We start from the raw sequence: 121,896 nt of genomic DNA on the forward strand, positions 1-121,896 counted from the left end.
TATTGTTTTTAAGCCACCATATTTGTGGTGCTTTGTCACTGGCAGCCCCGGGAAACAGAAACCATGGTATTTGCGGTGGGAGATTCTCAGGGCAGTTCTCTTTTGCTTTCTCTGTATGTCACAAGTCAATGGCAACTACTTTTTAAACATTTCTTAAGGCTTCTGATACATTTGTTTTTAAAAAGCTTTTCAATCATGCCAAAGTTTTATTTCTCTCATTAGCAAAGGAAATCATAGGAAAGACCAAAGATCTGAGTAGAAGAATGTTTCAGGGACATAGTCAAACAGGAAAGGAATACCTAAATAAGATACTAGATTATGTGTAAAAACAGGCTACATTTCTACAGAGCAAGAAATTATACCTTTAAAACCTTTAACACCTTTGATTTTCTCTATCAGTTTCCAAAATCACAACATTTTATACTATTCTGTATGTTCATCCCTAACCATAATGACTGCAAATTATTAATGTCTCTATTGTTTATTATTATTCAAAAATGCTGTGCTACAAATTTTATTTCCTAATATCTTTTGAGGATGAATTATTTATGAGTAGAAAAAGTCTCTTTCATGCAAATGAGCAAACAGAAAATGCCCTAGAATAGTATCAAAGTTTCAAACAATCAGCATTTGGTCTCAAGTTTCAATAATATAGGATAATTTTTATTCATTATAATGCAACCAAGATTTTTGCCCAGACTGTATGACACAGTAGACATTATTAACCACTTCAGACACTCTGAGAAGTATAAATTATGAAAATAAACATTTAGCCATTCATAAATTAGTTCACTTTCCCATGATAATGGACTATAAACTACCGATTTTTTTTTAAGTTGTGTTTCGATGACTAATTAGTTTCCTCTCTGTGGAAAATTATTTTTTACTTTAACAGAAGAATCTCCACATCTGAATAGGTTGGTACATTTGCTTTCACCCTGCTTACTCATTGCCATAAGTCTTGAATTCACATAAATTGCTCTTTCCCTTTCTTTTTCCCAACCAGCCTCTAATATAGAGTTAATTAGGACCATGTAGTGTCTACTTTCTAGAATAAACCAGTAGACCAGTTAATATACTGGTATACTCTACTGTCTTTTTACACTATAACATTTTAAGATAGTCTGTCTGTCTCTAGTGCTTCTAATTAATCCCTCACGTTCTTGGTGAGAATGACTTCACAACCTATTTAAATAGGCCAGTTAGTATAAGATTATTTAAGCAACATATGTTGAAATAGAGTTGATTTATTTAATACTTCAATAATTGATGATGTTTTAGCATTCATATCAATAAGTGTATTAAATCAAGAGATAGAAATGGCCATCTTTATGATCTAAATAAAGTATCCGTTGATGCTCAATCACATTTTTAACTTGGATTAGTACCAACAGCCATTCAGCTAGGAATATTTATTTTTTCTAAGTAATCTGTTGAGACATCCATTATGCTGGGTTGAGAAAAACAGTAATTTAGAAACAAGTCAGTCAATGAAATAATGTCACAGTTTTTTGCACTCTGTATTTTCTTAATATCTTGGTTTTCAACTCCAAGTGAAATCAATAAAGGGTTTTGGTAATTTCATTATTTCAAGATTACTTTTTTAAACTCAGGAAAAGTGGATTTTATTTAATGAATTTCATTGATTTTAATACCCAGAGCAAGCTTTATCTTATGTGTCTTGGCTGGCTGTCTGCTGGTTTGAGGAACGGATGGCTCAGTCTAAGTGGGACAGTTCATTTGGCAATACAGTAATATTATTGATCCTCAGGGTACCTAATGAACTTACAATGGATTATTGAACTATTTATATGCTTTACATGGACATCAACCAATCTTGTAAAACAACCCTAGAGCATCAATATGGCTCATAATTTAAGACAATGATGGGGAATAATTCATTATAACACAGTTTCAACTATAAGCTAGCGATCAAGGTCTTAATATCTCCCTTAACCTCTTATCAGTCATTACAAGGCTATTTAGTGCCATAACTTCCCAGATCGCAAAAAACATAAATATTTTTGCTAATTTTAACAGGTTTTTCATCTAAGGTTAATAAGAGTCACTAATACCTATTACAAATTGTTAAGTTGAAGCCATTTGTATTTCAATTAACATAATACATATATGGGGTGTTATACATCAATCAAATTCATTTAACAAATAAACTTATTTCTTACCATAATAAATTTTGAACATGCAATTTTTCCTAGCTTGGACAGTTGAATTCACAGGGTTCAGCTCTCAATCAGTAGCTTTATTAGAAAGACATGAAAATCTCCAAAACTAGGGCATTTTAGTTTGCATAGAGCTTTATCGCCTCCTTCAACCAAAGCCAGTCAAAATTATGACAATACTGAAGAGAAGCGAAAATTAGAAAAGGAAAAGAAGGAAAAAACGAAAGGGAGCTAATACTTACAAACCTCCTATGACATGTGAATGAAATTAAGATGTTAGATGAGGATTATTACCATGATACCATTTTTGAAAGGTTCTTGTCTAACATTAACAAATATATTTTTTCTTTCAATATACTCTCCAGTCATCTTTCACCTAACTTGGTATCAAATGCTCTCCTTTTAAAACAATTTAAAACAAAATTATTTGTCTTTCACATTAAATCATTAATCTTGCTCAAAAAATTATCATCTGTGCTTCATCATTTAATAGAGCTTAAAATAAGCAAAATAAAACTATGAAACAAAAAATGATATTTTCAAAAAAGAAGATTTTTGGAGTAGTTAAAAAAGAGTATCAAAACAAAATCACTATCTACATGATAAATAAATTAGAATTAGCAAAAACAGAAACAAAGCTAAAAAGAAAATATTGAATAATACAAATGCATTAAGTAATTATAGAGAATGTAGATAAAAAAGAAACAAAGTAATATAGAGAAGTTTATAGATGTAAAGTTCAGATAAAAATGAAAGTATAAGCCTAATTATATTTTATAGCTGTATTTTATAAAATTTGTAAGTGACCCTAAAGAGCTCCATAATGAAACAAAATGTATTCCAAAATAAAAGAAACCTTTCTCAAAATAAGAAAGCACTGGATCTGCAGATTAAAACAGGCTTCAAGTTTGAGAAGATAATGACACAGAAGGATTGCGACCCAGACATCTACTGATTGTTATTAAACTTAAAATAAAAGGAAATAATTCTGTGAGCATCTTGGAGGAAGGGGAGGAGATTTCTTACAAGGGAGAGAAAATCACAGACTTACAATTTCTTCAGAGCAGGCAGAATCAAAAGAAATCAAAACAGTATCCAGTAAGTCTCAAAATAAGGAAAATTTTACCTCAAGCCATTAGTAACTAGTCATTTAATAATATGCTAACAGACAAATATTCTCAAATATGAAAGATCTCAGGAAATACAGCAAGCATGACCCAGACCTTGATAAATCTGCAATGGAACTGAACCAACCAAAAAAATGAAGAAGAAACCATGCTACAAGGATTAATGGGAAACACTGGACTTTTATTTTTGAATGCACTATGCCTAAAGTGCCAACTATGGATATACAAGTTAACATACATCTTGAAAATATTTATTAAAAATCAAGTTTCACTATGAGGAAAGAATGAAAATGGAAATACCTAAAAGTGCCTTAATTTCTTCATCTTGGTTTATTTCCTCATGTTCGTTTTTAGGGACTCACTAAGAAGTATTAAAATAAGGTAATCAAGAGAGAGAGGGCTGCATACATTATTTAGAGCTGTAAATGGGATGACATGATAGAGTAAGTTAAAATGTGAGCCAGAAGTGGAAATGGAAACTGAGGGAGACACAGTTTAATAAGGCTCTCATTTTTTCCCAGAACGGAGGCAGTAGAGTCCATCCACAGTAGGTAAAGCAATGAAAGACGTTAGATGTATTAAATAACTGCATAAAGGCAACCACTAGGAGAACTAAAAGCAAATTACACACCTTCCAAATTACCACAGGAAAAACATTCATACAATTACAATGCCACAGATTAAGCTACAAGGTTCAGAACAGTACATAGAGTTTTGCGGAAGACATAGCAAGAAGTTATTAAGAGTGGTTTTCCTTGGAGTAGATATCATAGAGAAGAGATAGAAGGGAAAAGTAGAAAATCTTATAGCTTTTGTTTTATATTTTCTTGTACTATTCATCTTTTCTAAGTACTTTATACTTATCTACATTAACAAGTTCTATTATAGTGTATATTAATCATAAGAGAATAATTACTCTTAAGGTATATGGTGATTTGCAAATCTCACAAAACTTTTATGTATACTATATACACACATTTGTTTTTGCACAATAATTAATTATAATGTGTACAGTTTACACTAAATTTATTGTTTTGTACACGGACATGTATAATTTAGCTTATGCCCACATGGGTAATGGGAAAGAGAAAAACAGACAAAAAGAGAAATGAAACATTACAAGTATTTTACTATGTTGTTTCCAGTTTTCAATGTTTCTTACTTTTTAAACATTACTCTTTTCCCCATTAGTAATGGAAATGAATATAGTCAACAAAGACAGGAGAAACTAAGTCATTATATATAAAGTTCACTATGTATACTCGGTAGATTTCCTTTATAAAATGGGATTTAAAAGAAGGTAGATCCACAAAATAGAGTGCTGTCTGGAAGTAGAGGATGAAGGATAGTGTGGAGTTGGAAGGGTAAAATTTTATTCCAGGTTTATAGAAACAGTGAGTAACAGAAAAAGAGCTCTTCTCTACATTATGTAAGAGATACCACTGAGGGTGTTTAGAAAGGAAATTTTGTGATAAATTAGGAAGGTTCAAGATTCAATCATGGATGTGACTAGAGAATACTTCATGTATAGAGAAGATACTCAATTAAAATTTTAAAAATTGGGGGTCAATATTTTTAATTGTTAATCAAATATAGATGTATTAATTATTTATCAAAGACCTTGAACTGTGGTAGGTATTCAAGAGAGATCCAACTTCTATAGGATATGGTTCTACATTTAGCCATTTATAATTTGGGAAGAAAAATTACACTGAAGAAAGCTGCTGTGATAAAGAGTGATATATACTCAAAATTTGATGAATAAAGAAATCATTAAATTCTGAAATCAGTACACAATGGACTAGAGCTATAGTATTCACCTTAAAAACAATGAATATCTCCAAGGCCTGCAAAACTTAATTGGTACCTAACTGACTGTATTATCTAAAGTAAGATTGTTTCTCTCTGCCCAGATATGATATAAAAATGAGTATTACTGAGGCAAAAACCAACAGTATTATCCTAACTGTGCAGGAAATAGATAACTTTGACTCAAAGACAAGAATAGCCTGGCCCAGTTAGCAGCCCTTAGTTGTAGAAACGGATGCATCGGGCTTCCTTAGCCTAATCCACAAAATATTAAAAATTAAGTGGATTCACCTAGCTCATTGGGATATTGCATACACCAAGCTTCCTTCTAATTATAAGTTGGTTCCTTGCCTATCTTTTCAGGGAAAGAATTTGTAAGTAGTCAGAAAACATAATCTCACAATCCTCTTGGCTTTTATAATTCTTTGTAAAGTAGTATATAAGTATTGATTCATGCAACAGTCTTTGGAAGCTTGTATTAGTTCGTTCTCACACTGCTATAAAGAACTACCTGAGACTGTGTAATTTTTAAAGAAAGAGGTTTGACTAACAGTTCCACAGGCTGTACAGGAGGCATGGCTTGGGAGGCCTCAGGAAAGTTATTGTTGGTGATTTGCAAATCTCACAAAACTTTTATGTATACTATACACATAGAAAGGGAAGAGGAAGCAAGCACATCTTCAAATGGTGGCAGGAGGGAGAGTGAAAGAGAGAGAAGGGAGAAGTGCTACACACTTTCAAACAACCAGATTGCATGAGAATTCACCCTCTATCATGAAAATAACAAAGGAGAAATCCACCTCCATGATTTAATCACACCCCACCAGGCCTCTCCTCCAGCATATGGGGATTACAATTCGACCTGAGATTTGGGTGGGGACACAGAACCAAATCATATCAATGTTCATTTAATTTGAAATCATTCTGGAAAGATGGATTCATTCTTTGTATAATAAAAAAAAAATCAGATTTCTGATACTGTAAAATGAGAGTGGAGGATGTGTTGTGTGTGACTGTGTTTAAAAAGAGAAAGCTAAACAGTGATGAATTCATCAAAATAAGGATGTCATCCAGTGGAAAGGTCTCTGAGCTTCCAACCCACTGTCTCTATTGACAACAATTTGCCACTCTATGTTGTCCACTCACCCAGGTCCGGAGCATCTATATAATTAAACTCAAGAAACATAACACATACACACATATGTTTATTGCTGCACAATTCAATTCACAGTTGCAAAGATATGGAATCAACCTAAGTGCCCATTGACCGGTGAGTGGATCAAAAAAAAAAAAAATGTAATATATATACACTATGGAATACTACTCAACCATAAAAAGGAGTGAAATCATGACTTTTGCAGCAACTTGGATGGAACTTGAGGCCATTATTCTAAGTGAAGTAACTCAGGAATGGAAACTCAAGTACAGTATGTTCTCACTTGTAAGTGGGAGATAAGCTATGGGTCCACAAAGACATACAGAGTGATATAACAGACTTTGGAGATTCAGAAGGGGGAGGGTGGGAGAAAAGTGTAGGATAAAAGATTACATATTGGGTACGACGTACACCACTAAGGGGATGGGTGCATGAAAATCTCATAATTCACTTCTATATAATTCACCAATGTAACTGCAAATCACTTGTGCTCCAAAAACTATGAAAATTTTCAAAAATTAAAAAAACTGATAGGATTAAAAAAATAAACATAACAATGTATCATAACTCATAGTAAGGGCCAAGTTCCATAGTTCAAAGTACAAGCTTTACAGCAATTCAAAGAAAGAGAAAAACTACAAATAGAGAAATCTGAAAAAAAATAGTAAGACATATAACTGAAACCTAAACTTGAATAATGGGCAATATTTGACCGTATAGAAAAATAAACTTGAGGAAAGTTATTTAAGACAAAGAAGTAGTATAGGAACAAAAGTCTGAAGATAAAAGAAATAGTAGATGATGGAAGGTAGAGCCTGGAAGGTCATGTTCTTGTGATAAAAGTTGAAGCAAAAGATTACAGGTAATTGTAACTTTGAAAACATCTGAAACAGTAGCATTATATTCACAAGAATTGATCAATTCATGTTGACTTTTAGTAATCATCAAGGTTATTCATGCAGATCCCATAAGATTATGCTTCACTATTATTATGACTTTGTATTTACATCACATCACATTTTGTAAGAATTGTAAAGCACAGTTACAACATTAATAAGGATACCTCAGGAACTTAAAAGAGTTAGTTTAATCCTAGAAATCTTCCTAATGTGAGAACAAGGAATTCTTTAGGATTTAGCAAAATTATACTTAAGCTTAAAATTATGTTAAGATTGTGGAAATTGTCTCAAAAAGCTTAGAGCAAAACAGTGAGTATAAATTCTCCTGCATTGCAAGATGCACTGCTAGACCGCCTGTGCTAGACTTGGAATTGAGGTGGTTAAAAACAGATTATGCTACCTTCAAGCCACCTCCAGGCAATAAAAATTCCTGAGGTGAAGAAGGCAGTAGAAAACATTCTCTGGAGAAAATTCTCTGTGTGTAAGTCTTTTTTACACCATCTGAAACCTGGTAGGAGGGTTCCAAGGAGACACTCAGGGAGCCTAAGAGAAATCCTTTGAAGTTAGGGGGCATAACAGAATAGTGTGTAACTCATTCCTGAAAATGACTCCACAAAAAAGCCTTCAATAGCCTCTCACTAGGATGGGAAACTAGTAGAAATATCTCCCCTCCCCACCTAGGACTCCAATTGCATGTGTGCTGGACTAGGTGATATTGTCTTATGGGTCACTGAGGGTCTATACATTTTTTTCTATCAATTTCTTCTTTTTTCATTTTTAATAGTCCTATTGTTATGTATTCAAGTTCAATGTTCTTTTATTTTGCAGAGTAATTTATATGCTGTGAAATCTCGGTCAATTTTTAAAAATAAACTGTATTTTTCATCTCTATAAATTCTAGTTGGCAAGTTTGATCGTATCTTTTCTTTATCATCTCATATGTACAAGTTTTACTTTCAATCTGTAAATATATTTATAATAACTTTTTTAAAAGGTCTCATCTTAATGCCATTATCCTGTCATTTCTAGACCAGTGGCATTTGACTCTATTAATCACTTCCCTCTTCCAACACTTTATTTGGCCTCCAGAACACTACATTTCCTTTTGTTTCATTCTAGCTACACACTCTCCATTAGGTAGTTCACATAAGAGCATGGCTTGAAAATTAATATAAATGTCAAACACTCCAAAGTTGTATCCCTACCCTAGACATCTCTCCTTAAATCTCAATTTATATATTCACTGCTTAAGCCACATCTCCTTTTGGATGTGGATGTGGTTTGGCTCTGTGTCCCCACCGAAATCTCATCTCAGATTTTAATCCCCATGTGTCACGGGAGGGACCTAGTGGGAGGTGATTGGATCATGTAGGTGGTTTCCCTCATGCTGTTCTCATGATAGTGAGTGACTTCTCATGAGATCTGATGGTTTTATACGTGTTTGACAGTTCCCCCTTGACTTTCTCTTCTTGTTTCTGCTGCCATGTGAAGAAGGCCCTTGCTTCCCCTTCACCTTCCGCCATGATTGTAAGTTTCCTGATGCCTTCCCAGTCATGCAGAACTGTGAGTCAATTAAACCTCATTTCTTTATAAGTTACCTAGTCTTGGCAATTCTTTATAGCAGTGTGAAAATGGACTAATACAGATTTCTAACAGTCATCTCAAACTAAACTTATGCAAAACCAAATGTCTGATTTTTCCCAAAACGATTCTACCTACAGTTTTCAGCATCTCATTTTATAGCCTGGGATACTCTTTTCACAGATATCCACGTGGTTCCCTGCCTCACTTTCTTCAAGTCTTTGTTCAAATGTCACTTTCTTGCTGGATCTACACTAATCATCTAATTTAAAGTTTTGTACCTCAAACCTCCACATTCAGTATTCTAAACTCCCCTACACTGCTCTATTTTTCCTAAAGCATTTACTATGTCCTAATATTTTTTATCTAGCACTTTGCTTATTCATTATGTTCACTACTTATAGACTCACACCACAGGATAAAATATAAGCTTCATGAGGTAAGAAATTTCTATTTTGTAAGCTGATGTATCTTAAATCTGGCACATAACTGATATTTTCATGAGTGATATGCAGTAATTATTGCTAGATTAACTCAGTTACATATCTAATCATTGAGGCATCAGTTCTATAGTTAACATAAACTATTATTTCAATCTACTATTATATTATTTGAATACTTCTTATAATTAAATGTTTTGTCTCAAACTTGATCTAAGTTCTTCAAGGGTAAAATTGTGTTTTGCAGTTTCAATCCTTCCACAATTATTACTGCATTGCTTTGTACATAGTAAGAAGCAAAGTCTAAAAACAATTTTTTTGTTTTATTTTATTCTAGAGATCTGGTTTCTATCACTGGCTATTTTAATAATGCAGCTAGTGAGTTAAAAACAAAACAACAACAACAAAAAAAGAACCGACTCTTCTCAGTTCATTCCAAATTATCTTAGTTTTCTCTGCACTCAAATCTTCTTGTTTTCTTCATTTATTCCCATTTTTCTCCTATTCTCAATTCCTGTTCACCATTATAAGAAACCATTTTTAAAATGTCCATTTTTATAATTGTTTTTTGTGCTGCTTTCTAAACATGTTATGTTGTTTGGGGCATATTTTTATCTTACATAAATTGTGCTATATTCACAAGCCTCATTCTATTTTGTATTTTTTTCACTTGACTCTATTTTAAAAATCTATCTGTACTGCCGTGTACACAGCTAGTACACAAAATTGTTCACCATCTTTGCCACTTAACTTATTTATTATTTAGCTAAAATGGTAGATAATGATAACTCTTCTGCTTATTTCACCATGTGATTACAAAGTTCCAATAAGAAAATATAAATGAAAAATTTGAAAACTATTCAAAAGTTCTGTGCAGATAGAAAGCAGTAATATTCTGCAGAACCTTGTAATAGTAGAAATCACAACAGAAGTTTACTAGATGGGATGTGCATTAGTCTGTTCTCACACTGCTATAAGGAACTGCCTGAGACTGGGTAATTTATATAATTTATAAAGAAAAGAGGTTTAGTTGACTCACAGTTCTCCATGGCTGGGGAGGCCTCAGAAAACTTATAATCATGGCAGAAGGGGAAGCAGGCACACCTTACATGGTGGCAGGCACGTCTTACATGGCAGCAGACAAGAGAGAGCGAGTGTGAAGGAGGAACTGTCAAACACATAAAACCATCAGATCTCATGAGAACTCACTTACTATCACAAGAACAACATGGGAGAAACTACCCCCATAATCCAATCATCTCCCACCAGGTCCCTCCCTTGACATGTGGGAATTACAATTCAAGATGAGATTTGGGTGGAGACACAAGAGTGAAATCATATCAGGATGTAAAGTAGAATAAATGTGGGATCACCATGCTCAAGAATGGCCTTGAGCTTTGCTGGTGCAGAAAGCCATGGAAAGCTCATTTTGTCTTGGGAGATTAGCATGACTTATCTACAAACCATAATGTAAATATATTCACATAAATTGTTTTCCTGATAACCAGAATATTCCTGGTTGTCATTAATTTGCAATATAAGTTCAATTAATTATCAGAATTCAACTTTTCAATCTAACTCAGGACAAAGAGATATAGGCGATTAGCTGGGTTTGGTGGTTGCAGGGTAGGTAGCAGAAAAGACTTATTTTGCCCAAGATAAAATAATACGTGTATGATTCTTTTTGTTATCTCTTGTCCAAATGATTAGCTTCTTTCTACCTTGGACACTACCAATGTGTATTGACAATTTGTGTTTTCTTTCCTTTTTAAAACATATGTCCTGAAAAATTGCTACTTCTTAACACCAATTTTCCCACATTATTTGTTGTTAATACCTCCAAATAGTGAGATACCTTGCATATATAAAGAGTGTACTAAATATATGCTTGTGCTCAATAAAATAATAGTTAATCTTATAACTAACATGCAGAGTAAGAAACAAACATTGCGCATACCACACACAAAAGACCTATGCCTCTCTCCTTATCACATCCCTCTCCTTAACTCCTAGAAAACTACTATCCTGACATGAGACAATTATTTATTTGACTTTTTAAAATTTTTAACAAATCTGTCCTTATTGCTATACAGTATGTTTTAGTGTTTGAACTTTATTTATTTATTTATTTATTTATTTATTTATTTATTTATTTTAGATGGCGTTTTGCTCTTGTCTCCCAGGCTGGAGTGCAATGGCACAATCTGCAACCTGCACTTCCCAGGCTCAAGTGATTCTTCTCCTTCAGCCTCCCGAGTAGCTGGGATTACAGTTGCATACCACCATGCCCAGCTAATTTTTGTATTTTTAGTAGAAACAGGGTTTCATCATGTTGGCTGGACTGGTCTTGAACTCCTGACCTCAGGTGAGGTGATTCACCTGCCTTGGTCCCCCAAAGTGTTGGGATTATAGGCATGAGCCACCACACCCGGCCTGAACTTCTTATAAATAGAATCATACTGTACGTATTTTTTTGAATACTGGTTTATCTCACTTGCTGAGGTTTTTGAAAATTTCTGTGTTGATACATGTAACTGTAATTCATTTATTTTCATCTTTTTATAGTATTCACATGTATGAATGGACCATAATTTAGCATATATTCTACTGTGGAGGAAAATTTTGTTCTTCCCAATTTTTAACTATTTTGAAAAATACTGCTTTGTAAATTATTTATGAGTCTCCTGGTACCAATGTGCAAGGATTTCTAGGCTCTATTCTTAAGCCTTGAATTCTCGGTCATAGAATAAGTGCATTGTTAACTTTACTAGATACTCTCTGGCAACTTTTCAGAGTTTGTACAAATTTACATTCTCACTAGCAGTGTGGGAGAATCCTCTTTGCTACACAACCTCACTGGCTGTGCCTATTACTATCTGTGAGATTAGGCTATCACTTTCTCTCATAGAATCATGTTTTCAATTCCGACTGTCTTACACTAAAGTTTCTCTACTGATTCTCTCTTATAAATTGAAAGCTACACTCTCTCGTAAGGTAGACCTCTCAGAGAGCATTTTCCATCTACTATTTGCAGAATGGTGCTGGTGTCTCTAGTAAGGGTTACACACCCTCTTACAGCAGGGTTTGTTGATCTTAGCACTATTGACTATCCAGACAGGATAATTTGTCATTGTTCGAGTACGTACTGTGCATTTGGGGATGTTTTCAGCATCCCTGGCCTTTGCCCAGCAGATGCTAGTAGCACTCTCTGAGTTGTGAAAAACAAAAATTTCTCCAGGCATTGCTAAACGCCCCCTCAGAGGCAAAATGGGCACCAATTTACAACCGTTGTATTACAGTATGGTTATACATCCTGACTGGTTAATTTAGGCTAGAATAGTTGTAACAAAATTCATGATTTGAGAGAAGTCACAGCCTCTAGACACAAAGGCAAAATTCTTTCAGTAAACAAACTTGACATTCTGAAAAGAGATGTGCCCTTAAAAATTACATGTTCAGGGAAAATGAAGAGAGGTAATTTCAGGAAAAGAATTTGTGTTTCTTCATGCTTTCGTTGGTTTGATTGTTTTGATAAAACACAAGACATATTTCACCTCTCAGCAATTTTGCTGGGGCACAGAAGCAGTCAGGTAGAGCTATAAGACCATCAAATTCCCCTAACAAAGCAGTTACAAATGTGTGGTTGAGACAGATTTGTGCTTTGGGAAACACGGAACAAACACATTTTCTTCTACTCCTCCTGCTAAGTACAATTATATAGTACAACTACTCCTCGTGCTAAGTACAGCTAAATTCAACTGGACATTATATTTAAAGCAAACACAAGAAGACTCTCAAAGATGTAGGGAGAAAGATAGACAGCACAAAAATCTCAGGATCCAAGAGATGACAGAGCTGTGAGTGCTGCAGGTTTTCTTTCAGCTTTATACATCCCAGATGTAGAGCTGATGAAGAACGATCTGGAAACACCAACAGGTGCAAAGAAAAAAACACACTGGAAAAATCTCTGCTTTCTCTAACCACAGGACCAGAAAAAGGGCAGCCTAGCAAGACAGAAAACTTTTGGACAATAACAAAAAACTGTGCCTTCCCGCTATGCTGGCAAAGACCATGTAAAAACCTGAGATGTTTGCCCTTAAGAAGCTATGAAGAGAGGCCTCAACACCTTTGCCGGATCAGTGCCAGGGAAAGCCAAGCAGTGAACCAGGACTTTTTACGCTGCCGGCCGGGGATAAGGCCCTCTCTACGATATCACTACAGACCACGTGGGAAGCCTAAACTTCCATTCCCACTGAGGATATTGAGGCTTCTCTTTGCTAGGGTAGCATCAGAAGAGGTCTCATGGAGAGTAAGAGCTATAACCATTGTCCAGTGGTAACTAGACTACCCCTACCATGTGTCAGCAGAGACCACATGCGAAGGTGGAATACCCACTCCTATCCATTCCCCCATTTAATAGTAATGAGGAGCAGCCCCCACTGTGGGGAAAATCCAAACGAAATCAATGTGACAAAGAACTGGTTCTTTGAAAAGATCAATAAAATTGGCAACTCTCTAGCAAGTCCGGCAAAAAAAGGAAAAGAAGACACAAATGATCAATACCTGGAATGAAACAGGGTGCATCACTACAGATCATGGAGACATCAGAAGAATAGGAAGGAGATATTACAAACAAGTAGACACACATAAATTTCACATCTTAGACAAGATTCCTCAAAAATATTATTAGCACAATTCACCCAATAATTTAAAATGTTGCTATGGAAAGGCAAAGAAACTAGAATACCTAAAATGATTTTTCAAGGAATTAGGAGCTTCCCATGCTTAATAAATATGTTTTCAGTATTCACTGTGTCTCTGGCACTATTCTAGGTACTAAAGATATAACCTTTAATATATGGGAAAATGTTTGAAGTTTACACGCTACTGAAAGAGATAATCAATGAAACGTGAACATGTTAAATACAGGTGGCAACAAGTTCTATGACCTGAGGAAGGAAAGGACAAAGAAAACAAGTTCTATGAAGATGAATAAAGCAGATGAGGGGATACAGAAGGAAGCTTTCCTGTGTAAGATGATCAGGAAAGGTCTCACTGAGAAAGTCTGAGCAAAGACTCAAAGATCACAAAGTAATCAGCTGCCTGGATGTCTGGGGAAGACATGTTTTAGAAAAGGGGAGCTCCCCAGCAGCGACGTGAGGCTGGAGTGTGCCGGACATAGAAGCATGCAAGGAAACCAGTGTTGGTGTAGTGGAGAGAATGAGGAAGAAAGGAGAAGCTATTGTTAGGGCGTGCTCAGAGATCTCGCCATATCTTGTAGGTGACTGTGGGAACTTTGGATTTTATTCTGATGGAAATGAGAAGCCTTTTGAGAGTTTCCTGCTGAGGATCCGTGTGACCTGATTTTGGTGTTTAAAAAAAAAAAACAAACAAAACAGGAGCGTTATATGGTGATTAGAATATAAGACAACAAGGGCAAATGCAGGAATTTTCTCTTTTTTTTGCGACAGAGTCTCGCACTGTGGCCTGGGCTGGAGTGCAGTGGCCCAATCTCAGCTCACTGCAACCTCCGCCTCCCAGGTTCAAGCGATTCTCATGCCTTAGCCTCTGGAGTAGCTGGGATTACAGGAGTCCGCCACCATGCCCAGCTAATATATATATATATTTTTGTATTTTTAGTAGAGATGGGGTTTCACTATGTTGGCCAGGTGGTCTTCAGTGTCTGGACTTGTGATCCACACACCTTGGCCTCCCAAAGAGGAAAATTCAAAATTATTTTCTTGTGGGATAAACCCAATAATAAAGAGATTACAAATCTTAACCTTTTTAACTATATTTTTTTCTGACTTCAGATCCTAAGACTGATACTATTTTTTCTCCTTGTTAATAAGTACTCATAACTCATCATTAAATAGTATTAATTAACCAAAACCCTAAATATTAATGGTTTTAAGTGTTGTGTGCTAACCAAAAAAAAAAAAAAATACAACTGGAGAATATATTAAATTAAATGAATTTTAATTAGAATATAATATGTTAAAGTTTGCAAATTAATCAAAATTGATAAAGATTAAGTACATTTTAACATAGATGAGTAAAAGATGCAAAATATGACTTATTATCAGCATATTACTTAATTTGTGTAAATTACAAAAATCTGACTTGTATTTCTTAACTCTGGAAGCCTCCGCATACTGACGCCAACCTAAAATTTATAAAAAATGAAAATGAGGGGAAGTGGAGGATACGGACAGGAACAAAGCCTCAGTCTCCCAAATCTCCCAGCGCCAGCACACAGAAGCATCGTGATTTCGCATTTTCAACTGAGGTACTGGGTTCATCTCACTGGGGAGTGCCGACCATCTCCAAGCGTCAGCTGTGCCGCAGCCCCACCAGCTTGCAGAGCTGGAAGAGGGGCGTGCAGGGCACGCTCACCTGGAAGCAAGGGAAGGGAATCTCTTTCCAGCCGGGAACTGAGCACACACACATAACAACACCACAGGACACATGCCCAGACTTGCTGGCCCCGTCCGAACTGACCGCATCATCAACGACTCGTCCGATGGCAACACTGATATCCTGAATCGACACTGTTCACCATCCTGACGACCGGGGAGACATCCTCACTAGCAGTTCGACACCTACGGCCTCGCCAGGGTGAGTACACTCCTGAGAGGAAGCTTCCAAAGCGTTAATCGTGACAGGTACACTCGCCGTTCAGAAAATATCTATCTTCTGCACATTTCTGCTGCTGATGGGCTCCAGGCAAACAGGGTCTGGGTGGACCTCAAGCAATCTCCAACAGATCTACAGCTGAGAGTCCTGGACTGTTGTGAAGGAAAACTATCAAACAGGAAGGACACTCCACACCAAAACCCCATCAGTACATCACCACTAATCAAAGACCGAGGCAGACAAAACCAAAAGAGGCGCGAAAGCCGGAAAACCAAAAACAAGAGCCAACACCCCCGGCAAAGCGAAAGAGTTCATCGCCAGCAATGGATCGAAGGGGATGGAGAATGACTTTGAATAGATGAGAAGAAGGCTTCAGTCCATCAAATTTCTCAGAGCTTTTTAAAGGAGGAATTACTGCATCTAAAGAAAGAAACTAAAACGAAAAAAGTGGAAGAATTGACGCTAGGAGTATTTCACGCAGAGAAGGTCATAAACGAAATGAAAGAGATGAAAAGTATTTACACAGGAAGGATGAAATGCGCTGCTTCTGGCAACCACCCATCAACTGGAAGAAAGAGTATCAGTGATTGAGGTATTCAAATGAATGAAATGAAGCGAGAAGTAGGAAAGAAAAAAGAAGAAAAAGAAATGAAATAAAGCCTGCAAGAAGTATGGGATTGGTGTAAGCATCAAATCTACGTCTGATTGGGATGCCTGAAAGTGAGGGGGAAATGGAACCAAGCTGGAAAACACCTTCAGGATATCATCCAGGAGAACTTCCCCAACCCAGTAGCAGGCCAAACATTCAACCAGGAAATACAGAGAACGCCACAAAGATACCCCTCGAAGAGCAACTCCAAGACATAATGCTCGATCTCACCAAAGTTGAAATGAAGGAACCTTAAGGGCAGCCAGAGAAAGGTCGGGTTACCCACAAAGGGAAGCCCATCAGACTCACGTTAAGATCTCTTCGGCAGAAATCTCCAAGCTAGAAGAGAGTGGGGCTAATATTCAACATTCTTAAAGAAAAAGAATTTTAAACCCAGAATTTCATATCCAGCCAAATCCAAAGCCATAAGTGAAGGAGAAATAAAATCTTTACAGATAAGCAAATGCTTAGAGATTTTGTCACCACTAGTCTGCCTTACAAGAGACCCTGAAGGAAGCACTCTCACGGAAAGGAACAACCGGTACCAAAGCCATTGCAAAACATGCCAAAACAAAGAATCACGAGGCTAGGAAGAAACTCAACAACTTAACGAGCAAAATAACCAGTTAATATCATAATGGCAGGATCGTTCACACATCACCTTTAACCCTTAAACGTAAAATGGACTAAATGGTTCAATGAAAAGACACAGACTGGCAAACTGGATAAAGAGTCGTCAAGACCCATCAGTCTGTTGCACCAGGAGACGCATCTCAAGGCCACGCAGAGACATACATAGGCTCAAAATAAAGGGATGGATGGTTATCGCCAAATGGAGCAAAGCAAGGGTTGCAAATCCCAGTCCTCGATAAAACAGACTTTAAACCATCAAAAGACTGCAAAAGACAAAGAAGGCCATTACATACGGTAAAGGGACTGAATTCAACAGTGAAGAACCAACTATCCTAAATATATATGCAACCCAATAATATGTGAGCACCCAGATTCAAGCAAAGCGTCCTTAGAGACTTTACAAAGAGACTTAGACTCCCATACACAATAATGGGAGACTTCAACACCCACTGTCAATATTAGACAGATCAACAAGACAGAAAGTTAACAAGGATATCCAGGAATTGAACTTTCTATCTCTGCAGCAAGTAGATCTAATAGACATCTATAGAACTCTCCACCCCAAATCAACAGAATATACATTCTTCAGCACCAATCGTACCATTCCAAAATTGACCATATAATTGGAAGTAAAAGCACCCTCAGCAAATGTACAAGAACAGAAATTATAACAAACTGTCTAACGCAAGAAAATCAAACTAGAACTCTTCAGATCCGGCAAAACTCAATCAAACTGCTCAACTACATGGAAACTGTCTGCCCTGAATGACTACTGGGTACATAACGAAATGGATGGCAGAAATAAAGATGTTCTTGGAAACCAATGAGGAACAAAAGATACAACATTCAGAATCTCTGGGACACATTTTAAAGCAGTGCAGAGGGAAATGAGCAAAGCACCAAATGCCCACAAGAGAAAGAACGAAAGACCAAAATTGACACTCTAATATCGCGAATTAAAAAGAACTAGAGAAGCAAGCAAACACATTCCAGCTAGCAGAAGGTAAGAAATAATTCAGATCAGAGCAGAACTGAAGGATAGAGACATAAAAAAACCCAAAAATCAATGAATCCAGGAGTTGGTTTTTGAAAAGATCAACAAAATTGACAGACCACTAGTAAGACTAATAAAGAAGAAAAGAGAGAAGAATCAAATCGACGCTAATTAAAAATGATAAAAGGGATATCACCACCGACCCCACAGAAACAATGTAAAACCACCATCAGAGAATACTATAAACACCCTAATGCTAAATAAACTGGAAAACCTAGAAGAAAAATGGATAATTTCCTTGACACTACACTCTTCCAAGACTAAACTGTGGAAGAAGTTGAATCCCCTGAATAGACCACAGAAGTTTGAAATTGAGGTAATAATTAATAGCCTACCAACCAAAAAAAAGTCCAGGACCAGATGGATTCACAGCTGAATTTACCAGAGGGGTATAAGGAGAGCTGGTACCATTCCTTCCTGAAACTATTCCAATCAATAGAAAAAGAGGGAATCCTCCTAACTCATTTTATGAGGCCAATATCATCCTTGATACCAGCCTGGTAGAGATTACAACAAAAAAGAGAATTTTAGGACCAATATTCCTGATGAATATCGATGCAAAAAATCCTCAATAAATAATTATAAAACCGGATTCAACAACACATCAAAAGTTTTATCCACCATGACGATCAAGTGGGTTTCATCCCTTGGGATGGGCATAATTCAATATCTGCAAATCAATAAAATATAATCCAGTATATAAATAGAACTAAAGATAAGAACTACATGATTATCTCAATAGATGCAGAAAGGCTTTGACAAAAATTCAACAGCCCTTCATGCTAAAAACGCTCAATAAATTCTGGTATTGATGGAACGTACCTCAAAAATAATAAGAGCTTATTTATGACAAACCCACAGCCAATACTCGCCACTGGAATGGGCAAAAACCAAAAAATTCCCGGGAAACTGGTAATAGACAGGATGCCCTCTCTCACCACTCCTATCTCAACATAGTGTTAGTTCTGGCTAGGGTAATTAGGCAAGAGAAAGAAATCAGGTATTCAGTTAGAAAAGTTAGGAAGAAGTCAAATTGTTCCGTTTTACAAGATTATCACGATTGTACATATTTAGAAAACCCCAATGTTCTCAGCCCAAAATCCTTGCCTGATAAGCAACTTCAGCAAAGTCTCAGGATAAAAAATTAATGTGCAAAATCACAAGCATTCCCATACACCAATAACAGAGCAAAATGATAGACAAATCATGAATGAACTCCATCTCACACCGCTTCCAAAGAGAATAAAAATACCCAGGAACTAACCGGACAAGGGATGTAAAGGACTCTTCAAGGAGAACTACAAACCACTGCTCCAGTGAAATCAAAGAGGACACAAACAAAATGGAAGAACATGCTCATGCCTCATGGATAGAAGAATCAATATCGCGGAAATGGCCATACTGCCCAAGGTAATTTATAGATTCAATGCCATCCCCATCAAGCCCAACAGCTCTTCACAGAACTGAAAAAACTGCTTTAAAGTTCATATGAACCAAAAAAGAGCCCGCATCTCCAAGACAATCCTAAGTCAAAAGAACAAAGCTGGAGGCATCACGCTACCCGGATCTCCAAACTATACTACAAGGTTACAGTAACTAAAACAGCATGGTACTGGTACCAAACAGAGATATAGACCAATGGAATTGGTGAACAGAGTCCTCAGAAATAATACTCACACATCTACATAGCCATCTGATCTTTGACAAACCTGAGAAAAATAAGAAATGGGGAAAGATTCCCTATTTAATAAATGTTGAAATTATTAGCTATAAGTAGAAAGCCGAAACGGTCCCTCCCTTTATATTTAGTACTAATTCAAGATGGATAGAGACTTCAAATGTTTAGGACCCACACTACAAAATCCTAGAGGAAAACCTGCAGTACCATTCAGACACATAGGCATGTAAAGTAAAGACTTACAAGGTCTAAACACCAAAAGCAACGGCAGCAGCAAAAGCAAAATTGACAAATGGATCTAATTAAACTAAAGAGCTTCTGCACAGCAAAAGAAACTACTATCAGAGGGAATAGGTAACCTACAGAATGGGAGAGAAAATTTTGTAAATCTACTCATCTGACAAGTATTAATATCCAGAACCTACAAAGAACTCAAACAAATTTACAAGAAAAACAAACAACCCCATCGAAAAGTGGGCAAAGGATGTATGAACAGACATTTCAAAAGAAGACATTCATACAGCCAACAGACATAGCGAAAAAATGCTCATCATCACTGGCCATCAGGAGGAAATGTAAATCAAAACTACATAATGAGATACCATCTCACAACAAAGAATGGCGATCATTAAAGTCAGGAAACAACAGGTGCTGCAGATGGTAAATGAAATGCCTTTACACTTCGTTATGGGATTGTAAACTGGTTCATTATGGAAAATAGTATGGCGACTCTCATGATCTTAGAACTAGATGTATCATATGACCTTAGCCATCCCATTACTGGGATATACCCAAAGCGATTATAAAATTCATGCTGCCATAAAGACACATGCACACGATGTTTATTGCAGCACTATCACCAGCAAAGACCTGAATCAACCCAAAATGTCCATCAGTGACAGATTGATTACAAAATGTGGCACATATACACCATGGAATACTATGCAGCCATAAAAAGGATGAGTTTGTGTCCCCTGTATGGATTTAGCCAAAACCATCATCTCCAGCAAAACTATCACAAGAACAGAAAACCAAACACCGCATGTTCTCACTCAGGTGGGAACTGAACAATGAGATCACTTGACCTGTGGAAGGGGAAACATCACACAATCGGCCTAATGGGGAGGGGAGGGGGAGGGATCGTGCATCAGAGTTACACCCGGATGCAAATGACGATGCCGATGGGTGCAGCAGACCAACATGGCACGGGCATACATATAACAAACCTGCACGTTGCACATGTACCCTACAACGGAAGTATAATAATAATAAATAAATTTAAAAAAAAAAGAAAATGAATGTACACGTGGAAGCTATTTTCATAATCACAAGACGAGTAACATGTGCCTTTCATAACGTGAAACGAGCATGTGTACCCGATTTATAATTTTTAAGTTGCTTGTGGAAGTATCTGGAAGGAAGCATAATGGATTGAGATGAACTGATGTAGTATATATCATGACCCCATTTTTTAGAAAAAACCGTGTTAAACAGGTAGGCAAAACATGTGCTCTATCCCAACTGTAGGCTTCATTCTGACCCTGCTCTGGGGATGTTATAGTTCTAACATTTTTGATTCTGTGTGCAAGCTCTCGCTGAAGGGCTTCACTAAATTAACTAAAGTTAAAAGGAATGCAGTTGTATCATCTCTTATAAAAGATCATTGAAGATGTGATGATAGTTTTAGCTTTATTTATTGTCAACTTTTCATCAATAGATGTATTTGTTTCAGACTTATCAGAGTTACAAAAATCGGATGTCAGACTGAACAATTCCAGACTACCTGGCAGGCCCATTTCTTTTCTTGTTTTTTGTGGGGTTTTTTTGTTTTGTTTTTTAATTTTGAGATGCAGTTTTGCTCTTGTTGCCCAGGCTGGAGTGTAATGGCGCTATCTCGGCTCACTGCAACCTCTGCCTCCCAGGTTCAAGTGATTCTCCTACCTCAGCCTCCCTAGTAGCTGGGATTACAAGCATGCACCACCACACCTGGCTAATTTTTTGTATTTTTAGTAGAGATGGGGTTCTCCATATTGGTCAGGCTGGTCTCGAACTCCTGACCTCAGGTGATCCCCCCACTTCAGCCTCCCAAAGTGCTGGGATTACAGACGTGAGCCACCGCACCCAGCCAGGAAGTCCAGTTTCTTTGCATTTCATCACAAATGTTTGTTGTTTTTCAAATTTGTATTGTGGGTTGCAGTATTCGTTGAAGCCATCTTGAAGATCTTGATCTTTTCAAAGTCTTGTCATAAGAAATTGGTCCCCCAAAAACAAGCCAACTAACAAAAAACAAATTAAAAATGCTTTTTCTTCTCCCTGTCGGTGATGGCATAATGTTTTACTGAATATTATTTCCTGAAAATTGGTAAATTGTTAAGTGGTTATACATTTTCATTTTCAGAAAAAAACAGGAATAAATTTGAAAATCTCTCTTCACTATCAAATCACAAAATCATAATTGTGTTGTTTTAATTTTTTTTTTTCTTTTTTTTCTGAGACAGTCTTTCTCTGTCACCCAGGCTGGAGTGCAGTTACACTGATCTCGACTCACTGCAACCTCGGCCTCCCGGGTTCAAGCAATTCTCCTGCCTCAGCCTCCCGAGTAACTGGGATTACAGGCACCCGCCACCACGCTCGGCTAATTTTTGTATTTTGAGTAGAGACGGGGTTTCACCATGTTGGCCAGGCTGGTCTCGAACTCCTGATGTCAGGTGATCTACCCGCCTCAGCCTCCCAAAGTGCGGGGATTACAGGTATGAGTCACAGCGCCAGGACTGCTTTAATCTTAACAAAAGTAACTGCTGTGCTGTCATCACATATGTTCTCTACAAAATTTGGCAGAAGCAAGTATTGTATTTTATTGTATTGTATTAACAGTAATTTTTCCTATTCTTAATTGTTTTCCTCATTTTTTTTTTTCTGTTATAAATCATAGGAACAGGAGAGATTGTGAAATTTTAAGTGTTTTTTTTGGTATAAATGGTGATAGATGTGAATAAATTCATACGCAATAAACTTAGAAGACATAGATACCTATTACTTCACATTATTCCTTAGGGGTAGGTTTCTTCTGAAGTTCTCAGTTATTATATTTCTTAAAGAAGAAATGACTTCTTGTTTAAGAATAAATAATCTATTTTTTAGCTTTAAAGTCATCAATTTATGGTTTTTCTCTTATTTTGTCTAATGAACAGAAAATATAATTGTAGTACATTTTGAGATTTTGTTTTTATTTTATTCATTAAAAACACTTTTTCTGAGAATGTCCAATATAATATGGCCATTAAGAAGCAAATTCCTTCCTAGGTGTTCACAACTTACCAGTTAAACAAATCAGTATTCATAAGGACAACTCCATTGCTGCTATCAAGTGATTTTCATTGTTATGAAACCATATGATCTCAGAATTTTAGAAAACCTCAGAGAACAGAGACCCCAGCTCTCCTGAGAGCCCCAGCATAGCCCATCAACATCAACAATCGGTAATCACCAAGCTCTGACAGGGCCTCATTGAATGGCAGAAGCAAAAAGTCTATGATACTGCTGACTACTACATAGATGTTTTAACATAATTTAAAACTGAAGTGCTCTGTTGTGTGTATGCTGCCTTACTAGCAAATATATCTGTAAAAAAAAGAAAAATTTTATGGAATTATGCCCAGCTTTGCAACTGCTTTCCATCACATTTTCTATCTATAACACAGCAGTGATCTCTCATTCTATATTCTAACTCAAGAAGCAGCAAGAGTATCTGCTTTTCTTAAAAACTTTTGCATTGACTATAACATGCAATCTCAAAATTTACCATTTACCATTTCATCGTTTTGAAAGGCAATAGCGTCAGGGAAAAAGGAGAAAACTAGTTCTTATATTTTTCTAGGTTTTCAAAAATGAAGTTTGCTTCTTCACTACACTCCAGGCATGCACCCTTCTAGTTCTTTCTAAATTATCCCTGAGCCTTTGCCTGAGGGTCTTTACTTCCTGTCACTTCCGTAATTTTCCTTACTAGTAATTAATTTAGACAGATATAGCCAGTTATTTCTTTCCTTATATCTCAGGCACCTAACCACTAATTTTTGCCATCAAGAACAAGAGACAAAGGGGAATTAAATGCATTCTTGAGCTCACCTGTGAAGAGTTCCCTCTCCTGTACAGAAGGAAAACAGAGTATATCCTGTATTTAAACATGAGCTAAAATCAACTATAGTTAAAGTTTGCCCTTCTCTGCCCATCCCTCAGTTTAGCAATATGTACAGAACACGCGTTGTGCGTAGAACAAGCTGTGAACATCATCACCTCGACTGGCAGGCAGGCAACTAACTGTAGTGTTTTAGCGCCGTCTGGTGTTGGCGCCTAGAAAAGCAGCTGGCATAATTTATACCATATTTAGCATGTGACAGGTACTGATCTTTCTGCGATTTTCAAGGAATTCTCTGTTGTAATCAACAAACACAACTGAATGTGAAAACATATGTATTAATTGTTGAAAGGAAGAAAAATCTCACAATAGCCTTTTAACCTCTGCATCATTTTATTTCTATTCAATGTCCCTGTTATTTATCTGAGGAAAAGATTTTGAACAAAAACAGTATACAACATACTCTTTCCAAAAATATACTAATTAAGGAAATATAGAGAGTGCCCTCAATGTATTTAAAATTTATTTTACATTTCAGGGTGTTTAGGGGAATGTTAATCTTAAACAACAAAGAGATTAAAGTGATCAAATTGCTTCATTCATTTTTTAAAAAATTATTTTTCTATGTTGCAACTCTTATTTCACAGATAAAAAAACTACTCTCAGAAAATTCACTTTAAAATAAAAGTAGTTTGGTTTGTCTTTCACATGATTCTAAGTGTCTGACTATGCATTTTTAGACTATGAAAAGGGATGAGAAGAAATAGCCAAAACCAAGTTAATGCTAGAAGAACTAAGCAGCTGAACTTACATAAGAGCCAAGCAAACATCTCCCAGAGCAGTGAGGGTTCATTTAGCAAATGATTTTTTTCCAGTGAACTAAGGAGTAGCTTTATAAACCCCTAAAGGCAAGTCATTTATCCACCCTTCTCATGTATCTTTTGGACCATATTCATGTCAAAATTAAAGCTGTACACATGGAGGAAGACACAAAGTACAAGCAAACCACTTTCTCCTGAAATATGTTAAAACATTTTATGCCCTCCATAATGTAAAAACTACCCAAGCCAACATGCACAGAAGGAAAATAATTAAAGGCAGTGGTGTTGTCCAGAATCTAATTGTTAATGACTTTGAGAAATATAATCAATTTTAATATCCCTAGTCATTATATCCTATTTCACAAGCTCAATAACTTTTCATTACCATGTAAAATAGGCATAATAATGATAATATACTGACTACTGTGCTAGAGAAGATCATTCTTAGCTTTCTCTAATGAGCAGTTTGAATTTAAATTGAACTTTTTTAAATTCAAAGGTTAGAAAACCAAAGCTGCTTAAAATGAAAGGTAAAATGGAACATTTGTTTTGCTTTTAATCAAGTAAAGCACAAGAAATTATAACCAATTCTTTATTTATTTAAAAGAATGTAAGACATGGTTACTTTTAAGACGTAACCATTTTCTTAATATAAGTAACCTTATATTAAGTTCCAACTCCAGATGGTACCTGGACATGGGAATGCTTATACATAATCATGGCAGAAGTGGGCAAGGCCCTTAGAGCCATGTGCGGGATACTGTCCTATGTTCTGAGTCCCCGCTTGCCCTTGCAACACAATGGCATTTTCCTTCCTGCTTGCTGGCGCCTGTTGACACCCACTTCTGAAGTCAGGAGTTGGTGAATCTAGTGATCTGCTCTTTTCAGTAAGCTCAGAGCCTAGTGTCCCCTTCCTGACTCAGCCCACCATGATCTTGGCCATATTCTCAGTGTGGCTTCTGTCTAGGCCCTGAACCTTTGTTTCTGTCCTAAGGTCATACCGCCCCTTTCTACAGAAGCCCAATAATAGGTCTGAAATTTCCAAACTCATCTTCTTTCCCTACCTCCCTGGGAATTCCTAAATGGCTTCTGGGCCACATAGGAGCTTAGAAAGAACATGCACAGAGGAGCACAACTTCTGCTCTTTTTCTGTCTGAATGCACTATCACCACTTCTCAATTACTATGGCTGCACTAGTGCACACGGCGAAGTGATCTCGCCCCAAATCCCCAAATGTGAAACTAAGTATAGCCCTTTAATATCAGCTGTATGGATTTCCTTCAATCTTCTGTTTTTCCCATGAAAGATGTCTACATTCTCTTCCTGAGGGACAGCAACTTCCCATACATCAAAATCTTCTCCTACCTCAGAATCATTCACTTGCGCACACACACACACACACCACCCCACTGTATTCTTCACTAGCACTAAAAATAGTGGAAAGAATGCAAGAGGAGGAATCAGACCACCAAGAAGAGAAAAACATCCAGAGTTAATTCACAAATGTCTATTCAAATAAAAGTATTTCCTTGATACCCCTACTTATATGTGTTAGATAGGACTCTCCAGATAAAGGGAGTTTTAAGGAACACTTTCCCTTTTCCATTATCTGATTTCTTTTATTGTTTAATTTCTTATAAATTAAACACCTACAGTTATATACATATGAGTGAAAATACAAGGTCATTACTTAGACCCTCTTCAAACAAATACTCTCTAAATGTTGGTTCAACCTCCAATTTTTGTCAGCATACTGAACCTAGCTAGAATATGTCTAGCATATTCTTTATGTACAAAATAAAGGACTGGTTATGTTTAGTGATAGAACATTGCATTTTTACTTATTTGGAATTCTGTTTTACTTCAAAGTCTTCTTCATTCATTACCGGATAACATTAGTCACTAGTATTTACTGGGCATCTAGATACTTTACTTGGATATACTAAAAATGGCTTTTTTCACTACATTAATTTCATAAACTATGCTGCATCTCAGGAGGTATATTTAAAGGTTCATATTTAGATGGTTAAGTACAGTTCACTTCCATGTTACCATAGTACCTCCTGCATTATTCCAGTTTAGAAGGAAACAGATGGTAAAAAGAAACTTCAAACCTCAAGAGGTTTCAGTTGGCTGGTCTTGTGGTCAAATATAAGGTCTAAGTTGCCCCTGATAGTATGCACCTCTACCTCTACCTCAGCAAGACGTACGTTAGGAGAAACAAGACATGATGTCCTATTTTGTGCTCAAATGTATAGCCTATGTTGCAAGAAGCAGGATCATTTTACTTTTCATCAGTTACCTAAGGCCATAAGTGAAAGTCTGGCTTAACTGGCACTGTATTTTTGTCAAGTTTAGTGTCGTCTATAGATTGGCTGTCTGTGGTCCTTGGACCAGCAGCCTTTAATCAGGCTCTACCTGGGTAACTAGATTAATTTTTGTCTACTAGGTAGTTTCTCTGGCTCTAGTCCAATTCCCCTCCAATTCAAACAACTTCCAGAGTGATTTCTCTAAAATACTCAAACAACTTCCAGAGTTATTTCTCTAAAATAAAAATATGGTCATGACAGATCAAATTCCTTTAGCTTTCAAAAATAGAGTTAAAACTCTCATATTGGTTAATAACGCTCCTCATTTCCATGTCTTCATTTTTCAGTTACACTCCAATTTGGTCATCGTCCTCATCCTTGCTATTCAAAGTCCCGGGAACAGCAGAATCTAGATCTCTGAACTAGAATCTACATTTTAACAAATCCTTAAGTCATTCTTAGGCACATTAAAGTTTGAAAAGCACCAGTATATAAAATATTAATATATTAACTATTTGCATGTATTTCAGAACTATAAAAAACTCAAAGGAGTACTCTTTTAAAAGTGGTTCATTTACTTGCAGCAAAATACATATACATCTATAAATTTGTCTTTGTCCATAAAATCTCAAAACATTAGCAAGACATTGGTCATGAAACTGAACTTCAGTTACCTGTCATCTTTTGGGAAAAAATTTGAGATGTATATTCCCAGGGATCTTGCTTTGTCGAAGAACCACGTAGTAGGGGCCAGAACTGCACTCATGCCTGCAGTTTAAGAGGGGCAGTATCAAGGGCTCTCGTCTCCAGCGCATGGCAAAACCTTACTAAAAGCAAACTCCTACTGTTCTTAAACCAATCAGGGATTGGTGGGAAAGGCTCTGAGGAGGATATGAACATTCTTCTAATATAAGCAAGACCACATTAGTCTCAAACCTGAAAACAGAATCTACACTTGCCAAAATGATTTCACTTCTGCCAGTTTCCAAAAAAAATAATTGAGTAAAGCCCTATTTTTATTATTATCTTAATATTTTACTTATATAGGTTTTGGGGATAATTTTGGACATGTTGTTGAGTTTAAAACAAATCTGTATATTTAGGACGAATTTATTTTAGCTCATGGTACTTTTTTGGTTGAAAGATAACGTTAGCAGATGGAAAGTCCTGGCTGCGAGTTGTCCAGGTTCTTGGCTTGTTGAACGAAGAATTGAACAAAATGCACAAACACAGCAACAAAGAGTGAAGCAAGGAAAGCACAGATTTATTGAAGCAAAAGGACACTCCACAGACTGGGAGTGGGCTACAGTAAGCAGCTCAAGGGCCCTGATTGCACTGTTCCTTAGGGTTTTCGTTAGACTAAAATAATTTGGTAACACCCTTAGGTACCTTTTAGAGGCCTCCAATTGGTTACACCCTATGCAAATAAAGGCTTGGTCCATGACCAATCAGAGGCTGAAGTGAAGGCTTGGCCCAGACCAATCAGAGGCATTTCCCATTTGTGTCATGGGGGGAAGGGGTTTTTTCGAGGGAAAGGCCTCTAACCTCTTGTCACTTGGGCATGGAAAGGTAGGGTTTTCCTCTCAGTCCAATTCCAAGAAGTCAGCTGCGGTTTGGCCTTAGGCTCCCTGTCTCCAGACCCCATTCGCCTACCTCAATAATATCCTAGAGATCTAAAAAAATAGTTTGACAAGTGAGTAATACAAAAATACAGGCCAAGTGCATATACCTAACTTGTTACAATTTGCTGTTGATGAAATCATTAAAATGCATGTTATAAAAATGTCCAGCATTTTAAATTAGCTAGGAAGAATATTAATTTTTGCTTGTACTTTTCTTAATATTTTTATTTCATAAATTTCTATTACTAAACTCAATGCAAAAAGTATGAAAGTCAGGTGTTTTACTATGTATTTTCCTACATATTATGTTTTGAAATCTCAAAAATCAAATAAAATCACATTCTCTTGGTTTCCTTTCCTTTCAATTTATCATCATATATAAACAGGACTAAAAATTACTCTTTCATAACTTCTAAACATTTATTCTCTAAATAAGCTAGAGAGTAAATAAAATGTCATAAGTAATCTCTACATATTAGGAAATTGGTCCAATACCTCAGAAGTACTTGGCACATGGTATTCTCTCAAGAAAGCATGAAAAAAGAGATTTTAATAGAAATTTAACAGATAAAATATGTGTGTTGATCATATTAGCATATATCACCTGAAAAAGTAGGGTTGTAGATGCACATTTTTATTATTAAAATGTATTTTAAGTCTAGGCACGGTGACTCACACCTGTAATCCCAGCACTTTGGGAGGCCAAGGGGAGTGGATCACTTGAGCTCAGGAGTACGAGACCAGCCTGGGCAACATATCAAAACCCCGTCTCTACAAAAACTACACAATTTATCCCAGGATGGTGGTGTATGGCATGTGCCTCTAGTCCCAGCTACACAGAAGGCTGAGGTGGAAGGACCATTGCTTAAGCCCAGGAGGCAGAAGCAGAGGTTGCAGTGAGCTGAGGTCGTAAAACTGCACTCCGCCCTGTCTCAAAAGAAAAAGGTATTTTAAATGTTTTGTCTTCTTTCTAAATAGCCTATTTGTCCTTTAAATGGATTTGAAACCATATATATATAAATAAATGCCTTAGATAAGTTTGTATTATGATCTCACCTACAGCTTAGTAATTTTGATTTATTTCTTTTTTAGTTTAAATACCTCTCTGTTCATATCTTTTAGTAAGTCTTTTTATCTAAAAGGCAATAGCAGACATTCAGAACTAAGAAAATGTATACCATGAACATACTCTCACCAAAAAAACTGAAAATGAATGAGATCAATTTGGCTACATATTAATAAAAACTTCTTTAGCCATCTGGGGTTTACTTTTGTGGAATAAGACTGAGACAAGCTAAGTTTTATTATTTTTATACTAAATAGTTTTGTATTCTCTTTTTTTTCCTGCTCAAATGCCCTTCTGCTTAATTGGAGGTTCCCAAACTTCCTTGGCTCATGGCACCCTTAAATAATGTAGTATTACCTAATAACTACTCTTAAACTATTCAATAACCACAATTACATATTAATGAAGCATGTGTGCCTACTCATCACAGCCATAACTTCTCAAACCTCAAAAGCAGATTGGACACCTCCAGCCTCATTTCTTGTTACACATCGATTTTCATATAGGATGTGCTTTTTTATCAAAACACCCATCAAAAATCCAGTTTCGCAAAAATGTGACATCATAGAAAGAAATGAAGTACAATCAAAATTATGAACTACCTTAAGCTAGTAATTGCACATATACAAAAGATGTCCTGTATTATTCTGTTTCTCTCAATAACTGAAAACATCAAACATCCCATTGTGTCAGTTTATGGCAATACCCCCAGACATCTTGGCACATACTTTGGAAACCACAAGATGCTTTTCTTAATCTTGAAATTGTATAATACTGTCATACTACATGGAAGTATTGGTCTCTTATAATTAAATATGCTTGCTTATAAGGACCCATTTTTATTTGTAATATTTGAGGTTTAAATGAATCCTTTAAAATTTTTATTGTTATATTTTTCCTATCAAAAAATATACCCAATATCTATAAATTGAATCCCTATTCTCTGTCATCCAAGTCTTACATCTCCCTGCTCCCTTCTGTTGCTTGGTTTTTATTTTTCTCCTCATTCTGAAAAAGATTCTGAAGTTATGATTCTTCCATATAGTCTTTCTTTCTTTTTTTTTTTTTTTTAGACAGAGTCTTGCTCTGTCACCCAGGCTGGAGTGCACTGGAGTGATCTCCGCTCACTGCAACCTCCACCTCCTGGATTCAAGCGATTCTCCTGCCTCAGCCTCCCAAGTAGCTGGGACTACAGGCATGCGCCACAATGCCCAACTAATTTTTGTATTTTTAGTAGAGACGGGGTTTCACCATGTTGGCCAGGCTGATCTTGAACTCCTGACCTCAGGTGATCTGCCCACCTGGGCCTCCCAAAATGCTGGGATTACAGGGCGTGAGCCACCACAACTGGCCTCCATATTAGTCTTTTAACTTTCTCTAGTTTCAGTTCTGCCTGTCACTGCTTGAGGTGTGTATTAGTCTACTAGGGTTGTATCATATTATCATATCAAAATGCTGGGGAACTTAAACAACAGACGTTTATTTTCTCACAGTTCTGGAGGCTGAAGTCCAAGATCAAACTGCTGGCAGGGTTGGTTTCTGGTGCAGACTCTCTCCTTGGCTTATAGACATCACCTTCTCCCTGTGTCCTCCTGTGGCCTCTTTGTGTGTGCTCACTCCTGGTATCTCTTCCTATTCTTACAAGGACACCAGCCTTTTGGATTAGGATCCACCCTATGGGGGAGGCCTTTATTACCTCCTTCAAGACACTGTCCCCAAATACAGTCGCATTTGAGGTTAGAGCCTCAGCATAAGAACTTTAGGGTCACATAATTCAATGCATAACAAGGTGTATATGGAAACTCTGTAAGTGTATTCATTTAAACACATCTTTTTCACTTCACTCGCTTTTCTGTTAATTTCGTATACGCCTCTTAGCTCCTCTTTCATCTTTTTGTTTTATCTTGTCTTTTATTTCTCATTCCAGATAGTTTATGTTTTTCTGAATTTAGTTAATAGAAAAAGAGGCCATCTTCTAAATGTTTTCTACAGGATATCCTTTCTCTGCTATAACCTTTGTCTTTTATGTTACAGGATGTCTCCACCAGACCCACTCTGTTGGTTTTCCTGCTATTCTCGTCTGTTGATTTATCTTTCTGTAAGTAGAAAACTACTATGACACCATTTCTAGTTTTTGTTTACAAACAAAATTAAAGTTCTGTGAATTATCCATGGCTCCCTTCACCGTACACCTGGTTGCTTTCAGAGTTCTCTTTCTTTGGGTGGAAGCCTCATTGATGTGCATTGATTGACTCTAATGAATGTTTCAGCACTTTGCAGTCTCCTATTGAGTGTGAAACTGCAGGACTGAGAAGGGATTTAGTAGTTTCCATTACTTGGTCATCTGATTATGATAATTGGAGTTTATTTCTGAAGTCAAAAATAGTCCACTTATCTTTCTTCCCAAAAAACTATATATGGAAGAAAAAAACCCAGAATGCACCACTTTTGTAAGTTTTCTAAGGCTACCCCTTTATATCTACTGATTTTATATTGAATGTAAAGTACCTTATTCTAAGCACTTCTGTCAAGAGCTACCTTGTGTCAATGGAAACTGAAGGTCCAGAATCTGTTCATCAAACAAGTATTAATGGAGGAATGAGGGTAATGAATACCTATGGCTGGCGGCTTAAGAGAAATGGTTTCTCTTGCTCAGGAATATACAAGCTTTGTCTGTAGTCTAGGTGAGCAATAGACACAGATATTTGGATGACCTAGGAATCTGCCAGTGGTTTGAAATCCACAGACTTTAAGATTGATCATGTAATTATACTCTCTGTTTAATATTAAAAAGATGAATATTTAATTGTCCCTTTGTCAGTATAAAAATCATTAACTTACAAGTGCTCCTGGCCTTCCTTTGCCCTACCCTCATAAAGGATCTTCTAAGTTGTCCCATTTGGGTCTCTTTTCTACCCCCTCTGCTTTATGGAGGACTTTCCTTATTAGACCTGGTGTTTTGGCTTTTGTGAGAAAGAATTGGAGGAAGGCTAAAGGGTATGAGGAAAACGTGAGATTCACAAAGATTACAGAAAAATGGTGGCCTGGAGAATGGCGGGCATGGGAGCAGCTTTGGGGTGAGTCAGGTGGACAGAAAAGGAAATTCAGGGAGCTTTTAAGCCCTGTTGAGGACCAAGTGTTCCCATTATTGTATGATTTTGAAATTACTCTTGCTTTTCAGGACATTTCCCTTTCAACAGTGGGGTTGAGTTACCCAGGTCAGCATTTCAAAGTGTTACATTTGAGGGTGGTAACGGAAGTTAAAGCCAAGGTTTGAAGCCAAGATTTAAAGCCAAAGTGTCGTACCCAGCTGGATTTCAGATTTAAATTACCAGCCTCAATCTGAGCTGCTTATGTATTTGCACCAAGTCTTCCTAAATTCTGAAGAAGGAAAATCTGGGCCCTGTATGAGCAGGGATTATTTTGGGCCACCACCAGAAAATAAAAGGGGAGTGTGTGGAGACACACTAAAGTTGGAATTTCAGTTTAGGGGAATGCCTGGTTTGGTCCTGGATGTTCCAGGCAGAAAATCAAATTTGTGCGATGTTATCCCAGTTAACTCAACTGAGAAAATGTTTTAAACTTCCTTGGAAGTGCCAGGAATTTGACTCTTAACTGCACACCAAATTTTTTACAAAGATGCCAGACCTATTGTCTTAGCTGGTACAAAGCTTCAACCTGGCTCCACCTAATGCAAACAGCCTTACGGACATGGTCTTGGTTTGGAGATTTCCAGTTAGAACTCCCAGGGCAAACTACTTGCAGCCAGAAAATTGAAACATTCATAGAAAATCATTGGTAGAATTTAGAAAGGGCTTTGCCTTCAATTAATCAGGGATAAGAAATTCTAGACCTCTTTCCGTGTTCAAACACTTAGATCAGTTCCATTTTGTTTTAATTTGCAAAAAAAGGAATCAAACACATTGATCCCAACTTGTTTTTATAATTAATTTTTCTTATGTGAATAGTTACGCTAAATTTCAAAAGATATAAATTCAGCTTCATTTGTTATGCTTCATAATATTTAATAAGATAAGTAGAGTACAAATGGTTTCATTTCAATATGGATGCACGTCCAGATTGTTTCTAGTGATTTGACCCTTTTTCTTCTTATTATATTTGTATGCCTTATTATTTTTATGTCCATAGCATAGATTCTAAAAAAGCATGATTGCTGGGCCAAAACTGTCAAGAACTGTGAAAAATCAGATTTTCTCCCTTCCTGCAAGCTAACAAGGTAGCCTGAGAGAATTTCATGAATGTTGGCAGATGATGTGAGATTCAAGGGTGAGAGAAAAACAATGGTTTATTACTTATAGCAATCGCATTTCCACCAGTTCCTCAAGCTGCAATTCCCATAGTGTGCTGCAGAAAGGACCAGGCACTCACAGTGGATTTGGTTACAACAGAGAAACTAATCTTAAGAAACTTGTGACCAGGCATGGTGGCTCATGCCTGTAATCCCAGCACTTTAGGAGGCCAAGGTGGGCGGATCATGAGGTCAAAAGTTTGAGACCAGCCTGATCAACATGGTGAAACCCCGTCCCTACTAAAAATACAAAAATTAGCCAGGCGTGGTGGCGCATACCTGTAATCCCAGCTACTCAGGAGGCTGAGGGAGGAGAATCTCTTGTACCGGGTGGTGGTAGTTGTGGTGAGCAGAGACTGCGTCATTGCATTCCAGCCTGGGTGACAGCTAGACGCTGTCTCAATAAATAAATAAACAAACAAATAAATAAATAAATAAGAAAGAAAAAAAATAAAGGAAACGTGGATCTCTCATAATAAGCAGTAAACACACCTGCTTTTTGCTCCAGATGGAGATACCAGCTCTGTCTTCCAAGGTTCTTCACGATACGAGTATTTCTGAAAATATAGTTCGGAACAAAGGCAATCAGTGTCTCTGCTTTCAAGAAGTAAAGAAATAAGGGAGACCCGTAGAAAATTGCGTCCTAAAAATATGCATGTGTGCTGTTGTGTTTTCTTACTTTTAGTAACTATTGCCAAATTGTTTTCTTAAAAAAAAAAGCTGGAGAAATTTAATGCTATAATACTTGCAGAAGCTAGTTTCCCTACATCTCACTAGCCTTGATCTTATGTGTTCCTTTTATTTTGGTTGAATGGTAAAAATAATATAGAACAGTTGCTTTCATTTCATTTCTCAGACTACATCAGAATTATGTACATTTTCATAATCTTATTAGGTATTTGTAGTTTTTCTTTTGTCATGCCTAATTGTGTTTGCTTTTTACTCTAGGATTGTTTTTTGTTTGTCTGTTTTTCTTTTTTTTTTAGAGATGGGATCTTGCTATGTTGCCCAGGCTAGTCTGGAACCCCTGGCCTCAAGGGATCCTCCTGCCTCAACCTCCCAAAGTGCTAGAATTACAAGTGTGAGCCACTGTCCCTGGCCTTTATTTTTTAATTATATATTTCTAGGAAGAATTTATGCTAGGGATAATAAATGTTTGTTACAAATACCTTTTCTACTTTTTTTAAGATTTCGTAGCTGACTTTTGCCATACACATTCTAAAATTAGGGGTTGGTAAAAGTTTTCTTCCTTAATTTCTTTACTCTTTCAACCAAATCATAAACAAGTACCTTACAAATTTTCTTTTAAAATTTTTATCATTTCATTTTGTATCGGTGGTTAGTCTAACTAGGACTTATTTTCTATGTAATGTAAGCTGAGAGTGTGTCTCTGATTTTGTTGAAGAATTGCTAGTCACATTAACATCATCTACTTAATAAGCCATTCTTTTGCAACTGAATTGCAATACCAACCTTGTCATATTTTCATTTCTCACATGTATTTATATCTACTGTTGGTCCCGATATTCTGTTCCATTTATATACTTGTTCATTTCTGTGTGAACATCATATTGTTTTGATTAGGATATAATCCAAAATAAGGTAAGTTCTCCCACCCAATGGCATACAGGTAAATAATTAACTGACTGTCTTCAAAACCCTGACTTATAACCTTTGCCTATTTCTGTGGTATGATTATTCCATCATGTCTGATTTAAGGGTACCAGTATGATGTCACTTTTGTTTGCATGTGGAAGAGAGACACAAAATTTGTGCTTCTACTTTTTTTTTTTTTTTTAACAACGTGGTGGTTTTTGTTTTTTTCAAGTTTTCTTTTTGTATTTCAATAGGTTTTGCGGGAACAGGAATTGTCTGATTAAATGAATAAGTTCTTTAGTGATGATTTCTGAGATTTTGGTGTACCCATCACCCAAGCAGTGTATACTGTACTCAATGTGGAGTCTTTTATCCTTCACCCCCCCTCACCCTTTCCCCTGAGATCCCAAAGTCCATTGTGTCATTCTTATGCCTTTGTATCCTCCTAACTTAGCTCCTACTTATGAGTGAGAACATACAATGTTTGGATTTTAAAATCACAATTACCTATGCTTTGACAGTTTGGAGTAACTTATCTGTAAAATCGTCCTTGCCATGTGTTGTCTTCGTCTTATTCATATGAATATGTGTTTGTGTAAATGCAAAGATTGTTACTAATAATTTAGCTTCTTTAATGATATAAGATGATTCAATTTCCTATTTATTCCAAATTCAGTTTTGGTAGTAATTTTTCTACAAATATGTTCACTTATCCTAAGTTTTCAGATTTCAGCCAACCAAGTTATTATGATATTCTATGTTATCTTTTTAATATGCACAGTAGCTAAATTGTGCCCCCTTAATCATTTCTTAACAAAGTATTTCTGACTGTTTTCTTGTTATCTTGATCAATTTTGTCAAAAGTTTGTCGAAAAGATTTTTCTTTAAAAGATTCTTGTGCCTTTTTGATCCTCTCAATTATGACTTCATCATCATTATTTATTTTGCATTCTTCTATCCCTTAAGAAGTCTTTTCCTAAAATAAGAATTTAAGACTAAAAAGTTTTTGCTGGGTATGATGGCACACACCTGTAGTCCCAGCTGCTCAGGAGGCTGAGGCAAGAGGATCCCTTGAGCCCAGGAGGTCGAGGCTGCAGTGAGCTGTGATGGCACCACTGCACCAATCCAGCCTGGGTGACAGAGTGAGACCCTGTCAAAAAAGGGAAAGGAAGAGAAGGGCAGGGGAGGGGAGGGCAGGAGAAGGGAGGGAAGGGGAGGAGAGGGAAAGTAAGGGAAAGGAAGCTCTACAATTTTTTTGTAAGTACTACTTTAGCTGTGCCCATACGATTTGATACATATTTTTGCTATCATTTAGTTCAAAATAGTTTCTAAATTTAAAAACTATTTTTGAGTTATGATTAGTTTTAATTTTTCAACTTCATAACACATAGCAGTTAAAAGTAATATTGTGTTAATTATTTCAAACTAAATTTCAGACTTTGTAGATCTCTCCAGAGATTTCTCTGTTTTATACATTTGTCCATAATGTGAGCAGGACATGCTCGAGCTGCCCTCTTGGGACTTGCCCTCAGGCTCCAGGCTCTAGAGTCCATCCCACATGATCTTAGCACTGGGGGTCCTCTTGTCTCAGGAGACTGCCTCTTATGAGAGGCCACTCAAAGATTGTTACCTTTTATGGTATGTACTTACCATCTTGATTAAAGCAGCCTGCTTTAGCAAAGTGAGGAGAGAGGTCAGCAACTGGGGAAGACTGACTTCCCACCATTTTGCATAGCATGGAAGTATGAGTTCTAAATGTGTTCACACTGTAGATGAGGGAAGATTTATTTTATCTTTTGATTTTTATTTTTTCGAGACAGGGTCTTACTCTGTCTCCCAGGCTGGAGTGCAGTGACTCAATGATGGCTTCCTGCAGCCTTGACCACTCCAGGTTCAGGTAATCCTCCCACCTCAACCTCCTAAGTAGCTGAGATTACAGGTATGCACCACCACGTCCAGCTAATTTTAAAAATTTTTATAGAGACAAGTTTTCACCACGTCACCCAGACTGGTCTAGAACTCTTGGTCTCAGGCAATCCTTTCACCTTGGCTTCCCAAAGTGCTGAGATTATAGGCATGAGCCACTGTGCTGGGCCTGAGGGAAGCTTTGAATGAGACAAGGCTGAAATTGTGATACTATAAAATTTATGTAATTATGAAACTATGCCAAAACCATCTTTAAATGACAAAAAAATTATGAAGTTGCATGCCCCAAATTTTGTTCAGAAACTAGAAAACAGCCCACAGATGAGGATTTAAACAAGTTGTATAAGGAGAAATTTCTTGTTCTTAAAATTTTGTCTAAACGTCAAAGCAGAGGAGCAGGTAAGAATTCTGCATGGATTGCCCAGCAATGGCACCCAGTTGTCACACTATCCAGCCCATATCAGCAGAAGATTGGGGTATATCTAGAAGAAAGAACCTGTGCTGGAATTAGGTTTTCGGCCTATGAATGAAGAAAAGAGGAGAGATGCTGCCCCCTGCTTACAGTGAGCTCCAAAAGAGAGTTCTCCAAGAGATCTTCTTCAAGAGATGGCAGTTTTCAGTAAGAAGGAGAAGTTGGCACCTCCCTCCCTGGCTTGATGTTTGCAGAACTGCTGGGAAGCGGAGCTGCTGGGAAGTGTATTTCCACACCAGTGCACCGAAGTCAACTGGTAAAAGAGTTCCTGGGAGAGCTCAACTTGGATGCCCTGGATTTGGTAACCAAGGAAGAAAGAGAAACTTGGAAGCATCGAAATGATGAGAAAGTGGAAGTGAAAAGCAAGGAAGAATAGAAGAATAAACCAACTTTCTCCCACCCTTCTCTGCTGCAGGCCCATTAATGATAGTGTGGGCTTCAGCTAGAGAGAAGGAGAAGGTTTCCATCGGATGTGAGCTTGAATCTGATTGGAAACCTTAATAGCTCTAAGTGGATGGATTGGCCTCAAATACTATTAAAGAAATGGTGAAGGGAGAAACAGGCAGAAAATGTTTGAGGGCAAAAAGACAAACACATCTGCTACTCGTATCTCTGAGTTTAGTCCATTCAGTAAAACGCAAAGCAAATATAAATTTAAATAGAGAATAGACAGGTATACAACTAACATATTAAACTGTGAAGTACCATGTACATATGCATTCCTTTTTTAGTAAATGTTAACTTATCTCTGTTTTTTCTTTTTTTTTTCTTTTTTCTTTTTTTTTTTTTTTTGAGACGAAGTCTCGCTCTGCCGCCCAGGCTGGAGTGCAGTGGCCGGATCTCAGCTCACTGCAAGCTCCGCCTCCCGGGTTCACGCCATTCTCCTGCCTCAGCCTCCCGAGTAGTTGGGACTACAGGCACCCGCCACCGTTGTATTTTTTTAGTGGAGACGGGGTTTCACCGTGTTAGCCAGGATGGTCTCGATCTCCTGACCTCGTGATCCGCCCGTCTCGGCCTCCCAAAGTGCTGGGATTACAGGCTTGAGCCACCGCGCCCGGCCAACTTATCTCTGTTTTTTCTATCTTTTCTGTCAATATGAATTTTATTCATTTATTTCCTAACGTTGAACTATCTTATTAGTTCTATAATGGATGTATTTATGATGAAATCGTCTTTTAATATGTTGATGCACTGTTTGCTAAATTTAGAATTTTTTAATCTTAATATTTATAATTAAGTGGAACTATAGTTTTGTTTGTGTTTTCTTTTGTTTGTATTACCTTATCTTTATGCTTCGGTATCAATCTTATCTAATTTCATAAAAAGATTTTTAAATGTTCATTATTTTTTCCATTTCCAGAATAATTTTTTTTTTGAGATAGAGTTTCGCTTTTGTTGTCCAAACTGGAGTGCAATGGTGTGATCTCAGCTCACTGCAACCTCCGCCTCCCAGGTTCAAATGATTGTCCTGCCTCAGCCTCCCGAGTAGCTGGGATTACAGGTGCCCACCACCACACCCGGCTAATTTTTTGTATTTTTAGTAGAAACAGGGTTTCACCATGTTAGCCAGGCTGGTCTCAAACTCCTGACTTCAGGTGATCCGCCTGGGTCAGCCTCCCAAAGTGCTGGGATTACAGGAAAGAGCCACTGTGCCCAGCCTCAGAATAATTTTTAAAACACTGCCATAATTGTCTATTGTTCCTTTGTAGAAATAATTTTTCTAAAATATCAGTTTCTGTATACTTTCTATATCTTTGGGCAATTTGGTCATTTGTATTGCAAAAATGCAAAGCTAAATTGACAAATTCACTATCATAGTGTAGTTTTTAACATGGGTCTTAGTAATTGATAAGTCAGTCAAGTTTTAAAAATAAAAAATATTTGAACAACATAATTACCACCGTTTCAAATTTTACAACTTAAGGCCTACAAATGCCTAGATTACGACAGTATTTGTTTGCTAAAGGACCTTTGTCCGCTTTCCTGATCCTTCTGTCTGTATCTCTCCACACTCACAGAAGGCAGTCAATGATGGTGTGTTCATCTTGAGTAAAAGTAGGGAACATCAGATAACTGATTCCACTAGTGGATGATCTATGAACGTGTGAGAATATCTCATGTAAGAGCGAATTGACAGGGCACCAACTCCTAAATGCAATTCTACAAATGCAATTAAGACTGTTGCCCTGGTTCTCGCAATGCACAGTAATACAGCATACAGGCGCTGAGGCTGAAGAGCTGCAAATGGACTTGGAATGAGGAAACAGAAAACCTCATTGCAGGCACATCCTCTTCGTGAGGGCAGTGCCTTGCCTCTGACTGTCAACTTAATGACCACTTCCTCTGGTGGTGAGCCCTGGCGACCCACCCCATCTTAGGGTCACATCTTCCCTCCAAGCAGTGCTGTTCAGTGAGATTCCTTTCAAGATAACTTCCTGCTATCTCCCTTTCACAGGAGTCACATCTGGTCCCCAGACATCCATATCACTGCACTGTTATCTACAGAAGAGTCAATGTCTCTCCAAGCAGGCGTCTTTACTCCATTATCAAGCAGAGGCAGTCCCAGCCTCTTGTTTTTATTTTTCTCGTAGTGAGAGTCAGTCTCAAATCCTTAAACTGTCTCATAGACAGAGAGAATAAACATCTACTCTATAAAGAGAGACTATTTTAGAAATTAACATTCTTGGAACTATAGAAGAAAATAAGTGAAAATAGGAAAATCTGAAAAATAGAATAATAAGGGGAAGAGTAACTTTAGAACATACTCAAATATAAAGCTACAAAATTCCTAATCTTATTTGAAATCAACGGTGTCGGGAGAAGGTCTGGGGCTATTGCTACAAACATCACAGAGTGTGAGTGGGAACCACAGGAAGAGGACACAGATGTTTCCCATCTCTCCCAATCCCATGGAGACACACACTTGGCCTGGGCAAGTCACACTTTTATCGTGGAATGTGCTCTGGCAGTAAGACCTTACCAGCCTGCTGCTCTCATTCTTGTAGGTTAATGTAGATGCTGTCTGGCCAAAGAAGCTGCACAATTGTGCTAGAAGCACCCGAAGACCTTGTGGAAAGTTGAAACCAAGTGAACCCTTCTTATCAGGAGGAAGAGAAGCCACAGGTCTCCGCTACTGTGCTGTCAGGCCATGCAGAGAGAGCTATCGGGGATAGCAGGGGACAAATGTCTCTCCACAATTTGGAAAAGTTCATAAAAAGAACCAAACACATACAGGGACTCAGTACATGATAAAGGTAGAATCCCAAATGATGGAGGAAAGATAGATTACTCAAGCAGTTTCGAGACAGTGAGATAAATACTTGGAAATATACATGTCAGTGGGATCCAAACTATGCCTAAACGTAAGTAAACTCCAAATGCGTTGAACATTTAAATTGTTTTAAATTATAAAACCATGGCAACTTAATTCAACATATACATAAACACATATACATATATACTTGTAGGTGTTTTATTTTTAAAATACAAACAGAAACACTGTGCACACTCCTCTGCATCCTGCTTGTTTCTACCTAATAATACATGGACACACACAGACATCTCTTGGAATATTAAACAAGTGACTGATAACAGTGGCGGCTTCTGAGGATGGGTGCTGGTGGTCTTTGAAAGAGACTCCAGGTACTTTATGCCTTTTACAATTTTGTCCCATTTACTTATATTGCACCTTACAAAATAATAAGCAAGTTCTTAAGGAAGCAAAAAGAATTCAAGATAAGTGAGTTTTGAGGATCTTTATGTTATGGGCTGAACTGCATCTCCCCAAAATGTATACCTTGAAGTCTTAATCCCCAGGACCTCAGAGTGTGACTATATTTGGAGACAAGGTCTTTATAAAGGTGATTAAGTTAAAACGAGGTCCTCAGGATGAATCCTAATCCATTGTGACTGGGTGTCATTACAACAGGAGGAGATTAGAACACAGACACGCACAGAGAGAAGACCATGTTGGAAACAAAGGGAGAAGACAGCTATCTACAAGCTAAGGCAAGAGGCTTCAGAAACCAACCCAGTCAACACTTTTATCTGGAACTTCCAGCTGCCAGAATTGTGAGAAAACAAATTTCTGTTTTTTAAGTCACTCACTCTGTGGTATTTGGTTACGGCAGCCCTAGAAAACTATTGTTACACACACACATACACACACACATGTATGTATATACAGATATTTACATAAACATACATACATATATGTGGTAATGAAAAATTGAAAGCTGAGTTTAATTGGACTTTGTGGCTTTTCTCTGCTGTACTAATTGGAAATGAACCTTTTCTTCAGGATTTCTATTAATTCACTTGGATATTGGCATTCTTTACTTTTTAAATAAACTCAGGATATTGTCTTTTTTTTTTTTTTTTTTTTTTTCTGACACAAATGCTGAGTTTTAAAGAGAAATCACCCTCATTGCCAGGACAAAACAGTTCAAGGAATCATATGGCAGCCTCCGTAGGGCTTTCATAAAATTAATTGGTAATCTCATTATATTCTTTATGGAAAAGACTTTCATTAGTTATTTTTAGAACTCTTAAATGGAGTGGCAATTAACACTCATTTTCAATTCTTTTAATAATCAACACGTGGGAACCAACAGCTAATTGCCAAAGCTCAAGCATCCTGATATATGGCACCTCAAATCTTAGGATTTCCATAGTCAGACATAGGGATTCCATCACGGAGTGGATGGGGACGAGGGGACACCGGAGTGACTTATCAGATATTAAAAAGGGGGTAGGAGTTCTGTTTGGTTTGGAAAACCAGGCACGCCAGTTGTTCTTATTTTTCACTCTCCAGCATCATATTCACAATTTAAAATAACCAACACGCAGTGTCCATTTTATAATACACAGTGAAAATGAACCAAGCAGGAATATACCATGGTAAGCCATTGAACTCAGATTAGGAAATTTAGATTTTTTTTATTGCTTAACAGCAAGATGATTTGAAAGGAAAAACATGAAGGGGCCACATTTTCTCCTCTGTTGTCCCCCTCTCCACATTCACCTCTCTGCAAAGTACACTCCGTTTCCAGGCTCTGCGAGTTTCCAGAAGCAACTGCACTCCTTGCTATACACCAGATTCTTTCTTTTATTTTCCTCACTCTCAACTTCCAAAATATTTAACATTTTTCCGAGTCATGCTGAACTCGATTATTGAATGGATATCAGTTGTAAAAGAAGAAATGATGTTTCTGCTGCAGCTTGGAGCTCTATTCATTCATACGGCAGCAAGAGCAGAAAGGAATTTTTTTTAGTGTGTAAACCTTTGTGATGCTAAAGTTGATAATGAATTTCAATAATGAGGAAGACAAAATCCCTGCCCCCTAGAAGTTTGCAGTCTATGACGTATCAGTTTGTTTTACTTATAAAGAATATATTCATATGTTATTGCCCTTCTTGTATTATACTGTTATTCTTCATAATACCAGAAGGGCAATAACATTTCAATATCAAAGGCAGTTTTTAGTAACTTTGAAGGAGAACGATTCTTAATCAGATGAATATCTACATAGGGACTGGGGGCTGAGGGTAAGTACAGGTTAAATTGGCACACTTCTTGTCTGGATTTCCAGCAGATCTGGGCAGATTTTGCAACAGAATGAGATTTCAGTAGCTCTTGAAATGATGAGATAGAGACGAGTTTTTCCTAGGGCATGTAATTTTCCAAATATTCTAGCACTTACTTCCATCCTACCCTCTTACGCAAGAGCATGACTTAAGATTATGTGTTTAGCCTATATCTGTCCTTTTCCTAAGGGTTGCGATTTAGGTAACCCACAGTCAAGGACAAACTTGAGATACTGAAAAGCCAACTTTAATCTTCAGGATGTATGAATTGTATATGAGTAGGCAAGTATTAACTGAAATGAAATGATAACATCGTGTCTATAATATTGTTACAACATTTTCCCCACCACGTATCACCTAAATTACTACCAAGTCAAGTATGTGCACAGAATTATCCTAGTGTTCTTTCCAAATGCATTTTGAGTTTGTTCAGGATTTAACATTTTTTTTCTAAGTGCAAAACTATCTTTTGATGTAGCTTACCCTCACTGGGTGAAAAGCAGCAACATAGCCAGAAATATTGTGGAATAAGAATGAAGAAAATAATGCCAGTGCAAGCCATCTACAGCCTCACAGTCCAATACAGTAACCACTAGCTACACATGGCTATTTAAATTTAATGTGCTAAAATTAAATGAAATTCAGAATTCCTTTTCTCAGTCACATCAGCCACATTTCAAGTGCTTAATCGCAACTGGCAGCTTGTAGCTACCATATAGGGCAACACAGAATGTGAGCATTTCTCTTATTATAGATTCTATTGGATGCTATTGATCTAGAGACATTTTTAAGTTGATGCTGAAAGTATTACTTGATGATTATTTCTGCCAGAGCATCCTGCGTTTTCACTAAGTAAAAGATAAAGTAATTCTGAATTTTTGTTTGGTATTATCTATGCACAAAAACATACTTAAATAACTTGCAATTATTAATTTCCATAACTACCCTCTATTTTGTAACAATTATTTAAATAGAAAAAATAATTTTTGGCAGAAAAATAGAATGGAAAAGAGAGGCTCAAACTTCCCACTAGTGTTGGAGCAGCGGAGGAGGAGGAAAGCTGTTGGTCTCTTCTGTGCAATCAAAGAGGAAAATGAAAAAGGAGAATGGAAGAGAAGATTCTCTTGATAGAACTCTACATGAAAAAGCCCAAGATAAAACTACATTCCCGTAGAGCTAGAGCTAGCAAACTTTGAGGCTTTCTTCTCATTCATGGAGGCACTTTGAGGTTCCTCAGCAATCCATTCATTTTGACTTCCTTTAATAAAATACTTAACAGAAGGGAAAGAGGGTGAAGAAGCAAAATATCCATTTGATACAGACAGTTCCAGCTGATGAAAATGAGTTAACATTATCACCTCATGTTTTTTCATCTGTAGAAAGGTTAAAAGCACTGCTTTTAAGCAATCACTTTCAATAACTTTGTCACCATCCTTAGGGTACTTGTAGGAAGAAAGAGAGGAGCAATAACCTCCTTTTTAAAAGCACCAGCTTTACGAATTATCTTAAATAATTTGTTTTTATGTCATTTTGTATCACCATAATTTTTCTTTCCATTCTAACTTCGGTACTCTGGCTTTTCTTCACCTAGCAATTAAAGTCCTTCAGTGAAGCCAAATTATAAGTAAAGCAGCTGTTCAGAGCTGAGATAGAGACAGGAAATTGTGGTTTCCTTAGCAATGAGAATTATTCGAATGCTTTCAGAAGCCAGTTTCTTGGCTTCTCCTTTCTCTTCTGTCTGTTCGCCTTGCCATTCCTCATAACCTCATTCACAAATTTATTTTTCTCTTGCTCTTGTACACATTTTTGCTATTTACCTTAGGATATATTTTAAATTTATTTATGTATGGTAATCATCATAATTTGACAACTGTCCTATGTATATATGCACTGAAACATTACCTTGTACCCCATAAATATGTACAATTATTATGTGTCAGCGACAAGGAAAAAATTAAATTTAAAAAGTGTCCAAAATAAGTAAATAAATTAATTTTTAAATCCTTTTTCTTCAAATACCACCGTATTTAAAATCATACATATCATATTTACCATCAACTGACAGTGTTGCTTACCAGGTATACTGACTGAACAGTGGTCTCCAAAATGTTAAGTCCTAATCCCTGGAACCTGGAAATGATGTCACCTTATTTAGAAATTTGGACTATGCAGATGCAGTTAACATAAAGATGTTGAGATGCTGTGTCAGATTACCTGGGAGACCCCTAAATGCTATTACACACATTCTTATAGGAAAGAAAGGGGGATCTCTCTCACACACACACAAGCATTGTGAAAATGGAAACAGAGATTCGAGTGATGTGGCCACAAGCCAAGGAATGCCAGCAGCCCCCAGAAACTGGAAGAGACAAGGAAGGATCCTCCTCTAAAGCCTCTGGAAGGGGCATGGCCCTGCCAACACCTTCACTTCAGACTTCTGGCCTCCAAAACTGTGAGAGAATAAATTTTTGTTATTTTAACCCACCAAGCCTGTGATAACTTGTTATAATAGCCACAGGAAACTAATACAACAAAAATAATTAAAAAGTGTTAATATCCTTTTCCAAACAGGCATAAAATGTAAGTGTTATCACATGCCAGAAGTCTAGTGAAAATGAGCACACCATAACTATTAATAATTGGAATCTCTGTTGGGTTGGGAGTCGCAGATATTGTCAGAAAAGTATATTGCTAATTCTTAAGACTGGAAATCAACCCACACCGCTGCTCTAAAAAAGCAATTATAACCCTAACAATACTCTGTGCTGTAACCAATAATGGTTACCAGCTGTTAAGATATTCCTGTTAATATTAACTGCTGAAGTTAGTGACTACTTCCAAAGCAGACATGAAAGAATATTGGCTGTCTTCATTTTCTCTGTAAAATCCTTTCTGTGTCTAAGATGGAGTGAAACCACTTTATCCTTTGTCTCTGGTTAGCAGACAAGCAGTCCTATGTAGGGCAAGCAACTAGGAAAGACAGCCCCTGTGCTGTACTTGATGGAGGAAAGGGCCATGCTGTCCCCTGCCAGCTGGATTGGCTGTGACAGAAGGAACAGCTGTGCAGGAGAGGCTCTCCAGCTGTCAACTGAGAACATGCAATGACTATGTGCAAGTGTCTCTTCAGGCTTGCGAGTCAAGTCAAGTGTTTCCTAAGCATGTGGGATGGAATTTGGGATAAATGAGCCTTTCTAAAGGAAAGGGGAAAAAAAGGATTTTCTGGAAAGGTACTCTGTTACAATTTGGATATAGATCATGTACAAATGAGACCGTGGCAGAGTCTGCTTGAGGGAAATGCAAAACAGAACTTCCTCTCCTAGTGCAGTCTTGCAGGTTGTCCTACTCAAGTGAGTGTCTTAAAGACATCCCCAAGCGCTGACTGGGGTGTCCAGTGTACTTCCCACCCCACTAGCTTAAAGACTGGGATAAAGTTACAGACTTTATATATGCTGTACAAAAGTGTGGCTTGACTGTATCACTTGTGAAAGGGGACATGAATATCAAGGGCGGTGGGGGGACAATAAAAATAGAAAAAGCTAAGATGTTTTTCAAGTCCCCCAAATGGGGTCTTAACATAATTCTGTGGGGGGAGGGCTCCAGCTCTTCTCTCTACAGACACTCAGCAGGAGAAAATGAAACATCTATAGGGTACTTAATACATGACAAGCACTGTGCTAGGTACTTTATGTCTGTTATTTCATGTAATCCCTAACAAAAACCCTATAGAATATCATGCTCCTACAAGCCATGAGATTTTCCTGTTTTTATAAACAGAGACAGAGACTAAATAACTTTGCTCGAATCACACAGACAGTAAGTGGAGAAATAAAATTTTGTACCCAATTCTGCATGACCTGAAATTCCATCGTTATATCCAACCAGGACTTCTAGGAGGACTGGGTGAACCCCAAAAACTCATCAGATTAATGAGTCTCCCATTGCTTTATAATCAGTCAGAGAGGAGAAATCAACAGTGACCATGGTCTTCAAAACAGATGAGATGAAGAACAGCTTCTGTAGGACTATAAAAGCAGCTTGAATCCTTTAGAAATAGACAGATTTTATAAGCCTACTTTTAGGACAAAGTAAGCTGAAAATTCCTCAACTCCAGTTTTCTTCACCCAGCTCCCAGTCCCACATATACATATGGGGACTATCCTTCTATTAGGATAGAAATAGAAAACTTTCCTTCGTGGCAGTCGTGTCTTTGTTAATTAAGATGATAAGCCTTTATAATAAAAATCAAGCCAAGAAAGAATGTGTATTTACATAGCAGGGTCAACTACACCATTTTTGCAAGGAAGTTATATTCGCAGAAAGAATGTGCATCCCTCACATAAACCAGCAGTCTTCAGCAGAAACAAAATTAATTCCTGTATTGACAAAGTATGTTTACCTTTTTGTGTTTTAGGAAAGATCGCTGCCATGGAATAACTGAAAGTGAAAAACCAGATGCATTTTTACTCTTCACCCCTGTCCAAACTACCCCAGCACTTGGAATCAGCAAAAGGCTAATCCAAGGAAGATCCCATGATATCTCATACAATGTGGTCAAGAAAGGAGGGGCTGCCATACTGGTTTCATTTGAATGAAGGCAATTTATGTGAAGAATAACAGGAGATGGAAGGTTGTAAAGAAAATAGAACTATAAGAAGAAATTAATGATGAGAGAAAGAGACAATTGCAGGGGCAAATCTTTGTGTTCTCTAGAAGGATGACTATGCTCTTGAAGAGATGGGCAATCACTCATCGTGACAATATGGACATCAGGTAGCAGCTAGTTTGGCAGATTTGATGGAGAAAGAATGTGGAAAGCCTCTTCTGGTTGTCTCTATTTTCTCAGTAAGCTATTAGCTGAGAATAAGGAAGTGGGTATTGAAGAGTTGGGGAAAGAGGAGGATGTGTTGCATAGTTTCTGAGAAAGTTGACTATATAACAATTATCCATATGTCCCTAAAAACATAGGTAAAATAGGTAAAACTTTAATGGGAGTTTGACACCTCCAAAATCATTATCAGGATATATTGGCACATGGCTCTCAGAAACTCCTGGACCAAGCAGACAAAAATAGAGAAGGTAAGGAAGTTTTGAGGAGTGTGATTCATAAGTTTGAGCTAATAGAGATCTAGTCTCCTATATAGCCTCTCTTTCCAAAAAAAGAAATAGTAATAATGTGCTTTAAGTCAACTACATGTCTCAATGAGGCCTAAAGTTATTATCATACATATTGTTCTCTAACCCATTCTAAAAAACTTACAAGTCAATAAGCTCTTCCTATCAAAAAAACATAAGTTAAGAAACTAAAAAAAGAATTCACTCACAAATAACCTGTGGGTTAAGGAGAAAATAACAATATACTGTACAAAATATTTAGAACTGCATGATTATGAAAGTGGTATTTATCAAAAAATAGAAAGAAAAAATACAGAAAAAAAAGCAAGAAACGCACAAAGCCACGTAAAGAAATTAAATCTTAATTGTACCATCCAAAACTAATCAATTAACATGTGTTGTGTAATCTTTCAGGCTATCTACACTAATGCAAGGCAAGTTCCTTCATTCTTAGGAATGTGTTTGCCAGGCTGAACATTCAGGTCTAGTGGGTAAAGTGCTTTACACAGAGCGTCCTCCAAAACACAAGTAAGTTTTTTCCTAAGGAGAATTTCGTGAAGCAAAAGATGTTTTATTTCATTACTTAATGAAATATAATAGTTTTAATTAAAATTTCTATTTAAGGTCATGCTTACAATGAACGTTCTTTCTATTTACAACATTTTTTATTCTTCTGAAGTTCAGTATGGCTTAAGATGTGAGATGTGTTTCTAACTTGATTGATTAGCATGCCAATTTATTTTCAAAAATGTTCCCCAGTTATCACGTATTAAAGAATCACTCTTTTCCTCTAAGGACCCAAAGGTTTGTGTTTTCTAATCTATTTATCTGTGTTTAAATTAACCCTTGCTGCATAAGAAAACACCACAAAGCCCAGTGACCCAAACACTGAGAATTCAGTCTTATACTTAGGAGCCTGAAAGTCAGAGTGCTTTCTGGTCACTGCTGAGCTCAATCACATACCAACAGCTAGCTTCAAAGTGGGTGGAAAACTCTAGGATCTTGGGTGAGTTCTTTTATGTACTGGGGGTCAGATGACCCTAGAATAGCCTAGGATGGCTTTGGTTGGAACCAAAGAGAAGAAAGAGAGCAAGGATACAAAAGGATAAGTCCTAATGTGTAAGAATCCCTCAAGTCTACGTTATATCATACTGACTCACTACTTCTTGGCCCAAGCAAGACACATGACTGAGCCAAGTCAGGATGGAAGGCGACTGCTAAGTTATAGTGCAAAATACAATGGAATACAGGGAAGCCATCAACATAAGTCATTAGTAAAATTAGTCTACCATGATCTGTGTTCAGGGATGAAAGCTCTATAAAGGAGTTTAATATAAGGTAGAAATAGTCAACCTAGCAGAAAAATTTTTTTAAATCTTATTCCTGTGAAATTTATGAAGTAGATTTTATTGTGAATGCTATATCTTTTTTATTCTACTTTTCAACTATTTAATGATGGCTCTTTTCGTTTATGTATTTCTTTTTCAATCAAACAAATATGATTTGATTTGGCCATTTTATACTTTTCATCTATGTAATGACGTGGTCTGAAAATAACAGTACCCATTCTCATGTTTTCTACTACTTATGGTTTTGTGTCTAATTCAGTGTGCTATAACTTATAAAATAATTTCTTGTTCCAAAATAGATTGTAGATGTTTCTAATTTTTTAAAATGTAATATAAAGCTAGCTATTAATTAAAGATATTTCTTATAAAATGAAAATATTTTCATTCTATTTTATAATCTAGAATGAAGTTGCATTTTATATAACTTGATATTGATCAAGATGATCAAAAAGTCTCCCTTGGATGTGAATATGAAAAACTATGTTATAAGATTCTTATTGATGAATTCCTGAAAAAATTCATTAGCACTATTTAATTATTTTTGTGGTATTTGGCTTTATTTACTCATATTTAATATTTTTAATATTTTTGTCTATATTTATAAGCGAAATATCTCTGCAATATGGTGTATGTGTGGAGAAAACTACAGCAGTTTTGCTGTCGAGTTGGATTGGGAAGAGATCTATGTCCCCAAGGAGCTTAAATAATATATAAATTATCTGTTTCTGTAAAATCTGATGGATATCACCTGTCACATCTCTTCAGCTTGCTTTTCATTATCAGAAGCCCAATCTAAACTAGATAAAGCACAAACATATAATACATACATTTGTGTTGGCTTACAGAACTGACAAGTCCAAAGTGACATAATTGACTTTGAACTCTTCTGGCTTCAAGTGCTCTAATGTAGTCTTGCAGCCTCTATACCATTCTTCACTAACTCAGCTCTGCCTTCTTTTGTGATTACCTTATTCTTAGGCAGACGCACTTCATGTAGTAGAAAAAAACATGGTCAAGAGAAGCTCCAGGCTTCTGATACCTACAGAGAAAAAAAAAAAAAAAAATGACCCTTTCCCACTCCACATCTATACATGTAGTAATAACCTTGGCTGAACTTGTTTGAATGACAACAATCACCTGGGCCATCCTGGAAAAGGAGGTGAAGAAATAGGATTGAATGCACCCAAGTCACAAACCTACCTGTGGATAGGACATTTAGTGCATGTGAAACCTTGTTAATAAGTCATCTTCTACACTGTCCTTGGTGAAAATTTTACTTTCCACCCTATCAATGATTATATCTGTATTGTAAGTATTCCTTGTTTTATCCTAGGCCATTGGATTTTTTTAGAAGAAAAAAAATGAACCTGTGTAATTAGGGAAGAACAAATTACTATAGTAAAAGTAATATGAAAAACTAAGAAGTTAGAATACATAAACAGAGAGAGGATAATCAAACACATTTTAATCTAACAATTGTTAGCATCCTCGTTATTCAGCTAATTCTATTAAATCCCATACTTATAAAGCATTATGAGTATTTTATATTAGACTATTATATTTTGTATTATCCTCAAGAATAATCAGAATACTAGAAAATTTATTTCACTTCATAATTGTTTACATCATGAAAATTCATATCAATATGTATTCAACAAAATAAAGTTACAGACTTAGAATATAACTTTCTGATTTCCTAACCTGCAATAATCATTTAAGCCCAACAATAGAAAAAAGAAATCTTTCAATGCTGCTATTTTCTTTTGTAAAATAAATAAATAAATATGTCAATAGTGCACAAATAACTATCTTAAGTACACTAACTTCAAAACTAGTCGATGAATTTGTGCTTGTGTCTTGGCAATCCAATTTTAACATATTTCTACATAACTGAGTTTATCCTAAATCTAATCTTCTATAATTTCCTATCCTTGATAAGAATTCCCTAATGAATATTCATTTTCAAATACAGCAATTGTTTTGTTTTGTTTTGTTTTTTAACATAAACTGGATATTGGAAATAGTCTCAAGAGAAACTAGCTCCATGGTCACTTAATAAATTTTAATTGGTCAGGGATTTAGGACTAATTACTAGTACTTTTAATTACCTTTGAATTTCTATATTTCAGCACTTTTCTCATGATTCTTTGGTAACTAGCTCAGATTCTTAATGTTTTTTCCCTATTTGAAATATTTTCCACTGCTCATCCTCTTTGCCTAGCTGACTCTTTAGCTTTCAGGGCCCAGCTTAGACATCACAACTCAGGAGATCGTTTCTCAAACTGTCATTCAGATGTATATCTTCCTGGTATATTTCATAACTGAACTCTGTAATATTTCTTCACATTTGTATCAGTGTTTATAATTTTATATCAACTACAAGGTAACCTCCTTGAGAACAGGTATTTTATCATTTTTCTTCACACTTTATTAGTAACATCTAGAACAGTGAGGAATACATAGGAAATAATAAGTATTTACTAAATTTGTTAAACAAACTGATTTAGATTCTTGGTGCCATAGTTAATAACAATGTATTGTATGCTTGATTTTCAAGATTTGCTAAGAGGGTAGACTTTTAAGTGTTCTCACCATACACACGAAAATAAATATGTGAAGTAATGCATATGTTAATTAGCTTAATTTAGCCATTCTCCAATGTATAATTACTTCAAAACATCCTGTTGTCCACTATAAATATATAGGGTTTATGTTTTTCAATTCGAAAAAATAAATACATATTTTATTAATGTTTCTATTCTCCATGATGTGAGCTCAATGAGAACAGAAGATTTTCTTGTCACTACAACTTGCCAGTTCCACACCCAGCTTCTAGCAGAAAGCAGGTACTTAATACACTTTTGCTAAATGAAGAATGGAAAACACCAGCAAAAAAAATTCAATTCTGGGATGGTGACAATGGAGAAAGTTTCAATAAGCAGACCTCAGATGGACGATGAGCATAGCAGACAACAATGTGGCCTGCAATGAAGTTTGGGTCAACCACAGGCAAGAGAAGAGATGACATTTCGACTTGACTGGAGCTGAAATGCACAAGTTTTTGGAAGTCCTTGAATGATAAAAGTCTGCATTTTTTGCCCTTTTTAATGGCAAAACCAGTTACTTTTGCACCAACTTAATATAAAGGTGCTAGGAAAGTATACAAAATTTCTGGTAACCCTCTTTGTACTTAATTAATTACCTGAAGAAATCCATTTAAAATAAATTGATTGTATTTGAATGGATTTCATGGAATTCCGCTCATTTTTACACTGTTATATAGTGACAAACATTTCTGAAATGATCTCAAGGTTTTGTAGATAGAGACCAGCAAAGCAAAGACTACAGTCTCTTACTGAGCAATCCAAATTGACTGCCAAATAGACTATGCCCAATTTGGATCAAGTATTCAACCTCAGTCCGAGTGTCTCTGGCCAAGGGAGCAAAGTGACATATCATTAAACTGGCTACTAAGTGATAAGACTTGACCTGTGACCTGTGGTGTGTGAGAGAGTTGAGTCTCCAGAGAGAAATGAATTGGGTAGATACCATCTAGGTAAACCAACTTTAACTCACTACTTTATTTCCTGACATCTTAAGCTTCAACTCTTCATGAAGGAATACCAAAAGCAGTTAAGGAATGTCCCCTGAAATTTCCCTAGAAAGTATCCAGAAGCTATATGGACCACACCAAGCAAATTTGGTGAAGTGGCCCAGATATTTACTTGCCCAACTTATTTTAGTCTTTAGCCATACTCCATAACTATGCTTTCCTTATGCTGAAGTATTTTTAAAAAACTATCTAAGGGCCCTTTTTTTGATGTCTGAAAACTACCTATGTTAATTCCCAGTGAACTCTTGCCAATATGCCAGGTACGGGGATTAATATTATTTGCATTGACTTTTATGCTTAGAGTTGTAGTGTTTTATCCTGCTTTACAACCAAAATACCTCTTCACTAAGCCTTCCTTTATTTAGAGGGAATCATTTAGAAGGATAGAAATTCAAATCAGAAGCCACAGAGATTTAGAATCCACAAATCGAAAAGTAAATGCCTGCATTGGCCATGACTCTCGTATCACTTTGGAACAACTCCTCAAATAACTTTTTTCTGGAAATACTGCAAGAGAGAGACATAAGTGCATAGACTTTATTTATGGTTTAACATCAGTTACAAGAGACAGATTGCAGAGACTTCTTCAAGTCTAGTCCTTTAGGTTTAATTTGGTCACTCTGAGAGAATTTTAGCACAGACAACAGCAAGTTGGCCACACCCATATTTGTGTATTTGTGTCAATCCTTAATTTTTGAGTCATGTGGAACAAGAAAAAATCTCGCCCTGACTCCCCCAACTCCTACCACAATTCTAGACAATTGTTCATCTCTACAACCCAATCAGTTATCCCAGAGCCTGATTCGAATACTTGAGTCTGCAATCAAGCCAGAATTTCCTTTCCCATTCTACCACTACTTATTGCCACCAATACGTTGTCTAAAACATTGGATTTTTAAAAAGGCAAAATGTTCTGCCTCCTCTTCCAGCACTCCAATGTCTTCTCAAGAGAGCCTAACCTCAAGCCAGCTGGCGCAGGCACCTGCAATCTTCAGGATCTAATTGCAACATCACAAAGCAAGGCAAACAAGGGTGAGTTGGGAGCTGAGAGGCAATACATTAATAACTGGCATAGTCTTCTCCTTTATATCTGCCATATCTACATATCTATATCGACATTGATGATATTACAGCCACCCCCGCTTCTACTTCTTGATTCCCAGACCCAGGTCTTATGACTATGGGGGAGAAAACATCCCGTAGTGCTGATTCAAAGAATATACTGTGTCCTGTAAGATAAAAGCCCCTCCTCTCAAGGTGTAGTCTTCTAAGTAGCATTGTCACTGAGACCTCAGGAAGCCATTCCACCTTTCCAGTAGACCAGTTGATAGTGGATGTCTGAAGACCAGGGAATTCCCTGGGCATGAGGCACTGCTGCACTTCCTTCACTATGAATGAGTTCCTTGATCAGAGGCGTGGTGGCTCAGGCCTGTAATCCCAGTACTCTGGGAGGCCGAGGCAGGAGGCGGATCACATGAGGTCAGGAGCTGGTGACCAGCCTCGCCAACATGGTAAAACCCCGTGTCTACTAAAAATACAAAATTAGCCGGGTGTGGAGGCAGGCACCTGTAATCCCAGCTACTCAGGAGGCTGAGGCAGGAGAATCGCTTGAACCCAGGAGGCAGAGGCTGGAGTGAGCCAAGATTGCGCCACTGCACTCCAGCCTGGACAACAAGAGTGAAACTTTGTCTCAAAATAAAAGAAGAAGAATGAGAAGCAATGCTGAGCAGGATCTCATGACTGTAGATAGTGTATTTTGTGAGTTTGTGGACAGTGGTACTGGCGAAAATGTCACAGTCAGGGAAGATAAATTTATATGCAGAATACACACCTTATCCAGTGAAGGTGGCTGTGCACCCACCGTGATGGAAACAGTTTGGTGTAACCTCTCAGCCACCATGCCTGGGACTGGATCCCCCAGGCTTCAGTGCTACATTGAGGATCCAGCCTTACTCTCTCTTTTGGGGAGGCTGAGTACTCAGCAATAATCAGTAGCCACAGCAGCCTATTTTAAGGGAAAGCCTCTGTTGTTCTGCTCATAGAGACACTTCATCTCTGTCATCACGGTCTCTCTGTTCTGAGGTCATCGAAAATCAAGCACTGAGGGGGTGGAGGAAGAGGCAGATTGATCTCCACCTAAAGTTATCCATCTGATTATTGAGATTGTTAAGAAGAACAGCTTTCAGGCCGGGCACGGTGGTTCACACCTGTAATCCCAGCATTTTGAGAGGCCAAGGTGGGCAGATCACCTGAGGTCAGGAGTTTGAGACCAACCTGGCCAACATGGTGAAACCCTGTCTCTTCTAAAAATACAAAAAAAATTAGCCAGGTGTGGTGGCAGGTGCCTGTAATCCCAGCTTCTTGGGAGGCTGAGGCAGGAGAATTGCTTGAACCCGGGGGAGGTAGAGGTTGCAGTGAGCCATCATGTCACTGCACTCTAGTCTGGGTGATAAGAGCGAGATTCCATCTCAAAAAAACAAAAAAAAAGAGAAGAAGAGAAGGAAAGAAAGAAAAAGAAAGAAAGGAGGAAGGAAGGGAGGGAGGGAGGGAGGGAAGGAAGGAAGGAAGAAAGAAGGAAAGAAAGAAGGAAAGAAAGAAAGAAAGAAAGAAAGAAAGAAAGAAAGAAAGAAAGAAAGAAAGAAAGAAAGAAAGAAAGAAAGAAAGAAAGGAGAAGAAAGAAAGAAAGAAAGAAAGAAAGAAAGAAAGAAAAAGAAAGAAAGAAAGAGAAAGAAAGAAAGAAAGAAAGAAGAAGGAAGGAAGGAAGGAAGGAAGGAAGGAAGGAAGGAAGGAAGGAAGGAAGGAAGGAAGGAAGGAAGGAAGGAAGGAAAGAAAGAAAGAAAGAAAGAAAGAAAGAAAGAAAGAAAGAAAAAGAAAGAAAGAAAGAAAGAAAGAAAGAAAGAAAGAAAAGAAAGGAAAGAGAGAGAGAGAAAAAAGAGAAGAACACCTTTCTCCAAAATCCTCTGCAAAATTCAGACTCCTATTTTGCCTGTCTCTGGAATGCTACAATCAGGAGTACTTTCAGTCCATCTCTGTGCATTTTTGTCTTTTCCATTGTTTCTCTTTTTCATGTGCAGTTCTGTTCATTATGAATAGAATTTTAAATACTCATTTTTAGGAAGAAAAATGTGATTGTTGACATCCAACTTAAAATTAGATGTTTTCATCATGGAAGACATAGTGCCGTGACACACTCTTTGCTATATCATTAGGCATTTCCTGTGGCTGTGACAATTAAGTGGGTATTTATTTTTAATCGGGTTATAGCTAAAGTCATGTGGATTATACATGTAGACCACTACTTTAACCTGTGTCCCAATTCCATGTTCCCCCTAGCTTTCAAGATTTAAAATCTGATTGAGTTTTTCAGTTACAGCCTTTAAAAATATATCCCTCCAAATTTAAAAACTTGTGTTAGCAGTGCACTTTTCAGTTACTCAAGAACTGTCCCATCCTTGAGCCTGGCATGGACTTAGAGTGAAATTTCCAGGACTTCTAAAACTGTAATTTGAGTAGAAATTATCTGAACATATTATTAAAACGAAGAATCTGATTAGGTATATCTGGCATGGAACTTGAGATTCTGCATTTATAACAAATTTCTAAGTGGTGTTGATGATGAAATGCCAGTCTGTAGGACCATATTTCGAAAACAAAGGAGTAAACACACAAAACATGTGCTTTTCTGGAGCATGCTTTTATCAGTTTATGGAAGCTTGTTGTTAAATTTTCAGGCATTTTGCAAGCTGATTGTTAAACATAGTGGTTATTTAAAGTTAAATTATATGAACTTCTAATTAAATAAATAATACTAAAGCAAAGGAAATAAATATGCAAAACTTATCATGTCCTAATTAATTTCCTACATTTACTTTGACCTATGCCCTTGAAGTTATTCACGTCTATCATGCCTGTGCGATGAAAATATTTGTAATGGTGTCCCTCAGTACATCTCTTTCCAGCTGTATTTCGGTGACATTGCATTGGTAGTCGGAAATGGCCACAATGGTAGTATTTATAGCACGAAAATTGGCAAACACTACAAATCAGTTCCCTACTTTTTTTTCAAACAGCCTGTTGTGAAAACATTTGCCAGCACACCACTGGTCCATAAGCAGAGCCTCGGTCCTTTAATCTAAAATATTACCTTAGTCCATTCTGACTCCTATAACAAAAATACCATAAACTAGGTAATTTATAAATAACAAATTTATTCCTTGCAGTTCTAAAGCCTGGGGAGCTATAGTCAAAACACCAGCAGATTTGATGTCTGTTGAAGGCTCACTCTCTAGTTCAGAGATGGTGCCTTCTCACTTGGTAGAAGGAAGAGGCAGCTCTCTGGGCCTTTTCTCTAAGGTCGCTAATCCCATTCATGAGGGTTCTGCCATCATGAGCTAAGTATCTCCTAAGGCCCCACACTTTAATACTATTGCATTGAGGACCATGAACATTCAGACCATAGACACCCAAAGGGTAGACGAGGTAAACACAGAGTAACTCCACTCAAATCCCACTTGAAAGACAGAGAAAAAGGTCCCACTTTATTTCTTCCATATCTGAAAAGAACAGTATTCAGCACTGAAACGCATAATGACTAGGACAAAAGAACACATTTAGGGGCAATTGAAATTTGTGGGGATGAACACATGTTTAACCTGGCTGTTATGAGTAGCTCAGAACTTAACATAAATATTTTGATGATTATATTGTTTCTGCATTTCTACCTTAAATAACACATTTATATTTGGTTTTAGTGATAATGTTCTTGTCACATTATAATAAATCAAAGGGTTTTAAAAAATATTTCTTTGAAAGCTCTGGCTCTTTTGCCATGCCAAGTAAATGGTTTTTCATTTAAAAGTTCCTTTTGCAGTGAAATTTTTGAGACTCTGTGGATTAGAATGTATGCGGGTTTTAGAAATCCATATTAATACTCAAAAACATAGCAGAAACTAAAGTACTCTCTGACAGTTCCTGGCTTTATTTACATTTTAATTGGTGCATATCTTCATATGCTTACCTTCCCAAGGAGTTTTACAGGTTCTAATTTTGTCTTACATATATTTTTAGCCTTGATATATGTAGGAACACAGGGTAAAAACTTATCTCTAATAATAGACTCTAAATATATAAAATCTATTGTTTAATCTGTAAATACTTCACTCATTTAAGCTAAATTCAAATATTTCCTCACTCCCTCAATCTCCATTGATCAAAAAAGCTCAAAATAATCTCACCCGCCTCACCTCTGAGTTCCTGTAGTATTTTCTGCTTGGAGAAGAAAATCCACCAGAGCACCATTCCCATAGGACTTTATTCAAAACTCTCTGGCAGGAGAAGACGAGACTGTGAAGGAGGGTAGAAACACTCTAAATCGGGGAAGGGAGTGGAATATTTTAGGAAGCTTTGAGGTTGGTCAAAGTTCAACTCTTTCTGGAAATGCTTCTTCTTTCCAGAGGGATTTTTCATGTGGATTAGCAGCCATTGTTTGGGTAGCCTGGATTTGATCAAAAGAGCGAAGAGAAATAGTTAGGGTTTATGTTACATGCAAGAGAGGCTGGAACAGCTGCCAGGGACGGGCATGTGAAGGCCATAGTGGAAAAATCTCAGGTCTCAAGTCCTTCAGTTTTACATTTATCTATCCACCATTTGTCTTTTTTAAATGTACCCTATCAGTCAGGGTTCTCTAGAGGGGCAGAACCAATAGACTAGATGTCTATATGAAAGGGAGCTTATTAAGGAGAATTGACTCATATGCTCACAAGGCGAAGTCCCACAATAGGCCATCTCTGCGAGGTGAGGAGCAAGGAAGCCAGTAGTGGCTTAGTCCGAGTCCCAAAACCTCAAAAATAGGGAAGCCAACCGTGTAGCCTTCAGAAGGCCCGAGAGCCACTGGAGTAAGTCCGAGAGTCCAAAAGTCGAAAACTTTGGCGTCTGATGTTCAAGGACAGGAAGCATTCAGCAGAGGAGACAGATGAAAGAAGCCTCAGCAAGTCTGTTTCCCCACCTTCTTCTGCCTGCTTTGTCCTAGCCATGCTGGCAGTTGATTGGGTGGTGCCCACACATACTGAGGGCGTGTCTGCTTCTCCCACTCCACTGATTCAAATGTTAATCTCCTTTGGCAACACTCTCACAGGCACACCCAGGAACAGTACTTTGCATTCTTCAGTCCAATCAAGTTGACGCTTAATATTAACCATCACACTAACTAAGGTGACCATAAAAATTATCCTTGACACATATATGAGTAAAAATAAATGCTATTAATAATTACACTGGGAAAATAGGCATGAACCACATAATCATACATTCAGATAGTTTTATCATTTTTTTTTCTGTTTGTTTACTCTACCCAATTAAATTCTAAGTCTCCATGTATCACAAACCAGTACCAAAGAGACCTTAAAAATATCACTTGATTGACTGGAGTAAAATGATAAATATAAAAGACTCTTTATACAGAGGATTCACTAATTATAGCTGCGATATCCTTTCAGGTAACTTTTTTCCAGTTCATATTTATTACACTCTTCCCGAGGCATACTTGCCGTTTGTGCCCTTACACATCAATGATACCGTGAGGTCATCCAGCTAGTTTCCCTGATACACACTACCCGATTATTTTCCCTCTTTTAAATTTCCAAAGAAAGAAAAAATATTACTTCTTTGTGTAAAGGAGAAAAGTAATATATATGAAAATTAGTAAATTGTACTGACTCTAGGCATTTCAATTTGTGGGAAATCACTGCACTTTTTAGTAGAACAGTCTTCAATTCAAGCATGATGGCTTTTTAATTATGTAACTATGAGATTTTTAAATTATACATTTTTTCAAGCCCAGTATTTACTGAAAATGTGTAAGTAAGTAAAAGGATTTTTATGTAGGTTACTTAGAACTATATCGTATCTATGAAATAGAGAAGATAAATAAGAAAATTTGATGGGACCAAATTACCTGAACACATAAATATTTCATCTGTTTCCCATTTAGAAAAAAAAAAGAAAGAAAGAAAGGCAGAAAAGTGCAACTTGCTGCCAGAGCTCATTTCTCAGGGTAAACAGGAAATAGGTTAAGTTGGTAAATTAGGAGAATACATACAACATTAGAAAACCCACATCCAAAGTGCTTTGTATTATTAACTGATTTTATAAACCATTTATTCTGCCTGTAAGTTTCTGTCTCCATAAGCAAAGTTGAATAAATTCATTCAATTCAGCCAATATTTAATAAGCATTATCCATATGTGGGAAACAGGCCATTGTTGAGGTATTTTGTATTAAAATATTAATAGAATAGGATACCTAAAACTGAGGGGGCTTATAGTCCCTGATATGGTTTGGATCTGTGTCCCCAGCCAAATCTCATGTCCCACTGTACTCCTCAATGTTGGAGAAGCAGTTAGGTGGGAGGTGATTGGATGATGGGGGCAGAATTCTCAGGAATAGTTTAGTACTATCTCCTGGTGCTGTTCTCATCATAGTGAGTGAGATCTGGTTGTTTAAAAGCCTGTGGCACCTCCAGCTCCTGCCACGTAAGACACCTGCTCCCTCCTTGCCTTCCATCACGAGTAAAAGCTCCCTGAGGCCCCCCCGCTTCCCCCGCAGAAGCAGATGCTGCCATGCTTCCTGTACAGCCTGTGGAAACATGACCCAATTAAACCTCTTTTCTTTATAAATTCCCCCAGTCTCAGGTAGTTCTTTATAGCAGTGTGAGAACAGACTAATATAGTCATAGTCCTAAAGATAGAGACAAATATATTATCAACTGAGTCCAAATAACCCCACAGTTTAGGTATCTTCAGAGAAATGCATAAAGGATACTGTAGTTTACACAAAAGATAATTCCACCTGAGGAATCAGAAATAACTTCTGAGTTTGAAAAATAGTCAGATGATTCAAGCTAAGGAAAAAATTCACATTATTTTATTTTCAGCACTGGGCAAGTATTTTTAAATCATATTTTATTATAACATTGATTTATGATTACAGTTAATTTTGGAAATACACCAAATAAAAAGTAAAACAAAAATCACTCAGAATTCTAGCATTCTTAAATATCTGCTTCCATTTTTATATTTTGGGTTTTTTTCTATAAAGATACTTTAAAAATAGAATTTGAAATGAAAATTTATTAACCTGCTCTTTATTATTTAACATTATTAACTATGGGGATTGTCTCTGTCATCACATATATTTCAGAAACACAACTCTAAGTGGTTACAACGTAATCTACTTTAAAATTTGTCTTTAGTAAAATATAATAGGAAAGAAAAACCTGTTTTCGTTTTTTAGTAGCACAAACACAACTATGATGAACTCTCTTACAACATATTATTGAGTGAATACATGCATTTTTCCCCTAAAATAAATGCTGAGAAGTGAAATTACTGAATCAAAGGAAATGAATATTTTAAGGCTTTTGATACAAGTAACTAAACTCCCTTTGAAAAAGACTGGTAATTTATGGGTCTGTCAACAATGTATTAGAATTTTCAATTACCTACAAACTCAAAGTTGCCATTATTACTTTAAAAACAAAATGACAAAAACAAACAAACAAAAAAACAAAAAAACAAAAAACCCACACTTGTCATATTAGTAGGTGAAAAACAGATTGTCACTTCATTTTGCATTTCTTTGATCTCTAATTGGGTTAAACATTTTCACACTTACTTACTCCTTCCACTTCTTTAATTTTTTTCCTCAACTATTTATGTTGCCTTTAAGACTTTTTTTAAAATGCTGAAAGCTTATTGACTGTAGTAAACACTGCAAATATTTCCCAGATTTGCCTTTGCCTTTTAATTTTATCATTGATTTATTTTAATTTTTCTTTGCCCCACTTAATGATTTCCAACTATTAAATGACTTTTACCTGGAATTCTGAATCTCTAACACTAATATTGTAAACCTTTCATTTGCCTGATAAATCTTGGCCTATTCTTTTATTTGGAAATCATTTTGTACTTTTTTATGATACTCTTAATAAATAAGATTTTTGTTTTCACCTTACCAAAGAGCTCCATCTTTAAATTAAAACAGCCTTCTGAAATATTTTATATGATTTTAGAATATTTTTCTTTACCTTTGTGATTTTAAAAATTGCCACAAAATATTTAGAATGGGTGTCTTTTTAATGCTATTGCTTATAATAACTCATTCCTCTCAAACAGAACACACAAATATTTTTTTCTTAGCTCAGTTTTAGCCCATATATCTGCTCTAGCTTCTGTTTTCTTGTTTCAGGGTCTTGCTGCTTCTTTTGTTTTCTTTGCTATATAGGCTTTTTAGAAGTTTTATTTTACTTATAGGATCCACAGTGTTTCAGAAGACATACATTCTATTCTACTGTGTTAGCCTTTAAGTTTTTTGAGTTTTTCTAATTCCCATACTGGTCTTTGTTAATGTAATATTACATCAGCAGTTATACAGCAATGGCTGTTAATGTTATATGTTTTAAATATCTTAATTTTAATTTAGAAAATATTTTTATTTTGTTCTTTTTGCTCAAGATTGCTTTAGCTGTTCAGGGTCTTTTGGGGTTCCACACAGATTTTAGGAACTTTTTTTTTCTAATGGTGTGAAAAATGTCATTTGTGTTTTGATAGGGAATGCATTGAATTTATAGATTGCTTTGGTTAGTATGGATATTTTAACAATGGCCATTTCATCCCATGAGCAGGGGATATCTTTCCATTTTTTGTGTGTCTTCTTCAATTTATTTGATAAATGTTTTATAGTTCTTGATGTAAAGATCTTTTGCCTCTTTGGTTAAATTTATTTCTAGTGTTTTTTTTGTACTTGTTGTAAAAGGGATTGCTTTGTGATTTCTTTTTCAGGTAACTCTATATTGGCATATAGAAATGCTACTAATTTTTGTATGTTGATTTTGTATCCTACAACTTTACTAAATTTATTAGTTTCATTTTGGGTGGGGGTAGAGTCTTTGGGGTTTTCTGTATATTAGATCGTGTTGTCTGCAAACAGAGATAATTTGACTTTCTCCTTACTAATTTGGATGCCCTTTCTTTCTCTTGCCTGATTATTCTGGATAGAACTTTCAGTACTATGTTGAATGAAAGTGGTGAAAGTGAGCATCCTTGTCTTGTTCCAGATCTTAGAAAGAAAGCTTTTAGCTTTCCCCCATGTAGTATGAAAATAGCTATGGATTGTTTATGTATGTGCTTTATTATGTTGTGGTATGTTCCTTCTATACTTACTTTGTCGAGAGTTTTTACCAGGAAGTGATGTTAAATGTTATCAGATGCCTTTTTTGTTGTTTTTGCTTCCATTGAGATGATCAGAGGGTTTTTGTCCTTCATTGTATTGATATATTGTATCATGTTTATTGATTTGCATATGTTGAACCATCCGCATATCCCTGGGATTAAATCCATTTGATCATGGTGAACAATTTTTTATATACTGTTGGATTCGATTTGCTAGTATTTTGTTAAGAATTTTTGCATATATGTTCACTGGAAATATTGTCCTATAGTTGTCTTTTTCTGTTGTGGTGTTGTATTTTCTGGTTTTGGTGTCAGGCCGATGTTGGCCTCATAGAATGAATTTGGAAGAATTTACTCCACTTTGATTTTTTTGCAATAATTTAAGAAGAATTGGTTTAAGTTCCACTTTAAGTGTTTTGTAGAATTTAGCTGTGAAGCCACCTGATCCTGGGATTTTCTTTGATGAAAGACTTTTTAATCACTGATTTAATTTTGTTACTTATTGGTATACTAAGATTTTGTATTACTTCATTATTCAGTCTGAATAAATTGTATATGCCCAGGAGTTTGTCCATTTCTTCTAGGATTTCCCATTTGTTGGTATACAATTGTTCATGATAGTATCTAATGATCTTTTGTATCTTGTGGTGCCAGACTCCATTTTCTTTTCTTTTCTTTTTCTTTTTTTTTTCTTTTTTTTTTTAGAGTTTGGTAGATTCTTTAGTTTCTTTAGAAACATACAATGTACCCAAGTTATAGCAAATAGTTCTATGCATAGGTACATATCAATTGCACTTTTATTTAATTGTTGTTAGTAGACTCCTTTTTCATCTCTGACTTCATTTATTTGAGTCTTCTCTTTTTTTTTAGTCTAGCTAAAAGTTTGCCAATTTTGTTTATCTTCCCCAAAACCAACTTTTTTGTTTTTTAGGGTTTTTTGTCTGTATTTTATTTATTTTTGCTTCGATATTTATTATTTTTTTCCCTTCCACTTATTTTGGGTTTGTTTGTTTTTGGATGGCATCACTCCACCTGACTTCAAAACATACCACAAAGCTATAGTAACCAAAACAGCATGGAACTGGCATAAAAACAGCGACATAGCAAAATGATACTGAATAGAAAGCCTACAAATAAACACACACAACTACAGCCAATTGATTTTCAACAAAGGTGCTAAGTACACCATGGAGAAAGAACAGCCTCTTTAATAAATGGTGCTGGGAAAAGTAGAAATCCACATACAGAAGAATGAAACTAGACTCTTATCTCTCACTATAAAAAAATTACTCAATATCAACTAAAAATTTAAACATAAGACCTGAAACTGTGAAGCTACTAGAAGAAAACATAGGAGAAAAGCTCCCTGAAACTGGTTTAAGCAAGGATTTTTTGGATAAAACCTCAAAGCATGAGCAACAAAAGCAAATACAGGCAAATGGGACTGTGTCAAACTAAAAAGCTTCTGCACAGCAAAGGAAACAATCAACAGAGCAAAGAAACAACCTACAAAATGAAAGAATTTATTTGCAACCAATATCCAAAATTACAAGGAATTGAAACAACTCAACAACAACAAAGCAAGTAACCCAATTTTAAAATGGGCAAAAGACCTAAATAGATATTTATCAAAAGAAGACAAATAGCCAACAGATAAGTTTAAAAATGCTCAGTGACTGTAATTATCAGGGACATGCAAATCAAAACTACAAGGAGATTAGGCACTATCCAATTAGAACAATGGCTATCAAAAAATCAAAAGATAACAAGTGTTGGAGCCTTTATACCCTTTACACACTGCTTATGGGAATGCAAATTAATATAGTTATTATGGAAAACATTATAAATGTTGCTCAAAATATTAAAAATAGAACTACTATGTGATCCAGCAATGCCACTACTGGGTATATATCCAAAACAAATGAAATCAGTATGTCAAAGAAGTTATCTACACTCTATGTTTATTGCAGCATTATTCCAATAGCCAAGATATGGAATAACCCTAAACATCCATCAACAGATGAATGGAAAAAAAAGTGGTAGATATATACAAAGGAGTATTATTTGGCCACAAAAACAGAATGCAATCTTTTTGGATGAATCTGGAGATTATCTTCAATCTCCAGAAAGAGAAATATTGCATGATCTCACTCATAAGTGAAATATACAGAGTTGTTTTCATAGAGGTAGAAGTAGAATAATGATAACCAGAGAATGGGGAAAAGAGGTTTTGTGAGAGTTTGGTCAATGGGTACAAAGCTACAGTTAGGAGAAATAAGTTCTGGTGGTCTATTGCATCTATAGTAGGATGGCTAGAGTTAACAATAATGTATACTGTATATTTCAAAATAGTTAGAAAAGAGATTTTTGAATATTTGCATCACAAAGAAATGATAAATGTTCAAAGTGATGGATATGCTAATTATCCTGACTTGGTCATTACATAATGTATACATGTATGAAAACATCATCTTGTTTCCTGTAAATGTGCAGAATTATTATATGTCAATTATACATTTTAGAAAATAAAATATTGCATTTCACTATTCTTCATCATTCCACTGAATCACAATATACTACAGTTAATGTTATTCCTTTTTTTATCTCCTCAGCCTGTCATTCAACTTCTGATTTCCATTTCACTTCTGTGAACTGGTGTTATTAAGTGATTTTTTAAAAGAATATCATAGAGGTGGCACTTTTATGTACCATTTCTATATCTGAATATATTTTTATCTCCCTTAACAAACAAAAGACAAGTTGGCTAATTATACAATTATTAGATCAAATTATAATTTTGCAAAATATGCTCTATATTTTTGGCATTTTAGATTGCATCAAACATTTTAGTAGATGATGTTTTTTTCTCCATGGTTGTTTATAAGGAGCTTGTTATACTGAAAGGGGTTGGTCATTTGATTTTTTTATTTTGCTTTCTTTGTACAGACTCAGGCTATGTCATAGTGTGAATCTGTTCTCATTATTAATGAGCCTTTCAATTTGCACATGCAAGGTAGTTTTAATTGGTTATAGCTTTAACTATTATTTCTCTCATTCATTTTTAATATTTTTTCAGCAATAAGATCAGTTTTTTTTATTTTCTTATTGCTGTCATTTACCTCCGCATTCTCAAAAAACTTCTAAATGTTATCCTCCAAACAACTCTTCCCATTTCTCACTTTTTAATTCTGACAGTTACCCAATCCAGGGTGGATTATTATTCTATTTTACTTGCTGTCCTTCTTTGTCTCAGATATATTTTTTGTCATCACATCCTATATCTCCCTTTAGGGTTTTTCGATTCTGTTTCACTGGAATGATGTATTGCTGCATTCTACTGGGATTTTTTGTTATCTACCTAATGTGTTCTAGTCAATGCTTTACTAATAATTTTTAAATTCACCTTCTCCCTCTGCGTCTTCATGAAGATGTTTCTTATCCTGGTCCTGCACTGTTTCTTCACAGGATTTTATTACTTTTCTCTTTTTCCAATAAAGCAGAACGTATAGAGATGAAGCGTTTGCCAACAGATCTGTTATGTGATTTGCCCATGACACTGCTAATCTTATGTGAGTGACAGTTCAGTTGTGTTCTTGGGTTTACAGCTAGAGAACAGGTTACTGTGCAGGATCCCAAGGTCAGTATCTAGTCTCCAATGATAATTTATCTGGTGCAGTTTTGCTTCACTGGGTTTGATTCTTTTCTTCTATTCATTATTTCATTTCTCTGAGTTAAAAATAAATAAATAAACCTTATACACAGAATCCACTTTTGCCAGGCTTGTTCCATGTTTTTTTTGTGTGTGTGTGTGTCTTTTTTTCTTTTGTCCTCTATGTCTTATTAATTGTTAGGTCAGTTATTGTTTTGTTTATTTTTATGTTGCCATTTGAGCTTTCACATTTGTCTGTGTCTTCTCAGATATTGGTGAGAAATTTAAAAGTGCTACATCTAGAGCTTCTGAGTGGAGGTTATTTAAAAATTAAACATAAACCCTCAGTTCTCACCCCTAGTGAAGTTCTTTCTCATTAATTCTTAAGTCCTGACTCTTCTAGCTGTATATTGTCCATTGTTATGGAATGAATTGTGTCCTCCCAAAATTTATATATTGAGTCCAAACTCCTGGTACCTCAAATGTCACTGTTTTTGGAGACAAGGTCTATTAAAGAGGTAATTGAGTTAAAATGAGATCATAAAAATGAGCCCTAATCAAACATGACTGAGGTCCTTTGAATAAAAGGAAACGTAAACACAGTTGGGTACAGAGGACAGACAACGTGAAGACTCAAGGAGAAGGCAGCCATTGACAAACGAAAGAGAGGGGCTTGGAACAGACCTTTGCCTTAAGCTCTCTCACACTTCCAGCCTCCCAGACTGTGAGAAAATAAATTTTCTGTTGTTTAAGCACCAGTATGGTACTCTGTTACGGCAGCCATAGTAGACTAATACATCCATTCTGTCTCCCGTCGTACTGATAGAGGACCGTATCACCCACTCTCATCTTCCTTCAAACCCCCTTTCCCTCTTCCACCATCCTCACTCTCAGCTGACAATCCTGCTTATTATTTCACTGAGAAAATAAAAGCAATCAGAGAAGAACCTCCATGGATACGACCACCACTTCTACCCAGGAACACATACAGCATGTATGTGGAGCAAATATAGAACATATAGGACATCTGAAACCTTTCCATTGGCTGTTCCTATTGCTGAAGCATTCTTCCTTGAGATATCCCCAAGACCAATGTATTCCCCTCCTTCAAATAATTGCTCAAGTGTCACCTTCTCTGAGAGTTCTAGTCTGCCCAAACTAGTTAGAATAACAATGCACTTCCAATACCAAGCCCACCTGTACCCTGATTAATTTTTCCACAATACCTTCTAATATTCTATACAGTTTATGGCTGTATTATATTCATTATTTATTGTCTGGTCCAAGTATGTAAAAACATATGTCTATTTGTTTGATAGTATATTTTATGCCTCCAGATCAATCTCTGGCACATGAGAGATATTTGTTTACATACCTCTCTATCTATTTAATAAATAGGTATTTATTAAATCTATTAATAAACTGAATATCTTCAAACAATACCAACTTTCCTCAACCCAAACTCTCTGTGTTGTTTGTATCATACTTATAAAATAGAAAGAAAAAAATGATTTGATTTGGCATCATATAATGAAGAGCAACAGGGACACCACCTTTCTGGGCACAGCAATGGATTATCAGTTTCCTAGGACAATAATGGATTTGGCATTATAATGAAACCACCTCACCTTCCTTACTAAGCAGAAGTGCCTTCTCTGCTACCTTGTACCTACAACAGAATAGAGTATGAGGTATCCACATGAACATCAAGCGGCAGTCTCCCTAACTAAACCACTATTCTTAACCTTCTTTACCGGTTTACAGGCTCTTCCTTCAAAGCTGTTCCACTCTGATTCTCATTGTACAGTACCTGCCAGGCTCATTCCCCAGGGTATGTTTCTGTTCTTTCGCCCTTATGCTCATTCATCTACAAGATGAGGCAATGTTACACAGAGCTCAAGGTTGTGAGATTTGGAGCCAAGTAGCCTGAATCTGGGTCCTCCCTCTGCCCCTTCCTGGTCAATTTGACTCGTCTTATCTTCAGTTTTCTTAGACGTAAAATGGACCTAATGAATGTAGAGTGTACAGAGTTTGTGAGGATTGAAATAGATGATGCATGCACACTATTTAATAGTGTGTTTGCAATTAGTAAGCACCGTTTTCAAATAATGTTACCTGTATCACACATTTGTTACCAGGTATCAACAAATGTTACCTATTGTTGCTAACTGGCTCTGGTATCCATCCAATACAAAAGATTATTTTTTTTCTTAGAAACCCTTGCAAGGGCAATTTGTTTCACCATGTTCCCTTTAAATTGACATCAGCTACACTAGAACTTTATTTTGTATGTTTTCTTGGACATTGTAACTTGGGCTGCAGAAAGCAGACACATTTGTAGGTAAAACTAATTTTTCCACCCTCCCTGCACCAAGCCTGCCTTTGGAGCTCCTAAATGCTTGATGACTATGGATATCAGGGTTATCACAGTCTCCAGTGGAGAATTGCCTGGCTACCTGACACTCAGCCTCCCCAGGAGAAAGTTTTTTTCTGCTTCATAGGCTGTGATACCTCTAGGACACCAACTAACTATCTGGATCTGCACTTAATTTTGGCTTATTAAATTTTCATCATTTTATCTCTAATGTCTCTGATTGTGAGCTAGATAGATTCATATGAAAATTCTCTAAATCTTATCAATTCTCTCCCACTTAGACACAAACCATGATTATATATAAAGATGATATCAAGTCATACAAATTAGTTTTCTCAATATATCCCAATGTATGACAGCTTCATTTGGTAACATTTTATTGATTCCCTATTATGGGCTAGTCCTGAAAAAAAAATAATCATAGTTCCTGTTCCAGCATTTTACAGTACAATAAAGGAAACAAATCTTAAACAGTTACTCCCAAACACTGACAAAGTGGTGAATAAAATAGCCTGAAATACAATATAGTGGGTTGTTAATTTTATTATGTCCAAATAAAGTTGCTTTACCAATGAGTACTGTTATACTTTAAGAATGCTTCATTGTTTTAGTAAGAATTTTTGGTGAAATCTGTTAAATTACTTCTTTATAATCAAAGAAATGTGTGAAGGAAGAAACCTGTCACTTCTCATCATAATTCCTGATAAGAAATTCTTGTACATGATTGATATTCAGTAAATCTATTTTGAATTAATGTATGTATCTATATCTGTTATTTAATTAGAAAGAAAAGAACTTTATGAACAACAGCTCAACTCTGGAGCTCAGCAAGAGGACAATTTTGATGTAGCCTCACAATTTACTGGAAAAATTTCACATTTTACCGTAGATTTATGGAATGTTTGATCAAAAACAATTCAGTATGTTTAAGAGTCTCCTTCCAGTACCTTTGGCTTTTTGCCCAGTTTCAATCAAAGCAAGATTTTTATTATCAAGTGGCTCCTTTCTGTCCCTTTGATGTAGATTTAGCTTGTTAAATGCATGCTCAGTTCATTCCTATCGAACTTTTTCTCAGCCTGATTCCTAAAGGTAGACAGCATTTCCAGATCCAACTCTAACTCTTCCACTTGCCCTATCAAATCTCAGAATTGCACACATTCAGGTAAGGACTAGCAAGGACAAGGGGAATGCAATCATCAATCAAAACCCAATACATGGTGGGCACGTGGCTCACATCCGGCATCCCAGCACTTTGGGAGGCCAAGGCAGGTAGATCACCTGAGGTCGGGAGTTCAAGACCACCTAACCAACATGGAGAAATCCCGTCTCTACTAAAAATACAAAATTAGCCAGGCATGGTAGTACATGCCTGTAATCCCAGCTACTCGGGAGGCTGAGGCAGGAGAATTGCTTGAACCCAGGAGGTGGAGCTTGCAGTGAACCAAAATTGCGCCATTGCACTCCAGCCTGGGCAACAAGAGTGAAACTCCATCTAAAAAAGAAAAAAAAAGAAAAAAAAAAAAAAAAAAAAAAAACCCCAACACATTGATTTTGGAATCTGGCCAGAGTGAACCAGTGGTTACATTTTCATTTCCTCATCTTGAAGGTCAAGTGTCCATCAAAACCCCTCAGTGCCATTAGGCTTCGGAAAATACCTGTAGCTTCTCTTTACAAACTTTTGGGAACCCACATCATTTGTAAATGAATATTGCTGAGAATACTACGTTACCGAGGTAATTTTCAGCTGAAGGTTAAGGCTGCCCACACTGTCGAATGTATTTACTTTATTAATGCCAATATCTATATTTGAAAAAAAATCTAATAAATTACTTAACTATACTTGGCATACAAAAACACCTCTGTCATGGCAGTAATTGTTGACTTACCCTCATGTGCTTTGGCTCCAGCTAGATTTTAGCAAAGACTATTGTCTCTTTAATTGTTACAGCCCACATTAGACCTTAATCTTTCAATGAATAGAACAAAGTCTACATTTTCCCCACTGGATACCCAGAATTCTCATTATAAGAGCTTAATAACTGCTCAATAAATATTTGTAGAATGAATAAAAGGATGATTAAATACATAAATGAACAAACTAACTCTTAACAAATGATTTTTAGTTTTTGACCCAAACCTACCCCATGCCTGGAAACATGAAATCTGCAGCTAGATTGTTCAATAATGCTACATTCCTAAGCTTCCATTTTGTGTTGCATCTAAGAGTCCTTCCCTAATTTCCATTTGTTAGAAATCTTTGATCTCATGCTTATTTTAATCCTTTTGTTGATGAAGCCTGGGTCTCTCATCCTCACCATGTAAACTGAAATGCCTCAGCTCTATTCTCAATTCATGGTCATCTGACTCTTCTCTAAGGCATATTGAAATTTCAAAGTCAACCAGCAAAGAAACATGAAACAAAAGAAGCTGGGTTTTAAAGACTTCCAGTAAAAGTTGCCTTGAGGTTTTTTTCAGTTATCATTTGTCACTCTAGATAACAGGTATTAGGCAAACAAAAACAACCTCGGTCACCATGGAAGATATCAGAATTTGCTATAAGATTTAGATGTCTATCTTACTGTCATCTTCCAGGAAACTTTCAGGGGTTCACTTGACGGAGAAAACTGATGCCTCAATTATTATCAGATTAGGATCTAGCTCTATGTCCTTGATGAATAATATTAAAAATGTAAGTAGCTTCATGCATATTTCAAAGCATTATAAATATAGCAACTTAATTTCTTTTACTTTTAATTTCAGGAGAGTTTGTAAGATCCTTCCAAAGAGGTGTCAAAAAGTCATTGTTAGTTTTCGGATCAAGTCTGATCAAGTTTGAGCAAGTCTCACCAAGAATGCAGACTTAGAGTAGATGCTTTTAGAGTAGGTGCTTGTCTCCATCACTTCCAATGACCCCAATAAAATAATCACACATAAACAAGCTTATTACATCAGAGAGAATGGTCCATCCTAAGACAAGAGGTTTTTAACACATTTCTGAAAGACAGAAACAGAGTAAAAGCCTGTTGACAGATTTAAAACAGCATTGAAAAATATGCACAGGAATATGATAGCAATGGAGAGATTTTATCTTTAAGGCAGAGTCCAGAGAGGCTCCAGACACAGGTAGCAAGCAAACAGGATGACACGAGAACAAAGGGAGCATGATATTGAAACCTTCAGAACTAGTGACTTAAGCTTGAAATCTCCTTCATTTCACACTCCCAAGGCAGTCCAGGTTTTACCCTGGAAAACTCCTGAGAACTCCAAATAAATCTACCAAATAACTATGGAAATTAAGAGCTGATGGAAAGATTTCTGGAGCTCCAGGAAAACCTTTCCCATTCTGGTAGGTTGGAGGTCCCAGTCCAAAAACTAACTCCTTTCCTGCTCATCCTCAAGTGAAGCCTACCATTGATAAGCCCTTTCCCAGACACAGAGATCACAGTCATATTTCCTATTCATTAAGACCTAGTGGGAAAACACCCTACACACACAACACTGGGAGAGCAACCCAGACTAGCTTCCTTCAAATTCAACCAAGTCCTGAATCTTAGACATGAACAAACGACTAAAGATCACCAGGCACATGAAGAAAAGCAATAGCCCTAAAAAATAAAAGAAAGAAAAACCTCCAAGAGAACACATGGAACAGACTAAATAGTATAGTTTTAATTTTTTTGGAATCAGCCTATGAGCACAGATGAAATACTTCTTGTGGTTGTGAATTTAGTACAAATGTAATCCTGAGGATGTGAAAGTAAAGGCAGAGTTGATATAAGGTGGGAGAGGTGGGAGAAGCAGAAGCAATGACAATGGTAGAGTCACTGGTAGCATCATCCTTCAAGGTGGTCAAGGGTCTCAAGTGATATTGCTTAAATCTGATGGAATAAGAAATACAGTCTGTTACTTAGAGTAACTAAAGAAGGGCCTTATCAAAAAGTGTAATAAGAGGAGGGGAGAGCATACAGTAAGCTAAATTCTATTCTTTTGAATCTAAGCAAATAGGCAAATCAGCAAATCAAATGATAGAAGAGAGTAAATTACCAGAACAAAAAATACATGAATTATTCATATTAGTTTTCTCTGGAAAATGGAACTGGAAATGTCGAAGTTATACAGGGGACTATTGTTTTTCTATTCTAATAAATTTTTCTGGCTGGGTGCAGTGGCTTACGCCTGTAATCCTAGCACTTTGGGAGGCCGAGGTGGGTGGATCACTTGAAGTCAGGAGTTCAAGACTAACCTGGCCAATATGGTGAAACCCCATCTCTACTAAAAATACAAAACTTAGCCAGGCTTGATGGCATGCACCTGCAATCCCAGCTACTCGGGAGGCTAAGGCAGGAGAATCGCTCAAACCCAGGAGGCAGAAATTGCACTGAGCCAAGATGGCACCACTGCACTCTAGCCTGGACAACAGAGTGAGACTCTGTCTCAAAAAAAATAAATAAATAAAAGAAAAATCTTTCTGTTTTATTTCATTTGTATCTTGTAAACAAATTGATTGAAAACAGTAACATTAAAATATTAAAGGAGATTAGTGGAAGAGAGAATTATTTTCTCTGACTAGTGGCTAGATTTCCAATGTTTAGATGTCATGAGCCATAACTTACTGAATTAGTTTCTTCATTGGTGCAAGCATTGGGTTGACTACACAGTCCTTAAGGATATGAAAAGGTCAGATCCATTTACCCAGAAACTCCCAGCCAAAATCCACATGTATCATCACAGAGCAGTTGTGTGTGGCCCAAGGTGGAGAATCACCGTCTTGGGCAGCAGTCATTTAAACAGTCCAGACACAAGGCTCACTGCCTCTTCTCTTGGCTCTGTCCACTACTCATCTCCCCAATTCTTCCTGTTTCTGATTCTCCATGTTTGTCATCCTTTCTTGACATAGATTGTGGCCTCCTTTATTTTAACGACATTCAACCTGGACTTGTCTCAAGATCTATCTCTGGTTTAATAACCCAATTCCAATTCCTACTTATACCCCGGATTTATCGTTTGGGTTCAGCATTTTTTGTCCTAAACTACTTTGGTGACCCCATAATCATCAAAACCTAACCACCACAGCATGAGACTGCCATAGACCAAATCATTTCTACAAGACACCATACAATTCTGAAGAGATTGCAGTGACAGCCCCTGAGGCTCATGAATTGATGTCATAACTTAGTAGTTATATACAGGATAGTTCAGATTAGGGAAATGTTACCCAGCCAGAAACTTGGTTAATTCAAATTCATAGCATCATCATTCTCTGAAGGGTCTTTCTAGGGCTCACTTCCATTCATACTATATCCTAAAATTTCTCTAGTAACTATGTTAACTATTTAGGTTAGAGTTCGCTTTTGCCAATTAACTAAATTAATATGGTAAAATTTTGTAATTCACACTTCATCACTTAATTTTTATTGCACACATTATAATGTATCTCAAAATTTACTTATTTTACACTAAGCTTTGTACAACAGAGGGTACTCCAGAACAAGAGACAGAGACATCAAGATCATAATAATATTAGGCAGAGCATTTACCAACAAAAGTGTCACAAAATGAAGTTTCAGTAAATGTCTCAGTATTCCAGTGGTAGTTGCCTCACATTGCTCAAAACAAAACAAAACCTTCTTTCAAATATCAAAGAACCCTACTTAATTATACACTAAATTAAAATATTGATTGATCTTTTCACAGAAAACTTAACAAAACTCAGTCATTACTTTAAAGGAAGCATTTCCAAGGATTTATTCTAGTAAAAGGAGCTCACGGTATTGCAGTAGGGATAATGCATGCTGAATTCCTTCTTTATTCTTCACCAGTTTCAAGAACTTGAGTAAGACTTGTAATCCTTCTGAGCCTCTTCTTCTTAAATATCCAAATGGGGATGTACTAGTCCGAGTTTTTGTTTACAAACAGCAGAGGCCAACTCAGACTAAATTAAACAGAAAGCAATGTATTGGAAGGCTACTGGATTGCTCAAAACCTGAAGAGTAGCCCCATTATAGGATCATAAAAGGCTCAGAAATCAGGGGAAGTGAGATAACACACAGGAACAGTCTGGTTAAGACAACATCTCTGGAGCCTGCACCACAGGCATCTTAGATTCAGGGAATCAGTTCAGACATACCCATTGAATCTTTGAATTCTTTCCCAGGCAGGGACACCTTGATGACCACGCCTAACACCTACCTTGGGAATCTCTGAAAGTAAATATAATAGTTAATATTTTTATAGCAATTGCCACATGACTGGCGCTATTCTAAACCCCACATACATAATAATCCTCACAACATTACACAGGATGACTTACTTTTATCAGGTAAGTAATAGGGTTGTTCATTTTGATCAACTAACTAATGAGGCACATCCTATGATGAGCCTCGTTACATAGATTAGGAAACTGAGGGAGAGAGATGTTAAGTGACTTGCCGAAGCTGGTGAATGGTGGTGCTAGAATTTTAACCTGCTCATTACACTCACTTGTGTGTCTTCTAATGGCAAATAATAGACCAGTCTCACAGATTATCAGGGTGCCTGGCATAGAGTGTCTGCTCAGTAATTACATGATAATGTTATTTTCCCCTAAGGCTTCATGGAACAGAAATAACTGAATATCAAATATTTCATAACAGTTTGCTAAGGTGTTTATATTTCAAAAATGCTGACTGAATTTTTGTAGTGTGAGAGGGTACAATCTCTCTTTAGTAGAAGACACGTTGAATCTGCAGATCAAAATTCCACAGACAGTAGGGAAACACACTGGTGATAAAATCAAGAAAAGGACCTTAGCACAGTGCTTCTCATCCATTTCCCATCATGACATTCAGAGAAAAGGACAATATTCATACAGCATAAGAATGAAACCAACCAGAGTATTGGCAGCTGGAGCTGCTGTGGGCCCCACCTGGCCTTTCCTGAGAAGAGAAGGAATCAGTGTCTCTGGACACCTACAACTCGTTCATGACCAATCAGTATGAGTGACATGCAGCACCCGTTTGCCTTAGAGAACGTCTCAAATATCAATAATTAATATTTTAGATTCTGCTTTAATAAAATATTCCACTTCTTCTTTTTAAAAAATCACCGAAAGATGATTCACCAAAATCCTCAAACCTTCTACTTGTCTCACATGCAGAGATTTTCAAATTCATGCAAGCAGCATTTTTAAATGATGCTATATCATAGCTCTCAAATATAAACATGGAGGTTAAAAAAAAAAAACTGCTTCATTAGTGTTGATGTGCTGGGCTGTTGTTCTCTGTTGAGTGTCTACCTCTACTTCCTGGGAGACATCTTCACGCTTGTGGAGGGATGCCATAGTTCACAGAATGCAGTGTGGAATATGTTGCTTTACATAAAATAATCTTTTCTCTTTCTCTCCCTATCTCTACACCCCTCTATACAAAGCTATTTATATTTCTGCAAAGGTAGCCTACTTTCTTCACCCCTGGCCTTTGCATATGCATACAGCCAGAGGGACCCCATTTCTATTCTAGGAAACATAACCTGAAACACAATGGAGGATCGTTCGCAATTCACACTTTCTTGGCCACCTAAGCAACCAAAGCTACCTGGAAAACTGTCACACAGGAGAAGCTACCCCGCTGAGACTCTGGCACAGTCTTCCCCACATCTCCCCGCTGGACATTTAAGGATCTTTGTAACAGCAGAGCCTTTCTCATGACTGAATAAATTAGGAGCCAGGAAAATGAAGCCACATAATAAAACTAATTTTCAGAGGACAAACTGCTCTTAATGAGACTATTACATGCCCAAATCAAATTATTTTATTAACAATGTAAAAGACCAAAAATAAATAAATAAATTAAATTAAATTAAATTAAAAAGCTCAAAGGCTTAACAATAAATCTCTTCCATAAGTTGGGATATTTTAGGTAAAATATTTAATTGACCTCTTTCAAAAGCTTCTCTTCATGAAAAACTGTGAAAATCACTAGAGTAAATAGCTATTTTTTATTGCAAAGTTAGCCATGTCCTAAAAGTCCTAAAATCACCCCAAACATGCCAATTAAAATGCAACTGTGCTCTTAAGTAAAACGTACTGCTTTCTTACAGCCTCAAATGACTATAGCACAATACCAATTAAATTAGCATAAATATTTCTTTCCCCAAGTAAGACAGGATTATTAATAATGCATCAGGACACATTCTCTGGATGGGCCAGGTTTTCAAAGTAAAGTTCCCATTACCTGACTGTGCTTGGAGCATTTTGGATTTACTTTTTAGAGTGTGAACAGCTTCCAGCCTCTGAATAGATCACAGGTGGAGCTGCACGGCAGAGTCTCTAACCTGCTGTCACAGGAGATTTCACCAGTGCAGAGCCATGTGACAATCACAGCCATCTGGGAGGCATCTGGGAGGCAGGTTCAGCCTCAATTCTCCAAGCACCGAAAGGGAAGCTTTCACTTAGTATGAGGGAAGATGTGACCAATGTTAATCGTGTGCCTTGCTACCATTATTATTTATTGTTACATCTCTTCTTGCAGCTTTAATAGGTGATTTTAGAGATCCCATCCTAATTTTTAAAATCATTATTTCAGGAGGAAAAAGTGTACTAATAATGGCAAAACAAAACAAAACCATTCTCAGTTCTGAAACACTTCTGTCAAAATCCCTGAATCTTCCACTCCAAGTTCACCAGCAGAGTCCACAGTCTTGTTCAAAATCCTATCTGCTGCAGCTGCAGCCTCTGCTTCCCACTCTCTGCCATGGGGCTCCTCCCTCCTAGAGGGATCATTGTGCCTGGATGCAACCACACCCTGAGCCTGGCACAATGCTGTTCCCATCGGGACCTCCGTCCTAAGGTGGGTGCGAATGCCTCCCCACAAAATACGGAGTGTAGAATCACAGAAAAGATGGATTTATAACCCAGCCATATATTGTAAGGGACTAGTCTCTATTCCCTGTTCCTCCATTCCTGTCTGAATGCTGTATTCAAAAACAATTAAGTTGTGTTTGTTATCAAAGGAAGTTACACACTTTTTGGATCTAGAAGCAATAAGTGGGCTCACCAATTAGTTTCTTAGGATTATAGGATAAACCATATCACATTTCATAGACATATAGAATAGAGAGAGTATGTGACTACTCATAATGACAGTAAGTCTACAAACCTTTAAAATTAATCTAATTTCTGTGTGCGTGTCTGTAGGTGTCTATATTCACAGTGTACACACACACAGACACTGCACACACAGTGTCTATATTCACAGTGTACACACACACACATTCACATTCATGTGCGTGTATACACTGTACTCTTCTCACTAAAAACTATCTCTGGTAATGCCATCCATACTCATAGCTTCAGTTATCACCAATAAAAAGGAACTCACAGATCTTCAGACCAAATAATTCCTCTGAGCTCCAGTCTTGTCTATTCAATGTCTTCTCAAAATGTCCACACTGAACACACATCATGCCATCCTGCTGCTCCCTCTTCCCATGGGGCAGGATGGGATTACAGGGAACCTTGGGCCTCTTTCAGTGTTTTTTATTGTACCAGCATCCACTGGCTATGTAGACTATAAAACATAGACACTTAAGAGTCACCCTGTTTCCTTCTTCTTCCTCACCCTCGATATTCAATCGATCACCATGTAATATGTGTTTTGTTTTGGTTTGGTTTGGTTTGGTTTTTCGTTTGTTTGTTTGTTTTGAGACAGAGTCTCACTCTGTTGCCCAGACTGGAGTGCAGTGGCACAAGCTCAGCTCACTGCAACCTCTATCTCCCAGGATCAAGCAATTCTCCTGTCTCAGCCTCCCAAGTAGCTGGGACTACAGGCGTGTGCCACCACGCCCAGCTAATTGTCGTATTTTTAGTAGAGACGGGGTTTCACCATACTGGTCAGGCTGGTCTCGAACTCCCGACCTCAGGAGATCCACAGGCCTAGGCCTCCCAAAGTGCTGGGATTACAGGCGTGAGTCACCGCACCCAGCTGTAATATGTGTTAAAGCATTTGGGGACCAGATACATCCTTGGGATTTATTAAATATCCAAACCAGCTACAACCTGCAGCTATCATCCCACCATCTTCCTCCAGCCTACATAAGAAGATGACTGTGAGGAAGGAAGGGACTCAAGGGGAATAGTGGAAGTTATGGTTACAGCAGCGGTCTGCAGCTTTGTGATGCACCATCAGCCCCACTGACAGCATCCCTACTCCCATAAGTTCAGGTGAAGTGGGCTCCACGAAAATCTCTTATAGAGATTGGAAGATGGATTTTCATTGGCTTCTCTTTTTCTGGCACATCTGTTTATATAGTTTACATATACTTAAGTAGTCACAATACACTTGTGACTATTTAAGTGAAGAAAAGAAAGAACTGAAAAAGAGATGTCAATTTAGAGACGCAGCCCAGAAACAGCCTGATTTCCTACCTTTGCTTGGGCAAGGATGAGTAAGTGTCCCACGGGTCCAGCAGACACTGTGGAAGTTCCTTGGGTGGGAGTCATCTTGCCAGCAACTTATGTAGGATGATGACTGCTGGGCAAGGAAGAGCCAGCAGTAAGAAGGCACAAGTAGGACATGAGAGATGGGAGCAAGGGCAGTGGCGCAACAAGGCGGCAAGGAGCCCCCCATGTGCTATGGAAGAACCCACACGTGTTCCATGGAAGACGGTGGCATCTGGGGAGCTGTCCCAAAGGGGACACTTGAAGCCCATTGGAATTCACCAGAAAAACAATGATGGTCAAGAGAGGATGGCATCATCATCACCACTAAGAGAAAAAAGCATCTGACTCCTTCTCTCTTCATCTCTTCTCCAAGTTCTCAACATACGAAAGGAGAAATGGCTAGTGGAATGGGGAGAAGGTACGGAAGCACACATAGCACTTTGTCATTTTTGGAAGTTCTTTAGCAAAGCTGGATGCAGTTGAGAGAAGAGAGAAGTATTCCAATGTGAACATGAGACTGAAGCTTTGAATGGGCCCAACGTGAACTGGACTAAATGATTAAACGTGTGCAAGCGGTATGGATCTGTTCAGATGTCACTAAGGGATGAGAAAATGAGATCTGACAAGGTTTACTTGAAAGAAGTAAGGGGAGAAAATAAAACGATTTCATTTCACATTTGTGCTTAAAGAAGTGTGGACCTTTTAAGGAACCAGATGTAAAACCTACTATATCTTTCAACCAGACAACTATGTGAAATTGCTCCAGGTCTACCAGCATCCACTCTGGTCTCTCTCAAATGTGATTATGAAAAAAATTACATCTAACTGTGTCACCTTCCCACCTCTAATTAAAGCCCTCCCATTTTTAAGACCCATTATTTTGAAGATGTTTTTATGTAAAGTATGAAGATCTCAATCTGGATTCCACCTAACAACCCAGCGTCATGTTGTTCCAACCTTTCTGCCTTTGCTATTTACTCCAGCCTTCTTTCAATCCTTCTTCTTGCCACTGTCTCTCATGCCACGGGACCTTTGCACATGTTCTTCTCCCTGGATTCATCCCACATCTTTAACACTTAACTCTGAATAATTCCTTGGATCTTAGCTCGGAAATCATTTCCTCAGAGCATCCTTTCCTCTGTCTGCTACATCCTGCAATTAGAACTCTGAAAGCACGTGAATCACTCCTTCAGGTATTTATCAGAGATGCAATTTTGTATTAGTGTGTGTGTTATTTGGTTATGTCTTTCTCTGTGTGTTTCTTATCTTCTCCCACCTCCCAACACTGAGCTCTGTGATGACAAAAATGACGTCTATTAGGACTCATTTTTGTGTCCCCATGGTCCAACACAGTATCTGGCACATAGGTATAATAAGTCAATGTTTAATGAATAAGTGAACTGCAAACTTTATATATTAGGATAAATAAAAATAATTGCTACTAAAGTTACAACCCTAGAGTCCATCCGTAGCTTTTCTCTTAAACAAAATTATTGTTATTAAATATGCCAATGATCTTAGTATTTTGGTTCAGCTGGTCATAGTCCATAAAAACTTGAAAAATTGACCCTGAGATCCAAGATGTAAACAAGTTATCAAGTATTAACCCTGTCATCTGTGTGCCCCAGGCCACAGAGATGCTGCTCCTTCAACATCCTTAGATCCCAGCAAGCATTTAGGTAAACCAACTAGGGAATGAAAGGTAAAGAGTAGAAGAATACAGACCCACTAACAAGACCAAGCTCCCAATATAAAATGGAAGGGAAAGTATACCCGCAAAAGTACTGCAACAGTGGGTACATAGTAAGTCCCCAGCAAATGCAGGAGGATTCCCATAATTATTATATATGCATAACGTTTTATATGCTAATAAATCCTGACCATGTGCAAAATTCAGCTGCAATTTTCTTTGCGTTTCATTTTTAAATAAATCATTGTTTTTAAAATTCTGACCAAGTTAATCTGTTTTTTTATACTCTTAATAGCAAACTTGTCCAAGGGTCTAACTTTCTGGAACTTTTTTTTTTCACATTTTTAAGGAACAAATAGTACACTATGTTATTAGAATTCAGAGACAGTGCTAAATTAATTTATTTTCTATTTCTCTCTGGACACAGCTGAACCTTACAAACATGCAACAGCCAACCTGCCCAGCACCCAGGCGGCACATGGAAAACCACCCAGATTTCTCTAAAATCATTGGTTAAGAGAGACTGTCATGGCTCAGTAGTATTTTGTGTTTCTGATACTGACGCAATCTCAATGCTAGATGAACTTATTCTTAGTGAGAATTTGGCTGCTTACCTCTGGAAAGATCGTCTGAAAATAACCTAATGTGTTCAAGGTTCCTCTTACTGTGATTAAATAATTTCCAAATGGCTGCTCCAGGGTGAAAGAGTTTTTTTTTCTTTCTGGAAATAACTTCACCCTTTTTTTCAACCGCAGAATGTCATCCTCAATCTACAAAATAGATCATAAACGAAAACATTAAAGTAAAAATCAAACCTTATATGTACATCAAAGATTCAGCCTGTGTCAAGCAGTGGCAAGCTTTACAAAGAAAGGAAAGAAGAAAGCCAGCACTCTTTGGAATAGAAGTGCTCTAATCCTTACTAAAAACTCTTTGATTTAAACATGTGGTCTAAATACCGTAAGCACAGGAGTATCGTACAATTAGAAACACACTTCAGGCAAGAATTTTAAAAAGACATATTTATGCAGTTCTGTACTTTACTCAATCTAAAGCAAGGTTAATCATTAGGATTAGTTTAAATGAAAATGGCAAACTGCCTCTGTGTTTTTTTCTTGAATTTCCATGGTGAGCAATAACCAAAAAAATTAGTATTCCATGTTATTCATGATTCTCCTATTTCACAACTTTATCAGTATCATTTGTAAAAAGAAATTACGTTTCTGTGGTTGCTACTGTGTAAAGTCATTAAACAATGCAAGCAAAAAGCTTATGATAAAAGCAGCATGCTTTCATTCTATTGCCAATATTCCACCAGTGAAGGCTGAACATCTATCCAAATCATGTGGGGAGGGCTGAGATGCATGAGGGTGGAGAAATAGTTGAGACCACTGCCCACTGTTTGAGAATATAATGTTCACAACTCATTTTCAGGAAGCCATGCTCTCTGTGTTTCAATAACAGTGATGAGTTTGACTTGAGTCATCCACACTCTTGCCCAGATGTTTCTGTGAGTCAGTGCTTAATTTTTAACAAGTACATTCCAGGAAAACAAACATATAGCAGAAGATATTTATATTAATTTTTTAATGTTTATGAAAATCAACATGATATCAAATTACTATAATTTCTAAATAATCTCCTATAATTATGTATAGATTTACTCCACAAAATGATTTAGGTCATCAGTATTTTTTAGCACTGGTGGCTAAGGACTCATGCTGACTTCTAGCAGCTTAGCAGGGACTCTAGGTAACAAGCAGCTTAACAGGACAATTTCGTATTACTCATCATTTTATTCATTCAGTAAAATGATCCCATTCATCCACTGGGGTCATTTTACCGTGATTCCCAAATCCTTCAGGGCCACACAGATTTTTGACCCTTTGTTTCACAAGATAGGAAGCAGAAAAGATTTTCCAAGTTGGCTGCATGCTTAGAAAGATTATAGACTATTCTGATAAATCATTCTATTCACATTAGGCTGCATGTCATCTTTTCAAGGCAGTTTGTTTGAGGATCAAGTCATGATCATGGGGACTTTTTCATAAGTTAGTATGTTCTAATCAATGAAGTTGAGAGATGACAGATTAATTTGGAAATGAAACCAATGATTATCATTCATATCAACTTAAGTCATAATTACTCTTATAAATGCAAACTATATAATTAAAACATTGCTTGAGAACAAAAACCAACCTTGCTTTATTAGGGTGGTGTGCAAAGGAATATAAACTGAGGCAATAGAGTCCTTTTTGGGGACTGATGTTTAAGATTACAGAATATAGCCAGTGCAGTCTGTGTATGAGAATCTGAAATATTAGGCAAGGCCATGTCACATAATTGAAGAACTGTCACAACCAAAAATGGCTGCCACTTTTCTGAAAAGTCACACTGGGGAAGTGCTAGAGCCAGCCAATCCCTCTGCAGATCTCACACTTAGTGACAAGACCTGCTGAAACTCTGACAGGAGAAAATTAACAACAATAGACATAGAAAAAACAATTGGAATATTTCAGAAAGTACTATGTTGCAGGAGTACTACTATGAACTTCAGTGGCCCTATTAAAAACCCTCTTCTAGAGAAGCCACACTAGAACGTGCAAATTTACTTGATTTTTGTTAAAACCAAGTCTTAGTGAGTTAAAATAGGGAGTCCTCCTAAACTGTAGGACCTTCCTCTTTCTTGTCCTGCTCTATTTACATTGATTGCCCAATAAATAGAGGTTGTACAAGACAGAAATCATGAGATGCTCAGCATAGTTAATACTAGCAGTGGGTTTATAATAATCTGTATATCTATTTGATTATTCAATATAAATACTTAGAACCAGGAAGCTTAACTTGAAAAGTGGTTTTATTTAGAAAAGCAGACGTGTCATAGATAGATAATTCCTATCCTTCCATTATTATATGAAATAGAATTTGTAAAGAAAATATGTTGTTACAGGAATTCATAAAATATTTTTAAGCAGAGGACATTATCACATCTGCATTTTGAAAAATATTTTTGAAAGGCAATCTATATTGCCTTGAAGCAATTTGAAGAGTTTGAAGAGCATAAAATCAATTAAAAGTCTATTTCAATGGACTCGGGAAAGCAACAGCCTAAGACTGGACTCTTATCTGTTTGATCTGTGCCCCAGCCCACCACCACCCCCTACTCATCCACCACTGTTGGTAAAAGTTGAAGTGAAAGCCAAGTAAATATTCATTGCAGCTAAGGTAGCTGATATGGTTTGACTGTGTCCCCACCCAAATCTCATCTTGAATTGTAGCTCCCATAATTCCCACATGTCATGAGAGGGAGCTAGTGGGAGGTAATTGAATCATAAGGGTGGGTCTTTCCCATGCTGTTCTCATGATAAGGAATAAGTCTCACGAGATCTGATGGTTTGAAAACGGGGAGTTCCCCTTGCGCATGCTCTCTTGCCTGCTGCTATGTAAGATATAACTTTGCTGCTCATTCATCTTCAACCATGATTGTGAGGCCTCCCCAGCCATGTGGAACTGTGAGTCAATTAAACTTCTTTCCTTTATAAATAACTCAGACTTGGGTATGTCTTTATTAGCATCATGAGAACAGACTAATATTGTAGTCATCCAAAGTGTCTAATTAGAGTCAAAACTCAGGAACAAGGGAAGGTGATGGGCAGAGAAAAGACCAGCCCCAAATCACATTTTGGAAAGAAAGGCAGGAGTTAGAGGACTGAAGTGCCAGAACTTAGCAATGAGCAGTTATTTTTATGTATATATACTCTAAGTTCTGGGATACATGTGCAGAACGTGCAGGTTTGTTACATAGCTATACATGTGCCATGGTGGTTTGCTGCACCTATCAACCTGTCATCTAGGTTTTAAGCCCCACATGCATTAGGTATTTGTCCTAATGCTATCTCTCCCCTTGCCCTCCCATTCCCCAACAGGCATTGGTATGTGGTGTTCCCCTCCCTGTGTCCATGTGTTCTCGCAATGAACACTTTTTAATGGAGGCAGTAGGGAGATCCTGCTGTCAGCTGCTGGTAGAAAAGAAGCTCTCAGGGAGAGATGAGGCCAACTTGAAAAGCAATAGTACAGGCAAGCATTCTTGCGGGCTGAAAGACCCATTACAAATGTGGTGGAGAAGCAACCACAAATGTGAGTGCTTGATGTACTGGAGAACAAAGCACAGTGCCACAATGATTCTGCATGCAGGTGTGGAATGGGGGAAGTTGGACACCTTTCCCATGCTTCTATTTGGCTCCAAAGGTTGAATGATCCCAGACCACCAGACCATATTCACAGGAAAGTTTAAAAATGCAACTAATATCAAAATAATAGGTTTCTGTATTATTGTCTAGTTAGGATTGTTTCATCACCTACTCCAATTGCGCAGACAATTTGGAATAGACTAAACCTTTCTCTCATTTCTTTTCTATTTTCATATTTTATTGGCTTTCAAGTACTCACAATGTATCAAATATTTAGGATTTCATTATCAAATAAATATCATAATGTTTATTTTTAAAGTTACTAAAACTAGACTTAGTTGATACAAGTTCTCACTATGATTGCTTTTTTAAAAGTAATTTGGAAATGGCAAGGATTTTGAACGTCTTGAGCACAGCTTCAGAGGTACATAGTTTAGTTTAATGTGTAGACTGAAATTTAGATAGAATCCAGTTAAACATTTCAAAGGAGCTTGTGTCATACATAGAATAGTCAAGGAAAGCACTTATCACATAGAAAGGGGGCTAGGAGCTTTACAGAAATTAAACTTCAACGGGTATCAACACTTATTTTTTTTTTCTACCGTCTCATATGTTGTTTCCTTCCCTAAAAATTACAAAAACAGGTAAATATAAAATACAGATTTTTATATAAAGGTTTTAATATTATAATTTAATCTTAAAAGTAGCCAATTTATTTTTAATATTTTTATTGTGACAAAACATATATCATAGTATTTGCCATTTTAGCCATTTTAAAGTGTACCATTCAGTTGCATTGATTACATTTACAATGTTGCACAATCATCACCACCATCTCTTTCAAAACTTGGCACCCGTAACAGTACCAATTAAACAATAACTCCCCATTCCCTCCTCTCCCTATCCCTTGGTAACCTCTAATCCAATTTCTGCGTCTAGTTGTCTAATCTAGATATTTAATAAAAGGGAAGTTATACAATATTTATTAGTTTTTATCTGGCTTGTTTTACTTAGCATAATGTTTCCAAGATTCATCCATGTCATAGCACGCATCAAAATTTGATTACTTTTTATGGCTGAATAATAGTTCATTATATGTGTGTACCACATTTTATTTACCCATTCTCCTGTTGATGGACACTTTACTTGTTTCTACCTTTTGGTTATTGTGAAAATTGATGCAGTGAACATTGTCATACAACTATCTGTTTGAGTCTTTTTTTCCAATTATTTTGAATATAAGCCTATGATGGGAGTTGCTGGATCGTATTCTGTGTTTAACTTTTTCAGAAACTACCAAACATTTTCGCAATGGTTGCACCATTTTATATTCCTGTTCACAATGTAAAGGAGGTTTCAGTCTCTCTACATCCTTACCAACACTTCTTATTTTGCTTTTTTTAAATTATACCCATCCTAGTAGCTGTGAAGTGATAGTTCATTGTGATTTTGATTTGCATTTCCATAATTACTAATGCCAATTTATTTGCAAAAACTACCTTTAATACAATAATTAATATTTTGTGCTTCTAAATGTTCATTACTAACATTTTATTTTCTTAGGTTGCCTTTAAAACTTTATATCCTTAGATCAATATTTTAAAATGTGTTTTATAAGAGAGAATACACTCATTGGCATTTTTAATTTGCAATATATTCTAGAGCCAACATTCAGCAATATCGTGATGAAAATATAGTTTTATTAGGTTGGTGCAAAAGCAATCTTTTTAAAGTACAAATACGCATGAGGCATTTCAAACAAAACTGACAGCAGCAGAGAACACCTTCAAATCCAGATACTGTCACACTTTTTAATAACAGCTTCTCATCCACCTGATTTAAATAATATATAACACTGTTACAGTTCTATGAGAGACTCTTTCAAAGGTTATATAAAGGACTTTTTCCTTCTATTGTTCCCTCCTTGACTAAAAGTACATGCCTGATTATTTAAAAATGTAAATTTATTTTAAAATACCTTAAGAATGTCATCTAGTCCCTAAAACTTTGTAATACACACACAAAAAAATTGCCTGTCTTTAAACTTAATCCCCTTTCCAATTCATGCCTGTGTTCATATTATTTTATTTCTCTCGAAGTGTAAAAATTGGAATTTATTTTTTAGGCACTGTTGTGCATGACAACCCGGAATTAATTATCATACTTTAAGCAAAGTGAGTCAATGATTATGATATGTAGATAACTTCATAATTAACCTATAATTTAGATATCCAGTAATTTAAATGCATTAAACTATGTACTCTGTGTAGAGACATGCAGATTACCCGTTCCTGATATTAACATATAGCTCCCTCCAAAGAACTTTTTGTTTTCATAATTTATTCTCCATTAAAGTACATATTAATTTAATATTTCCTAATTTCCTAATTTGTACTAGTGTGGAGAAAGAAATGAGTAATGATTGAACATACTATGATTAAATTATATTCAGTAGTCCAGTGACTATGAAATACACACATCTCATTTCTTAATGGCATTCCATTAAAAGTTTTAAAGCAAGGAGTAATGGAAGCTTTTCTGTCTTCTCTTTTTAAAAATGAAACTCACTTAGGAAAAGGATTGCCAATTTATCTTTAAGGTTTTCCTCTTTATCTGTTTCCAACAGCCACACTCACCAACAAACCTCTCCCACTCAAAAGCATTGAAATAGACATGCTGCAAATGCGCAGGATGTAGGTCTATGATGTGAACACAGGAGTGGGTTGCTTCACTTCCCGCTCCTTCTGGAGGATTAAACAGATACTAATCCTGAAAAATACACAGAGAAAAGCTTCTTTCCCAAAACATATGCTCACACACAAATCATTGTAGTAGTGAGCAGGGGAGGATCCTTTATCAGCCCTAACTTTAAAAAGGGGAGGGTGGCTTTTACTTACTATCATCCTAGTTTAAAACATAACCGATTATTGGTAGGTTGAAAATACCTATTGTCCAGAAGCCCCTAATGAATGCCGTTCACTAGCAATTCTTTAAGTAATAATGTGTACCAATGGACTGAATATTCACCAAAAAGACAGAAAATAGAAAGATCTGGCCTAAAAATAAAAAGCTGGCAAGTGTTTTACACTGGTCTGAACTAGTCTTACATCTAGTAAAGAGGATAAAATACATCTTGACAGTATGTAAGCATCTTCACCACTTGGCTAGGATGTGTCATCTTAACAACAATAAAATAAATAAATATATATTATATATAAAATAAAAAACCAATGGCAAAAATATAAACTTAGAATGTTTGCCTTTGCTCCTAAAGGAAATTGCTAAATCATGTCTGATTCTGAGGGACTTAACTTACAAAGTGGGATAAGAAAACATAATACCATCTTGCAGCAATGCCCCAAAGTTTCTGTAAGGTCATAGTGAGCGAAGTACTGACCAGGTGCACTTCAGCCTGCCCAAGAGAACTCTAACACCCAATTCCCCCTAATGCTTAAAAAAGGATGTGTCACTGAGGGAGCTCCATCTTTGTTTTTCTTTCAGACATGACTGCAAATTCCAGGACAAGCCCTAAGGAGCGAAGTCAGGAGACTCTCAGGCAAGAGCTTTTCACTAATTTACTCTCTCTTAATTGTAAAGAAGAGGTCATTTAAGTGATCAAAGGGGTTCTGCTGTTAGCTAAGTACCTGAGAAATCCTAAGGAATATATGAGTTCTCTCTCTCTATCTCTCTATATTCAAAGGCATATCTGAGAGTGAGATAAGGAACTAGTTCTCTGCTAAATATCTTGACCAAAAGAAATGCTTGGATATTTTCATCAGTCATAGTACATCACCTGGAGTTCTCATTTGCCGTAAATTAGGAAAATGAAAATAATGGTGCTTCTAAACATCAAACGTACACAAATACTTCCATCTTCTCTTGATAAACTGGCATAGATATCTCAAACAGGAATGTATTTTCAGTTGTTTTAGGTACAACATGTATAATAATGAGCATGCTATGCTATATCTTTTACTATACCACACTTAGTTTTGTAATTTTATATTTCATAGGTATTAGTCTGTTCTCATGCCGCCAATAAAGACATACCTGAGACTGGGCAATTATAAAGGAAAGAGGTTTAATAGACTCACAGTTCCACATGGCTGGGGAGGCCTCACAATCATGAAGGAAGGTGAAGGAGGAGCAAAAGGACGTCTTTCATGGTGCCAGGCAAGAGAGCATGTGCCGGGGAACTTCCGTTTATAAAACCATCAGATCTTGTGAGACTTATTCACTACCACAAGAACAGTATGGGGGAAACTTCCCCCATGATTCAATTATCTCCACCTGGCCCCAACCTTGACATCTGAGGATTATTACAATTCAACGTGAGATTTGGGTGCAGACAGACCTAAACCATATTGTCATATAAATACCCCTAGACCTAATATTCAAGGATTTATTTAAATCCATCTTCTCCAGCTTTCAGGAGCAAAGAACTTCCCTTTTAATATATAAATTAAAAATGCAAAGACCATTTTTTTCCACATTAGGAATCTACAGTCTTGCTGGTACTCAAAAGAGATATCTCACATTTGTCTTTGCAGCCAGTTTTCACCTACAATGACTACTTAATCACTGCTCCACCTTTCTCAAGTCTTCATCCAATGTCTAACAATAACTTTTTCCAGACTCTTACTTCTCAAGTGAGCATAAACAACGCTATTAATTCTTCAGTGCATGGTTAAAATAAGGCTGCGGCGTTCAACAAAAAAAATTTTATTACTCTTATTTTCTAGCAAAATCAGTGATCTCCAAACCCAAAGAATGGCCCAGGGAACACAAAACAAATACCTAACGACCATCCAAAACCAAAATAAACATTGTCTTCCCCCCGGATCTAGGTCAGAAAAGGGAATTATCCTAGACCTCTGTCTTTGTTGAAGGCTGACTAAACACTGAACAACAGCGTGGTGTCTATGAAAATCACCACGGTTCACCATATTTATGACATCTCACTGATGGGACCTAGTGAGTAGGAAGTAACATGTATGTATCCTCAATACCTTGTTAAGAAATGTGCATTCCAGAGTACAGATGATAAAGTACCAGGAAATCCAGGGAGCTGTAACCACAACAAAATTTTAGGCATCTAATGTTTGAACTGTTCCTCTCAGATCCACAGTGAAATGCATGTTGCCTTATTTTGTACATCCCATTGTAAGAGAAAGTCGCAACACTTGGTTGCCTCTTTGAACTTTGGAGGCACTCCATACTGCATTTGGATATTCTGCTCTATTTACCAGGTAGCCCGTGAGGCTGACAGCTTTGAGTGGAATCTGTACAAGTAAAGACACTAAAACTGGATTCAGTTGGGTCAGGCCCCATTGTAAGAAGCCATGTTAACTAGTCTCTATGAACTATTGTCCAGTAATCTGTTATGCCATAACAAATAACCCCAAATCATAATTATTTAAAACCACAACAATCATGTCTTTAACTCACAAATCTGAAATTTGGGCAGGGCTTTGTGGAGAAGACTCATTCCTCTTCTACTATGTCTGGGCCTCAGATGAGCTCACTCAAATGGCTGGGGGACTGGAATCTTTCCATGTGGTCTCTACCTATGATCTTTCCATGTTGCTTACATTTCCCTACAGCATGACATCTTTAGGATATTTGAATTTCCCATATGGATGCTCAGGGCTCTAAGCGGGAAAAGTAGAATCTGCCGGTCCTTTAAGAGGCTATCCTCAGAACTGGCTATGCATCACTTCTGCCATACTTTATTGGTTAAGCAAGTTAATAAGCTAGACCAGATTCAAGCAGAGAGGGATTAGGAAACTTTTCAGTGAGTGTTGTAAAGACTATGCAGCCATCTTTAATCTATGATAGTCAATGGATCCAATAGCACTCAAATTACCTGTGGCTGAACAGGTTTCTGTAACAACCCTATGGTAGGCCTTAAAATCAAAATCATAGCTGTGGACAAAGGCATGCCCTCCTTTTTTTTTTTTTTTTTTTTTTTTAAGACAGGGTCTTGCTCTGTTGCCTAGCCAGGAGTGCAGTGGCACAATCTCGGTTCACTGTAGCCTCCAACTCCCAGGCTCACACCATCCTCCCACCTCAGCTTCTGGAGTAGCTGGGACTACAGGTACTGGGTCACCAGGCCCGGCTAATTTTTGTATTTTTTTGTGAAGATTGGGTCCCACCATGTTGCCTAGGCTGGTCTTGAACTCCTGGGCTCAAATGATCAGCCGGTCTTGGCCTCCCAAAGTGCTGGGATTACAGGCTCTCCTTAACAAGTAGCTGCTCTCTTTTTAAGAAACGGTTCCTGTCTATGGCCATACCACCCTGAACACACCTGAACTCATGTGATCTTGGAAGCCAAGCAGGGTGGGGCCTGGCTAGTATTTGGATGGGAGAAACAGCTCCTGGCTTGTCGTTAAAATCCCGATACAGTTGAAACACATGAATACAGACACCAAGTGATCAAGTGAACTGAGCATGACATCAGGTGGGTGTTATCTGATATAGTATAGACTTACCAAAGACAGGCAGGACTAAATAAGCCTCTGTTTCCAAGTGGGAAAGATATGTACTTTATCAGGCTTTGGCAGCTCCTGAATGTGTTCACAGTAACATGGGTGGGATCTTCACATTCCCAGAATGTCTGTATTAGTCCGTTTTCATGCTGCTAATAAAGACACACCCGAGACTGAGTGATTTATAAAGAAAAAGAGGTTTAATAGACTCACAGTTCCAAATGGCTGGGAATGCATCACAATCATGGTGGAAGGTGAAAGGCACATCTTACATGGCAGCAGGCGAGAGAGAGAATGAGAGAACCAAGCGAAAGGGGTTTCCCCTTATAAAACCATCAGCTCTCATGAGACTTATTCACTACCACAAGAACAGTATGGGGGTAATCACCCTCCCTCCTCCTGTGATTCAGTTATCTCCCACCAGGACCCTCCCACAACATCTGGGAATTATGGAAGCTACAATTCAAGATGAGATTTGGGTGGAGACACAACCAAACCATGTCAATGCCTAATCCTGCTGCATGTTAATAGTTAGCCCTCAGGACATACCTGGGCCTCATTCAGAATTCCCTCTGACTAGTTGAGGAAAAAAAATGAAAAACAAACCTCAAGTCTGGTTTACAGATGGTTCTTCATGGCATCCTGGCACCACACAAAACTGGATCGTTACGGCTCTGCTTTTACCATGTTGAGTGGTCTGGAAGGTCAATGGGAATGGAAACACCTTCAAGTGGGAAGAACTTCAATTACCATATTCCTTATCTATTGTGTTATCTAGGGTAAATGATTCTTACTATCAAGGAGAGAGGTAGGATTGCTGACGTATGACTGGAGATAAGGAGGAGAATGTCTATCATTCAGGAAATCCTGCTAGTTCCTTCCTAGTCTGCCCACATGCAGTTGAAGGAGTGAAGGAAATAAGTCAGCATCTTATAAAGGCAGGATCCACAGTGCAAACTTCTCAGGGATAAATTTCAAATGAACTGTCAGCTCAAGAAACTTTCCAATAAAGGTGTTGGCTGAAAACAAAGGAAATATGAAATGAGTAGTTAAAACAGAAATTATTGTATATCAAACATGACCTCATGAAAAGCTGTAAAAATGAAAACTATCATGAGGACCCCTATCTTTTTCATTGGCCTGTTATGTTCTCATTTTTATATAATTCCTTTTATTTTCCATTCTCCCTTCTACCTGTGATTTTATACAGGATGTGTAGGTAATATCTCAGTGCAAGGATTACAAGATACCAAAATACTGCTGAGTTATAAACTAAAAAGAGGATAAACATAAAGCAGAAATTAATGCAAGAACTGATGAGACTGTGTCATCACTTTCAAAGAGATGGTTTGTTTTTGTTTGTACAAGGAATAGATGCATTATGTTAGGCAGTAGCACTTTGAAGTTATGATGAGTTTATTTGGAACTTCAAATATCAGAAGATGGAGAGGGATGAAATGTTGCAAAGTCCAAAGGATGTAGTGGGGCACAGATGATACATTGACTCACCCAACACCAATTCTATCCCTCTCTTGGGCTTTCCTTCCTATATTGCAGTGACTGGAAATGGAATTTGCACACTAACATACCAAAGGAGCATAAACCTTATTTTAATAAATGCAAACAGTATCATCGTGTGAAAACCAACTTGTATTCATGATTGTTCAAAAGCTCTTAGCCAACAAGAAATAGAATTTAACTTCCCTAACCCAATAGAAGAATTAACCAACCACAGTAGCAAAAAATCACACTTCACGTTGAAATATAAAGGCATTCCTATTATCATATATGCTATTCCAAACTAACACAATAAATCAAGAAAAAGAAATGAGATATAAATATTTAAATAAAAAATGTGTCATCATTTTCAAGTGACACATTTGCATACCAAGAAAATAATAGTAATGAAAACAATTATAATACCATTTAACATTTATTAGGTCCTTATTATGTCAGACACTTTACTAAGCTGTTTATCCATATTAAATAACTTAATGAAAATAAATTAACATAAACTACATTTTTATCAAAAAGATAGATTCTTTAGATAAAATATTGTAAATTTTTTAAAGTCTGGCAAGTATTTGGATGTGTGCATAACATACACAATAAAATAATGTTCCTTTAAATAATAAAATATTTTTTAAAAGAAAAAGTCTAGTTCCCAAAACAAATAAATGGATTAAAAAGCTAGGAATAACCAAATAGATGATGGATAATGCCTATATGAAGAAAATTGGAAAATATCATTGAAAGACAAAAATGGACAAATGGCAAGATATGTCAATATCCTAGAAGAAAGAATTTAATATGATACATATTTCACTTCTCCCCAACTTTATATATATAATTCAATGCAATCTAAATCAACATAGCAAGAACATTTTTGCTAAACATTGACAAGCTGATTCTAAAATGCATGTGAAAAAGTACATGTATAAAAATAACCAATAAATTAAATGACAAAATACTAAATAAAGAAGCAGGACTTATTTTATAATAATGGCAACCAAAACATTTTGTTATTCCACAGGGAGAAACAAATATATCAATGGAGACAACTTTGGAAACAATGGAAACAAAGAACCAAAAATAAACTTGCACATAAACAAAAACTCCATATATGACAAGCACAGCGTCATGAATTAAGTCAGACGGAAAAATAAAACAAAATACAATCCTACATGCATTAAATAAACGAGTACATAAAACAAGCCAAGTAGTTCAAAATTCAGAAAAAAATATAGAAGAATATTTTATGACATTAAGACAGGGAGAAATTTCTTAAAGAAGATGTAGGAAACTCAAATCATAAAGAAAACACTACAAAATTAACATATTCCCCATGACGACATAATTATAAACAAGGCTAAGAAATAAGCAATAAAGATGTTTGAAACATATATAACATGCAATAAGTAATTTTTTCAGAGTATATAAAAAACTCCCATACATGAAAAATTGAAAAATTAGTAGAGCATTTGAACAGCAATTCACTGAAAATGAAACTCAAATGGGCAGCAAATAAATTTTCCATCTCATTGGCCATTAGATTGGGTGCATATAAACGAGTTTTGGAAAATGGGATATGGGCAGAAGTGATGAATGCCACTTACGGTTCTGGGAAAAGAAGGAAATAAAATGGAGAAGGAGAAAGAAAAAATGTAAGAGGAAGAAGAGAGGGTAGACAAAGAGAAGGAGGAAAACAGAAAGGAAAAGAAGGAAGAGAAGTAGAAGCAACTGTCAAGTCCGCTCTCTGATCCTCCCGCTAGCTTTCCCTCTGCTAAAACAAAAGCGAAGAAAATGTATTCATGATGGCAGAGCTAAATGATAAAGGATGGCCACCCCTTCCCCACCCGCTTCTTACTTGTTATGCAAGAAATTGTTTAGTGTTTGTTACCTCAGTATAGCCTAACCCTAACCTAATACAACACTCAACCTGGTTTAGCCACATTTGCCACATCCCAGCTAATGACAACTCCATCGCTTGAAATATTAAAATAAAACACTTGATGCTCTTTCCACCTCCTCTTTTTCTTTAACATCCAACATCCAATCCATCAGAGAATCTTATGGTTCTGCCTTCAGAAGACATTCAGAATCTAACTTTGACAGACATCTTCCAAGTGGTCATCATCTGTCTCTTCGATTATTGCAATGGTCTAAAAATTATTCTCCCTGCTTCAGAAGACATTCAGAATCTAACTTTGACAGACATCTTCCAAGTGGTCATCATCTGTCTCTTCGATTATTGCAATGGTCTAAAAATTATTCTCCCTGCTTCCTTACTCATTCTCCTGTAGTCTAATCTCAACCCAGGAATCATAGTGATTCTCTTGTAATGTATGGCGGAATTTCTGGAACGTGATTATGTCAGCAGTGTAGTTGTTTTAAGTGTCCCAAACTTGTCTTGAAAACCAAATAGAGAAGCTAGTATAGCTGAGATGATGGGAACAACAGCCCCAAGAATGTGGGTATATCCTGGGGACAAGGTAGCTACAGCCACAGGACATGCACGATCAACAGTTTTGATGAGAAAGCATGAAGTGAAAGACACTAAATAGCTTAAAAGTCATAAAAATCAAAAAGTCGGTAAGAAATAAACGTGACCCCCTCCCCCGCCCCCCCCCCCAAACACACACAAAAAAAGAATTTGCCCTGAGAGGAAATCTGGGAAGAAAAAGATATCTAAAAACAATTCATGATATTGGAAAAAGTCCTCACAGCCTCGGAGTTGCAGATCAGTGCCAAAATGACACAGATGTTGGGGAAACTAACATGGGTATGGTGGTTCTGGCCTTCAATAAAATCTCACACACTTCCCTCCAGTAGGACAAGGCCTCATTCCACTGGAAATAGCAAAACTGAAAAAGGAAAGAATCATGAGAATGAAAGGAGAGAGACAGAACGAGAGAATGTTTGAGAAGCTCAGAGAAAGGAAGTATCAGGAAGTACTTTAAGAGCAAATGCTTTTGAGCTGCTCTTGCCAACAACAACAAAAAAAGTTGCTATGTGAGATGATGGATATGTTAATTTGCTTCACTATAGTAACCATTTTACTATCTACATAACATCATGCTGTAATCTTCAAATATACACAATCCAATTTTTTTAAAAAAGAATTCAGAACATATAGGAAAATATTTATCATTGTTAATGGATAAATAAAAATAGAGCAAAAATAATAAATGCAAGACCTGATGCTGAGAGCACAGCCATGGATGACAAGACAGTGGACCTCACAGATGAGTGGCAGGGAAGCCTTTCTTTCCTTTTTTTTTTTTTTTGAGACAGAGCCTCACTCTGTCGCCTGGGCTAGAGTGCAGCAATGGCGCGATCTCGGCTCACTGCAACCTCCGCCTCCCGGATTCAAGCAATTCTCCTGCCTCAGCCTCCTGAGTAGCTGGGATTACAGTCTCCGGCCACAACGCCCAGTTAATTTTTTGTATTTTTAGTAGAGACAGGGTTTCACCATGTTGGCCAGGCTGGTCTCGAACCCCTGACCTCATGATTTGCCCACCTCAGCCTCCCAAAGTGCTGGGATTACAGGCATGAGCCACCTCGCCCCGCCAGAGAAACCTTTCTTAACCAGATACGGTTTAGAGAAACAAAGTGACTCATAGAGAGAGGACATATTTTTAACCTTCCCTGATAAAAACAGAGAAAAAAATTCTTAAACTGTGCTACAAAGAAAGCTACCTTGTCTTGTCTTTCTCTTATTAACCCAGAAAGTTCCATCTTATTTTGTTCCTCGTTCAAACATTGTGGGAAAAAAAAAAAAAAAAAAACTTTCTAGCACCATACCAAATTATTACAATAAAAAGTTAAATGAGGCCTTAATAAAATTAAGAAAGAATTCATCAGTAAAATGAGGTCATGAAACAGATGAAAACTGTAATATAACATTTAAGTATTAGAGAAGAATGAGAGCTTTAACAAAAACAGCACAAACAAGCAATAGAAAAAGCTCAGAACAAGTGAATAATCAGTAAAAAAAATTAAGAAAAAAATAAAATAATTTCACAAAAGAGGACTAAATTAGAAAAACACAAAAGCAAAATGACACCATAAAAGGCACAGTAAAGGAAATAAGAACAAAGAAGGAAGAAAATTGAGGGGAAATGAAACGCATTTTTTTTAATGATTCAAACAAAGGTTTTGAGAATTATTTGCCTGATAGGCAGAATAATGACCCCACAAAGATGTCTACATCCTAAATCCTGAGGCCTATGAGAGTTGCTTGGAAGGCAAAAGGACTTTATGTGGTTAAACTAAGGATGTCCCGATGAAGTGATTATTCTTGATTATCCAGGTGGGTGCAATATCATTACCAGGGTACTTAGAGGCAGCAGGTTTAGAGTCAGAGGAGAGGTGACGATGGAAGGAAAGGTTCTAGGAATACAGGCCCTTGAGTCAGGTCATAGAGACAGCTTCTAGAGGCTGGAAAAGGCATGAAACTGATTTCTCCCTGGAGCCTGCAGAAGGAACACAGCACTGCCAACCCATTTTAGATTTCTGACTTCCAGAACTGTAAGAAAATAAATTTGCGTTGTTTTAAGCCACTAAGCTTGTGATAATTTATTACGAACATCAGCAATAGGAAATGAATACAATGTGAGAGACATATGACATAGGAAACCTAAGGGCCAACATACATAAAATTGATGTCTTCAAAGAAGAAAATAAAAATAATGAAAAAGAAATATTTAAAATTATAATTGAAAAATATTTCCTGAAATAAAATATTAAAAAGCATAGCACACTGTGTGTCAGATTTTGGGGTCTGGGTCCAGCCTATGCTGAAGTCCGAGGGGAGTGGGTGGATGAGCAGCAAGAACACTCAGGGGGCCATAGGCAGGTAAAAGATGATTTTATTCAGCAGCAGCTCTCATCAGCAGCTTTCTCACACTAGCTCTCTACACTGCCTTTATCTTGCTGTTTGCTCGGGCTCTGTGGCTCCTGCCACCCCCACACCTGCAGCTGCATGGCCAGCTCTCCCTTGCCTTCAGAGTCAGCAGCTTCACTCTTTCTCTGGGCACCAGCACAAGCCATGCTGTGGCTCACCTCTGTCCATCTGCAAGAAGGACAACTCTGGTTCTCTTTCTCTCTTTCTCTGGGTGCCAGTGAGCCTGCCATGTTGAGCCATGTTGAGCCAAGCCGAGCTTCAAGAGCCCCTGTACGGTGTTAGCAAGGCAATTATACCTTTTACAGACAATGGTGGCTCAGAGCCAAGTATGAACTTACACAAACAGGTTATATAACAAATGGAGGTGTGCACCTGTGCCCCAAACTCACCGAGTCAGGCAGGCCTGGATATCCGCCTCCGCCTATTCCTTGACCATAGCACATCCATGTACCTTACACTCCAGGCTCTAGGCCGAGGGAGACATAGACCTTGGACACACAGGTTTAATACACAGGTTTGGCACAAAGGCCTGACATATAAACTCTGGGCCTGATACGTACACATAGGCTTGACACATAAGCCTCACACATAAGCTCTGGGCATGCAAGCCTGATATACAGGTTTGGGCACACAGGCCCAATACATATACATAGGCTTTGATAAACTGTCCGGCTATTGATGCAGATTACCATAGGTGTCACCTCCTTGGTGATTACCATTCACACTGCCCTGAGTTTAGCTTATTAGCTACTTTGCCGACACCTGGTTTTAAACCATATGGTGTCAGTACTAGGCTGTTGTCAATACTGCAGCAGCAGCAGTAAGTACTCTGGCTAGTTCTATCTGTATACCATGCCCCACCAGGAGTGAGGGTATGCCCTTCCTTACGGTAAAGGCTCAGGGTCTAGGGGTGCCTCAGGCCCCATGGCCTTATCTTGCATTAAGGATATAGACCCTAAAATCTCTTGTAACTCTGCTGCTAAGGGACTTGTACTCAGTGTACATTACCGCTCTAAGTAGGCGCCCCACTTCGCTAAAGTGGATGTCTGTACCGTCCCAGTTTGAGGGGTTGTAACCCATGAACACACCACCTTGCTGTCAGGTAAGTCATCTGCACGACGACTGTAGCCCATCCCGCCACACTCTTATGAGACTGACAGGCACCATATACAGTTACTAACCGTGTTCCCAGTCCCAGGGGATGGTTATCCATGAACACACCCATCCTGCTATTAAACTGTTTCTTTCTTAAGGAATACCAGAGCTCAGCTCCCCTCCATAGTGGGGACTAACAACCCACCGGAGCGTCCAAGCGTTCCATGCATTGCTGTAGGCCCTAGCCCAAACTATCTGTGGTTACATGTACTTCTAGTGTAAACGGGCACCCTTGGTTAGAAAGGCTGTCTCAGCCTTATCATCGCAATCTCGGGCAAGAGGGGTGTTGCCACTTCTAAACCTGCAAGAGAATTAGAAGTTAACATAACGTCATTAACAAAATCATGACACATGATGGAGCTACACATTGCTGCAGCAACACTGTAAAAGTTCATAGACACCCTGAAATGAAGGCAAATTGTTCCAGGCACTCGGTGGATTGTCTCAGTTCAGTTGTCAAATGGTCCATTAAGTCCCTGACAGACAGCACAGCTGCCAAGCCATGCAAAACATCCGCCCCCAGAGTGTCCTCAGCTATGGGAGAGACATACACAGTGCGTAAGCGGAGAGCCAAGCGGCCAACGGCAAGATGCAGAGATGTAGGTTTCACTTTCACTGACCAGCCTGTATAGCCATTAATAAACGCAGCTCCGCCTGAAAACTTATCCAGATTCAGGGACCAGTAGATTGCCAAGTCCGCATGTGGCTCTGGTTGTCTGGTTCCCCACACAAGCCAGGCATCTCAGCCAGTTCTCTTATCAATCAGAAAATGCTTTACACTTCCGCCAACTGCAGCAGGTACTTTTTGAACTGGAACTCTTGGGCAGGACCGGGTTGCTCAGCAATGTCCTCCCCAATGACTTGCATTAAGTTTGTACATGACTACAGATGTTACTTACTTCACTCCTACAACTCAGTGGGGGCACAGGGATCATAGGAAGTGTGCTCCACCACAGTAGACGGGCTCTGGGCCCACCCTTGGGGCCCAACAGCTGCTCATGCTCTACTTTCTGACGGGTCACTGGGCGAGCCTGCAACGGAGGTTCTTCCTCCTGTGCTGGGTCCCGCGGGGACTGGGCATGCACTTCCCACAGCACAGTCACAAACGCCCATCTGACTCTGCGGCAAAGGCATACTTCTCGGTGCTGGGCACTTCCAGGTGCTTCAGCTCCTTCTCCACACTCAGGAGAGACCGCTCCACCACCTCCCACGTTTCCACTGGGGCCCATCCAAGCAGCTCCACTGCCACCGGCTACCACCGGCTACTGCAGCCACATTGCCGACCCGGGAGCTCTCAGGGGCTGAAGACCCACTCACCTCATCCCATCCTCATGGCCAATTGTCAGATCCTAGGGTCGAGGTCCAGCCCATGCTGAAGTCCGAGGGGAGCGGGTGGATGAGCAGAAAGAACACTCTGGGGGCCGTAGGCAGGTAAAAGATGATTTTATTCAGCAGCAGCTCTCATCAGCAGCTTTCTCACACTAGCTCTCAACACTATTCGCCTTTATCTCGGATGTTTGCTCGGGCTCTGTGGCACCTGCTGCCCCCACGCCTGCAGCTGCATGACCAGCTCTCCCTCGCCTTCAGGGTCAGCAGCTTCACTCTTTCTCTCTCTTGGCACCAGCGCAAGCCATGCTGTGGCTCACCTCTGTCCCTAAGACAGACAGCTCTGGTTCTCTCTCTCCCTTTCTCTGGATGCCAGCACACCCATCATGTTAAGCCATGTTGAGCTGAGCCGAGCCCGAAGAGCCCCTGTACAGCATTAGCAGGGCAATTATACCTTTTACAGACAACAGTGGCTCAGAGCCAAGTATGAACTTACACAAACAGGTTATATAACAAGTGGAGGTGTGCGCCTGTGCGCCAAACTCGCTGAGTCATGTAGGCCTGGATATCCGCCTCGGCCTATTCCTTGACCAAAGCACATCCATGTACCTTACACTGTGTATCTGAGAAAATTGACCAAAATTATGAACATCATGTCATATTCTAAGCAATGATTATTATATTCTTAAAATGAGTTGGAAAATCCCTGTGGTATCCAGAGAAGAAGTTAAAATCACTTACGAGGAAACAACTATCAGATTGATGTAAGAATTCTCAATAGCGACATTTGTTAGAAAAAGAACGTAGCCTTTTAAAAAATAATTTAATGGGAAGAAAATATGAGATAAGAATTTTATGTCCAGCCAAAGTCTTCTTCAAAATAAAAGCCACAGACAAACAGCTATAAATATGCAAGACGTCAAGGGATGTCATTCTCATAATTACTTCCTGACAAATCTACCAAAAAACCAAAATCTACCAAACACACGTCTGTTAAAGGTTTAGGAAATATTTAACTTAGTGGAACTAAGGTTATAAGATGGAAAACTGGTGAAAAAATAATCTGTACTTTTTATATGTTCAAATATTAACACTAACAAAAATACAAGGTAGGAATAATGGATAGTGAAATAAACTTTTCTCATGTGCATTAACGGGAGATAAATATTACTTGAAGCTAACAAATGAAGTAGTACATGCTTAAGCATATTTAAGACTTAAAATACATCTAACAGTTAACAATATATAGTAAATTAATAAATGAGGTAGAAGCATGAGTAATTTGTGATGTAATGATGAACACTAAAATAATGCTAGTGATTAAACTTGGAAGGTAGGGGCAAAAGTGAGGGACTAACTTTAGTCTTATTTGTAATAAGAAAGTCAACACAGGGTACGTTAAAAAGAGGTGATTAAGTAACGTTTTTAACGGTATAAATTAAACTACAAGATCTAAAAGTCAAAACTTCCTAAACACCAAAAGAAATACTGATACCAAGATGAAACAAAGGCAAACACATAATTGAAAGAATTTAAGTAGAAATAATGAGCCATATAGAAAATATATCGTAAAACAGAATAACAAACTGAGATCAAAAATATAAATCACTAAGTAAATGTGAACTAGATTAAAAATTGGCTGGGCTTGGTAGCTCACACCTGCAATCCCAGCAGTTTGGGAAGGCGAGGCAAGTGGATTGCTTGAGCTCAAGGGTTTGAGACCAGCCAGAGCAACATGGGGGAACTCCATCCTACAAAAAAATATATATATAATATATAATATAATATATAAAATATATATTATATATAATAAATAAAACATATTATATATAATAATTTTATATAATATAATAAAATATATATTATATATATAAATATATATTACATATAAAATATACAATAAAATATATATTATACATATAAAAATATTAGCTGAGTGTGGTGGCGTGCACCTGTGATCCTAGCTACTTGGGAGGCTGAGGTGGGAAGATCACTTGAGCCTAGGAGATGGAGGCTGCAGTGAGCCTTGATCTTGCCACTGCCCTTCAGGCTGGGCAACGGAGTGAGACCATGTCTCAAAAAACAAACAAACAAAAACCTAGCTTAAATTACCTACTAAAAACTTCAGATTACGAATACAGCCAAACACAATTCTTTCTTCATACTAAAAGTGCTACAAGCTATATTTAAAAAAAGCATGTGACATAATAATGTCTACCAAAAAACACAACAGTTCAAATCTCCTAATTCACTGCACAAGCAACCTCTCTTCCAGTTTTTATTATCATATATTTGATTTGCTTATTCTTAAATCCATATAAATAGAATCATTTGGGTCTGATTTCTTTCTCTCAATATAATGTTTTTAGATTTATCAACATTGTTGTGTATTTCAAAATCATTTACATATTTTATTACGAATAATTATTTACTTTAAATATTATTTTTTAAAATATGAACTAAAATGGAAGTCAAGGCGAGTTTTTTTCACCAACATAAATGTCTGGCGCCATATGTTTAAAAGATATTCCTTTCCTCCATTGATTCCTATTGGTCACTCTGTTGAAATTTATTTAACTGGTAAGGTGTGGATCTACTTCTGGGTTGTCTAGTCTGTGTCACTGACTATTTATTATTCTTAAGCAAATATAATAATGTCTTGATTATTATATCTTTTACAGGAATTTTTAAATCAGGAAGTTTTAAATCAGATTTTATATATAAGTCTTCAAACTTTTTCCTCTTTTCCAAGATGAATGTGTCCACTACAGGTATTTATGTTTACTGAAGTTTATAAAAATTGCAATAGAAATAAAATACAGATTCTTTTCCAAAATTGACTTTGTATCCTTAGGCCTTACCAAAGAAACTTACTGATTCTAGTAGTTTGGGGTTTTTTTCTTAAAATGTACTATGTTCATAATCATATCATCTGCAAATAACACATTGTTTCTTTCCAATTCTTATGCCTTGTAATTTTTCATCATTTATTGCACTAAGTAGGATCTCTAGTACAATAGTGAATAGAACTGGTAAGAGTACATTTCCTTGCCTCCTTCCTGATCTTAGAGGGAAAGCATTTACTACTTCACCATTAAATATGCTATTTACTGTAAGTTTGATGTAAAGTTTCCTAATCAAATTGAGGAAGTTCTTTATTTGTTCTTATTTGCTAAGAGTTTTTAACATGAACAGGAGCTGAATTTCATCAAACACATTTCCCCAATTTATTTAGGCAATCATTTGTTTTATTATTCTTCATTCTGATAATATGGAGAATGACATTGATTGATTTCCTTATGTTAACTCAACCTTGAATTCCTGAGACAAACCCAACTTTTATGATTTTTATGATCCCTTTAATTTATTGACAAATTATATATATTAATAACTTGGTTAAGAATTTTTTGTCTACATTTAAATGAGTACTATTGACCTATAATTGTCTTTTCTTAAAATGTAATTGTCCTCTTTGGGTCGAAAGCAGTGTTATTCTAGGCCAGGCACGATGGGTCATGCCTGGTAATCACAACACTTTGGGAGGCCGAGGTGGGTGGATCACTTGAGGTCAGGAGTTCGAGACCAGCCTGGTCAACATGGTGAAACTGTCTCTACTAAAAATACAAAAATTAGCCAGGTGTGGTGGCATGCACCTGTAATCTCAGCTACTTGGGAGACTGAGGCAGGAGAATTGCTTGAACCTGGAAGAGGGAGGTTGCAGTGAGCCTAGATCATGCCATTGTACTCCAGCCTGGGCAACAGAGCAAGGCTCCATCTCAAAAAAAAAAAAAAAAAAAAAAAGCAGGGTATTCTAGACTCATGAGCTGGGAGGTGTTCTGCCTTTTATTTTCTGATACCACTCATACAAGTTTGGAATTATGTCTTTCTTAAGTGTCTATAAAATTCATCGTAACGCTATCTGAGCAGAGTTTTCTTGGTGAAAAATTTTTAATTACAAATAAAATTTTTTATAAAATATCGGGAGATTCAGGTGTTTATTACTTTTCCTAACATATTAGTTAAGTTTGTATCTTTCATTTTGTCAATTTTATAAGCTGTCAAATTTATTGAAAAAAGACATTTATTATACTCCTTAATTATTCTTTTAATTGCTGTAGATCTGAGATGCTATCCCTAATTTTCCTCTTAATTTCAGCAATTGTGTTTCCTCTCATTTTTTAATTAAGTCTTATTAGAGGTTTATCAATATTATTCATGAGTTTTAAAAACTTGTTTTTGGTTTTGTTGGTCTTCTCTATTGTTTTTTTCTCTTTCCTAGGTTCCCTTTCTAAACTTTATTATTTCTTTCCTTCTTACTTCTGGTTTGTTTTGCTCTTCTTTTTCTAGCGTTTTGAGGTATAAGCTTATTTCATTTATTTTGTATTATTTTTAATTTCTAATCATTGCTTTTGTTGGAAAAAGGGAAGAGAAGTTAGGACTGAAAAGCGGAAATAACTTGCAACTTTGGACATTTTCACAGTGTTTAAAATGTCGGGCACTGCAGCAAAGGTGAAAGTGCAGCCCAGCTGACTCTGGACCCTTACAAAATCACTAAAAAATATAATATCTAAAATAAAAACATACATTAAGTTTAACACACTAAAGAACACTGTAGGAAAAAATAGCAGTAAACTTAAAGACAGGTTGAATGACATAAATTATTCCAAATAGAGTTAAAAATTTTTTTGCTTGGGTGTTGTAATATTAGAAAAGTAGACTTTAATACAAAAAATGTCACTAGAGATAAAGGAAATTGCATAATGCTATAATCAATAAATCCAATTGTGTGGATAAATGTGTAATTCAGTATCTTGGATAATAAAAGTTAGATAGATGATTTTTTTTTTTTTTTTTTTTTTTTTTTTTGAGAGAGGGAGTCTCGATCTGTTGCCAGGCCGGAGTGCAGTGGCACATTCTGTGCTCACTGTAACCTCCGCCTCCCGGGTTAATGCAATTCTCCTGCCTCAGCCTCCCGAGTAGCTGGGACTACAGGCTCTTGCCACCACCCGCAGCTAATTTTTGTATTTTCAGTAGAGATGGGGTTTCACCATGTTGGCCAGGATGGTCTCGATCTCTTAACCTCATGATCTGCCTGCGTTGGCCTCCCAAAGTACTGGGATTGACAGATGGTATTTTTAGGTGTTGGTAATGGAACTGAAAAAATATATCCAAAAAATTCATATAGAAAACATTATTTTACCAAAAAGCAGTGAGACTTATAATTAATAACAAATTAAAAAACAAAGAAGTCTCTTCCAGCTAGAAATTCTTTTTTCCAAGGGAAAGATATATTAAAATTGTAATTGCTAGAAAAATACTATGTACTTTAATCCTTGAGAAAGCATTTGAACAATCCTCAGTATAAAATTTATAAACTCAAATATTTATAACATTCAACATGAAAAATTATATTGTTCACATCCTCGCTATTTTTTTTTACTTTTTGATTGATGTATCCTGGGCTAAGAGAGATTTATTAAAATTTTCCATTGTTAATGTATTTCTATTTCTCCTGCATTTTTTTGGTAATTTCTGCTATATTAAAATTTACACTGTGTTATTTAAACTTATTATTTTGAATTTTGTTCCTTATAAAGTAACCTTCTTTATAGGTTTTTATAAATGCATTTTTTGTTTTAATAAATGCATTTTAGTTTGAAGTAATACCAAGTTTGAGGGCTCTCCTTTCTTTTTAATGAATTTCCTGTTATACATTTCTCAACTTCTTCTTTTTAACTTTTCTGTATCATTTGTTTCAAGCATGTCTCTGGTATATTATATGGACTGGTTTTACTGTAATCTAACAGAAAAATCTCTTTTTGTGATAAGAGTAATAAGCCTATTTATTTTATGATAAGAGTGATAGCCCTACATATTAGCATATTAGCCCTGTTTAAGTCTCAATTCTGTCATATAATTTATATTGTTTACTAATTAAATTTGTGAGCTTTAATAAAATTAGAAATAATACAAATTTGTTTCTAGTTTTTTCCCTTCCTCTTGTCCTTCAACACCTAAATCCCTTCAATATTACTAGCCTTCTTAGTGTCTACCTTCGTACTAAAATATTGTTAAGTATTTACTAGTTAACAATGTCTCGATTTCTCACTTTAAATAATATCTTTTGACTTTCTGCTATTGTTTAGGAAGACATTTGTGAGCTTATTCCATTTTTCTACCCTCTCTCATTTTCCCCTAAATTTCTGTTAGCTCAATTATTTCTACATCATCAAAGCACATAATATATACAGACTTAAGATGGTTCAAATTAACAACTTTTTTATTTTATGGTGGTGTGAAATCATCACAATTTTGACATGTCAAAATTTGAATTCTGATATTTTCCAAGACCTGCAGTATGTGGCATGATACTCTCTTGCAATAGTGAGCAGCAGCAGCAAGCCGTGGTTCCCAGTCAGCCACTCCATCACCAGGGTAAACAACTGATACTCTACAATGCACTGTGTTGCCAGCATATTTTTGATATTGTGTTTTGCGTTTTTGCAACCAATTGTGTCTACAAAATGCCCATCTGTCTTACTGTGTTTAGTGCTGCTATAAAGGAACACCTGAGGCTGGGTAACTTATAAAGAAGAGAGATTTGTTTGGCTCACAGTTCTGCAGACTGTACAAAAAGCATGGCACCAGTATCTGCCTCTGGTGAGGGCCTCAGGCTGCTTCCACTCATGGCAGAAGGAGAAGGGGAGCCGGCATGGGCAGAAATCATATGGCAAGAGAGGAAGCAGGAGGTGGGGAGGTGCCCAGCTCTTCTTAACAACCAGCTCTCATGGAAAGTAATAGCATGAAAATTCACTCACTCCCAACAAGGGAAGGTATAAATCTATTCATGAAGGGTTTGCCCCATGACCCAAACCCCTCTCATTAAGCATGAGTATTATTCTATGTTATGTGCAAATGTTTATAGCAAATCCTGGGTAGTTCCAACACTTTCAAAGGTATCATGACTTTTATAACGTGAAGGTCAGTGGTGAAGCAACAAGTGCCAATACTCAAGGTACTGAAGTTTTTAGGGAAAAGCTGCACAGGATAATGTGGCTGAGAAATGTTTGCCAGAGTAAATATTTAATGTTGATGAAACAGATTGTTCTGGAATTGTATGCAGAGCATACTATACTACTATGTTTTGCATTGCTATAAAGGAATACCTGAGACTGGGTAATTTATAAAGAAGAGAGGTTTATTTGGCTCATTTGGTTCTGCAGGAGACACAAGCATGGCACCAGCATCTGCTTGTCTTCTGGTGAGGCCTCAGGAAGTTTTTACTCATGGCAGAAGGCAAAGGAGAGGCAGATGTGTTATATGGCAAGACAGAGAGGAGGAGGTGTCAAGCTCTTTTTAAACAACCAGCTCTCGTGTGAACTAACAGAGTGAGAATTTACTCATTATTGCAGGAAGGGCACCAAGTCATTTATGAAGGATCCACCCCCATAACCCAAAAACCTCCCATGTTGGCTAGACTGGTCTCGAACTCCTGACCTCACGTGATCTGCCCACTTCGGCCTCCCAAAGTGCTGAGATTACAGGTGTGAGCCACTGCATCTGGCTGATGGTGGTATTTTGATGGGAATTACATTGAATTGGTAGATTGCTTTTGGCAGTATGGTCATTTTTACAATATTGAATCTACCCATCCATGAGCATGGGATGTGTTTCCATTTGTTTGTGTCATCTATGATTTCTTTCAGTAGTGTTTTGTAGTCTTCCTTCCAGAAGTCTTTCATGTCCTTGGTTAGATATATTCCTAAGTATTTTTTTTTTTCAGCTATTTGAAAGGGGTTTAGTTTGTGATTTGATTCTCAGTTTGGACTAATTTTTGTATATTAATTTTGTATCCTGAAACTTTGCTGAATTCATTTACCAGTTATAGGAGCTTTTTGAGTGAGTCTTTAGGATTTTCTAGGTGTACAATCATATCATCAGCAAATAGCAACAGATTGACTTCCTCTTCACCGATTTGGATGCCGTTTATTTCCTTCTCTTGTCTGATTGCTATGGCTAGGACTTCCAGTACTATGTTGAATAGAAGTGGTGAAAGTGGGCGTCCTTGTCTTGTTCCAGTTCTCAGGGGGAGTGCTTTCAATGCTCCCCCATTCAGTATAATGTTGACCGTGGGTTTGTCATAGATGGCTTTTATTACCTTAATGTATGTCCCTTCTATGCTGATTTTGCTGAGGGTTTTAATCATAAAGGGATGCTGTATTTTGTCAAATGCTTTTCTTGCATCTATTGAGATGCTCCTGTTATTTTTGTTTTTAATTCTGTTTATGTGGTGTATCACTTATGCTAAACCATCCCTGCATCCCTGGTATGAAACCCACTTGATCATGGTGTATTATCTTTTTGATATGCTAGTTGGATTCAGTTTTGTTGAGGACTTTAGCATTATGTTTATCAGGGATATTGGTCCATAGTTTTCTTTTTTTTTTTTTCTGTTATGCCCTTCACTGGTTATAGTATTAGGGTGATACTGGCTTCAGAGAATACTTTAGGGAGCATTCCCTCTTTCTCTATCTTTTGGAATAGTATTAATAGGATTAGTACCAATTCTTCTTTGATGTCTGATCGAATTCTGCTGTGAATCCATCTAGTCCTGGACTTTTTTTTTTGTTGGCAATTTTTTTTATTACCATTTCAATCTTGCTGCTTGTTATTGGTCTGTTCAGAGATTCTATATCTTACTGGTTTAATCTAGGAGGGTTGTATATTTCCAGGAATTTATCCATCTCCTCTAGGTTTTCTAAGTTTTGCACATAAAGTATTCATAGTAGCCTTGAATAATCTTTTGTATTTCTGTGGCATCTGTTGTAATATCTCCCGTTTCATTTCTAATCGACTTTATTTGGGTCTTCTCTCTTCTTTTCTTGGTTAATCTCACTAATAGTCTATCGTCTTTTCAAAGAACCAGATTTTTCCTTCATTTATCTTTTTTTTTTTTTTTTTTTTTTTTGAGAGGAGTCTCACTCTGTCGCCTAGCTGGAGTGCAGTGGCCTTGATCTCAGCTCACTGCAAGCTCCACCTCCGGTTTACTTATTCTTTCCCCTTGCCTCAGCCTCCCGAGTAGCTGATTCATAGGCTTCCCCGCTTTTCACCTCGCTAGTTTTATTTTTTGTATTTTTTAGTAGAGATGGGTTTCACCTTGTTGGTCAGGGATGGTCTCTCGACCTCCTGACCTCGATCTGCCCATCTCTAGCCTCCCAAAGTGCTGGGATTATAGGCTTGAGCCACCGTGCCCGGCCTCCTTCATTTATCTTTTGTATTGTTTTCAATGTTGTTGTTTCAATTTCATTTAGTTCTGCTCTGATATTTGTTATTTCTTTTCTTTCTGCTGGGTTTGGGTTTAGATTGTTCTTGTTTCTCCAGTTCCATGAGGTGTGACCTTAGATTGCCTATTTGTGCTCTTTCAAACTTTTTGAAGTAGGCATTTAATGCTATGAACTTTCATCTTAGCCCTGGTTTTGCTCTATCCCAGAGGTTTTGATATGTTGTGAGCTATTATCATTCAGTTCAAAGAATTTTTAAATTTCCATCTTGATTTCATTGTTGACCCAGTGATTGTTCAGGAGCAGGTTATTTAATCTCCATGTATTTCCATGTTTTTGAGAGTTGCTTTTGGAGTTGATTTCCAATTTTATTCCACTGTGATCTGAGAGAGTACGTGATATAATGTCAATTTTCTTAAATTTACTGAGGCTTGTGTTGTGGCCTATCACATGGTCTATCTTGGAGAATGTTCCATGTGTTGATCAATAGAATGTATTCTAAGTTATTGGGTAGAATATTCTGTAAATATCTGTTAAATCCATTTTTTCAAAGGTATAGTTTAAGTCCATTGTTTCTTTGTTGACTTTCTGTCTTAATGAAATGTCTAGTGCTGTCAGTGGTCTATTAAAGTCTCCCACTATTATTGTGTTGCCATCTGTCTCATCTCTTAGGTCAAGTAGTTGCTGTTTTATAAAATCTGGGCGCTCCAATGTTAGGTGCATATTTATGTAGAATTGTGACATTTTCCTGTTGGACTAGTCCTTTTATCATTATATAATGTCCCTCTTTGTGTTTTTTAACAGCTATTGCTTTAAAGTTTGTTTCATATAATAATAGCTACTCTTGCTTGCTTTTGGTGTCCGTTTGCATTGAATATCTTTTTCTACCCTTTAAGTTTATGTGAGTCCTTATGTTTTAGGTGAGTCTCCTGAAAACAGCAGAAATTTGGTTTGTGAATTCTTATCCATTCTGCTATTATGTATCTTTTAAGTGGAGCATTTAGGCCATTTATAGTCCATGTTAGCATTGGGATGTAGTCCCAATGTAGTATTGGGACTACAGGTGCATATATATTTCATAATAAAGAGTATATAAGCAGTTTAAAACATATTAATACAAAATAACATGTATTTACACTTTGGAGAATTAAAACATTTGCCAATACCTCAGAAGTCCCTGAGCACACTCTCTAATTCTGGATTCTGTGTTGATTCACTCTTGTATCTTAAAAAATAACTTTGCTACATGCATATTGTATTTGTTTTCTACTGCTTTTGTAATAAATTACCACAAACTTGGTGGCCTAAAGCAATACAAATATATGATCTTATAGTTCTATAGGTTTGGAGTCTAATGTGGCTCTTGCTGGGCTAAAATCAAGGTGTTCATAGGGCTGCATTGCCTTCTAGAGGCTCTCAGGGAGAATCTATTTCCTTGCCTTTTCCAGTTTCCAGAGGCCACCCACATTCCTTGGTTCATGGTCATTTTCCACCATTGAAACCAGCAACATTGTCTTTCTCTGACTCCTCTTTCTTAGTCATGGTTCCCTCTAACCACAGATGGAAAAGATTTTATGCCTTTAAGGTTCCATGTCATTAGATTGGGTTCACCTGGACAATCTCCTCATCTCAAGGTCTTTGATGTCATCATAACTACAAGGTATTTTTTGCTATGTAAGGTACTTTTTGCTGTGTAAGGTAAAACCATATTCACAGATTCCAGGGAATAGGTGTAGATATCTGGTGGGGGGATGCATTGTTCTACCTACCACATGTATATATTTTCGAAAAATATTTTGGAGGAATTGTGGATTAAGATGGCAGACAGGAAGCAGGACTAGCTTGCAGCTCCTGTTTGGATGCACAGAGCAGCATGTGGAGACTCACATTGTGAACTTTTGCTCTAAGAACTACCACAGGAAATTACCAGGAAAGCCAAGAGACTCCGCAGACACTTTGAAGGAACTGGATTACTGTTGCAGGCTCCCTGAGTTGCTGAAAAAACTGTTAATGGGCTTGCTTTCTCAAAGGGGAAGTTCATTATCTGGGGAAAGTTCTCAGCCCTGGTCACCAGCTGCCTGGAAATAGACTTTGTGCCATTAGGGGGGCACAGTGGGAGTGAGACTGGCCTTTAGGACTGTCGGCTGCGTGGCAGCAGGGTGAGGCCAGTGACTGCTGGCTTTCCCCCAACTTCCCTGGCAACCTGTATGACTCAGCAGAGGCAGCCATAATCCCTCTGGGAATATAACTCCACTGGACTAGGAACCATATCCCCATCCTTTTCAGCAGCTGCAGCAAGCCCCCTCCAAGGAGAATCTGAGCTCAGACGCATCTATCCCTGACACACCTGGTGGTCTTTCTCTATCCACCCTGGTGATCAAAGACAAAGGTCATAATTTCTTGGAAGCTCTATGGCCCTACCCACTGCCTGAGAAACTTGAATACTTAGCCAGGTGTCCCTAAGGCAAGTTTGCATGCTCCCTATAGGACCACAGCTGACGCGCTCTTGAAAGCATCACCTCCTGGCTAGAGGCCAACTAACACAAAACGAGTGCACTAAACAAAAACACAACCAAGGACCCTCAGAGAGTTCACTTGACACCCCTGCTACCTCTGCCAGAGCAGGTGCTGGTATCCACGACTGCAAGACCTGATGATGGATCACATCACAGGACTCTTTGCAGACACTCCTCAGTACCAGCCCAGAGCCCAGTAGCTCTGCTGGGTGGCTAGACCCAGAAGAGCAAAACCAATTACTAAAGTTTGGCTCTCAGGAAGCCCCATTCCTAGCGGAAGGGAAGAATGCCACTTCAAGGGAGCACACCATGGGACGAAAAAAATCTGAACAGCAGCCCTTGAATCTCAGATCTTCCCTTTCACACAGTCTACCCAAATAAGAAGGAACCAGAAAAACAATCATGGTAATATGACAAAATAGGGTTCTTTCACACCCCTAAAAGATCATACTAGCTCACCAGCAGTGGATCCAAACCAAGATGAAATCTCTGAATTGTCAGAAAAGGAATTCAGAAGGTCGATTATTAAGCTAATCAAGAAGGCACCAGAGAAAGGTAAAGTCCAACTTAAAGAAATAAAAGACATGATACAGGACATGAAAGGAAAATTGCTCAGTGAAATAGACAGCATAAATAAAAAACAATCACAATTTCTGGAAATCAAGGACACACTTAGAGAAATGCAAAATGCACTGGAAATTCTCAGCAACACAACCGAACAAACAGAAGAAAGAACTTCAGAACAAGGCTTTCAAATTAACACAATCCATCAAAGACAAAGAAAAAGGAAATTAAAAAAATGAACAAAGCCTCCAAGAAGTTTGGAACTATGTTAAACATCCGAACCTAAGAATAATTAGTGTTCCTAAGGAAGAAGAGAAATCTAAAGGTTTGGAAAACATATTTGAGGGAATAATCGAGGAAAGCTTCCCTGGCCTGCTAGAGATCCAGACGTCCAAACACAAGAAGCTAAAAGAACACCTGGGAAATTCATTGCAAAAAGATCATCAACTAGGCACATAGTCATCAGGTTATCTAAAGTAAAGACGAATGAAAGAATCTTAAAAGCTGTGAGTCAAACGCGTCAGGTAACCTATAAAGAAAACCTATCAGATTAACAGCAGATTTCTCAGCAGAAACCTTAAAAGCTAGATGAGATTGGGGTCCTATTTTTAGTCTCCTTCAACCAAACAATTATCAGCCAATAATTTTGTATCCAGTGAAACTAAGCTTCATAAATGAAGGAAATATACAGTCTTTTCCAGACAAACAAACGCTGAGAGAATTTGTCACTAGCAAGCCAGAACCACAAGAATTGCTAAAAGGATCTCTAAATCTTGAAACAAATCCTTGAAATACACGAAAATGGAATCTCTTTAAAGCATAACTCTCACAGGACCTAAATAACAATAACACAATGGAAAAAAAAAAAGTGTTCAGGCAGCAACACAATAAATAGAATAGTACCTCAATAATGAAATATATACTAATGAAATATCTATAGATATTTGTTATAAAATTTATATATTATGAGATATATTTTATAATAAAGTGTATATAAGCCTCCCAACTAGCTGGGACTACAGGTGCACACAACCATGCCCAGGTAATTTTTTTTTTTTTAGAGATGCGATCTTGCTATGTTGCCCAGGTTGGCCTGAAACCCCTGATCTCAAGTGCATCTCCTACCCTGGTGTCCCAAAGCTCTGGGATTATAGGCATGAGCCATCATGCCCAATCTAAATGATATATTTCATATTTTAAAAAACTATGTTTAAAGACAAAAGCTATAGGCTAGAGTGTCTGCTACAGAGGGATCACCTTGAGTACACTGAATGGACATCTCCTAAGTCAGAATTTTCTCAATACTCCATGACTAGATGGATAACAGGGCAGAGAGTGGAGATGGCAAGAGAGCTTCCTGTATTCTCTACCCTTTGGGATAGCAAGGCTATGTGAAGTTCTCATGATTGTGAAAACATCAGGAAACTTACCTGTGAGTCAACTTACTGAAGCCCCAGTCACGAAGGCCATCTACTCATTGAGGAGGCCTCAGCAATAAAAGTCTGTTGGGAGACCCCCCATGGCATAAACTGGTGTGAAAGGGGCTTGTAGAAGTACTGGAGCAGCAGCTGAATCTGAAATATCAGCGAACTGTACAGGAGGAGTCCGTGCACTGCCCTCCAAAGAACCCAGTGGCGCACCTGTAGTCCCTGATATTCCCAGTGTCTGGTCCTCACCACACCCATGAATATGCCAGCCTATTAGTGTCTGTCTCCAAAGCACAAACAGCCAACAAGGAGAGAATTGTGGCCAAGACCAGTTAAGTAAAGACATGCTTGCCCTTTTCTCTACATCTTTCCTCCCTGATCCCTCCCACCCTATGGAACTGGACCCTAGCACTAGGAGGTGGGGAAGGGAATGACGGAGCAGACTGTACCCGGTCTGCATTCCAAGTCCCTTCAGCCAAAAGCCTGTCCTGTAATAAGAAAAAAAAGTTGTAGAACAGATAAATTAAAATTTTAAACTGTACTGGAGTTAGTTTAATAATGGAAAGTGACCAGATAATTATGGAATCTGCCCAAGATATCATAAAGGAATGGGAAAAGGAATTTCACACAGAAAAGTTTAAAACTGCATTTGGAAAAATGAAGACTGTCAACTTAATATTCTACCCAACCGAGACTGCTAAAAACAATGTTACATAGATGTTTATGGGGGTCACAGGGCAGGGTCACATGATATCATCTAAGCAGCAGAATGTAATGCTAAAACTCAAAGGGGATTGTAGCTCCTGTACCAAGGGCTATAGTTTAGCCACTTTTTCACCGTAGATAACTTATCTAAACTTCAGTTTACTCATGTATAAAATGTAGAATAATTTCTTAAAGTAAGTTTTTAAGTTTGCAACTTGAAAAATGATAATAATAGTACCTTTTTATGGGATTGTTGCGAGGATTACATCAATTATGGATACAAAGTACTCACCAGGAGGCTTGACACATGTGAGCTCTTATTGAATGTGAAGTTTAATGACTGGTTGGGAGTAATGGAACTTGGAAAGACTCGTGGAGTTGGTGAGTCTTGGGCTAAAGTGTGAGTAACAGCAGAGAGAAAGGGATGCTAGTGATGGGGGAATTGTGGTATTGGTGATGGAGTGGAAGGGAACATTTCAGGCAGTGAGAACAACGTAAGCAAAGAAACAAAGCAAGAGAAAGAAGCATTGTGATGTCAGCAGGATGGGGGAGGGCTGGTACACAAACATTTTGGTGTTGCCAGAGAGTAAATTTTTAGTCAAGAAAAAAGTCCGAAAAAGAGAAGTAAGGACGACATGGTGAAAAGCTTCAAGTACCTAGTTCCTACTCAATTTTTTTTTTTTTTGAGACAGGTTTTCACTCTATCACCCAGACAGGAGTGCAGTGGCCTGATCTCGCTCCCCCTCCCAGGCTCAAGCGATTCTCCTGCCTCAGCCTCCCGAGTAGCTGGGATTACAGGCATGCACCACCATACCTGGCTAATTTTGTATTTTTAGTAGAGATGGGGTTTCTCCATGTTGGTCAGGCTGGTCCCAACCTCAGGTGATCCGATGGCCTTGGCCTCCCAAAATGCTGGGATTACAGGTGTGAGCTGCCGCGCCCGACCTAGTTCCTATTCTTATGTGCTCTGCATATCAGAAAAAGGTCCAAACTCTTTAGCTAGCATACATCCAAGGTCTTTTTTGTTTTTGTTTTTTTGTTTCGTTTTGTTTTGTTTTGTTTTGTTTTGTTTTGTTTTGAGACGCAGTCTCACTCTTTTGCCCAGGCCGGAGTGAAGTGGCGCCATCTCGGCTCACTGCAACCTCCGCCTCCCGGGTTCAAACGATTCTCCTGCCTCAGCCTCCCAAGTATCTGGGATTACAGGCACCCGCCACCACGCCCGGCTAATTTTTATATTTTTAGTAGAGACGGAGTTTCGCCATGTTGGCCAGGCTGGTCTCGAACCAAAGTGGTAGGAGTACAGGCGTGAGCCACTGCGCCCAGCACCAAGGTCCTTTTTGATTTGATTACTGCCAACCTTTCAAAATTCATAATTTCATGCACCACATAGATGGACATATATCCTAGACTCCAGCACTACTTCAGATTCTTTAAACACATGGGAAGGTCTCATATCTTGCTTTTCTGCTCACACTATCCTTAATGCTTGAAACAGTCTGACTCTTCCGTCATCTGATTAATTCTTTTTTTAAAAAAATTTATGCAACTGACATCACCATCAGGAATTCTTCTATTATTTTTTATTGCTATTATTATTTAACAAATATTTATTGGGCACTTCTTCATACATGCCACTGTGCAAGAGGCTGGAACTGCCAATGTTAGCAAGCAAAGTCCCTGCCCACAGAGACAAAAGTCTCATGAGGGAGAGGGTCAAATAAACAGGCAATTACTAAACCATGTTATGACTGAGATCAGAGCAGGTCACTATGAGAAGCCTGGATTCCTATCCAGGCCACTGTGCTCAGAGAACATTTTCCTCCTACCAAGAATTCCCTTTCTCTGTTCCTTTTGCCCCCATTTAGACTGTTAGATAAAGGAGGAGGAGGAAGAGAAGAAGAAAATGAAGACATGTTAAAATTTATTGTGCTCTTAGTATGTGTCAGAAGCTATGATAAAACACTTTACATGAACACATTATTTAATTTTCCCCAAAACAGTAAGACATCTAGTTGTTATTCCCATTGTAAAATGAAGGAATCAGAGGTAAATTAACTTGCCAATGACACTCAGCTAGGAAGTGGGAGAGCCAAAACTCCAGCCTCAATCAAATTAACTCCAATCCCAGGCAGTAAAACACTACACCACACTATTTGCAAGGGAAAAAAAAAAAAAGTCTCAATTTTTTAAAAAAAGATGATTATAGATAGAGGGAAATTATCACAGTTCCCTTTCAAATATGTTTTCACCATTAGCCTATATCCTTCTCAACTCTAAGAAATTCTCTATGACCTAGACAATAAAGCATACAGAAGGCTCTGTCCCTTTTAAAATTATTCACCTTTCTTCTGCAGATGAACCTAAGAGACAGACGAACCACAGTTAGCCTTCAGTAAATGTTAGTCTGAATGCACAAATACAAACATGAATGAGTCAATCCTTAAATGAATGAATTAACTCAAGAACTGGTAAGACTGAACACATGGAAAGAGCCACAGAGCTTTAGAGGATGGTGACAGTGGGCAACTGGCAAAGGCCCAGGATGGCAAGGTGCCAGCATCATAGAACTCCAACCATAGGCAGCAGGCAGATGTCCCGGCAGTAAGGCAGGCTCTGTGTCAACAGATTTAGCAACAGGAAATACATGGAAAACCAGGCAGGCAGGTGGTTGGCATCAAGGATTTTGGAAGCAGGTAGCCAGTAATACAGCACTATATCAGGACCTCATCCCGTTGAAGGACTTGGGTGATAGAATGTCACTCCTATCCCAGACAACAAAAGCGGGCATTCAGAGGCATGAGGATCGACACAAAAGAGCAAGGTCTGAAGCCAGGGTACAAGGCCCAAGCTGCACCAGCATGAGAGGCTGACAGATGCTGAGCCACCAGGCTGTGCTTCAGGACCCTCTGAATTTCCTCTGTCTGGAATCCCTATTGCTCTTTGTACCTGGCGGCCCGGCAAGGACAGTGAGTTAAGCCTATTCACAGGAATGTATTGGTCTCAGTTGTGGGGACTGGAGGGCTCTAGGAGCAGGAATTCAAGCACATCATTATTAAAGGAAAGTTTCTGTGATTAGACCAATACCAGTGAAGTCTTCCTTGATGCCTCAAATTATTTTATGCCACATATCCAAACAGCAAATCCTACAAACTCAACCTTGAAAATATCTCCAGTCCTTGAAAATATCTCCAGTATCTGACTACTCTTGAACACTTTCACTGCTAGTACTCCGGTCCTTGCCATCATCATCCCTCGAACAGTCAACTCCAATAGCCGGGCGCCTTTCGCATTCCGTCTTTCCCCATACAGCCTATCCCCAATGTAGGAGCCAGCATCATTCTATTCTTATTCTGCCTCATTTTCTATTTGGTTGTTGTCTCTTTCTTACTTATATTTAGCATTTTTTTCTACGGCAATCCTTCATTGAAAATCCTTCAATACATCTCCAAGTCACCCAAAGTACAAGGCAACCTCCTAAGCCGAAGGTGGTACATAATTACCTTCCTTTTCTCTAACTTCATCTCTTGCCAGTCCCTTCATTTGTTCCTTGCTATTCTTTGTCTATGACTGGCATACCCTGACCTGAGGGCCTTTGCCCCAGTTGTTTCCTCTGCTGGAACGCTCTCTCTCCAGAGGTCCAGAACTCAACTCCTTGCTTTCTTCAGACCTTGACTCAAAATTTCACCTTCTCAGTGAGGTCTTCTTTGCACCCCTACATAGAATTCATAACCCCTTCCAACTCACATGCACATATACTTCCTATCCCCTTTTCCTGATTTGCTTTTTTCCCTTAGCATTTATAATTGTCATATTATATTTTGTTCTTATTTACATTGATCTTTGTCTGTCTACCTCATTAGAATATAAGCCCTGTATGGGCAGAGATTTTTGTTTGTTTTAGTTCCTTGCTGCATTCTCAGTATCTGGGACAGTGCCTGCCAAATAGGCACAGAATAAACGCTCAGTGTATATTGGCTGAATGAATTAAGAAAAATAGAGGTGAAGTACACTTCTGTGTAGAGCAGGTTCTGACTATGACTGAAGTTAATTTTAATTTTAGGTTACAGTGTCAATAAAAGTGAAATCCTTGATACCACATACACATGCGTATGTGTATATATCTATGTATGTGTGCATGTGAGCTAGAAGGGGTTAAGAATTACATGTGGGGTTACAAAGAAGACATTGCTGACAAGGTGATATTTTGAATCAAGGTCTGTAGAAAGCAAGGAGTTGAGTTCTGGTTCTAGTATGTGTTGTGTGTATGTGGGATGTGTGTGTGTGTGTGTTTGTGTGTGTGTGACAGAGACAGAAACAGAGAGAGAGTTTGCAGTATTTAGAAGGCATTGTGCCTTTTTTTTGAGCAAGGGGCTTTTCAGAGCTGTTAATATGCCAATGTATTTATCAAATCCTAAGAATGAATTTAGAAGGCAACTTTTATTACCCAAGCTTATTCACCAAGTGAATTCATTGTTTTCAAAGTACTAATTTTGGAGGGAAAACAACAGTTTGGGGGTTCTTCAAGAACTATGACCCTGATACTTGTGAATCCCCTTTTTCCAAATTATTTGACCCCTCGACTAAAACAGATAATTGAAATACTAGGCAAATGTACTAACAGCATATTAGACATTGCTAATAATCAACATACTCTTTCTTGTCTAATCCCAGATACAGCCTCATAATCCTATTCAGTGCAGTACTACTGGCAATTTATTAGAATTGGTATGGAGATGAAACAACTTTGCCATACCTAAGATTTTAATCCCATTCCAACACAATGTAGCCTCAATCTGCATTTAAACTTTTATAACTTCATATAACTTAAAGCCATTAATTGAGTCAAAATACAATCATGATGCCATATTGTAACTCCTAACTCAAATGCCTTCCACAAATGTCAGCACACACAAGTGATCCCATTCTTTGCAGATCATTAGAAGGGCCACAGTCATCCACAGTCACTAAGCTGAGCATGATCTTTCTAGACTAGATGTCATTTATCACTTTGTTTCTTACGTTCTGACTCATTTTACAAACATCACAGAGCCCTGCACAACGCCTTGCATATTAAGGGTGCTTGTGATGGTTAATACTGATTATCAACTTGATTGGATTGAAGGATACAAAGTATTAAACCTGGGCATGTCTGTGAGAGTATTGCCAAAGGAGATTAACATTTGAGTCCGGGGAGAAGCTGACCCACCCTTAATCTGGGTGGGCACAATCTAATCAGCTGCCAGCACAGCTAAAATATAAGCAGGCAAAAAAAAAAAAAAAAAAAACCAACCAGGGAAAAGAGAGACTGGCCTAGCCTCCCAGCCTAAATATTTCTCCCGTACTGGATGCTTCCTGCCCTCAAACATTGGACTCCAAGTTCTTCAGTTTTGGAACTCGGACTGGCTCTCCTTGCTTCTCAGCCTGCAGACGGCCTATTGTGGGACCTTGTGATCATTTATTAAGTATTAAGTTAATACTTAATAAACTCCCCTCTGTATATAAATATATATTCCATTAGTTCTGTCCCTTTAGAGAACCCTGATACAGTGCTTAAGAAACATTTTCTAAATGGCCATCAACCAAAATTATAACAAATACATTCCTATTTTAAAATCTTATATTCTAAATTTCTCCTTCCTTAAATTCCTATTGCAAATCTGCAAAGCCATTAAAATTATTTCCATGCAAGGCAAAGAAAGTTTTCAGTGTGTGACTTCACTAGGC

The 121,896-nt window shown here is 37.3% G+C and overlaps 1 long non-coding RNA gene across 6 annotated transcripts; it reads right to left on the minus strand.

Annotated features, from left to right (window-relative positions):
* Positions 1-34,502: 34,502 nt before the first annotated feature.
* Positions 34,503-116,846, minus strand: LOC103883939. 6 transcript variants are annotated; one of them, XR_002521706.2, is made up of 6 exons: positions 93,399-96,905; positions 92,796-92,941; positions 82,729-82,884; positions 59,002-59,252; positions 51,113-51,184; positions 34,503-34,661 (listed from the first exon to the last, which is right to left on the minus strand). It is a non-coding gene; the product is annotated as an uncharacterized LOC103883939 (long non-coding RNA). The 6 variants fall into 6 exon arrangements; XR_002521709.2 differs by lacking the exon at positions 34,503-34,661 and adding an exon at positions 116,465-116,846 and having other exon boundaries at positions 39,706-51,184; positions 93,399-93,489; XR_002521705.2 differs by lacking the exon at positions 34,503-34,661 and adding an exon at positions 116,465-116,846 and having other exon boundaries at positions 39,706-51,184; positions 93,399-93,811.
* Between the last annotated feature and the right edge of the window lie 5,050 nt (positions 116,847-121,896).

This window comes from Papio anubis, chromosome 6, assembly GCF_008728515.1.
Source record: "Papio anubis isolate 15944 chromosome 6, Panubis1.0, whole genome shotgun sequence".
Taxonomy (NCBI): domain Eukaryota; kingdom Metazoa; phylum Chordata; class Mammalia; order Primates; family Cercopithecidae; genus Papio; species Papio anubis.